The following is a 143,592-nucleotide window of genomic DNA, read 5'->3' as shown; positions in this document are numbered from 1 at the left end:
TTCAAAAAATATATTAGAGTTCAAGCGAAATGTCCCTGTCATTACTTACAAGGGCATTCGCCCTTATATCCAAAGAATTGTCAATGGCGAAGACTCCTCTCTCATTACTGGTCACCCTATAACAGAAATGCTATCCAGGTCTCTCTCTCTCTTTGATTCTATTTTCCTCTTCTTCTTTTTTTGTGGGTTATCTTCATATAGTAAATTTTTTTGTGAGGAAATTAATAATTGGTGTCATGGTACTTGCAGTTCAGGGACTTCAGCTGGAGAGCCAAAGTTGATGCCTTCCATTGCAGAAGATCTTGATAGGAGAACATTTTTATACAACCTCATCATGCCAATCATGAATCGGTTAGATAATTCTATCTTTATTCCAATTTACGTTATGACTTAGATTTATCATTTATCATTTAAAATCATGTATTCTCTAGCTGGTGCATAGTAACACGTTGCATATCATAAAACCTTAATCACAAAAGCTTGCATTGAATTTGATTGTATTTAAAGTTTTTTTTTAGTTATAACACAAACACAATTAATGTCTCTTTAGCTATACAAGAATATTTCTTGGTTCAAATTAATTAAGCATGTGTTATTGACATTCTAATTCCAGGTATGTACCTGGTCTTGACGAGGGCAAGGCCATGTACCTCTACTTTATCAAGGCAGAAATGTCCACTCCTTGTGGTTTACCAGCTAGACCTGTGCTCACCAGCTACTACAAGAGCAAGCACTTCAAGTGCAGAGCAAAAGACCCTTTCAATGACTACACAAGCCCAGACCAGGCCATTTTGTGCAAAGATAGTAGCCAAAGCATGTATTGTCAAATGCTAGCAGGTCTAATCCACCGCCACCAAGTCCTAAGGCTAGGAGCTGTGTTTGCCTCAGCTTTCCTCAGAGCCATCACATTCCTTGAACACAACTGGGTTCGTTTGTGCAATGATATCCGCACTGGCCAGCTAGACCCCTTGATCACAGACCTTGAATGCCTTTCATGTATGTCTACCTTGCTTTCATCACCAAACCCATGTCTTGCTAATGAGATTGAGGACATATGTAGCCGTGTACCATGGAAGGGAATTTTGTGCCAACTTTGGCCAAGGGCTAAGTACATTGAGGCTGTGGTCACTGGCTCTATGGCACAATATATACCTGCCTTAGAGTATTATAGTGATGGGAAATTGCCATTGGTGTCACCCATGTATGCCTCATCAGAATGTTTCTTTGGGGTCAACTTGAAACCCTTATGTGACCCTTCTGATGCAGCATTTACCCTCATGCCCAATATGGGTTATTTTGAATTTATTCCCTTGGGAGAGAATGGGACAATGTTGATGAACGTAGGTGAAGAAGATGAAGTACCCAATGATAAGCTTGTTGACCTGGTACAAGTTAGGCTTGGCTGTTATTATGAATTGGTGGTCACTACCTTTGCTGGTGAGTCTTTACTTACAAATGCATTTGATTTTTCAAATAAAAATTGTATATCTTATTCTATGTGTTGTTTTACTTACTTTCATTTTAAAGTTGAAAAATATTCTTTTGTTTGTTACCCTTGAAATGAAAGTCCTTCTCAATACAATAACAAAGAGAGAGAGAGAGAGAGAGAGAGAGAGAGAGAGAGAGAGAGAGAGAGAGAGAGAGAGAGAGAGAGAGAGACTTAACCAAAACTTTTTTCTCATACCAATAATGCTATTTATGCACTAATATATACATCAGTGGAGATCACTAGTGTCGTATTGTCATTAATGCTAAGCTTTTTGTACATGTCTTATTAGGACTCTATCGTTATCGTATTGGTGACGTGCTACAAGTGAGCGGCTTTCACAATCGAGCCCCACAATTTCGATTCATATGTAGGAGAAATGTCCTTCTCAGCATTGACAATGACAAAACCAACGAAGAGGATTTGCATAAGAGCATAACTGTGGCCAAGAAATTGCTAGAACCTTACAGTGCTCTACTCGTGGAGTACACTAGCTATGCGGATGCATCAACTATGCCTGGACATTATGTATTGTATTGGGAAATTCGATTTCATGGATCATCAAAGGCAGATCACTTGGCCAATATTGCACTCGATGACAAGGTGCTACAAGAATGTTGCATTGCTGTGGAAGAAGAGCTCGATTACATATACAGAAGATGTCGTACGTTTGATAAGTCTATAGGGCCCCTTGAGATTCGAGTGGTGGAGCTAGGTACGTTTGAGGAGTTGATGGACTTGTTCATCAATCAAGGGGCCTCGATCAACCAATATAAAACACCAAGGTGCATCAAGTCTATAGCGGCTCTTGAGTTGCTTAATTCTCATGTGAAAGCTTCTTTTTTTAGTCCTCGGGATCCAAAGTGGGAGAAATTATAGAGTCCTCTGGTAAACCACGTCACTTGTCCACCATTCCACTAAAAAACTTCTGCTTGTTTAAAATTGTTGAATCAGTAATTAATTTCTATTTAAAAAAAATTTCTAACTAACAATTTTAAATAAGCGGAAGTTTTTTAGTAGAATGGTAGACCACATCACTTATCCACCATATAGATCTTATAATTTCTTTCAAAGTTGGGGGTTTAATTAGAATGATTTGCCATAGAAGAATCATGACTTTGTTGGCTAATAATTTTCCCTTATTTCTTTGTAGTCCTCCTAATTGTATTTTGAAGTTTAAAGGGGGTGCATCATAAAATTGTTGGTGTCACTACCTTCGCATGTAGAACGATTTAACATGCGTTCTTTTTTAATGAATAATATGCGTTTTTGGAGAACTTGTATTAGTTCATCATTTCATATTAAAGAGGGGAAAAAAAAAAGAATGTTTGGATATTGGTGTTTTTTTGGAAAATAAAAAAATAATTAGAGAGGAACAACTAGTATGAGTTTCTTAGGCGTAATTATAGTAATTCTTAGTTTGCTTCTAAACTAAAATTTCACGCCACAATTGCTAATAAGGTAAATGAATAACTTGCAGTAGAGGAAAGAAAACCTTGAGATATTTGTGTCATTGCATAGAGTAGTAGATTTTTTTTTTTTTTTTTTTTTTTTTGAGGAATAAAATAAAATTAAATGCATAGAATAATAGATGAACATATTCACATGGACCGAAGGGGAAATGATAGAGTTTGGTGTGGATAAATGCCGCAGCTAAAAGCTGACTGATGCATGCATGTGTCGAGCAATGGAGTTGAAGTTGAAGTTGCCAGCTGTTACGCAACATGGGAAACAGGATAACCTGCTGTGTCATTACTCAACATGTCTCATAGTCTGACAAGACAAAGCAAAAGCACCCCCCAAAAATGGGTGCACATTTCCCTCGTTCTATTTTTCTCACCACATGGTTTTGGATCTAAATGGAGCCATTAATATGTATATATTCCTGAAAAACATTTACCTCCATGTAGGTTTGGAGTTATCATCCTATAACTCAATATGCCATAATTGAAGATATTATTTATGTGAAATTTTAATTACATGATAATTTTTTTTTATAAATTATGTGGCTTATTTAAATAATATAGGGAAATGTTAATGGACACTATAAAATGTCTGTTAAAGATGATTTATTGTGGGGTCTATTTAATAAAAAATTGATATAAATTGATGAAAGTTGGCTTTATTAACTTTACACCATATAAAATTGGTCAAAAATTTGACAAAAAGTTGACTTTATTGATATAAAAGTTGTTTTTTAACAGGCACTTTGCAGTGTCCATTAACACTACCCAATAATATACGTTGATAGTCTCATGTCTTAGTAAGTTAGAAGGGATAGTTCCAAATCAATTTAAAGCAAAACATTATCAGTCATCACCCTTTAATTTTTTTTAATGGAAAGAAATAATCCGTAATATTGAACTAAACATAATATTTTTGACTACTAGTTATGTTATTAGAAACAATGTAGTGTGAAATAGAAATTTGAAATCAGAATTAGGTGCACAATTTTGCATACCTCAATACGCACTAATTTAGAGAAAAATCCTTCAAACTCTTATATTTTTTTTTATTGAATGTGAATTTTGAAAATCTAACAATTAGATTATATGTTTTTTATGTTTTTAAAATGCATGTTAAACTTCGTTCAAATCGAATGTTATTTACTATTCAATCAACAAACTTATTTTTATGCATAATTTTAAAATACAAAAATTTGAAATTTAAACAATTGATTGATGACATAGGTATTGATATTTTTGAAATTTTACAAGCATAGAGGATATTAAAAAAAAAAAAAATCAATTCAATGGTTAAATTTTCAAAATTTACATATAATAAAAAGAAATAGATGAAGTTTGAAGAGTTCTATTCAAACTAATTTGGAGAGAAACTTTTTTCTCTCAGTACCATAAAAGCCATAACTTTTCAGCCCTTATAAATAAATAAATAAATAAAAGAAGAAAAAACTATGACTTTCAGGCCAAGAGACAAAAAAAATAAAAGGACATGCCTTCATCTCCCATCATAAGAGGCACCATATGACTTATAATTGTCACATTAGTAAAGGTAACATAGTGAGAAAGCATCTCATCACTAAAAATTACATCATGTCTTTTTTTTTGGCACAATAAGAGCATAGGCATGAGCTCAAAGTCTGCATAGGGTTGACAAACTCCTAATACTAACGAGATATTGGAAGATGATCACATTTGGGAAAAGGTGGATGGGAAAAATGGTTACCTTTCAATGTCCTGGAAATTATTTTTTCTATTTCAAATAGATGTATTTTAAATTCCCCTTTTTTTATTTTCCAATAATTGAATTATGCATATATTTATATTTTTTCTTTTTAAATTATGTTTTAAATTAAATATTATAATTTATCCTAGTGATTTTCAAGGCCTCATAAGATTCATAAGATCTTATGTTCCAAACTTTCAAGAAATTGATCCTTATAATTACTTGGTATGTGTGAGAGAAGGAAACTTCATACAACATGCAGGGAAACAAAAAAAATGATTATAATGTTCGAAAAACTTTGGAGTCTAGACACCCTTGTTAGCAAAAGTGGGAAAAAAAATTATACTTTCAAAATTATATATATAATAACACATCATTTAAAATTGAGAGGATCTTATTTCACATAGCATGAGTCTCTTTCCATAGCCATGAGTGAAAGCACTAACTTGAGTTGATGTCATTAGAAAGAAATGCAAAGGTAGAGTTAGATCGAATATGCCTCAAGTATATATATGAGTATGATTACCTTTACGAATATCGAATAATAACAGCACTTTACCGAAAGACTTTGGTTGCATCTTATCGCCTTAACCATTTCATAGAGACAGCGTTATTATAGTGTTGAATACTGCAAACACGTGAACATTGACTGCATAATTAGCTTGCATCATGACCAATATGGTTGGTACATAGTACATTCTGTAGCAATATTTTATGTACGTGCACCAGATTTTTCTACAGGATGTCAACTTCTTGATCTTGTATTTGATACAATATTATATGATATTTCTGAATTATATGCCACTTTCTTTGGGACAGTCCAATCAGCAATGGCCGCTGTGTAAACATATGTTTGAATTATTGTTAGTTTTCACAAGCTTTGAAATCTTGAAATATGCCCCACCACCTGTTTTGAAATTTGTGCAGTCATGCACCTAATCATAGAGTGTGGTTGTTATTGCCCCCGGCACCATGTTCAAGCGTGCCCCAGCATGCGCATGCAATTCCCTCCTTGTAAAAATGGCCGATATTTTGTGTGAGCTTGAAAAGACAGTTCCCTTGATGATGTAGAAACAATGTCATATTATAAAGGCTTTGTGTCGATGCTGGCTCTGTCCATTTACCCAGAATGAGGAAGAAGAACTTAAAAAATTAAGAGTTCTCAAAACTTCATATTTATAAGATAGTAATTAGTAACATTTTGGTTGAGCAAATAGTTAATTATTTGTCAAGAGTTTTATAGCTCAAGTAGTTGCCTCTTTGTGATGCTTTTAATAGAGACATTTAAAATTCAAATTCTCTAATTTTCAACTATCAAATTATTAGACAATCACTAATTTGAAATAGTCAAGAAATACATTTAGTTGATTTTAGATATAGGAAAAGACACGATAATGCATTTTAAAAGTTAAGGAAAATCCTATGAACTTACTAAAATATTGGTTTGTGGTAGTAAAGAATTGAATTTTGTTAGAATTTGGACAATTAGGTCATCCAATAGTGGACATCACCTTTGGCTAGCCACATTTAATGGGATTAACTCTCATGTAATATAAGTTACATACTTACATTTAAGTGAGTTACAAAGGGTGTAACCTCCTTCATTTGTGAAACTCATGAAAAATAGAATATCTTTTCCTCTCCAGTATTCTTTCTAGTTTTTGGGTTTTGTCCTATGGTTCTTAGACTATGGATATTTTGTGACTTGCTCTATAGTAGCAAGCACCACCATAAGCAACAACCGTTCAGGTTATGGCGGCATGACTTACAACGTGGAAAAACCAAGTATATGATTCTCTATTTTTTTACAAATCTCTAACCCAATGCATTCAAATTTATTAAAAGAATTGCATTTAGCGCACAAAATTTTTTCTTTTATGGAATTTGAGAAATGTGATTGATAGACAATCTTACCTTAGTGTTTGTTGTCGAAAAGATCGATTCCCAAATGTTTTCAAACTAATTATAATGACTAATTTCTTAAAGTTGCGATGAATTTGTATTTAAGTCCTGATTGACTATCTTTGATTGTATCTAGATGATTAGATCATTACTAACTTGAAATAGTCAAGGGATACATTTAGTTGATTTTAGGTATGGGGAAAGACACACTAATACATTTTAAAAATTAAGGAAAGTCCTATGAACTTACTAAAATATTGATTTTGTGGTAGTAAAGAATTGAATTTTGTTGGAATTTTGGACAATTAGGTCACCTATTAGTAGGCATGACCTTTGGCTGGTCAAATTTAATGGGGGGAGGGGGGGGGGGGTTAACTCCCCCATCTAATATAAGTTATATTTAAGTGGGTTACAAAAGGGTGTAACTTCCTTCATTAGTGAAACTCATGAAAAATAGAATATCTCTTCCCCTCCACCACTCTCTCTACTTTTTGGGTTTTGTTCTATGGTTCTTAGGCTGTTAATATTTTGTAACTTGCTCTAGTAGCAAGCACTACCATGAGCAATAACCATTCAAGTTATATGGCAGTTTGACTTGCAATGTGGAAAAACTGAATATATAATCCTCTATTTTCTTACAATTCTCTAGCCCAATGCTTTCAAATTTATTAAAAGAATTGTATCTAGTGTACACAATTTTTGCTTTTATGGAATTTGAGAAATATAATTGATAGACAGTCTTATCTCAATGTTTGTTGTTGAAAAGATCGGTTCCCGTATGCTTTCAAACTATTTATAATAATGACTAATTTCTCAAAGTTGCAATGAATATGTGTTTAAGTCCTGATTAATTGTCTTTGAATGTATCTAGATTGTGAGCAATATAGCATATCAAGTAGCATGCTTACAAAAATCAAATGTGGAGAAAGTAAAATCTGCAAAGACAGGCTGAATATCTTTCATTACTATAGCTCTATGAAGAGGATGGATTCGAATCTTGTTCTCTTCAGCTGTGTGGTCCGGGTCCCCCCTCTTTAAGCTCTCTCTTCCCCCACCACACAGATTGCAATGTACTTTAGTATCCACTTCTCAAATAGTTCAATGGGCCATAGAGAAGGCAAAAGGAGAAAGCAGAAAGCTATTAAATAACAGCTCAAATAGAAAATGCATGCTCTACATGATGGGTACATTATCACTAATAAATCATCAAATGGACCTTGATGTCATATCATTTTTTTACATATATATTTTGTTCTCTAAAGTTGAAATTTCATCATAAGTACCATAGCATTATAATAAAGGTGGATTCGTTGCAAAGAGAATTGCATAGTAGGTAATCTATCATTGTATTAGTCATCATTATATTAAAGCTAAACAAAATTAGATCAAATAAGAGAACACTCTAGTCCCATTCTCTGAATCTAGCTATGTTTGGTCACATAAAGGCATTGGAGAGCCAATTTCTCGATGAGAATTAAGAGCTTCAAAGTCTGTTGGCAAATGATGAAAGCCTAAGTTCATGGAGAAGACAGGAATGTGGAGGGCGAGAGGCATGTAAAGTAGTCCCATTATTTCATTAGGAAAAAAAAGCTAAAAAGTTTTGAGTGCTCTTTCTCTCAGTCACATACTTTGGAGCAAAGATTTTTTTTGGATAAGGTTGTTTATCTATTTTTTGGGCTAAGTATTTTGGATAAGGTTGCTGACCATGCCGTATCAGATTAACCAAGACGGCAACGCCTAAAATATTTACTGTAACTTGTCGAGAGCCTTTTGCAAAGTGTGGCAATACTCTTAGCAGCTGGGCTTTTGGCATCAAGCAAATGGGTTTTAGTTTTCTTTATTACCCATCAGAATAATATCAATTTTGGGCTTGGGTTGGTTTTGCACCTTTGGATATATTCAGATCCCAAAGATAGTTGAGCAGGGTCACTCGCCCAAGGTCAGTTAGCTAACATTATAATCTAGCATTATACTGTTAACATTAACAAGCAAACATTATACATTTTCTTCGGTTAATTATTATTAGCAAAAAAATAAAAATAAAAACATTATACTATGTTTTTTAATTTTTGCACCTCAAAATTTGGACCGAGTATCTATTTTGTTCTTGAATATTTGTTTTTAATAATTATAATCTTAATTTTAGAATTTGGTTCAATAAAAAGCTTCCACTAGCCTTTTTCTCAAATTTGGTTGAAATTGTGAACATGTTATTATTAGGCACATAAATTTTTTTTTTTTTTTTTTTGAGGAGATATTAGGCACATAACTTCTTTTTTTTTGAGGAAAAATTAGGCACATAACTTAATTGCGTTTTGAGAAGAAAAAGAACCTTTTGTTAGGATTTTTTTTTTTTTTGGGACCTTTTCTTATAGTTTTATATGGAAAAGTTACTTAACATTAAAATGAAAGCTTTAAGTGTAAAACTATTCTCTCTCTCTCCCTCTCTCTATAATTCCATGTGTAGCAATAATTATCCTAGTAAGAGCATCTCCAACAGATTAGGCATATTTTTGTACTGTTTGGAGAATGAACAGTGACTTTTACCTTTTAACTACCCACTTTTTTTAAATATACTTTCCAACAGATTCTTCATCCCAATCTCTATCTCATTTAAATATTATTTCTTCATTCATTATTATTTTTTTTTAACAATTACACATCTTCCAATATTTTTTTATTCAATATTTGATTATTATAATAGAAAAAAAAAAAAAAAAGAATGAACAGTAGCCCATCAAGTCTGATGGGCTACTGTTCATGAGCCAAAAAAAATTCCGAGTATAGAGAGTCCATTGAAAACCTATTTTATAGGTTTACTCTCTACAGTGGAAAATATTTTATGTTTAGCTCTTCTATTGGAGATGCGCTAATACATACAGGTTTTTAGGATCAAAAAGAGTAGGTAGATAACAAGCAATGAGGCAACTTCGACATGGCATATTGGCACAACTCTGACATGGCATATTGGCACATATTCCCATGTACGTGCATGTTTTGACGGATCATTTATAAGATTTTGACAGAAATTAAATAGTTAAAATTCAAACAAATGTACACCTACTTTTGACAATCTTTGAATTATTTTAAAAAACACAGTCATTAACCACTCCATAAATAGACGTAACAATTTAACAACCATGTTTGACTTCAATGCACCAAAATATAAATATTAATACAAATAAAAGTCTCTAAATAATCAAGCTTTCTTGAGAAAGCTCCTTGCAATGTTACCACCTCCACCATGAGGATAAAACCCACCTGGTACGTGTTCATTTCCAGTTCCATACACTATCCTTAAGATCTCAGGTGGTGTCCTAGCATATGAAACAGAATCTGTATTAGCTGAGAGTATGTTGCTGTCCGTAAGATTCTCTGCACCAAGGTATAGAGGTACTATAATGCCTTCATCTTTGATACCACACATGGCCAAATTGTTCCTAAGACGAGAGATATAGCCTGTGAACTGTGCCACAGTTATGTCATATGGCAACACCTTTTCTTCGGCTCTCTCATAGAGTAATGTTCGTATCACTGCATCTTGTCCAGCCTCCACGCCCAAAAGCGATGCAACCAACTAAAAATAATAATATAGAAGAAAATAAAATACATAATTAAAGAAAGAAAGTGTGGAATCAATAAACTAAAATTAATATGATTTAGTTTGACAACCTAGATCCATGATGGAAAATCCCAAATAGCTACATATTTATTGTTATGAATTGTGTATTATTTAAAATTCAATACATGCCCAAGTTTAGCACCACAATAATGAAAAATATAAAACTACAGTAGTTCATAGTATTCTACTTAGTGCCAGCTTCCGGCTACACCTAAGGCTCACTATACCTCAAAAAATTATAAAAGGTTCTGATGGTCTGATATTAGAAAAAGAAGGTTTCACAATTGTACAAAAAGTAAGTTGTAGGATGATAATTAATTTTTTTTTTTATTTATAAAAAAATGTGTGTCTTGAATTCTTTTTCTTACCTCTAAAAAGGCCCTCAAAATATTGGGCAAATAGAAATCCTACTCAACTGCAACTTCTAATTTGTTTCACCAAAAGAAAATTGATATGAGTGTAATGATGAAGTGAATTAACTATTATGAATTGTAAAAGGGATGCTAATAAAACTTGAATATAAAAACTTAATTAATAATTTTACATCTCAAAAAGTAAGAAGATTTAAAAGAAAAAATAAATTAAAACATAGAAAGTTAAATAAATATTATTAATTGATATTTAATTATTGAAAAAATTCAATTTAAAATTATCGCATTATGAATCAAATTGTATTAAGTCGACCTTGATTCTACTAAATCATGATCTACTTATTTATGAGAATATCCTAATAATGTAAATATTCTAACAATATTTAAACACCTATAGTTGATATATATATAAATATAAATATATATATATATATATATATTTTTTTTTTTATATATTTGAAGAAAATGGATCCATGGAGGGAGTGATGAGATTCTTACACTTAGAGAACTTTTTTTGGAAAGGTTTGGAATGGTGCCAACATAACCCACTAGTCCTACATAAGGGATAACATAGGTTGCTAAGAGATAGTTCAGTGTGTTCAAGTAAGGGTCAAATGGAGGGTTCAATTTGAAACCAGCTGCTTCATCAAATATTTTAGCAAAATTCTGAGGGCTGAGATCCAACAGCGGCCTGGGAATTCCACCTACTCTTGTAATAATAGCCCTGAAAAATCATTGTTAAAGACCATTTATTAAACATTAATAATCTTCCCTGCATATACACTCAACTAATAATAGTCACCAAATCAAATAACAACAAGAAGAATGACAATCATATTAGCGAACAAAAACACTCCATAATTACAGGTGGGGATACCCTTTTATTGTTGGAAAATTTTTATTTTTCAGAAAATTAAGTTGGACTAAAGCAATGAACTTAAAAAAATGCAATGCTTATACATAGCATAATATACACATACAAAACATAATAATTGTAAACTTGGAAGTATAAGTGTAATTGAATTATAATATTCCTTTTAGGACCTGAGATGACCAACTTCTTGATAAGCAAATTCCTCAAAGATCTGACGAACTAGAGGGTCAAGATTGGCCTTGGTAGCACCAATTGGAGGTGGACCGCCCTGAGCATAAGATGGCTCTATGCTGTCAAGTCCATGACCAAGTGCACCATTTAAGAAAAACTCCGCTTCAAGGAATTCAAGGTTAAGAGCAAACTGAATCTGATCAGTATCATCAGCTACAATTGGTCCACAATTAAGAGCACCATTGACAGGGCTGAGTTTCAATGTAATAAGAAAGACAAAGGCAATGAAAAAGAAAGCACTGGCCATTTTTACGTGATCTCTATACTTGCATGAGTGAAGCATTATAATACTACCAGCTGCTTATATAGACATATACTGGGTCATGTCTATCTGATGAGTTTATAATATTTCGCCAACGTCATTGCTAAATATGTAGAAGTTACTATACGTGTCTATGAAATGTACCTCACGATAAGGCTTAGCCTTCTCAATCAATACTAATTGGCTTGTTATACAAGTAATTCGATCAATTGAACAATTTTAACCCAACAAATGGAATCTTTGGAGCTTTAATTTGCTAAAATTATAAAATGTTTAAAATTGACAGCAATGAAGTTGTTAAAAGTAAAACTCAAGCAAATGGTCATATCTATCTTATAGTCGTAGATATTTGATGATAATGATATTCATAATTATGTTATGACTTTTAGGTGTGTAGGCATATTGTCATGATTAGATAAGTCAAACGTAGCGAAAAGTCTCCAAGTAAAAATATTATTTAGATGATACACTTTATAAATAATTGAAATATCAATACTAGAGGTTGACAACAATGCATTATTAGCATTAATTTTTTAATTATTTGTATTTTTTATTTTGAAAAAAAAAATCACAAATGACAATTTATAATCAAGAGTTTTGCAAATTGTGATTTACAACTATGTTTTTTGTTGGCTTTAATTCCGTGTCAAATTTGATTGTGATTATGTTCAATTATTTTCCTGTATTTTTGTGGAATTTAATATAAGGGTTGTGTGTGGGAGTTTGGTGAAGATTCTGTAAAAATGAGAATTTCACGACTAGCTCGCAAGTGCCAACTCACGAAACAAGTCATGCGAGAAATGTATGCTAGAATTTGAAGAGTCTTTAACAGGCTGGATTTCACGAGTCATTCGCGACTCAAGCCAAGTCACGAGTGAAATATTCAAACATTGTAGCATACCATTCATGAAAATCAAAATCACGTAGTTCAATATTCAAATATTGTACTTTCATGATCTTTATTAATGAAAATGATGGGGATGTTACTTTGATCAAGAAAGAAGAAAATAGAAATTAGAGGAAAGCTGATCAAGAAGTAAATAGTGAGCACAAAAAAGCAAGTCAAAGGAATTGTACCGTACTATGAGCAATAAGGCTTATAAGTCTTAACCCAACGTAGCAGTAAGTCAATAACAAAGAAAAAGTCTTTTGCTAGGAAACTTGGGGGGCTAGCTAGCCACAAAATATTTGGTCACAATTTGCTATTCACAATCAAATGACATGGAGTTATGACTAAGTGGGAGGCTCATGTGTGATAAAAGAACCATTTTTCTACCAAATATTAAAAGCAGTTTATTAGGAACGAAATCATGATTCAAACTTAAAAGGGTCGAAGTTCTTTGTTCAAAGATTTTTAAAAATTGAAATATCAATACTAGAGGTTGACAACAATACATTATTAGCATTAATTTTTTAATTATTTGTATTTTTTATTTTGAAAAAAAAAAATCACAAATGACAATTTATAATCAAGACTTTTGTAAGTCAATTGGTACGTCCTAATATTTTTAAGGTCTGACCAAGATTAGTCCGATTCTTTATTCTATCGACATTATAAATTAAAAAAAAAATTATGTACTCTTTTCACATAATTCTATAACTAATAGCTTCATAATGCTATATATATAGTTAAAAGATTCTTAAAAAAATACAAAAAAACTATAGTTAAAATTTCAAATCTATGTCAAGCATTATATTAATAAAACAGCTAAAATAATGGTTAATAATATCATGCATTAATATTCAGCGTAAAAAATGGTAAGACAATTATTGGTGTCTTGGTAAGGTTGAAAATTTTTGCTTTCAAAAATTGCAAGTTTGAAAAAATAGTAAAACAAAAAATTAAAAGAGATCTATTAAACAATCACATGATAATGGGTAACTTTGAGTCTTTAACTAAGTAAATAATAAAGCTTTTCCCGTCAATTCATTAATTTAGTTAAGTCACAAAATTTAATACCAATAGACTAATCTCACACATACTTTGGTGGCAGTTTATGTAAGGCACAAAACAATAAATTGTTGTTGTTTCACACATGTATTACCACTTATGCATGCATGCTAAGTGTGTCCCAAAGTTAATAAAACATTAAAAAAAAAAAAAATTCTACCATTCAAAAAATAGATAAATTTTTTCCACTGGTTGAGTTAAAGACACCAATTGATTCAAGTTGTTGGTGATTAACTGGTGTGTGGATGGAGCGATTAACAATATAAGAGTTGTCTCTGTGTCTATGAGGTAAAATCATTTGAGAGAGGCATAGAGCTCTCAAATGAGAGGGAGAAATTAGGTAAAAGTTATTGGGTTTTTGTCATTTGTTTTGTTAGGATTTGTAATTGATTTGTTGTTATTGTTTTTGCTTAGACCAGATTTATGATTTATCCAAAGATTTTTCTTATTATCCGAATATGTGTTTTAAAAAAAAAAGATTTTTCTTGTTATCTATTTTTGAGATTTATGGGTCATCTTGTCAATTTTTTGGGGGAGGGGAGCCAAGATTATAAATTTTAGACCTTAATGTAAATTTTTTGTGTAAATATATATACTATAAGAATTTTTTTCAAAGGCCGGGGGGCCATGGCCCCCCTCAGCCCTAAGGCAGTTCTATCCTGTATGAAAGGCAGGGACGGACCCACGTTGGGGTAGAGGGGGGCCATTCCCCCCCCCCCCCCCCCCCCGGCTCTTTTGAAAAAAATATAGCACTGTGTATTTAATTTAAAAAGTCATCCTTGACTCTTGAATTTGAAAAAAAAAGATGGTCAAATAAGGACAAATGAGATAAAAAATAAATATAAAAATAAAAAGAATAAAAAAAATAGAAAATGGCAATAAAAAAATAAAGCTTGTGGGACTAGGAACTATGAATCAAATGTGTGTAGTGATTAATAATAAATGTTATTAATTGATAATGCTTGTTTGTTGATTTATTTTATAAATTATTAACTATTTTTAGAAAATAATTTATTAACATTAATGTTGTTGTAGCGAGGTATGTTTGTTTGGTTTATTTTTTGGACTAAATTTTGAAACTATAGAGCTATATAATATGGAAATAATGAAACTTTTATTTGAATGGTTGATGATGGGAAAATTATCTATAATATTTGATTTTTTTAAAGAGAAAAAATTACAAATAATTTGAAGTTGATAATGTAGCATTGCCTCTAGTGTTGATGTCCCAATTCATGAAAATTTCAAACAAAATTCCAAAAAATTAACACCAATTAAATCAGTATCAATCCAAATGGTGAAAATATGAGATTATAATGTTAATAAATGGGATGGAATTCAACAAAGCTTGAGTAGATGTTAGTTTTGATTTTCATAAACTTTTTTGTGTTTATACTTTGCCCCCCAACTTCGAATCCTGGTTCCGTCCCTGATGAAAGGGAATTTATATTAGCTGAAAGAATGTTACTGTTTGTACGATTCTTTGCACCAAGGGGTAGAGGTACAATTATGCCTTCATCTTTGATACCACACATTGCTAATATTTTTAAGCTCAGCAGTACGGTTAGTGAACTCGGCCACAGTTATGTGATAGGGCATCACTTTTTCGTTGGCTCTCTCATAGAGTAATGCTCTTAGAACTGCATCTTGTCCAGCCTCCACTCCTAGAAGCCCAGCAAGCAACTACCAAAACAGATATGGGATACGATAATATTAATATATATTTAAAGTATATTTTATTTACTTGAAGAGGTATTTTATGTTCTATTTTAACTTTTCAAAATAAATAACGACTATCAAAATGGTTAAATATATATTTAAAATCAAAAGAAGTTTTGAAAAAAAAAAAATTATATCACATGCATGCAAGAGTGATCTCAATTCTCAAGATATCTAATCTAATACGGAGATTAAGAGATTTTAGAGTGTTCGTGCTTCTTAATTAGTACATATATACATTTATATGTAAAAGAGTAATTAGATTTGTGGGAAGAAATTGCGGGTTCTTACCCTTCGAAGATAACTGCTTTTAAGCTCTGGAATGGTGCCAACATAACCCTCAAGCCCTACGTAAGGGATGAAATTGCTTGCTAACAAGTAATTGATTGTGTTAAGATAAGGGTCAAATGGAGGGGTCAATTTGAAACCAAAAGCTTGGTTAAAAATGTTTGCGAAAGTCTGAAATCTGAGATCCAACTGAGGCCTAGGAATTCCACCTGTTGCGGTAATAATAGCCCTGAAAAGTTATGTTTAGAGAGCATCATTGTCAATGAGATTAGGCAATATATATGGAGTAAAAAAATGAAATGCTTAGACATAGCAAAACATACGTATATACAAAACATAATAATTGTAAACTTGGAAGTATAAGTGTAATTTAATCATAATATTACTTTTAAGACCTGAGATGACCAACTTCTTGATAACCAAATTCCTCAATGATCTGCCGAACTAGAGGGTCAAGATTGGCCTTCTTGGCACCAATTGGAGGTGGACCGCCCTGAGCATAAGATGGATCTATGCTGTCAAGTCCATGATCAAGTGCACTATTTAAGAAAAACTCTGCTTCAAGGAATTCAAGGTTAAGAGCAAATTGAATTCGATCAGTATCATTGGCTACAATTGGTCCACAGTTGGGAGAACCATTGACATGGTTGAGTTTCAATGTAATAAAAAAGATAAAGGCAATGAAAAAGAAAACACTGGATATTCTTACGTAATCCCTATACTTGCATGAGTGAATCATTAAATTTCAACCAGCTGCTTATATAGACACAGGTACTGGGTCATGTAAGAGATCTGATGAGTGTATAATAATTTTATTTCTAAATATGTAGAAGTTGCCTCACGTTAAGGCCCAGCTACCTTCTCAATCAATATTGGCTTCTTATACAAGTAATTCTATCGATTTAACCCAACAAACAGATTTGGAGCTTTGCTATAATTTATAAATGTTTGAAATGATAGCAATGAACTTGTTAAAAATAAAACTCAACGTTTACAAGCAATGGTCATATCGATCTCATAGTCGTAGATATTTGATGATAATGATATTCATAACTATGTTATGATTTTTTTTTTGGAGCAAAGACGATAGAATAACTATGTTATGATCTTTAGGTGTGTAGGCATATTGTAATGATTAGTTAAGTCAAACGTAGTGAAAAATGTCCAAGTAAAAATATTATTTGATACACTTCAGTATTATTTATTGAGAAATTACCTAACAACAACCTAGGTAATAATTTAGATCTCAAATTTTAAGTTAAGCTATCAATTAAATATAAGTAATTGACCAATTGAATATTGCATCGACACGAACATGGGTCGTGGTTTAGTAACCAGGCCTTAGGCCAACAAAACTTTGGTTTTGGGTTTGAGTTCCCCTAAATCCCACTCTAATGAGCGCATTGATGCTCATATCCTTCCTGGTGAATTGATTTTAGAAGCAATTGTCTTTTTAAAAGCATATAATGCATACAAGCAAAAGCAAATACAATGAATGATTGCAGCAGGAAAGAAAAATATTCATTGAATAAAATGCATTTCAAAACAGCACGCATCTTATTATAAAAGTGAATAAAGACACGGATTTAATGCTCAATTTGCACCATCCAAAATATTCCTCAGTAGCATATATAGCAACAGTCATTGAGCCCACACCACCCAGAACAGGAGCTATATATCCATCCAGCTACTTGGCTTATTATACCATTTGTGCCAACATCAATCATCAATAATTGCACCACTAGGTTTTGATAATTAGATCCAACTGCCTTTGACCTAAAAATTAGGTGAATAATTTTATAACTAAAATTAAAATATTTCTCGCAGCAGGGCCAACAAGCAAGCAGAATCTATAGAAGGAACTGTTACAAATCAAAAACTGTGTTTTATCCACAGGCAAATTGATTTGAGCCATTATGATAAATTTCTTGTCCACACACTTAGCCAAGGGTGTAATTCTGTCTTTAGTTCTTGACTTTAAGCTTTGGAGCTAGCCCCACCGAAGTTTGGGTTTGGTCTGCTTGGGTTGTGTGTCTGATTGGACATTTACCCCACAAAGGTCAATTTAGGTCCTATAAATTAAAATGAGCATGGCCACTATATGTAAGTTTTATGACAAATTAAGATAGTTTTCAATTCTGTTCTGCGAGGCTTTCATGTGAGTCATAACACATCCAATAGATTTATGCTGATGCAATAATTTGGTATTCAATGCATAATCCATTGCATAATGGGTGAATCGGATGCTATTTATTGCTTCTCACTCTTATAGCTGGCCGCCAAACTAATAGGTTCATGTATGAACCAAATTAAGTTATTCAAAGCTTCTCAGTTTTATAGCTGAGAGCTATCTAGCTAATTAAGCTTTGTTAAGACAGCACTTTGCAATATTTCCACCTCTACCTCTAGGGAAAAAGCCAGCAGGAATGTGCTGACTACCAGTCCCATAAAGCATCCTTAAAATCTCAGGTAGAGTCCAAGTATGGTTTACTGGTATGATGTTTGTATTTACTTGGTTGTACGCCCCAGGAGATATAGGTACAATTATGCCTTCATCTTTGGTACCACTCTTGGATAACATGTTCCTAAGCTTAGAGATATGGTCAGTGAACTCGGCCACTGTCATGTTATATGCAGGTAGCACCTTTTGATTGGCTTTCTCATAGTCATAGAGTAGTGTTCGTATAACTGCACACTCTCCGTGCGCCTCACTTATCATTGCATCAATTGCTCCTCCAATGACCTAGACCAACCAAAATAAATAAATTTATGGTTATATTTAGAATTATGTTAGAGATATTACAAATATTACTGTATAACCTTTCAAATTGTCAAAAACCTTGTAACTTAGTGACATTATTAAAGCTAATACAAATTTTATTACAAAATGACGTAAAATTTTATAGTATTTTTAGTATCATCCTAGTAAATAAAACATTTATTTATTATATGTTAAAATGACAACAATCGTGCATATATATTATCACGTTAATTTATAAATCTTTTTCTAAAATAAAATTTGTAGTGTGTGTTTGCGTAGTGGCATTTTTGTGTTTGTGTGCGTTTGTGCTTTTTGGCTAGTCTCATGGCACTGTTCATGGACCAGCCAAGTGATAAAAAACGCATGAACAATATTTTCAGTAATAAGTTTTTAGTTTTCAACAAAATAAACGGTATCCAAACAGATCCATAATTGATTTAATATTATATATATATATATATATATATATTTATATCAGTGGCAGATCTAGGATTTTGATCGAGGGGGCAAAATTAAAAGACATCATTTAAAGTGAAATTAATCTAAAAAATATTAATCAATAATAATAACAAAACAAAGAAACAATTATAAGAAAATAAATATATTTCATATCATTAAAATAAATAAACAAAAATAACCAATTCATAGTTACTACAAAATTTTATAACAAAAAGTTTACAAATTGATGTGGTAAAAATGTGATTAGTATTATATAAACAATATAATGATAGATGTTTGTAATTATTTTTTGTGATTGGTGACATGTCAATTTATAAGATATAAATAGTAAAATTTGTAATATTTTTAGCATCACTTAACAATAAAATACTACAAAAAGTACTATTAAAAGTGAAAATAATGATAGAAATTAAAAAAGAAAAAAAGTTGTGAAATAATTATCAAACGTGGGGCAAGACAAAAGCTTACAAGAGCAGTAAATTAGGTGAAAAGGATTTGACTTTGAGAAAGCTTTTTTTTTTTTTTACTTTCCTTTTCTTGTGTCAAACCACTTTCAAGTTACAACCAATTAGAATCACTTCTTTCTTTCTTTTTCTTTGTGTCAGAGTCCCTTACATATATACAAAGAAATTTTAGGTGGAGTACCTGCCCCCCCTGCCCCCTCTGGCTCCGCCACTTATATATATTCTTATATTTATTAGTATATATTCTTGTCATCTTCAGTTAAAATGGATGCATGAGAGGGAGTGAGCTAATAGAGGTTTTTACAGGTATATCAGCTGTAATTTCCGCATCAAGGAGTGACACGCCCACCTACACAAAAAGATATAAATAGGAAGACAGAGTAAGAGATCGAAAAGATATTTGTGAATAGTAAGCAATTATAGTGATTATTATCAACTTTTTGGAATGGATGATGCTGAGGTAATTCCTACACGCATAGAGCTTGTGACGTTCGAACTGTTTTCAACAAATTTCAATAGTCCTACATGAGGGATCAAATAAGAAGCTAGGAGATAGTTGATTGAGTTTAAGTACGGGTCAAACGGAGGATCAGTGGGAATCTAGCTGCTTTTTCGAAATTTTTTTGCAAAATTCTGTGAGCTGATATCCATTGGAGGCCTTTGGAAATCCACCTACTATTGCTTTGATGGCCCTGCAGGGAAAATTATGTAGTAAGAGAGAGCGCACAAATTATCATTAAGACTTCCAGGATATGATTTCAGTTGTTTTTAAGGGTGTAAAACTATTTAAAATAATTTGTGTATAATAAACACCAGTCTATCGTTAATGATTTAAACTTGTGAGTGCTATACAGTAGTGGCAGTCAACCATGCATATTACAAAAGAAGTACTATATGTATCATGTATAGTACAAAAATGATGAGCCACTCATGTGCCTTATATATGCTAAACTCCTCCATCTACTTACGAAAACAACAAGCACATGGGGCTAGCTATAAACAATCACTAAAATAATTTGCCCTTCTAAAAAGGGTTTTGATTGTTGCTTGTTCAATAATGTTCATACTATTTCACATCATGTTCACACTATTTTTTATCATGTGTAAAATGTGGATATCTGATATAAAATTACATCATGTTCACATTATTTTTTTATCATGCGTAAAATGTGGATATCTGATATAAAATTGTGACATTATATGAAATATTTCATATTTGAGAGTAAAACCATAGTTAACGATTATAAAATTCAATTATATAAAATCATAACTCTAGTATCCTTTTTAGGACCTGATATTATCGACTGCTTGGAAATTGAATTCCTTAATTATATGATCAACAACAGGGTCAAGATTGGCCTACTTAGTGCCAATGCGAGATGGACCACGTTGGGCTAAAGATGGATCAATGATGTTGAGCCCTTGACCAACTGCACCATTCAAGAAAAACTCAGCTTTCAGCAGTTCTAGGTTTAGTGCAAATTGAATCCGATCAGCCTCATTAGCTTGAATTGTATCACAGTCAGGCTCATCCATGAGTAGTCTGAGTTCAAAAGTAGGAAAAGGGAGAAAGACATAGAAGAAAGATGGATAAGTCATGTATTTGTACTTTAGCAAAATAGCTGATTTTGAGTACATGCATTGGCAATTGCCACCAGTTTTTATATATGCATAAAGTTGAGAGAGGAGAGAGAGAGAGAGAGAGAGCAAATTGTTAAGTTCACTTCATGGTCGATGGAAGTTCACATCAAGGTTGTTGGATATTAATAGAAGTTATAAATTTCTCAAACCCAAAAGACCAACTTAATGGGAAAAAAGTGTTTAGGAGTGATAGATTTGCAATTGTACGGCACCGAGGTCCCAAGACCCAGATGGGCCCTGGGCTCAGGCCCAATGGTACAGCCCCCATCACTTTAAATTTTGCTTGAAACTACCTTCACGAACTACGAGTTTTGAGCCTCGACCCCTAACCTATGCTCAGCATAAATTTCCCAAACAATCAATAAAAGCTTGTCTGGACGTACTATAGGATGCTCGGCAGTTCAGGAAACATCACTACCGAGCATATTAACCTGAGTTGGAACTAAGTTCGAAAGCCATAATCGCTACATTCTACTCTCACCTAAACATCCACTTACAACAGATAATATTGGACCTTCGATTGCACTAACAATGGCAGTAATCATGATCTCCCCACTAACTCAGAGCTATAAATAGGAGAAGCTGGGGAAGAAATAGGGGTTGAGAAAAAAGGGAGAAAAAACAGTCATTTAGGAAGGGAGAGGGGATATTACTCTGAGTCTCTGTGTCGAGAACGACCCAAAGTAGGAAATCCTAAAACCCACCTTATAAATAAGTTGTGAGCCCAAGTGAGGTTAAGCCCAACAGTCTCATTTCCGGTGCGCACAATTGGCGCCCACCGTGGGGCTCTCCTACGAAACTGTGGTTCGACTGAGACTCAAGTAAGGGAAATGTCCGAGGGGCGTTTGGGAGGGCGTGCCTAGAATAGTTCGGTAGGATCTTCTCGGGGATCCACATGGCGGGAAAGAAGACAGAAAGGGCATGAGGATAGGGAGCGTCTGCGAGGAGAAGAAGAATTTGGTATGGGAAAAGGATCGGACCAGACCCATCGAACGATGTCGGGTGCCTCGGGACACAGGCAGCGTGATGATAGGGACCGAGAGCTGGAGCGGTTGCGCAGATTGGTAATGGATCTAGAGCTGGAAGCAAGGGGTCGACGCCAGGAAAGGGACCGAAACCACCAACAAAGGAGAGATGATAGCACGGGAAATCGATGTGAAGAGGGCTCTAGCCAATCTGGTACCCAACGATTCCAAAACCGATCACCCTCTTAAGAATCACACCGGCGCAAGAATCACTTACACTCCCGAGAGACACGTCACCACCGGAACCGTTCATGTTCGTACGGATACGACGATCGAGGATCGGATTCACCAGAGGAACGACAACCCCACAATGCTGCCATGGACACCATGAGCCGAGCCTTATGAAGGGCTGCCCGGTCACCATTCTCTGATGAAATAGAACGGGCCCCTATGCCGAGTCGATTTACACGACCACCATTCAATTCCTACGATGGGAAGACGGATCCTGTGGAGCATGTCAGTCATTATATCCACATGATGTCCTTGCATGCACACAATGATGCACTGATGTGTAAGGTATTCCCCTCTAGTCTCGGCTCCACGGCCCTAAGATGGTTCAAGGGGTCGACGCCAGGAAAGGGACCGAAACCACCAGCAAAGGAGAGATGATAGCACGGGAAATCGATGTGAAGAGGGCTCTAGCCAATCTGGTACCCAACGATTCCAAAACCGATCACCCTCTCAAGAATCACGCCGGCGCAGGAATCACTCACACTCCCGAGAGACACGTCACCACCGGAACCGTTCATGTTCGTACGGATACGACGATCGAGGATCGGATTCACCAGAGGAACGACAACCCCACAATGCTGCCATGGACACCATGAGCTGAGCCTTATGAAGGGCTGCTCGGTCACCATTCTCCGATGAAATAGAACGGGCCCCTATGCCGAGTCGATTTACACGACCACCATTCAATTCCTACGATGGGAAGACGAATCCTGTGGAGCATGTCAGTCATTATATCCACATGATGTCCTTGCATGCACAAAATGATGCACTAATGTGTAAGGTATTCCCCTCTAGTCTTGGCTCCACGGCCCTAAGATGGTTCAATGGGTTACGAAAAGGTTCCATTCACAGCTTCGTTGAGCTGATCCAAGAGTATGGCAATATATTCGTGACATGTAGCCGAGTGCCACAGCCGGTGGATGCGCTACTTTCCATAAAGATGAGGGTCGGTGAAACCCTTCGGAGTTACGCCGGTCGGTACTGGGAACTATACAATGAGATCGGTGGAGGAAATGAGAAGATAGCGGCTAGCACCTTTAGGATGGGGCTCCCCGAGGATTTTGAACTACGGGAGTCACTGACGAAAAGACCTCCCGAGGATATGAGGCAACTTATGAGGTGCATTGAGGAGTATAAGCGCCTGGAAGATGATCGGCTGCAGAATAAGGGGAAAGCCCCGTTACTCGGCAGATCTCAGTAGGGCATTATTCTAGCAAGACCGAAAAAAGATTTCAGGATGTAGGAACCAAAAACGCAAATTGAAGGAGTTAATGTGGCGTTCAAAGAGCCTGTGCACAAAATTCTAGATCAGATTAAGAACGAGTTGTTCTTCAGGTGGCCGAACAAGATGGGGGGTGACCCATCTCGGAGGAATCAAAACTTGTACTGCACATACCACAGGGATAAAGGGCACACCACAGAGCAGTGTCGGGTACTAAAAGATCATATCGGGCAGCTAGTAAAAGTAAGGTATTTGAAAGAGTTCGTAGTGGACTCCGTAGACCGAGAGGCCGGCCAGAGTGTTCAGTAGAAAAGGAATCCCCTCCCACCCCCGCTGGGAGTGATCGAAGTCATCCACGTTGCCCCGAAAGATGCGGCAGCAGCTAAGGGAGTACTGACAGTGGCCTGCACGGAGGGAGAATCACGCGAGAAAAGGATGAAAGTTGGTTGGCTGACAATCTCTTTTGGCGAGGAAGACTTGGAGGGGACGATCCAACCTCATGATGATGCATTGGTAGTAACAGCTCGGATAAGCGGGTTCTTGGTGAAAAGAGTGATGATAGACCAGGAAAGCGGAGCTGATGTAATGTACCTGGATCTATTCGAAGGGCTCGGATTGAAGAGCCAGGACTTAGCGAAATATGATACGCCGTTGGTCTCGTTTGACGGAAGAGTTGTGATCCCTGAAGGTCAGATTTCTCTCTCGGTGGACATGGAAGGCAAGGAAGTAATGGTGACCTTCATAGTAGTCCGATCATTCTCACCGTACACTGCAATCCTGGGAAGGCCGTGGATTCACGTAATGAAAGCTGTTCTATCCACCCTGCACGTGAAAGTTAAATTTCCCACTGAGTATGGAGTCGCCGTGGTATGAGGGAACCAACGAGTGGCTAGGCAGTGTCTTGTCGCCGCAGTCAGATGGAAAGGCGAACAGATTGGACAAGCAGAGGCCATTGAAAAAGAAACTTTATAGCAATTACAGAAGCCCCGAGGGGAAACGGGGGCAGACGTTGCCGAGGAGGTTTTGAAGGTTAGAATCTTTCCAAACACTAACGGGTATTTCCAGATAGGCACGAGCATGAATGACCGAGAAAAGGTAGAGATGTTGTTATTCCTTTTGCAGAATGTGGATGTTTTTGCTTGGAATCTGTATGAAGTGTCCGGTGTAGATCCCAAGTTCATTGTCCACAAGCTTAATGTGGACCCATCATTCCCCTCGAAAAAGAAAAAATCGAGAAAAGTATCGAAGGAGCATGTTGACGCGGTAAACTTGGAAGTCCAGAGGCTGAAGGAGGCAGGAGTGATAAGAGAAATATTCTTCCTGAAATGGTTAGCAAATACGGTGGTAGTAAAGAAAAAAAAACGGTAAATGGAGAGTTTGTGTGGATTTCACAGACTTAAATCGGGCATGTCCTAAAGATCCGTTCCCAATGCCCAAGATTGATCAATTAGTAGACGCCACGTATGGGCACCCAAGGATGAGCTTCTTGGATGCTTTCCAAGGGTATCACCAGATTGCCTTGGTGCTTGAGGACAGAGAAAAGACAGCATTTATCTCCTCGAGTGCAAACTATCACTACGAAGTCTGCCATTTGGGTTGAAGAACGCTGGAGCCACGTACCAGCGGATGATGATGAGGATGTTCTGAGAGAAAATTGACGACATGGTGGTAAAGAGCAGAAAGGAGTTGCAACATACAGAAGACCTCCGGGGAGTATTTGAGATACTTTGGCAGCATAAGTTGCGCCTGAACGCCGAGAAGTGTACTTTCGGTGTGGGGGCTGGCATGTTCTTGGGTTATTTGATTTCTACTCGGGGGATAGAGGCCAACCCCGACCAGATAGAGGTCATGAATTGCCTCAGACCGCCGAGCAATCCCAAGGAAGTTCAAGTGCTAACCGGGATGTTAGCCACCCTAAACCGATTCATCTCCAAAGTTTCTGATTGCTGCAGACCGTTTTATCAACTTCTGAAGAAGTGGAAGGGGTTTCAATGGGACAAGGAATGTGACAAGGCTTTTCGAGATCTGAAGGAATACTTGGCAAAAACGCCCATGTTAACGGCCCCGGAGTCCGGAGAGGATTTGTTTATGTACCTCTCGGTGTCCGACCATGCCGTGAGTGCTGTGTTACTAAGAGACCAAAGAGTGCAGCAACCAGTGTATTACATAAGCAAAACCTTAGTAGATGTCGAGACGAGATACATGCCCCTAGAGAAGTTAGTGTTGGCACTGGTGCACGCCACGAGGAAGTTGCCACATTACTTTTAGACTCGTCTTTGTTCGTCCTCACCGAGTATCCCTTGCAGTCATTGTTAAAAAGATCAGACTTCACGGATCGAATAGCCAAGTGGGGAGCTCGGTTGGGTTCGTTCGACATAAGGTACCGGCCGCGAAGCTCAGTGAAGGGATAGGTTTTTGTTGATTTCATTGCAGAATTTACCCCTAAGAACGACGGGAAGATAATCTGTAATGTAGAAAGTCGTCCGTGGAAGGTGTTTGTAGACGGCGCTTCGAATGCTATGGGGGCCGGAGCTGGTATTGTCATAATCACCCCAGAGGGCATACGACTATAACACTCCTTCAGATTAGGATTCAAAACCTCAAACAACGAAGCTGAATATGAGGCCTTTCTAGCCGGATTGAGGGCCGTATTGCATCTGGGTGCGAAAGATGTGGAGATTTATTCGGACTCTTGGTTGGTCGTTTATCAAATCTTAGGAAGTTTTGAAGCTCGGGACTCTCGGATGAAAGCCTATCTGAGCACAACTAAGCAAATCATTAGCCAGTTCGGGATAGTGAAGGTGGCCCAGATAGGTCGGGCACAAAACAGACATGCCAACTCGTTGGCCACGTTGGCCTCGTCTACTACCGAGGATACTCCTCGGCTCGTCAAAATAGAACTTATAAGGAAGCCAAGTATTAATGTGAAAAATGATTATGACCCGGCTAGGGTTGAGGTGGCCATGGTGTCAGTGGCCAATCCGTGCTGGATGAACCCGATCATAGATTTATTAGCCAGGATAAAGTTCCAGATGATGAAAAGGAGGCTAAAAAGATTCGTCGAGTGGCTCCTCAATACTGGCTGTCGGCAGATCGCAAATTGTACCGGAGGTCTTTCAAGGCCCTTACCTTTTATGCCTACATTCCGAGAAAGTAAACAAACTTTTGACCGAGCTGCATGACGGACTGTGTGGTGGCCATGTTGGGGGGCAGTCTTTAGCACACAAGGCGATGACCCAGGGGTTTTGGTTTCCACAGATGCAGAAGGATGCCACGGAATATGTCCGGAGGTGTGAACAATGCCAAAAACACGCCCCTTTGATCCACCAGCTAGCAGGTCGTCTAAACTCCGTCAGCAGCCAATGGCCGTTTGCACAATGGGGGTTAGACATCCTCGGCCCTTTTCCCCAAGCAACAGGTAACCGCCGGTTTGTATTGGTGGCAGTTGATTATTTCACAAAGTGGGCAAAAGCCGAGGCTTTGGCCAATATCCGGGATATCGACGTGAAAAAGTTTGTATGGAAAAATATAGTCACAAGGTTTGGGGTGCCGGACTCACTGATATCAGACAATGGGCTACAGTTCGATAGCAAAGTTTTTCGGGCCTTCTGCAGCGATCTTAGCATTAAGAACAAGTATTCAACTCCGGCATACCCTCAAAGCAACGGCCAAGCTGAGGCAGTGAACAAGACGATTTTGAACGGGTTGAAGAGAAGGCTGGACGGGGCAAAGGGGAGGTGGGTTGAAGAGCTACCTAACGTTTTATGGGCTTACTGTACAACTCCCAGAAGATCCACAGGTGAGACCCCTTTCTCTTTGACATATGGGGCGGAGGCTATGATACTGACTGAAATGAGCTTATGCAGTGCACGGGTCATAGGATTTGACCCCGTCCAGAACGCCGATTTAATGATGGAGTGCTTGGACTGGTTAGAAGAATGCTGGGAGGCAGCAACCATACGGCTCGTGGAGTATCAGCAGAGACTTGCCCAAAGATACAACCAAGATATAAAGGGTAGGGAATTCAGCGCCGGGGAATTGGTGCTGAGGAAGGTCGTGGGAAACATGCGAGACGTAGTTGCAGGGAAGCTTGCTCAAACGTGGGAGGGAGGGACCGTACAGAGTTACTGCCATCGTTGACACAGGGGCTTACTACCTGGAAGACCTTGACGAGAGGCTACTCCCTTAGCCATGGAATGTCCACAACCTAAAGAAGTTTTATCCGTGACCATCCATACACTAAAATGTAAGTCGAAACCTTGTACTTTGCTAAAATCAAGTTAATGATGAAGTTACTTATCTACGCTGTTTTCGATTCCGTCATTGCACTTAAAAAAATTGCATGTTTTGTTAAAAAAAGAAAAAAAAAACTCTAAGGACAGAAGTCTCATCCTCGGTTCAATCAAAATCGCCGAGCAGGAGGAAACCTTATCGTTACAAAAAAAAAAAAAAAAAAAAAAAAAAAACTCTAAGCCTCATCCTCGGTTCGATCAAAATCGAGCAGAAACCTCATCCTAAGGACAGAAGTTCATCCTCGGTTCGATCAAAATCGCCGAGCAGGTGGAAACCTTATCGTTACAAAAAAAAAAAAAAAAAAAAAAAAACTCTAAGACAGAAGCCTCATCCTCAATTCGATCAAAATCGCCAAGCAGGTGGAAACCTTATCGTTACAAAAAAAAATTCTAAGGACAGAAGCCTCATCCTCGGTTCGATCAAAATCCCCGAGCAGGTGGAAACCTTATCGTTACAAAAAAAAAAAAAAAAAAAAAAAAAAAAAAAAAAAAAAAAAAACTAAGGACAGAAGCCTCATCCTCGGTTCGATCAAAATCACCGAGCAGGTGAAAACCTTATCGTTCCCAAAAAAAAAAAAACTCTAAGGACAGAAACCTCATCCTCGGTTCAATTAAAATCGTCGAGCAGGTGGAAACCTTATCGCTACCAAAAAAAAAAAAACTCTAAGGACAGAAGCCTCATCCTCGGTTCGATCCAAATCACCGAGCAGGCTGAAACTTTAACACCCTTACAAACACTAAGGATTGCAATTTCATTCTCAGATCATCCAAAATCGCCGAGCAAGGGAGAACTATGCACCAGGTTTTGAGGCATCATGGCATTTACAGTCAGGGAAACTAACACCTGTTGTATGAACGCGATATATTAGGGCATGATTTAACCCACCATGCAGGCAGCTCCCGGCCCAACTTGCTACAGAAGAAATAACCACAAAAATAGATAAAGAAAGGCAGCACAGAGGGTCAAAGTGAAGCGCTCGCAGACATAATCCAAGCAAACACACAACGAAGAGAACGTCATTCAAAAAGTTAAAAGCAGAATTGAAAGCAGAATTAATGTCTCATCGCCAAAACTTGGCAACCGTTTACGGGTCATCCCCGCGAAATAAGGAAATTGTTCAATCACCACAACCCGGTGACATAGGCAAATGTACCAATAATAAAATAAAAAAAAATGTTGTAAAAAGAAGTAAAAGCATGAAAAGAGTTGGACGGCAAGTAACTTAATCAGGTGGAGGGCCTAGTTGGATCTGTCGCCTTATGCTGCCGCTGGTCAGTCACGGGAAAATGTAAGTCCTCATCGAATAGGTCTTGTACAGTCGGGATGCTAGTGGCTTCCATCTCATCTGGCTTTACATGAGCATCAATCTGTTCCACCAGCTCCCTCATGCTTGCTGTTTCTTTCTCTTCAGCGGGCACTGTCAGCGCCTACACGGCAGTAATGGGGCTCGGAAAGGGAATCTGGCCAGGGTCTTTAAGGGGGGAATCCTCGGGAACGCTCAGAGCTTGCAAGGCGGTAAACCACCCAGCCTTCGAGCTTGGGCCACCACCGGTTCCGCAGATTTCTCGGCATCGGCAAACCCTTCGTTATACCATTTTTGCTCACAGGCCTCCAAAACTACCTTTAGGTTGGTGAGTTCCTCGGCTTGGGAGGTGTTTAGGCTAATCGCTTCAGCAAGCTTCACGTCTGTTTTGTCTTGCTTAGCCAAGAGCTCCGAGCACCTCTTCTTTGCCAACGTTCTATTCTTTTCTGTGGCAGCAGCCTTCTTTTCGACAGAATCAGTTGCCTTCAGTTTTTCTTTCGTCGTTTTGGCAGCTGACTCCCGCGCGCCCCTCTCACGATCGACCTCCTCGGCAAGATCCTTTGCACGGCCAGCCAGGATGTGAGCCAATTGAGCAGCTTGACAAACATAGAAATTAGTACGAAAATGAAAAAAAAAGGAATGGTAAGTAATAGACAAACAAAGAGTTATCGCAATAGTATGCCACTCTAACTGGCGCCCCACGGACTCCTCCGATCCGTCCTCAAAAGCATGCATGTCGTCGGGAAGAAGAAGACCCTAGGCCAGGGTCTGAGCAATGGGACCCCCCTCACCTTTCTCCCACATCCGCACACAGACGGTTGAAGGTAGAGGCTTGCTGTCCAGCAAAAACTGAGGCTTCCACGCTGGTGTGGCTTGGGAAGAGGACGCAATGCCCGGCCCGACCTGGGTTTGCGGCTCGTGAATAACGATACCTCCTGTTGGCCGGGGAGGAGTCTGGATGGCTACGTCTCCCGGACCCGTAGGTGGTTGATCAGCAACCTTCTGCTTTTTCCAGGCTCGTCTAGCTTGAGAAGAGGGTGGAGGGGGAGGCACCTGGCTTCAACCCTGAGAAGGTAGGGGTTGGGTGGGCTGCCGTGTGCCGGGCACAAAACGATCGATGGTCATGACCTTCCTAGTCACCATGTCTTCGCCGAGATGGGTATCGGTAACCGACAAGTTGGTTGCTTCAAGTGCAAGATGCTCGGCCTCCGCAACAGGGTTCTCGGGTTCAACGGGGTTCTCGGGCTAAGCGGGCTCTTGAACAAGGGCTTCTTCTTGAATAGCCTCGTGTGCTAACTCTCAAAGACGCTGAGACATGCGCTCCGCAGACTCGTCCAGCAAAGGCGCTAGCTCGTCCGAGCAGGTGTAGCACTTTCAGAACTCCCTCGCCTCTCCGGTCGTAAGCTTCGGCGGTAGAAAATTCGCGTACCGAACGTCGATGTACGACAAAAGTGGACTGTCAACTAATAGCGCCTGTTTAAAGGACTACCAAGTGGAATAAACGAGCTTTACTCCGAGGATCAGGTGCAAGGCTCGGAGTTGTCCGTCCCAATGCACGAATACCTCAGAACGGAGGATAAAGTTTAAGTTGACGTGGACTGTTTTAATGTCTGGAACGAACACTTTGCCGTCTGCAAAAGAACGAAATGCTATATCAACATCCAATAATGAAAATCTACTTCAGTAAAGAGGAAATAAAAGAAGGGGGGGGGGGTGAAATGGTTAAATCAAGAGATTGGTACGAACCCACTTCATGCTGTGAAAGAGGGCAGGGGACCTCCCCGGCAAACCAGTTGCCGCGCACCCAGACAAACTCCCCAGCCGAGTTCCTATTCGAATCAGGTAGGCATGATATCAGCCATACCCGATTATCTCTAGTTTTTAGGTAATAGTTGGAAGCTTTGTTCCCATAGAGACTATACTTGTGGTTAATATCATGGTAATCTAACTGTAAATCAAAGGTGTGGTTCAACCTACTAACGCAACTAACTACCCGGTAAAAGTTGGGGGAAAGCTGGTCGGGACACAGCCCATAGTACCTAAGTGTGTTAATCAAAAGAGGATCCACAGAAAACCTAACCCCATCCTTTAGAATTGCCATTAAAGGAAAAAAAAAAAGTACCACGCCATCGGTGGAGAGCGATTTCGCTTTCGTGGCAGTAAACCACTTCCACGTCATCGGGAACATTAAACTTTTGCCTAAAGGTGGCCAAAGCCGCCGGGGCCTCCAGGAGATAAGAGTAACCCATTTTTGAAACTTAATACTGTGAAAGGGAACTCGTAGAAAGAAGTTGAGGGAATAGAAAAGGGAAGTGAACTTACTTTGGGTTCTAAGGGAGAAAGGAACTCTGGGCTGGTGAGTAAGCGCACAAAGAAGTGATCGGCAGAAAGTATGCTCAAGAAATCAGAGGTGAAAAAAGCGAAAGAATGTTCTAAAGAGAGCTATTTATAGGAGCAAAAGAGGGCATAGGAACGTTTAATCAGCAATAAATGGACACGATTCACGAAAGACCCTGCGAATGCCAAAGATAACCGACATGTGCGCTGCTTCGGTTCACGAACTGTCAGGCAATAATGACAACTGAACCTGGCGCTCCGGAATAGTGCGTCTTTTGAGAAGAGCATTAATGAGAAGCCATAACCGCATGAGTCCCTAGCCGTAGGGCTTTCAAAACCAAAAGGCTTGGTCGGTTCCTTGATTCTTCCCGGCAGCCGGGTATGAATCAAGGGGGGGTTAATGTATGGCACCGAGGTCCCAAGACCCAGATGGGCCATGGGCTCAGGCCCAATGGCATGGCCCCATCACTTTAAATTCTGCTTGAAACTACCTTTATGAACTACGAGTTTTGAGCCTCGACCCCTAACCTATGCTCGGCATAAATTTCCCAAACAATCAATGAAACCTTGTCCGGACATACTATAGGATGCTCGGCAGTTCAGGAAACATCACTACCGAGCATATTAACCTAAGTTGGAACCAAGTTCCAAAACCATAATCACTACATTCCACTCTCACCTAAACATCCACTTACAACAGATAATATTGGACCTTCAATTGCACTAACAATGGCAGTAATCATGATCTCCCCACTATCTCAGAGCTATAAATAGGAGAAGCTGGAGAAGAAATAGGGGTTGAGAAAAAAAGGGAGAAAAAACAGTCATTTAGGAAGGGAGAGGGGATATTACTCTAAGTCTCTGTGTCGAGAACGACCCAAAGTAGGAAATTCTAAAACCCACCTTATAAATAAGTTGTGAGCCCAAGTGAGGTTAAGTCCAACAGTCTCATTTCCGGTGCGCACAGCAACATTTTTGTCAGGGAAAATTATTAGGTACTCTCGGAGTATAGTGACATGATGTTTCATTTTTTTTACATTTATGATGAACGCTATCATAAATTTAATTTGCAAAATTTATCATGAATGTGAAAGAATGGAGCATCATGTAACTATATTTTGGAAGTATCTAATAATTACTCATCCATCACTAATCAATATTAGACTCCATCAAACTTCAATATACATGCATCCTTGTATGCGATTCATGACGCGACACAAGTCATGATGTATTGATGTGAGTTGCCCACCAAGTAATAAGATAAAAAGAGCATTAACTGAGTGTAATTTTTTTCCCCACCCATGACCATAATAGAAAACAAATTACTATTCAGATTTAGATTGGCAAATTCTATATGTCAAAACTAGTGTTAATGAGGTTTGTTATCAATCTATTTAAGTTACGTAAAATTTTATGTAAAAAACTACTTATTGAAGTTTAACAAACGATGCTATGAGAGAACTCAATTCACCTAATCCTAGGTGTACAAAACACAGCCATCCTAAAGTCAATTTTCACACCCAATATGTTTACTTTATAACTTGGCTTTGGGGTCATGAAACCCTAAAAGATTAGACGGCTGATTGGGTCACGATTCTCAATCAATCGACTTAAGCAATATATGCGTTGAGATAATATATGTTGAGCTCTCAAATGATCGACTATGTGTTGAGAATCCCAGTCCAATTCTTCTTGAGTAGTTATGGGCACAAGTCTTGGACATCAACTAGACACCAAAACACTTACATGACACATGTTTTGTCCTAAGACTATGGACTAAACAAAAATTTAAACTAAGTTCCAATAAACCAATGGTAAAAATACATTTGCTTTGAAGATCAAATAAAACAAAATTAAAATAAATTTTTCTTCTTAGCCGTACTCATTGCTTCATTGGCACTTAAAAAACATTGTCATCTTATACAATTCATACAAGCAAAGAAGCAAAATTCGATGATGGATTGTGACATAAACATCTTAATATGAAAGTGAACAAAGACATGGATTTAATGCTCAATTACACGCTTAGCACCTTCCAAAGTATTCTTCAATAGCATTGCAACAGTCATTGGACCCACACCACCTGGAACAGGAGTTATCCATCCGGCTACCTTACATGCTTCCTGGAAATCAACATCTCCAACTAGCCTATAGCCTGACTTCTTACTTGGGTCATCGATTGCATTTGTGCCAACATCAATAACTGCAGCACCTGGTTTGATCCAACTGCCTTTGACCTGAAAATTAAGTAAATAAATTCATAAATAAATAAAATCAAAGAACATCTACCACCAGGTTTGATTAAACAATCAGTCAGAGTCTATACAAGGAACTGCTACAAATCAAAAACTGTGTTCCACAGGCAAATTGATTTAAGCCATTATGATGTATTCATATGGCATCTTTGTTAATTCTTTAAGATATAGATGAGACAAAGCCATAGTGTTACAACTAATGTACAAAGCAATGTCCCCACAAGAGGGTTGGGGGTCTTTTTTGGGGGGGGGGGGGGTGTTTGGAAAAATTGTATCTAGTGCATAAAGCTTCCACTTTTGCAGGGCTTGGGAGAGCAGAGAGGTGATTGGTAGTCTTAACTCCATTTTTTCTTGAAGAGGCTGATTCTACAAGAAGGATTTGTAATTTATAGTTTCATTTTTCTAAAAGCTGGTCCTGATTTATTCATTTTGACAATCTCTTATCCATACAACCTCCAGTTCAAATTCTCTTCATGTTTCTTTAAAATAGTAGGTTAAATGATGGTTAGAGTACATGAATAAGCTTAAATTTGGAAAATTGGATAGTCAATTTTATGATATTGATCTCATTTCAAAGGAAGCCAGAAAAGAGTCATATATGACGCAAGCAAATAAATGGGATGAATTTATTATATACCAAGAAAAACAGATCTATAAACTTTCTCTAGTTACCATCATTGCCTTCCCTGCTGCTGCAATAATGATGTCTGCTTCACGAATTATTCTTTCAGGATCTTGAGAATGTGAATGGACTATGGTAACTGTAGCATCTGCTTTCAGAAGCAGCAGTGAAACTGGCAGTCCAACAATGTTACTTCGACCCACCACGACTACCTTTTTCCCCTTTATAGTTATACCACTTCGTGACAGAAGTTCAAGACACCCCTGCATAAAAATTAAAGCCAATACTTACTACACTGAGGATTTTCTCAATTAATATTCATATGAATAATTCCTGAAAAACAATAGTTGCTTATTTCATGGAAGATAGTGAAAAAAGTTAAGTTTGAAATATACATATGTATTATTTTCAAGATTCAGTACATTGCCTTGGGGGTGCAAGGATGGAACAAGGGTTCTCTGCCTTTCATTCCAAGCTTGCCAATGTTTAGTGGATGAAAGCCATCTACATCCTTCTCAATGCTGATTTCAGTCAGAACTGTCTCTTCATTTATATGCTTCGGCAATGGAAGTTGAACCAATATGCCTGTCAATGTAACAACCCAGGGTTCTAGGATAAACATGCAGATTTAACAAATCAAGAGGCACACATACGTAATATTCAATCAGTAATTGGTTTTATAGTTGTTTGGTTGAAACACCTATTGCAGTCTTGGGTTGTAGGAAACTAAGAACTCACCAACTAATAACTTAAAACTCAATCATTTTTAGTATAATTCAATTCCTTATTGAACACATAGATAAATTTCATTTTTACAATATTTTTAGTTTCAAATACAGAAACTTATTTTTATGATTTACTGCAAATTTTTTTTTTTTTGGAAGCAATTAAAAAAAAAAAAAAAAAAACCTATGGCAGAGAAGATCACATGGGTTTTCTCTCCTTGGTTTGTGTGTTAGTATGTTATCATCACAAAAGGTGTCCAAATAAAAAATAAAAAAAATAAAAAAAAATTCAGCCAAATACAATAGACTCTAATTCAACGATTCATAATTTTAACTTGAACAAAACAAATCATAAATCAATGAAACTATTTCATAAAGCACAACATCAGCATACATCAAATCATGTATATATACATTAAAAAACTGACCAACCATGTACATCAGGATTTGCATTTAACTCATGAACCTTAGCGACCAAATCAGCTTCAGAAACTTGCTCTGGAAGGTCTATGTCAAATGACTTAATCCCCACTTCAGCACATGCCTTTCTCTTCATACTCACATAGCTTTGAGAATCCTTCCTGTTGCCCACGATCACTACAGCCAGCCCCGGGACCTAACCGGTTCAAGTAAGAAGGGCACAAAAATCCCAGTTTACAATTTCTCGTTAAACACTACACCACAATAACAGAACCTCATCCTAGTACAACATTAAGGAGTATCTAACAAACCATAGAACTGGGCCAACAATTAATAGGACAAAAGGTTTAATCTTTTTTTTTTTGGGTCAAATTTTGTAAAATAAAAAATATAACTCAGTTCTTAATTTGTCATCTTTGTTTCCAACTACACATATTTCCATAAGCAGATTAACATGCAAATTAAAGCTAGTTTAAGATAGGTTTAGAACCAGATTGAATTGGTTCCTCAAACACCCTCAACTCTCTCAATACATGATTTATAAAAGAAATGCCAATCTGGGTTTTGCAAATCAGAACCTTTAGGACCTGTTTGCTTGTCCCACGAATCCAACTAGCCCCCACTAGGAAATAAGGCATTTCACACATCCTAATTTGATAACAAAAATGAGAAATTTCATAGCCGAGTTGAACACATATATATGAACTGGAATATTGGATATGGGTTTGTACTTTGTATTCAAAATTAGATACATACCTTGCCGTGTTTGTTTGAGAGATAGTGGACTTCAGAGGCGATTTCATTGCGGACGGTTTGAGCGATGGCTTTGCCGTCGATAATATTGGCCTTGTGATCCGACATCTTTGTCCAACTGATTAGATAGCTTGGACTTTAAATTGGAGTTGGGAACTCAGCCACCAACTCAGCTTTCTTGTGCCAAATTTTCTCACGAACCAAACAGAGGCTTTAGTCAACAAATTCTGTTCACCATTAAAGAAAAGTACTTGCACTTAAAGCAAAACAGAGTGATAAGCTATCTTGCTTTTCAAACCCATAAATTAAAAAAAAAAAAAATAATAAAAAAGAGCTTTAAAAAAATTGTTGAAAATTAAATTTGAAGTCAGAGAGAGAGAGAGAGGCTCACGAAGACGCAGAAGCCGCGAAAGACTGAAGAGAAAAGAGAGGGGAGAAATATATATATATATATAATTGTTTAAAACATATTTAGTAAATTAATTGTAAGGACTCAATTCGTGACAGCCCAAAACAGTATTGGGTTTACGCGTTGAGGCAAACAATATAATTTGTAGAGTGTGGGTTTGAAAGGTTAGGCCTTGGTCACCAGACGGTGGTTAGTCGTGGTGTTCATACAGAATTAAACCATGTTCGCTCGAGAAGTCTTTCTTCTCGATACGGTCTGGGAGGCTCTGATTCTTCGCCTTTTTTCCCAGTCGTTTGTTTGGATTGCTTACTTTTCCTTTTATATTAGCCTGTATCCCTTATCCAAAGTTCACGTGTGGGTTCGACTTTCTAGGACTGATACTTGTCCCATCAACCCATACTCAGAGTGGTTGGGGGTGGTTGTAAAAGCTGAAGAGTATGGTCCTGCAAGATGAAGAGTACTTAATTGCAGTATTGACAGCCTTTTACTTAGGCCGCTTCTACACTGTGCTTGCCTTTTCTTTTAGGAGTGCTATGGGATGCCGAGGACAAAATCGTCCTCGGCTACATCCATAGGCCATTTGGACTTTCATTGTACGTCCTCGACAATGCCTCTCCTCGGCTCGGGTCTTGAGCCTTAATATAAAATGAGCCGGGGTCATAAATTCTCTGATCCCACAATAGTCTCTCAAAATCCTGTTGTCCGATCTCTTGGTCGGAAAGGAGGGTTTTGGTGATGCTAAGCCTTTATCACAGTTTGCTTAGTTTTGCCCTTCATTAATGTCAGTGTCTCTTCACCTGCCTAGGGAATGCGCCGGGTTACGAGACATTCTTTTAGATTTACTCACGATGCGCTCCTGCCGTTTCTGTGTACGAGGTGCATTTTTAATAATTTCCCTTTACGAGGCCAATCAAATCTGACGGTTATAGATGGCGTTGGGGAGTTGAATGGACACTATCTCGTTTGTAGCTCTTCTTGGGAATTTGAACGGATTAAATGCCACTAAACTTGCCTTCCATATAAGAAGTAAGGCAAGATGTTATTTCCTTTAAATAGAGACCCTTTAGTTTTTCTAAAGTCTTAAACCTCCAGCTGCGCTCAAAGTTTTCCTTATCAGCGCAATCAAACCCTAGAGTGTGATATGTCTGAGGCAAAAGCGGGGATGAAGGAACCAGACCCTCTCCAGAAGCACTTGTCCCTCTGAAGCTTAAGATGGCTTGGTTAGGACAGGGTTGGCAGAGACTCAAGAAATTTTTCATCTTCCTTCAGCTAAAATTCGAAGCAGGTCTTAATCGCATCAAATTTTTGGTGCAACTAAGCTAGGGTTGCTCATCATCAGTACCATCCGCTCTCTTTCGAGCATAGCTAATATGGTACTAGCGTGTCAGGAGTCAGGGTTGACACAGGGATTAAGTATCTCTGCTTCTTCCTCTCTTCCTTTACTGGTACCTCCTTTTACCTCCCCTTCTTCTTCTTTCCCATCACCGGATCCATCCTGGTGCTTTTACTTCTTCCTCTTCTTCTCCTCATCCATCAAAGGGGGTCACCCTCCCATACACGATCGCTACTAAAGCAGAGTTTAGAAAGACTTGTCGTTTTATTGTATCTGTTTTTTTTTTTACTTTTGTAATTAGCTTCCTGTATAGGCTTGTTTAAGCCCCTTATTGTACGCTGTACTACTTCTTTACATTAATAAAAGTTGACATTATTTTACTCTATGTATTCTTTCTTTTCTGCAATAGTCATGCTGTGAATGGATGTGCTATTATATGATTTTTTTTTTTATTACTCTGAACGATACTTAGGGCCGAAACCCCTGTCAAGAAAAAGATATCTTTATGAGCTTATTGAAACTATTCGGCACGATAATTCCGACCTGAAGAAACAATACTTAGGGCTGAGACCCTTGTTAAGAAAAAGATATCTTTATGAGCTTATTGAAACTATTCGGCACGATAATGCCGACCAGAAAAAGGTTATGTAAGGACTAATCAAGATGACAACTGAAAGCTCGGTACTGTGTATGAGGTAATCATCCGCGGAGGGGTAACCCAAAATGAGCTGCCCATACGGGTCGCCAAGTACTAGAATGCTTTGCCACCTTCTTAATATCCCTCATAGCCTTAACCATTTTTGGCATCTGGTCCGAGGATTGAAGTATGATTGTACTGAACTTAAACGTTTGTTTGCATCAATACCCTTAGAACTTGAGGATCTGAGGACAGGCCGGGATCTTCATTCCGTCTAGGACTCAATTCGACTTTTTGTATATAATCATTCCGTAGGTCTGAGCAATCTAGAATTTTCCTTAAATGGTTGGTTTCTCCATAGGTTTGAGTCCGAGGACCATGCAATGCCTTGGTTCTATCCAAAACTTAGATATTTTCATTAAGTAGTTGGTTTCCCCATAGGCTTGAGTCTGAGGACCATGCAAGGCCTTGGTTCTGTCCAAAACTTAGATATTTTCATTAAGTAGTTGGTTTCCCCATAGGCTTGAGTCCGAGGACCATGCAATGCCTTGATTCTGTCCAAAACTTAGATATTTTCATTAAGTAGTTGGTTTCCCCATAGGCTTGAGTCCGAGGACCATGCAATGCCTTGGTTCTGTCCAAAACTTAGATATTTTCATTAAGTAGTTGGTTTCTCCATAGGCTTGAGTCCGAGGACCATGCAATGCCTTGGTTCTGTCCAAAACTTAGATATTTTCCTTAAGTAGTTGGTTTCCCCATAGGCTTGAGTCCGAGGACCATGCAATGCCTTGATTCTGTCCAAAACTTAGATATTTTCATTAAGTAGTTGGTTTCCCCATAGGCTTGAATCCGAAGACCATGCAATGCCTTGGTTCTGTCCAAAACTTAGATATTTTCATTAAGTAGTTGGTTTCCCCATAGGCTTGAGTCCGAGGACCATGCAATGCCTTGATTCTGTCCAAAACTTAGATTTTAGGTGGGGGGGATTAGCCCCTCGGCCAAGCCCCTAGAACCATCCGCGCTACTGACGCTTCAGAGCGTAGCCCCTAATGGAACTTTGTGTTGAAGCACTACAACGAGTTACTGGAAGTGACGAGGGGACTTCCTTAACCTACCGCCTGTGCCAACACACAAGCCTTTCCCACAGACGGCGCCAATTGTAAAGACTCAATTCGTGACGGCCTCAAAACAGTATTGGGTTCACTCGTTGAGGCAAATAATATAATTTGTAGAGCGTGGGTTTGAAAAACTAGGTCTTGGTCACCAGACGGTGGTTAGTCGTAGTGTTCATACAGAATTAAACCATGTTCGCTCGAGGAATCTTTCTCCTCGATACGGTCTGGGAGGCTCTGGTTCTTCTCCTTTTTTCCCAGCCGTTTGTCTGGATTGCTTACTTTTCCTTTTATATTAGCCTATATCCCTTATCCAACGTCCACGTGTGGGTTCGACTTTCCAGGACTGATACTTGTCCCATCAGCCTATACCTAGAGTGATTGGGGGTGGTTGTAAAAGTTGAAGAGTATGGTCTTGCCAGATGTAATTGCAGTATTGGCAGCCTTTTACTTGGGCCGCTTCTGCACTGTGCTTGCCCTTTCTTTTAGGAGTGCTATGGGATGTCGATGACAAAATCGTCCTCGGCTACATCCATAGGCCATTTGGACTTTCATTGTACGTCCTCGGCAATGCCTCTCCTCGGTTCAGACCTTGGGCCTTAATGTAAAATGGGCCGGGGTCATAAATTCTCTGACCCCACATTAATAAATTTTATAATTAATTCAGACATAAAATTTTTCAATTTTTCTTATAATCAGAATTCACCATTCATCCTTGACACTTCAATTTTTGCAGTAGGGTAAGAGTTATGTACAATACTTAGGTGTTGTTCCTTAGGTTTACCTATTAAGATTCTGTTACATGGATTTTTTTCTCATTGAATGAAAGTTTAATTTTTAATTAATTAGTCATATGACTAAATTTTAAGAAGAAAACCTGATGAACAAGACTTAAAGTACTGTACCTAAATTTTATCATTTATGGTAAATCTCTTGTCAAGTAGTGACTTGGATTTGGTGGGGGTATTGCACTATGCAATTACCACAATGTGAGATGAAAACTTGATTGTATAAACATTTTTTATTATCTTTTTAACTTTTTTATCTCATCAATTATTATATCAAATCTCAAAATTTCTTACTAAGAGTTTTGTGATTCAAATGGTTGGTACCTTTAGATGTTTATAATGAAAACATGTTGGGTTTAAATCTCTCCGGCCTAACTAGGGTTGTCTAAAGACCTGCCCAACTGACCAAACTCAAGCCAACCCACAACTAATCCTATGCCTACAATGGTCGCCAATAGGTATTCCCTTCTAAAACCTAGCAACAACGGGTTGAGTGCTTAGTCTCCCCCTCCAAAATTCGATCCGACCTAAGATTGATTATGTTGCATGAAAGATTAAGTAATTATTCATATTCTCAATTGAAAATGAGATGCTAACAAAACTTGAATACAAAAATTTCATAATGAATTATACATCTCAAAAGTGAAGAAAAATCAAGAGCTTGGTTGATAAAATTTGCGAAATTCTGAGCACTGAGATCCAACTGAGGACTTGGAATTCCACCTGTTGCGCTAAAAATAGCCCAGAAAAGTTATGTTTAGAGAGCATCAATGAGATTAGGCAATATATGGAGCACTTTCTTTACTATTGAACAATTACAACAAGAGGGAGTGAAGAAATTCCAATTATAAACATGAGTGTATTATTATTTTGTTCTTGAATATTTTTTTTTAATAATTATAATCTTAATTTTAGAATTTGGTTCAATAAAAAGCTTCCACTAGCCTTTTTCTCAATTTTGGTTGAAATTGTGAACATGTTATTATTAGGCACATAAATTTTTTTTTTTTTTTTTTGGAGGAGATATTAGGCACATAACATTTTTTTTTTTTTTTTTTTTTTTTTGGAGGAGATATTAGGCACATAACATTTTTTTTTTTTTGAGAAAAAATTAGGCACATAACTTAATTGCATTTTGAGAAGAAAAAGAACCTTTTGTTAGAATTTTTTTTTGGGGACCTTTTCTTATAGGTTTATATGGAAAAGTTACTTAACATTAAAATGAACGCTTTAAGTGTAAAACTATTCTCTCTCTCTCTCTCTCTCTCTCTCTCTCTCTGCAGTAGTAATTATCCTAGTAAGAGCATCTCCAACAGATTAGGAAATTTTTTGTATTATTTGGAGAATGAACAGTGACTTTTACTTTTTAGCTACCCACTTTTTCAAATACACTTTCTAACAGATTCTCTATCCCAATCTCTATCCCATTTAAATATTATTTCTTCATGCATTATTTATTCTTTTTTTAACAACTACACATCTTCCAACATTTTTTTATTCAATACCTGATTATTATAATAGAAAAAAAAACATTTAAAAAATGAATAGTAGCCCATTAGACTTGATGAGTTACTATTCATGAGCCAAAAAAAATTCCGGATATAGAGAGCCCATTGAAAACCTATTTTATAGGTTTACTTTTTACAGTAGAAAGAATTTTGTGTTTAGCTCTTCTCTTTGAGATGCTCTAATATATACAGGTTTTTAGGATCAAAAGGAGCAGGTAGGTAACAAGCAATGAGGCAACTTCGACATGGCATATTGGCACATATTCCCATGTACGTACATGTTTTGACGGTTCATTTATAGGATTTTGACAGAAATTTAATACAGTTGAAATTCAAACACATGTACACCTAATTTTGACATTCATCTTTGAATTATTTTAAAAAACACAATCATTATCCACTCCATAAATAGACGTAATAATTTAACAACTATATTTGACTTCAATGCACCAAAATATAAATATTTCCATGTACGTACATGTTTTGACGGTTCATTTATAGGATTTTGACAGAAATTTAATACAGTTAAAATTCAAACACATGTACACCTAATTTTGACATTCATCTTTGAATTATTTTAAAAAACACAGTCATTATCCACTCCATAAATAGACGTAACAATTTAACAACCATGTTTGACTTTAATGCACCAAAATATAAATATTAGTAATACAAATAACAGTCTCCAAATAATCAAGCTTTCTTGAGAAAGCTCCTTGCAATGTTACCACCTCCACCATGAGGATAAAACCCACCTGGTACGTGTTCATTTCCAGTTCCATACACTATCCTTAAGATCTCAGGTGGTGTCCTAGCATATGAAACAGAATCTGTATTAGCTGAGAGTATGTTGCTGTCCATAAGATTCTCTGCACCAAGGTATAGAGGTACTATAATGCCTTCATCTTTGATACCACACATAGCCAAATTGTTCCTAAGACGAGAGATATAGCCTGTGAACTGTGCCACAGTTATGTCATATGGCAACACCTTTTCTTCGGCTCTCTCATAGAGTAATGTTCGTATCACTGCATCTTGTCCAGCTTCCACGCCCAAAAGCGATGCAACCAACTAAAAATAATAATATAGAAGAAAATAAAATACATAATTAAAGACAGAAAGTGTGGAATCAATAAATTAAACTAAAATTAATATGATTCAGTTTGACAACCTAGATCCATGATGGAAAATCCCAAATAGCTACATATTTATTGTTATGAATTGTGTATTATGAAAAATTCAATACATGCCCAAGTTTAGCACCACAATAATCCATGAAAAATATAAAACTACAGTAGTTCATAGTATTCTACTTAGTGCCAGTTTTAGGGCTACACCTAAGGCTCACTATACCTCAAAAAATTATAAAAGGTTCCGATGGTCTGATATTGGAAAAAGAAGGTTTCACAATTGTACAAAAAGTAAGTTGTAGGATGATAATTAAATTAAAAAAAAAATGTGGGTTTTGCATTCTTTTTCTTACCTCTAAAAAGGCCCTCAAAATATTGGGTAAATAGAAATCCTACTTAACTGTAACTTCTAATTTATTTCACCAAAAGAAAATTGATACGAGTGTATTGATTAAGTGAATTAACTATTATGAATTGTAAAAAGGATGCTAATAAAACTTGAATATAAAAACTTAATTAATAATTTTACATCTCAAAAAGTAAGAAGATTTAAAAGAAAAAATAAATTAAAACATAGAAAGTTAAATAAATATTATTAATTGATATTTAATTATTGAAAAAAAATTCAATTTAAAATTATCGCATTATGAATCAAATTGTATTAAGTCGACCTTGATTCTACTAATCATGATCTACTTATTTATGAGAATATCCTAATAATGTAAATATTCTAACAATATTTAAGTACCTACAGTATATATATATATATATATATTTTTTTTTTTTTGAAGAAAATGGATCCATGGAGGGAGTGATGAGATTCTTACACTTAGAGAACTTTTTTTGGAAAGGTTTGGAATGGTGCCAACATAACCCACTAGTCCTACATAAGGGATAACATAGGTTGCTAAGAGATAGTTCAGTGTGTTCAAGTAAGGGTCAAATGGAGGGCTCAATTTGAAACCAGCTGCTTCATCAAATATTTTAGCAAAATTCTGAGGGCTGAGATCCAACAGCGGCCTGGGAATTCCACCTACTCTTGTAATAATAGCCCTGAAAAATCATTGTTAAAGACTATTTATTAAACATTAATAATCTTCTGTGCATATACACTCTACTAATAATAGTCACCAAATCAAATAACAACAAGAATTAATGACAATCATATTAGTGAACAAAAATACTCCATAATTACAGGTGGGGATAGCCTTTTATTGTAGGAAAATTTTTGTTTTACAGAAAATTAAGTTGGACTAAAGCAATGAACTAAAAAAATGCAATGCTTATACATAGCATAATATACACATGCAAAACATAATAATTGAAAACTTGGAAGTATAAGTGTAATTGAATAATAATATTTCTTTTAGGACCTGAGATGACCAACTTCTTGATAACCAAATTCCTCAAAGATCTGACGAACTAGAGGGTCAAGATTGGCCTTGGTAGCACCAATTGGTGGTGGACCGCCCTGAGCATAAGATGGCTCTATGCTGTCAAGTCCATGACCAAGTGCACCATTTAAGAAAAACTCTGCTTCAAGGAATTCAAGGTTAAGAGCAAACTGAATCCGATCAGTATCATCGGCTACAATTGGTCCACAATTGGGAGCACCATTGACAGGGCTGAGTTTCAATGTAATAAGAAAGACAAAGGCAATGAAAAAGAAATAAATATTACGACCAGCTGCTTATATAGACAGATGCTGGGTCATGTAAAGAGATCTGATGAGTGTATAATATTTCGCCAACGTCATTGCTAAATATGTAGAAGTTACTATACGTGTCTATGAAATGTACTTCACGATAAGGCTCAGCCTTCTCAATCAATATTAATTGGCCCATATCCTTCCTGGTGATTTGATTTTAGAAGCAATTGTCTTTTTAAAAGCATATAATGCATACAAGCAAAAGCAAATACAATGAATGATTGTAGCAGGAACGAAAAATATTCATTGAATAAAATGCATTTCAAAACGGCACGCATCTTATTATACAAGTGAATAAAGACACGGATTTAATGCCCAATTTGCACCATCCAAAGTATTCCTTTCCTCAGTAGCATATATAGCAACAGTCATTGAGTCCACACCACCCACAACAGGAGCTATATATCCATCCAGCTACTTGGCTCATTGATACCATTTGTGCCAACATCAATCATCAATAATTGCACCACTAGGTTTTGATAATTTGATCCAACTGCCTTTGACCTAAAAATTAGTTGAATAATTTTATAACTAAAATTAAAACATTTCTCGCAGGAGGGCCAACAAGCAAGCAGAATCTATACAAGGAACTGTTACAAATCAAAAACTTTGTTTTATCCACAGGCAAATGATTTGAGCCATTATGATGAATTTTTTGTCTACATACTTAGCCAATGATGTAATTCTATCTTTAGTTCTTGACTTTAAGCTTTGGAGCCAGCCCCGCAGAAGTTTTGGTTTGGGCTACTTGGTGTATTTAAAATTCTAATTTTTTTAGTTAATTCTGGGACTATCTCTTTCTATCTCTTTTGTATCTAACTTCCTACGTATTATTTCATTATTTTGTCTTTCTTTTGAGCTATCATCATTATTTCTAAGACTATTATTTGTCTTTTCTAGTCTATCATTTTTTTTCTCTTTCTTTGTCATGTTTCTTTGTTTTACTATGTCATTTCCTATATCTAATCATTTACGTAGAGTTCCATCTTTTGAATTGGTTTGTTGATTTTCTATTCTTTCTAACATATATTTAACTCTAGCTTTCCTTATTATTTCTTTTTCTTTATCTTTATAAGTTATAGTTATGGCTCTGTTAGTTACTTTTGAACTTGTTAAACTATTATTATCTATTAACTTCCCATGTAGAGATTCTTTCTTACTTGTCTCTATTAGGCTCTTTTGTTTTTCTGTGTCTAGCTTTTTACATATAATTTGTACTGAACTAGAAACTTCTTTATTATTTTGCTTTTCCACCATTTCTTTTAGTCTGTCATTTTCTATAGTACTTCTTTCTTTTATGAGATCTTTTATTTTATCTTTTATACGTGTTACTCTTTCTTTAATTGGGTCAGTTTTTTCGTCAACTCTTTTGTCAGTTGCTTTTAACTTCTGTAAATTCTTATCTACAACGTCTTTTGAATTATTATTTATATACCAATTATCTGTCATAGTTTTTGTAAAAGACGATTTAAGATGGGGTTCAAATTCTATTTCTTTTTTCAACTCTAGTATCTTTTTTAGGACCTGATATTATCGACTACTTGGAAATTGAATTCCTTAATTATATGATCAACAACAGGGTCAAGATTGGCCTTCTTAGTGCCAATGCGAGGTGGACCACGTTGGGCTAAAGATGGATCAATGGTGTTGAGCCCTTGACCAACTGCACCATTCAAGAAAAACTCAGCTTTCAACAGTTCTAGGTTTAGTGAAAATTGAATCCGATCAGCCTCATTAGCTTGAATTGATTCACAGTCAGGCTCACCCATGAGTAGTCTGAGTTCAAAACTAAGAAAAAGGAGAAAGACATAGAAGAAAGATGGATAAGTCATGCATTTGCACTTTAGCAAAATAACTGATTTTGAGTACATGCATTAGCAATTGCCACCAGCTTTTATATATGCATAAAGTTGGGAGAGAGAGAGAGCCTACATAGGTGTAGCATGAAATTAATAGAACAAATTGTTAAGTTCACTTCATGGTCGATGGAAGTTCACATCAAGGTTGTTGGATATTAATAGAAGTTATAAATTTCTCAAACCCAAAAGACCAACTTAATGGGAAAAATGTGTTTAGGAGTGATAGATTTGCAACATTTTTGTCAAGGAAAATTATTAGGTACTCTCGGAGTATAGTGACATGGTGTTTCATTTTTTTACATTTATGGTGAACGCTACCATAAATTTAATTAGCAGAATTTATCATGAATGTGAGAGAATGGAGCATCATGTAACTATATTTCGGAAGTATCTAATAATTACTCATTCATCACTAATCAATATTAGACTCCATCAAACTTCCATGCATATACTTGCATCCTTGTATGCGATTCATGATGTGACACAAGTCATGATGTATTGATGTGAATTGCCCACCAATAAGTAATAAGATAAAAAGAGCATTAACTGAGTGTAATTTTTCCCCCTCCCATGAGCATAATAGAAAACAAATTACTATTCAGATGTAGATTGGCAAATTCTATGTCAAAAGTAGTGTTAATGATGGTTGTTATCAATCTATTTAAGTTACGTAAAATTTTATGTAAAAAACTACTTATTGAAGTTTAAATAATGATGCTATGAAAGAACTCAATTATCCTAATCCTAGGTGTACAAAACACAGCCATCCTAAAGTCAATTTTCACACCCAAAATGTTTACTTTATACCTTGGCTTTGGGGTCATGAAACCCTAGAATTGGGTCACGATAATCAATCGACTTAAGCAATATATGTGTTGAGATAATATGTGTTGAGCTCTCGAATGATCGACTATGTGTTGAGAATCCCAGTCCAATTCTTCTTGAGTAGTTATGGGCACAAGTCTTGGACATCAACTAGACACCAAAACATTTACATGACACATGTTTTGTCCTAAAGACTATGGACTCAACAAAAAATTAAACTAAATTCCAATAAACCAATAGTAAAAATACATTTGCTTTGAAGATCAAATAAAACAAAATTAAAATAAATTTGTCTTCTTAGCCGTACTCATTGCTTCATTGGCACTTACAAAACATTGTCATCATATACAATTCATACAAGCAAAGAAGCAACATTCGATGATGGATTGTGACATAAACATCTTATTACGAAAGTGAACAAAGACATGAATTTAATGCTCAATTACACGCTTAGCACCTTCCAAAGTATTCTTCAATAGCATTGCAACAGTCATTGGACCCACACCACCTGGAACAGGAGTTATCCATTCGGCTACCTTACATGCTTCCTGGAAATCAACATCTCCAACTAGCCTATAGCCTGACTTCTTACTTGGGTCATCGATTGCATTTGTGCCAACATCAATAACTGCAGCACCTGGTTTGATCCAACTGCCTTTGACCTGAAAATTAAGTAAATAAATAAAATAAAAGAACATCTCCCACCAGGTTTGATTAAACAATCAGTCAGAGTCTATACAAGGAACTGCTACAAATCAAAAACTGTGTTCCACAGGCAAATTGATTTAAGCCATTATGATGTACTCATATGGCATCTTTGTTAATTCTTTAAGATATAGATGAGACAAAGCCATAGTGTTACAACTAATGTACAAAGCAATGTCCCCACAAGAGGGTTGGGGGTCTTTTTTTGGGGGGGGGGGGGGTGTTTGGAAAAATTGTATCTAGTGCATAAAGCTTCCACTTTTGCAGGGCTTGGGAGAGCAAAGAGGTGATTGGTAGAGTCTTAACTCCATTTTTCTCGAAGAGGCTGATTCTACAAAAAGGATTTGTAATTTATATTTTCATTTTTCTAAAAGCTGATCCTGATTTATTCATTTTGACAATCTCTTATCCATAGAACCTCCAGTTCAAATTCTCTTGATGTTTCTATAAAATAGTAGACTAAATGATGGTTAGAGTAGATGAACAAGCTTAAATTTGGAAAATTGGATATTCAATTTTATGATATTGATCTCATTTCAAAGGAAGCCAGAAAAGAGTCATATATGATGCAAGCACATAAATGGGATGAATTTATTATATATCAAGAAAAACAGATCTATAAACTTTCTCTAGTTACCATCATTGCCTGCCCTGCCGCTGCAATAATGATGTCTGCATCATGAATTATTCTTTTGGGATCTTGAGAATGTGAATGGACTATGGTAACTGTAGCATCTGCTTTCAGAAGCAGTAGTGAAACTGGCAATCCAACAATGTTACTTCAACCCACCACGACTACCTTTTTCCCCTTTATAGTTATACCACTTCGTGACAGAAGTTCAAGACACCCCTGCATAAAAATTAAAGCCAAACTTACTACATTGAGGATTTTCCCAGTTAATATTCATATGAATAATTCCTGAAAAACAAGAGTTGCTTATTTCATCGAAGATAGTGAAAAAAGTTAAGTTTGAAATATACATATGTATTATTTTCAAGATTCAGTACATTGCCTTGGGGGTGCAAGGATGGAACAAGGGTTCTCTGCCTTTCATTGCAAGCTTGCCAATGTTTAGTGGATGAAAGCCATCCACATCCTTCTCAATGCTGATTTCAGTCAGAACTGTCTCTTCATTTATATGCTTCGGCAATGGAAGTTGAACCAATATGCCTGTCAATGTAACAAACCAGGGTTCTAGGATAAACATGCAGATTTAACAAATCAAGAGGCACACATACATAATATTCAATCCATAATTGGTTTTATAGTTGTTTGGTTGAAACACCTATTGCAGTCTTGGGTTGTAGGAAACTAAGAACTAACCAACTAATAACTTAAAACTCAATCATTTTTAGTATACTTCAATACCATATTGAAACACACAGATAAATTTCATTTTTACAATATTTTTAGTTTCAAATACAGAAACTTATTTTTATGATTTACTGCAATTTTTTTTTGGAAGCAATTTTAAAAAAAAAAAAAAAAAAAATCTATGGCAGAGAAGATCACATGGGTTTTCTCTGCTTGGTTTGTGTATTAATATGTTATCATCACAAAGGGTGTCCAAGTAAATAAAAATTCAGTCAAATACAATAGACTCTAATTCAATGATTCATAATTTTAACTTGAACAAAACAAATCATAAATCAATGAAACTATTTCATAAAGCACAACATCAGCATACATCAAATCATGTATATATACATTAAAAAACTGACCAACCATGTACATCAGGATTTGCATTTAACTCATGAACCTTAGCGACCAAATCAGCTTCAGAAACTTGCTCTGGAAGGTCTATGTCAAATGACTTAATCCCCACTTCGGCACATGCCTTTCTCTTCATACTCACATAGCTTTGAGAATCCTTCCTGTTGCCCACGATCACTACAGCCAGCCCCGGGACCTAACCGGTTCAAGTAAGAAGGGCACAAAAATCCCAGTTTACAATTTCTCGTTAAACACTACACCACAACAACAGAACCTCATCCTAGTACAACATTAAGGAGTATCTAACAAACCATAGAACTGGGGCAACAATTAATAGTACAAAAGGTTTAATCTCTTTTTTTGGGTCAAATTTTGTAAAATAAAAAATATAACTCAGTTCTTAATTTGTCATCTTTGTTTCCAACTACACATATTTCCATAAGCAGATTAACATGCAAATTAAAGCTAGTTTAAGATAGGTTTAGAACCAGATTGAACTGGTTCCTCAATCACCCTCAACTCTCTCAATACATGATTTATAAAAGAAATGCCAATCTGGGTTTTGCAAATCAGAACCTTTAGGACCTGCTTGCTTGTCCCACGAATCCAACTAGCCCCCACTACGAAATAAGGCATTTCACACATCCTAATTTGATAACAAAAATGAGAAATTTCATAGCCGAGTTGAACACATATATATGAATTGGAATATTGGATATGGGTTTGTATTCAAAATTAGATACATACCTTACCGTGTTTGTTTGAGAGATAGTGGACTTCAGAGGCGATTTCATTGCGGATGGTTTGAGCGATGGCTTTGCCGTCTATAATATTGGCCTTGTGATCCGACATCTTTGTCCAACTGATTAGATAGCTTGGACTTTAAATTGGAGTTGGGAACTCAGCCACCAACTCAGCTTTCTTGTGCTAAATTTTCTCACGAACCAAACAGAGGCTTTAGTCAACAAATTCTGTTCACCATTAAGGAAAACAACTTGCACTTAAAGCCAAACAGAGTGATGAGCTATCTTGCTTTTCAAACCCATAAAAAAAAATTGTTGAAAAATAAATTTAAGTCAGAGAGAGAGAGAGAGCTCACGAAGACGCAGAAGCCGCGAAAGACTGAAGAGAAAAGAAAGAGGAGAAAGTGAAGAGAAAGGGCAACAGGGACAATATTTTGTGCCTCTAATTTCTTATTTATGGGGGACTTTTGAGTTTTAATAAATAATATAATTGTTTGGTTATCAAAAAAAAAAAAAAATTGTTAAAAAAATATTTAGTAAATTAATAAATTTTATAATTGATTTATAAAATAAAATATTCAATTTTTCATATAATTGGAGTTCACCATTCATCCTTGACACTTCAATTTTTGCAGAAAGTTTCTTGCCAAGTGACTTGGATTTGGTGGGGGTATTACACTATGCAATTACCACCATGTGAGATGAAAACTTGACTGTATAAATATTTTTTTATTATCTTTTTAACTTTTTTATCTCATCAATTATCATACCAAATCCCAAAAACTCTTATTAAAAGTTTTGCAGTTCAAATGGTTGAAACTTCTAAATATTTCTAAAGAAAACATGTTGGGTTTAAATCTTTTAAGGATAGGTTCCTCTCCCGTTTGTTATTCTCCAGTTCTCTCCCATTTGTTATTCTCCAATTCTCTCCCGTTTTAATATAGATGAATGCCACATGGAAACAAAACAATCCAAAGGCCAAAAACCAAGCTAGTATAAAATTCTATCTTCTTTCTCCACTCTTTTAATATAGATGAATGCCACATGGAAACAAAACAATCCAAAGGCCAAAAACCAAGCTAGTATAAAATTCTCTCTCTCTCTCTCTCTCTCTCTCTCTCTCTCTCTCTCTCTCTCTCTTCTCTCTCTCTCTCTCTCTCTCTCTCTCTCTCTCTCTCTCTCTCTCTCTCTCTCTCTGTGAACAGACCAAACTTGAGCATCATAAGCATCAAAATAAAAGGGACAAAGGATGTGAGTTTTGTGCAACCCAAAGGGGGAAAAAAAAAAAAAAGCCATGAAACAAATCCAATTTTTTATTTGATAAATTTTCATATAGAGCTAAGTCGGCACCAAAATCAAAGGTTGTTGGCTGGAGAAAATCGGTGCTTGAGGATACCAAAAAGGAGTTAAAGATCTCTATTCTCTCAAGGGAAGCCAAGAAAATACAATTGTGTAAGGTCGGTGTGAGATTACCATCCTTACCCTTATACCCAACCTTCTATTGGGAGGAACCAAATTTGACCACTCTTGCCAAGAATGATAAAATCCCAAGCACAACACTCACATCATTTGTTCTTTTTGTTTTGATGTCTCTGATAGTCTGATGCTCAAGTTTGGTCCGTTTGAAAAGAGAGATTAAGAGAGAAAAGATGTGAAGTGATGGAGAGAGAGACGAAACAAGAGAGAGAATTCTGTGGCTTATTTTTTGGCCTTTGGATTGTTTTGTTTTCACGTGGCATTCATCCATATTAAAACAGGAGACAACTGGAGAATAACAAACGGGAGAGGACCCCTCCCAATCTCTCCAACCCAACTAGGGTTGTCTAAAGACCCACCCAACTGACCGAACCAATCCGACCCACAACTGATCCTATGCCTGCAGTGGTTGCCAACGGCCAATGGATGTCCCCTTTTAAAACCTAGCAACAACAAGTTAAGTGTCGAGTCTTTCCCTCCAAAATTCAATCCGACCTAAGATTGACTATGTTGCTTGAAAGATTAAGTAATTATTCATATTATCAATTGAAAATGAGATGCTAACAAAACTTGAATACAAAAATTTCATAATGAATTATACTTCTCAAAAATGAAGAAAAATAGGTTCTAGATTAAAAAATATATATCATAAGAAGTTAAATATATATTTTTTAATTGATATTCATATAAAAGGAAAATAACTTACTAACCATTTTCGTCTTTGACCTCAAATTGTATCAAGTCAATTGCCCTATCAAAACGTTCCCACGTGTTGACGTTCTTAACACAAAAATTATAAGAAGTAAAGATAAAGGCACAGTTATTGTTATGGGAAAAATGGTTTTACAAATAAAAGATTAGCAAAATTGACGACCTAATGTTTAAGATATGTAAACCTAAATCGTTTCGAACTTTTGATCAATAATTGTCTTTCTCATGGTATTCATTTGTAATAAATAGATTAGCTAGGTACAATTTGATGTGTGAAGAGGCCCCATTATCCGTGTACCATGTTTCATCACTGAAAAATTCTCCAGATGTTGTAACTAAACTGAGAGGTTGCAAGTGTCTTTTTTGGTACCCTCCCTTCATGTGCATGGTCCATTTGATGGTAAGATTTGATGGTAGAGTGACCAAATCTATGAAAACTTATCCTCTTGTTAAGTTGCAGACGTGGAGTCTCGTTTAGGACTTCAATCTGGACATGCTTTGAATAGTTGAGAGCCAGCACAATCATTATAGATTTATGAGAGCAATATTCATAGTTGCTACTAGTTTCAATTAAAAAAAAATAACTGATTAGTTTTTGGCTTCAAGAGAAAACAAGAAAATGGAGATTCCAACTAGTGCCTTCCACTGCATGAGTTTTAATTTACAATCTATAAATCATCATAAATCTAATTAATATTAGTCAAACCTTAAGCCTCCTCCTTTACAAGAGAAGTATCATTAGTCTACTACCTAAGTATTTGTTTTACATTTATCTTATCATTTGTTTGGATTTATCTCCATTGATTTATTGGGTTAAAAAATAAAGATGAATAAAAGTCTATGCATAAAAGAATTAAAGTGAGACTTTAGAAAGTTATATTTAAAAAAAATAAGATGAATAAGTTGGAAACAAAACTCTAACAAACGAATGAACAAACCAAATTCAAAATAGTCTAAGCTTCTCATTTCTATTTGATATATAATAATTTGATTCATCATTTATTGCTTTTGTTTTTCTTACAACACATGGTAACTAGAGGGGATTCAAATTCAGGTTTTTCAGGCTGGTCAACATTCTGCTACATATGTTGTTTAGCATATTTGAAATTTATTCCAAAAGCTTCATTCATTGGAAGCTTCTTAGTCTCATTCTTATTGTTATTATATAGCTAATTAATGCATGGAATTGCTTATGCTGGGCTAAGATATCGCCTTGCAATGTTCCCACCTGCACCATTAGGATAAAACCCACCAGGCTTGTTCTCACTACCAGTTCCATACACTATCCTTAAGATCTCAGGTGGTGTCCGAGCATACGAAAGGGAATCTGTATTAGCTGAAAGGATGTTACTGTTTGTACGATTCTCTGCACCAAGGGATTGAGGTACTATTATGCCTTCATCTTTGATACCACAATTGGCTAGTCTATTTTTAAGCTCAGCAGTACGGTTAACGAACTCGGCCACGGTTTTTCCATATGGCAGCACTATTTCGTTGGCTCTCTCATAAAGTAATGTTCGTATAACTGCATCTTGTCCAGCCTCCACTCCTAGAAGCCCAGCAACCAACTACCAAAACAGATAAAAGGGATACGACAATTGATTAATTAATTGATACTTTATATTTTTAATCATATTTTATTTACTTGTAGCTGTATTTTATGTTTATTTTAAGTTTTCAAAATAAATAACTACTATCAAAATACATGTTAAAGGATTTTTTTCAAGGAAAAATTATATGCCGTGTAAACATGTATGCAAAGTATTTCCAGGATGTTTGTCACGAACATTTTAAAGGATTTTGGAGTGTTTTGTGCTTTTACAGTTCTACCATAATATAAGTATATATGAAGGAGTAATTAGATTTTGTGGGGGGAAGATGTGAGTTCTTACACTTCGTAAATTAATGTTTGAAAGAGCTGGAAGGGTGCCAACATAACCCGTAAGTCCTACTTAAGGGATCATATTGCTCGCTATCAAGAAATTGATTGTGTTAAGATAAGGGTCAAATGTCACAAATGGAGTGATCAAATTGAAACCAAGAGCTTGGTTGATAAAATTTGCGAAATTCTGAGCGCTGAGATCCAACTGAGGCCTTGGAATTCCACCTGTTGCGCTAATAATAGCCCTGAAAAGTTATGTTTAGAGAGCATCAATGAGATTAGGCAATATATATATGGAGCAATTTCTTTACTATGGAACAATTACAACAAGAGGGAGTGATGAAATTCCAATTATAAACATGACTGTATTATTATTTTTTAGTACCTAAGATGGCCAATTTCTTGATAACCAAATTCCTCGATGATCTGAGCAGCAAGAGGGTTAAGAATGGCCCTCCTGGCACCAATGGGAGGCGGACCACCCTTAGCAAAAGATGGAGCGAAACTGTCAAGTCCTCGACCAAGTGCACCATTCAAGAAAAATTCAGCTTCTAGGAATTCAAGGTTAAGAGAAAATTCAATCCGATCAATATCAGTGGCTTGAATTGGTCCGCAGTTGGTGGGAGCACCCATGACCAGGCTAACTTCTAGTGTAAGAATAAAGAGAAAGGCGCAGAAGAGAGATGGTCTAGCCATTGTGAGATCAGTGTGTGTATCTAATTAGCAAAATATATAGCTCAAGTGATTTATGATACGTGCATGTGCATGAGGCAGCGATTACTACCTTTTATAGAGAGGGAGAGAGGGCATGTTAATTGATCACACAGTTAAGGTTCCGGCGTCACTTGAACACAAAAGTCAGTCTCAAATTACCTTATTGTAAGGGAAAATTATTCTATTATCTCAAGCTAGAGTATGGGAATAACGTGAGTCCACATCTCCACCCTAAGAGCACTAGCATTAGGGGTGTAAAAACTCCCTAGTTGCTATTTTACAATCTAGATCTTTAAAAACATGCTACATCTAGGGTAGGGGTGGCAAAATAAACCCAAACCCATTTGCCCACCCAAACCCACCCATTCTACTTAAGCCCAAACCCACCCAATTATTAATCGGGTTAAATGGACATCAACCTAATTAGACCCCATAATAATTGGGTTTTAACTTAAAACCCACTCAACCCCATTAAACCCAATATCAATTAACCCAAACTCAACCGGTCAACCCAGCCCTTCCCACCCCCAAAAAAAAAAAAAAAAAACCCAGCACTCACCTCAGACGTTTCAGGTTAGGTTTTCATTTTCCCCTTCATTTTCTTGGCCTCCAATCACGTTTCAGGGTTAGGTTTTCATTTTCCCCCTCACTTTCTCGGCCTCCAATCACTCATCGGTAAGCTTCGAATCTCAGATTTGGACCTTCTAGTTCGACAACCAGTCCAAACCCAAACAAGGTGCGGCGTTGACATCAATTGACAGCATTTTTCTCTCCACAAGGTCTACACCTTCGACACCGTCGAAGATTTCTGGTGGTACCTTTCTAACCTTCCTCAATTCCCTGATTTATTCATGTTTTTGTGTCTATTACTATGATTCTTGATCTGGGTTCCTCTTCATCTTTGCCCTCTTTCGTTTTTGTATGTGTTAAGGATAGAAATATAGCTTGCTTTTCGAGGCTTTTCATTTTTTTTTTTTAAGATCTAGAGCAATAGTGGGTTTTGTATTAATTTCGATTGCTTGAACCTTTTTTTTGGTAATTTAAATCTGTGAAAGTAGTTAGTAGATGTCAAATTTCTTTCACATTTCCAAATTTTATAGATATGTAAATGCATTACAAGGTATGAGTTTGCTTGCTAACAGGGTTTAAAATTACAGCGTGTATATACTTAAAAATGAATTAGAAACTTGACTTGCAATGCCAATGTGGGCACCAACCCCATGATATAATAATTAAATTGAAGTTTTCTAACTTGTTTGAAGAGATTTTAACTCATTAGGGTAGTAATGCTACACAGCATTAAGGATATATTTACACTACTATTTGAGTATGGAAATCCCGCTCTTACGCTACCATAGTGTATCATTAGATCAAATTTCAAACACTAGGGGAAAAAGCCTTTAACATTTCAAGCAGCACAAGTCTTTGTTGTTTTCTGGGTATTGTTTTCATTCAGTAAGAGAAAATGGAGAAACCCTTTTGATAGAATTAGGTGTTGTTCACTGGAACAAGGGTTGCAGCCGCCATGGGGGCTGAAGCCGAAGCCGAAACCGTCCAAAATGGAGGTTGTGGAGAGGAAAGGGGCGGTTTTGGAAGAACCCCAGATGAGAAAACAGCCCAGTTCTAGGATTTGTAGTCAGATAGAGAAGTTGGTTTTCAATAAGAGGTACAGAGAAGCACTTGAATTGTTTGAGATTTTGGAGTTTGAGGGTGGTTTTGAATTGGAATCTAGCACCTATGATGCGTTGATTAGCGCTTGCATAGGTTTGAATTCGATTAGAGGGGTGAAAAGGGTGTCTAGTTTTATGAGTAGTAATGGGTTTGAGTTGGATTTGTATATGAGGAACAGGGTGCTGCTTATGCATGTCAAAAGTTAAGGCGTACTAGGTACTCGGTGAAGTAAGACTCGATCCTTTCCTTGTTGTTGTTGTTAATGTTAATGTTGCTGCTGTTGTAGCTTCTTGTTGTTGTTGTTGTGCTTTATTATGCTATGTAAAAGTATATTATGTAGATGTTCTCTGCATTTTGTTCAATGCTTCTCGCTTAAGTTAGTATTTTATATAATCTGCACCAATTTGCTGGTAGTTTAGTCTTTTAACTAATGAAAAGAGGATTGATTTCTCCTATGGAAGACTAAATGATTTAGTTTTTAGTTTAAATTTGGCTGCATGCTTAATCATATAAGGATCTGGTTTCAATTGCTTTCTCCAAAAGTTATACATGCTCCCAAAGTTTAACTGACATGTTGTTTGGCATTTTCTGTTTTAACCTATAATTATTTATTTGTAGATTAAGAACTTGTAAGTTGTAACACAGCACAAGCAACATTGTTTAATCTATAATTCTTTATGCCACATTATTTGAGTGGTCAGGTTTTAGAATGGTTCAAAATGCTGAATTTTTTTTTTTGGTTGGTTTTGTTTTCCTTTACATTTTAGATATGGATTCAATGAATGAAGAAAATGATGAGTATGGTGATACTGTTTCAAGTGCTTCAAAAAGAATGAGATGTAAGACTTCTTCTGTATGGTCGGATTTTGAAATATTACCTAAAGGTTCTAATGGGAAAGAGAGGGCAAGGTGTAAAAAATGTCAAAATTCTTTTGTTGCCTGTTCTAATGGCACTACTTCTTTGTTGCATCATAGAGCAAAATGCCATGAGGTTGACAATGAAATTGTGTCTCGTCAGCCTTTAGATCAAGCTACGTATAGGGAAATGGTTGCATTGGCAATTATTAGGCACAACTATCCATTCTCATTTGTAGAACATGAGAACAATATGTTGCTTCATTGTTATTTGAATCCTGATGTTAAGACTATATGTAGGAACACTGCAAAATCGGATGTGATAAAAATATACAGGAGAGAAAAGGAAAATTTGAAACATGATTTAAAGTCAATTACTGGGAGGTTTTGCTTAACATCAGATTTATGGTCTTCACCTAACACTTATGAGTACATGGTTCTTACAACACATTATGTTGATGAACACTGGGTGTTGCAGAAGAAAGTTTTGAGTTTTTGTCATGTGCTACCTCCACGTGGTGGTGTTATATTGGCAGAGAGGTTGTTAGGTTTACTGAAAGAGTGGGACATTGAGAAGAGGGTATTCACCATTACTTTAGATAATGTTTCATATAATGATACTTTGGTGAGTCATTTAAAGAGACACCCTTCTTTTAGACCTTATTTACCTTATGGTGGTGAGTTCTTTCACGTGCATTGTGGTGCACACATATTAAACCTTATCGTACAAGATGGATTAAAAGTCATAAATGAGGTTGTGTATAATTTACGTGAAAGTGTTAAATATGTGAGAGGTTTGGATCATAGGAAGTTAAGGTTTGCTCAATGTCTTTCAAAGCTTCCTTTTTTGACAAGTAAGAAAGTACGCCAAGATGTCCCAACAAGATGGAACTCAACATACTTGATGATTGAGACTTGTCTTAAGTATCGAGATGCATTTTCTCACTTGAGTAGGATTGATAAACACTTTCTCAATTGCCCTTCAGAGGAGGAATGGGATAGGGAGGAGAAGATAGCAAGGGTTTTGGAACCATTTTATGATATCACTAAGCTTTTCTTTGGGACAAACTACCCCACAGCCAACTTGTATTTCCATTGTTTTTGGAAGATTCAGTTGCGTATTATGGAACAGTTGGAAGATGATGATACGATAATTAGAGCAATGGCAAAAGAAATGAAAGAAAAGTTTGATAAATACTGGGAGTATTACAGTCCTGTGCTATCATTTGCTGTCATTTTGGATCCTAGATACAAGTTGCAATGTGTAGAATTTTGTTATAGCAAGTTGTATAAGCAGGAAGTAATATCTATGGTAGTGAATCTTCGTGATACATTGTATGGCATCTTTGAGGAATATAAGAATTCTACTAGTGATATCTGCAATATGGATGAAGTAGCATCCAGTAGTGGTGGAGTGCAAGGTCGTTATGTTAGGCATGATGATTTATCTGGTTTTGAGACATATAAGAGTCAACTTATTGACTCAGATTCAAGCAAGTCACAATTGGATTTATACTTGGAAGAGGCTCGATTTGACTATAAGTTGCATGAGGATTTGAATGTTATGGGGTATTGGAAGTCTCACAGTAATCGTTTCCCAGAACTTTCCATGATGGCACATGATATTTTGAGCATTCCCATTACTACTGTTGCCTCGGAGTCTGCATTCAGCATTGGTGGCCGCATTCTTGATAAGTTTCGCAGTTCTCTTTTGCTACAAACTGCAAAAGCTTTGTTATGTGCTCGTGATTGGCTATATGGAGTACCAGGTATATCATATTTTTTATCACTTATGCGCTTGCAATATTCATTAATCTGTATTTGATGTACTAATAAATGCTTTGCTTTCCTTTTTCAGTTGTGCATGATTTTGAGGGAGAAAGCCTTGTGGAGGATTTTGGCAACTTGTGCGTATCTCAATCTAGTTCATATGTTGATGAGGATTAGGTGAAAGGACGCTATTTTAAGGTAAATTTTTCTGTTGTTTGTATAATTTTTCTATAGGTTTTGGTAGTGGGAGCTAATTGTTCTTGTTTTAATTATTATGCCTTCTGAGATTTCTTAAATATAGGTCCATTATGTGTGATTTTGTGAATTTTGAATGCAGATGGCCATTGCTTCCATTGTTCACCTCTATGTATTTCCGGCAAAACCTTATGAGCTAATGGGGACTGCTTCACTGAAAATATTTCAGTTCTTGGAGACTATTTTGCTGACTGTCCTTTTGAGTTTGATGTGATGTTTAAGTTATTTATTTTTCATAAAGTCAGTGTTAATTAATATCTCTAGTCATATTTGATTTATTCATAGACATTTTTTCTTGTACATTTTCCAGAAATTGGACAGAGAAATTGCTCAGTTTGTTGGCTTATAGTTTGGTCATTTCTGAGTGTTTGTTTCCAACATTATCTAGAACATGTAAGAATTATGGCAGGACATCTTTTGCTTCATGTTTTGACTTCCGTCATCTAATGAAAATTTTCCTTGGTTTGGTAACTTTGGTTTATTTTTGGGCAGAAAATTTATTTATTTATTTATGGTAATTATGCAGAACATTGATCTACTCTCTTACCTTTCCTTGTAAAACAGGATCTATAAAATCTTCCTAGTTTGGTCTTATAATTGCTTTTTTTTTTTTCTCGTTAAATTTATTGTATGATTGCAAACCATACATGGTGAGTAATTGAAATTGAGGAATAAAGATTGACAAGCATTATCCAGTGGAATGAATTGATTGCTTGAAAAAGTGATATTTTTTTTTGATAGTAGTAGATGTTTCTCAAAACATTTATCTTCATCCCATTTTCCATAAAGCCGAAAGGCCTTTGTAATAGAAAATTATTAGTGACATGCATTACTAGGAAACTTTCTTCTCTCGCTCAAGGCCTTTCTCACTTGAATCTTTTTGTAGAAAGAATCATTTGAGTGGGATCACTTTTATTCAAGTCTCAAACCTCACAGTTTTGTATACCTTTGGATTGAAATAACAAAGTTGTGGGAGTTGGGTCCTGAATATAGTAATGATACACCATCTAAGATAGAATCATAATACAATGTATAGTAATGATACACCATCTAAGATAGAATTTGCTTTTCGTAAAAAGGACCAGAATTAAATTAATGAGAATGACACAATGTGATAGTTTAGTGGAACATTGTCGCCTAATTTTTTTGATCTTGTATATTTTATTTTAAATTTTAGATCTATCAATTTTTTAAAGAACCTTTAAAATGAATAAAATGATAGAATTACAAATTTTTTTTACAAGTTGTATTTTGGTCATTTTTTGGGTTTCAGGGGTATTTTGGTCATTTTCTGGGTTTCAGGGGTATTTTGGTAACTTTTGGGTTTTGGGGGTATTTTGGTCATTTTTGGGTTTCGGGGGTATTTTGGTAATTTTTGGGCTTCGGGAGTGTTTTGGTTATTTTTTGGGTTTTGAGGGTATTTTGGTCATTTTTGTGTTTCGGGGGTATTTTTGTCATTTTATGGGTTTTAGGGGTATTTTGGTAATTTTTGGGTTTCGGGGGTATTTTGGTCATTTTCTGGGTTTCGGGGGGTATTTTGGTCATTTTTGGGTTTTGGGGGTATTTTGGTCATTTTAAATGGGTAAATGGGTTTTACATGCCCAACCCAATTATGCCCACCCCAAACCCACCCATTTGCCACCCCTAATCCAGGGGTAGTATCTAAAAATTTAGGGAAAAATGCTCATACACCCCCTAAACTTTCAACCACTGGCCAAAAGACCCCCTCAACTTTTATAATGGCCAATTTACTCCTTAAACTATTCACACTTGTCAAATTAATACATCTGTTAGTTTGGTGTTAGAAAACTAACGTTTAAATCACGTGAGAAGCACACAAAAATTACAAAGGTGAATCAGCTTAGTTGGGAGGGAAATAATTATAAAAAGCCAGTTTAGAGAGAGGAAGTCGATAGACTGTGGAACCAAAATCTTGAACTGCCATGATAGCCTTCTCTCCAATGTCGGAGTTTTTGTCCTGCAATCGCCTTGCTACTGGTATGCTTTTTTTTTTCTTTTTTTTTTTCCTACTCTCTGCTTTTCTAATCTCAATCTCCATGTGCGAATTTTTCCAATTTTTTTTGTTTGGTTTAATATTCGGGCTTACCCTTTGCAGTTTACACAAATCCCATCAAGAAGCAATAACCAATAGGTCCGATAGATAAATATGATTTTTTTCGAAGGACATGACTTCAAGCTATTCATGTTCATTTACCTTCCGAAACTTAAAATTATTAAAGTTTTATCTGCATATGTATATATTTTCTGGAAGGATGAAAATGAAATATGGATGTGTGGCCTAGCCACGGGTACTGCCAAACTTCTTGTTTTCATCCCAGCATTTGGGGTGACCGTTTCCACACATATGCTTCTGAGTTCATTAAGTTGTCCCTTTGAATGTGTGCATGATATTTATGTAAAAAAAAAAATAAAAAAAATGAAGAAGAAGAAGACTGCATGTACACAGCCTGAATGTTTAATTTTATGCCTACGCAAATGTAAAGTAACGCATATTTTTGTTGTTTCAAATACGTAACCTCACAATCAACTGAATTAAGCCGTAACATCACTTAAAATTGGGTGTAAAAGATCCATTCATTACAAAAGGTCTAGATTTTTATTTGAGCATATCATCTTCAACTGATGATACAAACGAAGATGCTATTCATTGATTTAATTGTTTTTGTAGGAAATTGAGGACATTTTAAAGCTACAAGTTCAGGAAATAAAGGAAGAGGTGAGGAGAATGCTAATATCAACAGTTGAGAAGCCCTCACAAAAACTAAACTTGATTGATAGACTCCAGCACTTGGGTGTCTTACCTCTATGAAAATGAGATTGAAGAAACTTTGCAACAATTGCCTAGGACGCTATATGATCGTGATGAGCAAGAAAATGCAGATCTTGAAACACTTGGATAAGTGTAAACTGCAAAGGGTAAGCCCGAATATTAAACCAAACAAAAAAAATTGGAAAAATTCGCACATGGAGATTGAGATTAGAAAAGCAGAGAGTAGGAAAAAAAAAAAAAAAAGCATACCAGTGGCAAGGCGATTGCAGGACAAAAACTCCGACACTAAAGAAAAGGCTATCATGGCAGTTCAAGATTTTGGTTCCACAGTCTATCGTCTTCCTCTCTCTAAACTGGCTTTTTATTTCCCTCCCAACTAAGCTAATTCACCTTTGTAATTTTTGTGTGCTTCTCACGTGATTTAAACGTTAGTTTTCTAACACCAAACTAACAGATGTATTAATTTGGCAATTGTGAATAGTTTAAGGAGTAAATTGGCCATTATAAAAGTTGAGGGGGTCTTTTGGCCAGTGGTTGAAAGTTTAGGGGGTGTATGAGCATTTTTCCCAAAAATTTATACCATCTGTGAATAGTAAGGTTGTATGTATACAACCCTACTATTCATGGGTTGTAAAAATAAAAATTAATATTTTAATGGAGAGAGAGGAAAAGTGGGGAGAAAGAGATGGGAGAGGAGAGAGAATTGATTTATTTATATTATTTGTTGGTATAATTTATATTATTTTAATGAGTCGAATGTAAAAATAGAAACTGAGATGTTGGATGAGTTGTAAAATGGGATGGTAAAATAAATAAAGTAGACTTTGAGGATGTATAATAGACACTTTTTTGCATCCCTGGATGCTAATGCTCTTAGACATGTGGAAAAACAGTCCCAATATTAATCATCACCACTGACTTTAACTTAAAGTTCTCATAATTCTCTGGTTTTTCTTGCCCAGTTTTGTACATATAAGTGCTGTACGTGTATTTCTACTTGAATGAGTCTATATATTAAGTGAAATTCCATTGTCAAAGTTTTAAGAAATTTAAAATTATTATTCTAATTAAATTTTATTATAAAATGTTCAAAAACTTATAAAATAATTTAATATTTACTTTAAATCTCACACACATACACATACATTTCGTTTCTAAATATTATGGTTGCACTATTTGAAGGTTCTCTCCTATTTTCTTTAGGGTAAATTGAAAATTACACCCTTAAAATTTGTTGGTATTTAGATTTTACACCATAAAATTCAAGAATTTGGATTTTACCCGCTAAAATTTGAGGGTGTTTGGATTTGACACCCTGACATTTCAGAATATGGATTTTAGGGAGTAAAATCCAAACATTCTAAAACTTCAAGGGGTAAAATCCAAATTCTGAAATTTCAGAGTGTAAAATTTAACACCCCCAAACTTTGGAGTGTAATTTTTTATTTACCATTTTCTTTATATATATATATATATATATATATATATATATTCCTAGTTTTACTCCTTATGTCATGTGGCGGTATGAGTATATTAAAATCATTATCATATTTCATTTTAAATGAAATTTTATTTCCCAATTCCTTAGAAATTTAATAATATTACTTCACATTTTCAAAAAGAAAAAAATTAAAAGAGTTTTCTTATTTATTATAATTATTTTATTAAACTATTATATTTTTTGATATTTGGATATTTCATTTATTATAATAATTGGTTTTGATAAAATACTGTTAACTTTGAATAATAAAATAAAATAAAAATATTAGAGTAATACTGTTAGCTTCCCAAGAAAATTAAAAATATTATTCCAATTATAATTTTTCTATAGCTCGTGGCCACCTTTGCTCTACCCCTGGTGTATAGTATATAATAAAAAACAATTAAGAGATTTTTTTTATCCCCTTGATTACAAAAAGTAGTGGAGAATTGTGTGAATTTGAATCCAAGTTCTCCCCATAAGGATAATAAAATTATACTAAGGGTCTGTTTGAGATTCGCTTATTTTGTTGAAACTGAAATTTTTTTGCTGAAACTACTGTAGATAAAGGTAAAAGTTAGCTAAAATAGTACAGTGAGACCCATGAATAGTATCAAAAAGTGTAGTGGGATAATGTATAGTAGAAAAAATAAGCTGAATAGTAAAATAAGCTGGTAAAAAATAAGCTATCCAAACGGACATTAAGTCATAAAATTTCACTACTAAGTCATAAAGCTCTTGACATTTTTTAAAAGAAAAAACAATAATGAAAGACTTTTGTTTCGACTTTTGAGAACAACGTCCTTTATATATGAGTGATTCTTGGTACCCTCAGAGCACAAAGAACATTACTTTTTCATTTCACATTCATGGTAGAGTCTACTCATTAAATTCATGGTAGAATCTATTATAAATGTAAGAGAATAAAACACTATTTCATTGTACTCTAAAAGTAACTAAAAAAATTTTCCCTTCATATATAGAGTCTAGCTCAAAGTGGCCATCACTTTAACATATAAAAAGTAATGTCAAGTATTGTGTTGATCCGGTTAAAATAATAGCTAGAGTTTCTCTAGCAGAATGGCATGATAAAGGTGTTGAAAATTGGAAAGGTTTGATCCAAGCTATGTAATTTAAAAATGGAAAAGTGATACTACGTATATAATATTTTCACAATATTTTAATAATATATTCTAGATGATAAGTTGTTACTAATTCTAATTTAAATTTACTATTAAAATTACTTTTTTCCACACTTGTAATAGTCAATAATAACTTGTCATTTAAAGTGTGTTATGAAAATATTGTAAAAATGTTATAGACATAATATTTCTCTTAAAAATTTGAAATAAAAATGATGGCAGCGGTTATTGTTGGCCATCATTACACAATAAATAACCCATGCATTTTTGCATGCTAGAGTAACTCTAGCTATGCTTTAATTGGATAACCCCAAAATTAGGAAAACTTTATTAATTGGATAACCCCAAAATTAGGAAAAGAGGCGATTCCTGATTTATCCTCCTATTAAAGTCCCGATTTATCCTCCTATTAAAGTCCGACCGATGACATAAAATATAATAGGATTTCATTAACAAATTTTTTTAAAGAGATTTGTGGGGCCAGAGAATTTGTGACCCTGGCCCACTTTACATTAGGGCCCAAGGCCCGAACCGAGGAGGGATATAGCCGAGGACATACAATGAAAGTCCAAATAGTCTTGAGACATAGCCGAGGATGATTCTGTCCTCGGCATCCCCAAGGCACTCCTAAAAGAAAGGGCAAGAACAGTATAGGAACAGTTTTGGGAAAAACCGGACACATCCACGTTGATGGAGAAAGGACCCCTAGACAATATGGCGACAAAGGACAAAGGAAAGGCTGCCATTACTGCAATTAAATACTCTGCGCCAGACAGAGCAAAACTTTTCAGTTTTTACAACCACCTCCAATCACTTTGGGTATGGGCTGATGGGACAAGTATTAGCCTGGAAAGCTGAACCTACACGTGGACGTTGGAGGAAGAGTAAAGGCTAATATAATAAGCAATCAAAAAAGAGGACTGGGAAAAAAGGCTAAGAACCAGAGCCTCCCAGGCCATGCCGAGGAGAAAGGCTTCTTGAGTAAACATGGTTCACCTCTGTATGAGTACCATGACTAACCACCGTCTGGTAACTAAGACCTAGCCTTTCAAGCCCACGCTCTACAAATTTTATTGTTTGGACCTTTAACGTGCTAACCCAACATCATTTTGGGGTCGTTACAAATTGAGTCCTTACAAGATTGATTTAGAAAATATATTTAGAAATTTTTTATAGAAAAAAATTGATTTTATTAATGATTTTTCAAAACGCAGTGGTTAAAATATATTTAATACTTTATTAAATAAGTTTTTTTATACCCTTTTCAAAAAGTAAAGTCAAATATGGTAAAAAAAAGGTCAAATTAATAACTATATACATATATCCAAAAAAGCACATATAATCACAATGAATTTGTGTGTATAAGCCAATGAATCATTAACATGTGTATTTTATTTTAGAAAAAAAGTTAGTGGATGCCTTAAGAGTAGGGATGGCAATGGGGCGGGGCAGGACGGAGCCGAAGGATGGAGTCTTTGTCCCTGCCCCACATGTTTTTGTTTTACCCCATCCCTGCCCTGCGCTTGCATGACGGAAAAACTTTCTCACCCCATCCCCACCCCTTGGGGCTCGGCGAAGCCCTGCCCCAACCCGTAAAACTCTACTTTTTGTTAATTTTCCCTACAACTAGTACAATTTTTTTAATGAAACCTATTTCATTAATAAAAATATACTTGAAATTACAACTAAATTTATTCCATCAAATCAAATCAATTTTTAGAAAAAATTGAATAATATATCCAAGTGTTTAACAAGACAATCACACAAAAAAAAAAAAAAAACTTATAGTATATCACATAACAAAATAAAGGAAGAGAACAACATTGGGTAGAATAAAATAAACTAGTATTGATATGTTTATTTAAATAGTAGGGTTTTAGGGTATGAAAAATTTACAATTATAACCCTTATCAATGCGGGGCGAGGTGGAGATAGGGAGGGGCGGGGCGGGTTGGGTCTAAAAAGTCTAATCTCATCCCCGCCCCATGGTGCGGGGTTAAAATTTTGCCCCATTCCCGCCTCACCACTTTTGCAGGGTGGGGAAAACCCGCGTGGGGCGAAGTGAGGAGGGACGGGCAAAATTGCCATCCCTACTTAAGAGTATTGATTTTTTAATAGTTTTTTTTTTAATTTTTTTTTTATTTTCCATAAAAATTGTATCAAAACTTTTTTTAAAATGTTTATTAGCAAATATTTTATGAGTGCTAATCAACCGGATCATTTTGTGAAAGTGTTCATTATAGATCATAATTGAACATTAATTTTTAACCTATACCCTTGGGGAACTTGTTAATAACACCCTAATATAATATAGTTAAGAATTAGTTTTTGATAATTAAACTAATTATAGCTGTAAGGACGCGATTCGTGGCGGACCGTAACAGTGTCGGGTTCGCACGTGAAAAGGCCCCTAACAACATCATTTGTAGAGCGTGGGTTTGGAAGGCTAGGCCTTGATCGATAGGCGGTGGGTTTTTCGCGGTGTTCGTACTAGTTTAAGTTTTCCTACACCCCTAGAGTCTTTCTCCTGGAGGTGGGCTGAGAGGCTCTGGTTTTTGGCCATTTTTCCCAACCTCTCCATTGGTACACCTTCCTTTTTATTATATAGTCCGTCTTGGTTGATCCTGACCCTCCACTTGTAGGTCAGGCAGGAGTTTATTTCTGTATCCATCCCATCAACCGTCCCGTCTAACTTTCTATTAGTTGCATGGATCGACGTTTGCACCGCCCAAACGTCTTTTCTCATTAACCAGCTCTGGGTATTGGCAGGTGCATTTACTAAAGGGGGTGGGACGCACTTTCCTTGGTCCGAGTTCACACCCTGCTTCCCTTTGGGCCCCATTCCGTTCACATCCCCTTGAGGGGGCTGTTCGGGGATTGCCTACACCAGGGTGTTGGTCTTCCTGTTGAAGCTAGGGAATGCCGAGGACAGGGTAAGTTCTCAGCCGTTCCCCTTGCTACCTCGGCCACTGATCATTCGTCCTCGGCAAGGTACCTCCTCGGCACGGGCCCTGGGCCCAGATAGAGTTTGGGCCGGATTGCAGAACTCTCGGACCCACAATAGCCCCTCAAAATCCTGCTATCCGTCCTTTCGGACGGATAGGAGGGTTTTGATGACATCATGGATCTGCCAATGCCTATCAATCCTTGTCATCTAGCGATTCCTGAGGTTTTTCACCTACCCAAGGCACGTTCCTAGAGCCATTGGAAGGCAAAACGTGGCCTCATTAAATACGGGCGGCTTGGTGCTTCCCACATTCAACGGTGTGATGGAAATCGAACGGTGGTGATCTCCTGGCCTCTTTGGGCGGGAAAAAGGGCGTGCAGTTTATCCTAGAAAGTATAAAAGATTTTTTGGAGATGGATCTGTCTCTCCAGTTCCATACTTAAGAGTTTTAGTGCGTGTATCCAGGGTTCATCCGAACTTCCGCCCAAATTCAAGTCTATCTCAAGCACATATAGCCCATCCAAAGCGTAATTCTCTTTTTATGTAAGTTCCCTACCTCTATTAACTCACGTTTTTTCTTTTCTGGATTTATTTCTCTTTGGCTCCCTTTCTTTTCCGTCGCGGGTTAGGTTTGTTTTAATAAATGGCGAAGGCGGCTAAATTGAGATTGAGGAAGTTGGTCGATTCTGAAGAGGCGATGAATAAGTTCATCGTTGATTATAGGATTCCCCCCAACGTAAGGCTGGAACACTGTAAGATGGGGGAATGGCACATTAAGAGGGGGACGGGCGCGGTTGTAATTCTCGTCCTCGCCTTTGTAGAGGGAGGTATGAGAATCCCTATGGGACCAGTGACAAGGGGTTACCTCAGGCATTTCCGTTTAGCCCCTACCCAGTGCGCCGGCAACGTTCTTAGGATTTTGGGTTGTGTGGACTCTTTAAACGAGAAGATGGGTTTAAGACTGACCCACCATGATGTAAACTGGTGCTATAACCTCCAAAAATTGAAAGGAAAGACTTACTACATGAGGTCGAGGGATGATAGGATTCGGTTGATCCAGTGCCTCCCTGATTCCAACAAGGGACTGAACAAGGATTTTCTTATCGTCTCTGGAGAGTGGCATGATGGCGATCCATGCCCCGTAGTAGAAGGAGAACCAGGTGGGGTATTAGGAATGGAAGAGGGATAACCCTTTAAACCACTCTAACCTAACTTCCTTCGATAACTAATTACGCATATATGTTTGTTGCTTTTGTAGATGAACGCGCCTATAAACGGCATTTTCATTTAGTCAATCGGGCAGACTTGGAAACCGTTTTACAAGCGGCAGTTTTTGTGAATGACAGTGATGGCCAAGTCCGTGCAGCTCACAAAATACTAGGGTACCCTCCGTTTCAGAAGTCGTTCGGGGACGCGAAGCACGTGATCAGTGCCCGCCGTCCTTGGCTTCCAAAAATTACCGTGGTAGAGAAGGGGTTTTTGATCTCGCAGGAGCCAGCTGTCCCCAAGAACATTCCCCTGGCGGGCCCCTCTTCGTCTCATCAAGCAGCAGAGGACGAAGGTGAGCCAGATCAGCCGGAGGAAGGGTTCGAGGTATTTGACTTAGTCTACCAATCCGAGGACCCTCCTGGTGACCTAGGTGACCCAACCTTGTCCGAGACGGAATTATCATTAATAGGCACCTTTTCTCAAGCCGAGATGGGAGTCAAAAGAATACCTTTAACCCCCCTTCTCCAACTCCTCGAGGACCAACCAGGGAAGGATACCCAGGAGGCACCACAACCCAATGCTCCTCCTCCACCAGCTCGGCCCCTTACAATCCAAACCAGGTCATCCTCCACCAAGTCCCAACCACAATCCACCAGCTACGAACCTCCCACCTCCTCCCAACCAGCTCGGTCTCCTCGACCCGAAGGTGCTGATTCCAAGAGAAAGAGGAGCCCCAAGGGCAAGGACATTGTGGACGAGGGAAAATCCCAACCTCCTAAGGAGAAGGATGAGACTCCGCCCACAAAACAACCGAAGACCGGACCCCAAGGCAGAGGCAAAGGGCCCGCAGTTCAAACCTCTCAAGGCAAAGGAAAAGGAATTGATTCCCAATCCCTTCCGAGCGCCTGGCTTCCTGCCCCAATGCTTCACGGGGGTCCATTACTAGAAACTGCCTTTCTGAGGGACCTTGGAGACGGCGAGGGTGGATACGTGGCAGATGCATTAGGGAGAACCATGCTACTCCCTAATGACATGGAAGAGCTGAAGAGAATGAGGATGCAGGAGGTTTTTCTCAGTACTAAGAGATACTTGGGCATGGTAAGATTTCTTGAAACCTAACACTTTACTAATTCTCGTCACCAGTTTGTCACTCACTACACGTTCATGTTTCTTGACAGGCTCTCCAGGCAACCTATAGGATGGAGGAAGAAGTGCATGACAGGAGTAAGGTGGCCGAGAACGAACGCAAGAGGCACATAACGGCCTCAAAGACTCTCGAAGCTTCTGAAAAGGAACTTGCCAAAGTCAAGGATGACTTAACAATGACCATTCGCGAGAGGGATAACGTCTCGGCGGGCCTTGCCAGTGCCCAAAAACAGGCTAAGGACCAAACCAAGCGCGCAATTGAAGCCGAGGATCAGCTGCAAATAGCCAGAACTCTGATCGAGGATTTAAATAAGCGGCTGACCACGGCTCTGCATGAGAAAGGAGTGGCAGAATATGCCCGTGATGAAGCCGTAAGGGCAAAGCAGGAGGCCGAGTTTGCCAGGAATGAGGCAGAAGCTGCCAAGAATACGGCCGAGGACGATGGTTACAACATGGGAGTAGCCGAGACCCAGGCCACCCTTAAGGCGCAGATCCCTGGTGTGTGTAGGTTTTATTGCTCCCAGGTTTGAGAGGAAGCATTGAAGCGAGGTGGGGTGGATGCCTCATCTGGTTTGTGGAAGGCGGAGAGCATATTCTACCCGGCAGCCATCCGCGAGGCCACTTCGACCAGCCCCGCGGCTACTCGTGATCAACCCGAGGAAGAGATCACCCCGTTGGAAGACTTGCAGGCCAGCGGTTCTTCTAGCAAGGCGCCCAAAGAAGGAGAACTTCAGGATGTGACAGTATATCCCAGCACACGAATTCTGAGGCACCTAAAGAGGTTGCCGAGCCCGTGGTTGGCATTCAGGTGCCTAATACAGAGGAACCCACCATACTTGCAGAGCCGCCACAGGCCACTTCCCTTGCTGTGGTTCCTCAGAGTACCAGTGCTGGTCCTGTTCAGCCTTCCCCAGAAGGGACCATCCTTCCAGGCACCGAAGCTGAATCTGCTCCCATCTCCCAAAATGTCACCGACAAAGAAGCAGAAAAGTAGAAGCCTTCGTTGGGCTTTTTGTATTCGTTTCTATTTGAACGATTAACTTGTTTCTTTTCCTTTCACAAACTTCCTAATTTATTGATGGTTTACAAGCACTTGAACATGTATATATGAAATCTTGTTTTTCCTTTTTCCTTCTGATTGCATCGTTAACCGCCCTCGTTGATGCGCACTATTTGCTTATGAACTCTGCGCTGATTTATTTTAACATGTACAAATAGCTATGCATGTAATACATTCATCATCATGTTCCCCGAACCCTAATTTACTTGCGCCCACAAAGGCCTTAGATTTATTCCTAACCTTCGTCTTACGAAGATATAAGCACCATTTTTAACGTCACGCATAATAGCTAAAACTCGCTTAGTGCCTGGTTTTCCTCATCCAAGTAGTTGGTTTCCCTATAGTTTGAGTCCGAGGACCATGCAATGCCTTGGTTCCCATAGGCTTTGGTTTCCCCGTAGTCCGAGGACCGTGCAATGCCTTGGTTCTATCCAAAACCTAGTTTTCCACATCCAGGTAGTTGGTTTCCCCAGAGGCTTGAGTCCGATGGACCATGCAATGCCTTGGTTCTGTCCAAAACCTAGTTTTCCACATCCGGGTAGTTGGTTTCCCCAGAGGCTTGAGTCCGGTGGACCATGCAATGCCTTGGTTCTGTCCAAAACCTAGTTTTCCACATCCAGGTAGTTGATTTCCCCAGAGGCTTGAGTCCGGTGGACCATGCAATGCCTTGGTTCTGTCCAAAACCTAGTTTTCCACATCCAAGTAGTTGGTTTCCCCAGAGGCTTGAGTCCGGTGGACCATGCAATGCCTTGATTCTGTCCAAAACCTAGTTTTCCACATCCAGGTAGTTGATTTCCCCAGAGGCTTGAGTCCGGTGGACCATGCAATGCCTTGGTTCTGTCCAAAACCTAGTTTTCTCTTTGTGTGGGATCTTGGCTTTAGGGGAGTTAGCTCCTCAGCCAAGCCCCTAGAGTTTATCCATACGGTTAACGTTACCCAGTGCCTAGTTTGCTCTTTACGGGGGACCTTGGCTTTAAGGGAGTTAGCTCCTCAACCAAGCCCCTAATCAAGAAACGTAGTCCGTAACAGAACTTTGTACTAGAACTCTATGACCAACGGTTAGATATAACGAAGAAACTCTATCGACCCACTTCCTATACCAACACACAAGCCTTTCCTACAGACGGCGCCAATTGTAAGGACGCGATTCGTGGCGGACAGTAACAGTGTCGGGTTCGCACGTGAAAAGGCCCCTAACAACATCATTTGTAGAGCGTGGGTTTGGAAGGCTAGGCCTTGATCGATAGGCGGTGGGTTTTTCGCGGTGTTCGTACCAGTTTAAGTTTTTCTACACCCCTGGAGTCTTTCTCCTGGAGGTGGGCTGGGAGGCTCTGGTTTTTGGCCATTTTTCCTAACCCCCCCATTGGTACACCTTCCTTTTTATTATATAGTCCGTCTTAGTTGATCCTGACCCTCCACTTGTAGGTCAGGCAGGAGCTTATTTCTGTATCCATCCCATCAACCGTCCCGTCTAACTTTCTATTAGTTGCATGGATCGACGTTTGCACCGCCCAAACGTCTTTTCTCATTAACCAGCTCTGGGTATTGGCAGGTGCATTTACTGAAGGGGGTGGGACGCACTTTCCTTGGTCCGAGTTCACACCCTGCTTCCCTTTGGGCCCCATTCCGTTCACATCCCCTTGAGGGGGTTGTTCGGGGATTGCCTACACCAGGGTGTTGGTCTTCCTGTTGAAGCTAGGGAATGCCGAGGACAGGGTAAGTTCTCAGCCGTTCCCCTTGCTACCTCGGCCACTGATCATTCGTCTTCGACAAGGTACCTCCTCGGCACGGGCCCTGGGCCCAGATAGAGTTTGGGCCGGATTGCAGAACTCTCGGACCCACAATAACTATATATAAAAACTAATAATATTTACTAGAAATGTAAACCACCATATAAAAAAAATTGAGTTTTCACATCTTATATTAGGGAAGTATAAATTATATAAATATATATATATATATATATTTATGTTTATGTGCATAAACAATTTTCCATTAAAAAAAAAGAACTATTTAAAATCTTATTGTAAACAAAATAAATTTTCAAAGCATATAGAAAATAATAATATTGAATACAAAACTGTCTAAAATAATAATTTTCATTTTATTTTAAAACATTTGGGCCTTTTTTTGTTTATAACTTTATATGATCCGGCCTTTTCATTTTATCTTTTTAAACATGGCTATTTAAAACCCATTAGATTAACTAACTAAAATTAAACTTAGTAAATATCTAATTAAACTATAAAAACAAAAGTTAGAAAACCCTACCCTACATACCCTACACTTTTCACTCTCACACTTTTCACTCTCACATTCAGACAACCTCCACTTCACAGTCCCTCTCACATTCTCATGAGTCACGCCGAATTTGCCTTTGCCGCCTCCTCCACATGCCAGCCTCCCCATGCCAGCTTAATCATCGACTTCTCAGTTCTAACGGTGACTATTTATCTTTTGAAAATCTTGATAACCCTCTCTTTGTTTTGTATTTTGGGTTTTGTTTAATATTGAATCAATGCTATTTTTATAAGATTAAAGCTAATAGCCTAATAGTAACAACATAAGATGTTTATTTTTTCAAGTTTTATATGTAAATAAAGTTAGGGTTTTGAAAAAATCGATAACTCATGTGTTTGGCTGCTTGTGTTGGTTGGTTTCTTTATTAAAATTAGCTGCTTGCCTTTGTCTCATGTGCTTGTTGACTTCTGATATATGAAGTTAGCTGCTTTTTTATTTATCTATTGTTGGTATATTTGTTTATTGTTGTTGACATGCTGTGAATTTGTGACTGTGATGTTGAGTTGTTATTTTCTTATTGATGTTAGAGTTTTGAAAAAATCAATAACCCCATGTGGTTAACTGTGATGTTGGGGTATTTGTTTATTATTGTTTTGATGTTGATGTGTTTATTATTATCTTATTGACATGTTTATTGTTGCTTATACCAGAGTCCTTCTCATTCTTCTTCTTCTTCTTCTTTTTGGGGGGGTTTCTTTCTTGTTGACTTGTTGTGTTATTGTATACTAGAGTGAAGAGTCCTTTTCATTCTTTTTTTTTTCTTTGTTGTTGATTTATTGTGTTATTGTTACTGCATTTATTTATTGTAGACTAGACTCATTTTGGTGTTAATTTTAATTTTAATTTTTTATAGTTTCTGTCTTATTGTGTTTATTGTTGTTTTATTTTATATTTTAGATGAATGACAAAAGAGAAATCCCAGAGGGTCAAGACAATGAAGTGGGTCAAGGGGCAACCAATGTGCAAGAAGACAAAGGCAAACCCCCACTCCCACCAAAAGCAAGTAATGCTGCTAAAAAAATATCTTTTGTTTGGGGTCATTTTACTACTATTGAAGGGGGGGGGGGGTGGAACCTAGGGCAGCTTGTAACTACTGTGGCACAACTTATGCTTGTGATAGTAAGTTGAATGACACTACATCCATGAAAACTCACATACAATCACAATGTCTGAAATATCCTTATAGGAAAGAGGAAAAAAACCAATCAACCCTAGCATTCAAACCTAATGAAGAAGGAGAAAGTGGTGGGAGACTTGTACCTTATGTGTTTAATTTTGAGGCATGTAAAAAAGCATTGGCAGAGATGATTATTCTAGATGAACTGTCTTTTAGGTTTGTGGAGGGTCTTGGTTTTAGAAGGTTTATGTTTGTTGTCCAACCTAGGTTCCGTCCAATCCCTTGCCGCACAACAATGGCCAAAGCTTGCTTTAGGGTGTTTTTGGATGAGAAACAAAAGTTGAAAGAAGCCCTAATAGAGTAGCGGGTTTGCCTTACCACAAATACATGGGCATCCATTCAAAATTTGAACTACATGTGTCTCACTGTCCATTTTATAGGTAGTGATTGGAAAATACACAAGAGGATTCTTAGTTTTCATTTAGTGGAAAATCAGAAGGGTGAAACACTTGGGAAGGCGGTTGAGATGCGTTTGCTTGATTGGGTGATAGACAAGATTCTAACAATTACAGTTATTAATGCTACTTCTAATAGTGGGCTCATTTCTTTTATTCAAAAAAAGACTAAGTATAGGAAGGCAACAATTTTAGGACATAAATACTTGCATTTGAGGTGCAGTGCTCATATCTTGTTCTTAATTGTTCGTGAAGGGTTAACTGAAATGGAAGAGACAACAGTGAAGGTGAGGAAATCCGTGCGATATGTGTGAGATCATCTCCACAAAGACAAAGCACATTTAAGTTATGTGCGGAGAAGGAGAAAGTTGGCTTTAAAAGTCAACTGTGCTTAGATGTGCCCACTAGGTGGAACTACACCTATTTGATGTTGGAGAAGGTTGAGAAGTATCAAAAGGTTTTCGAGAGATTGGAGGAAGAAGATCCAAATTATCTTAGGACAATTAGAGAGGAGGCAGAGAAAGAATGAAATGATAGACATGAGGCTGCTTGGGGAATGGATGATGTGGATTGGGAAAAGATTAGGATCTTTTCAAAATTTCTTAAAATTTTCTATGATGCAACCTTGCAGTTTTCAGGTGCTAATTATGTCACTAGCAATCCTTTTTTCTTTTAAGCTCATGTCAATTCATGACACAATTGACTTGGAGTATGAAAAAGATGGTTATTTGTTGAGAAAAATGGCTAATTACATGAAGAACAAATTTGAAAAGTATTGGGGGAATTTTGATAATATGAATCACTTGTTGTATGTAGGGTTAGTTCTTGATCCTCGATACAAGTTACGGTTTCTTGAGTATTGTTTTGGTACTTTGTATGAGAACCAAAAGGCTACTAATATGGTAGAAAGAGTAAAGGCTGTTTTGGTGAGTTTGTATGATGCTTATACTTAAAATCAAGTGAGAAGTAACAGTGCTAGTGCTAGTGCTGCTGCACAAGCCCAAGGCCAAAAACCAACTGGGTCAATGGAGAGAGATGATTCTAATGTGGTTGTCGATGTGAAGGCAATGAGGATAATGGGATTTAAGAAGCACTTGAAGGATATTGATTCTTCAAATACCAAATCAAAGGTTGATAAATACTAGGCAGAGAGTTGTGAAGATGTCTTGGATGAGAAGTTTGATATTTTGGCTTGGTGGAAGGTTAATTCTCCACGGTAGATTGTGCTTTCAAGAATTTCACGACATGTTCTTGCAATTCTGGTATCCACTATGGCCTTAGAATCTGCATTTAGTACAGCTGGTCGTATTCTTGATCCCTTCCGTAGTTCATTGTCTCTACTTATGGTGGAAGCCCTCATTTGTGGTCAAAACTGGCTTCATTCTTCATTGGCTTTGATTAGCCTTCGAGATGTTATGGATGATGTTGAAAAGTTTGAAAAGCTTGATGGGAGTATGATTATTATTTTTTATATTAAAAAAAATATGAATGTCTATTTCTTTCTTTATTTAAAAATATATATATATATATATATATGAATGTCTTGGATTCTTTGCATATTTATTGTTTTATTGTATATTCTGCATGTCTATTTCTTTCTTTATTAAAAAAAAAAAACTGAATGTCTTGGATTCTTGGCATATTTATTATTTTATTGTACAAGTGACTTTTATGGTTTTTTCATTTTTTTGTTTGTAGAACTTATGAGTGATGCTGTATTAACGTTGGAACTAGACATGTCCACACCAACACCTATTGAAGTTGATGATTGAAGATTGCTCTTTGCTCTTTGGACGGGTGGTATTGATGATGACATATTGGGTTTTGTTAGTTTTTATTTTGACAACATATTGATGTGTGAACTTGACATATTGATATGTGGACTTTTTTAGGACATATGTGATTCAATGATAGGAACATATATCACTATTTTATGTAATTGGCTAATCCTTTGAAAAAATGCACTTTACTTGTAATTGGATAGATCTAGGATGTGTTTAATGTTTCAAGAAATAAGGTTTCAAGTTTAAGTGTTAAAGCTATGCAAGTTTTTCCAAGAATTAAGTTAGAAAGTGCAGGATTTTAAAACTCGACAGCTAGCATCTATCGAGGTTTAAAGAGAGTTATTTCAGCCCGAGGCTCAACAACTGCTCGACAGATAGGGTATCTGTTGAGATTTATGAAGTTTAGATTTTCAGTTCTGATTTTCATCCAATCCGTGAATGTATGTTTGAGATTTCTTTTCTCACAACCCTAAACATATATAAGGATTATTTTAAGGCTCGTAAAAGGTGACACAAGTTGCACAAGAGCGAATTTCACAAGTGTGAAGAAGAGTGTGATCGGAAACCTAGTTTGCCCTAGTTCTTGAAGAAGCTGCTGTGTTTGTACACCATAGGGTTTTGTGACCAAGCAAATTCATGATCTTCATCGTGTGACGAACTAAAGAACTTTGTAGCCAACATCCTTCTCAAGTTGGTGATTAAGTCGCGTACTGGGATCCACGCAATTAGTTAGTCACGTACTGGGAGTCATGCATTGAAAGGAGAGAATGTCACTACAGAACAAGTCCAATTGGGTATTGGGGTAAGGGTTCATCTGTAGGTTGGTAGAAGGTATTGGGATTCTTCTACTTGTAACCACTTGTTTTGATAATAGTGAATTCTCGGGAGTGGTGACCTTAAAATCACCCGGTGGGGTTTTTGCCGTGTAGGTTTTCCCTATTCATAAACAAATCATCGTGTCAATTTATTTTCCGCTACATACTTTAGTTAATTGGTGATTTTTTTGTGCTACCACGCGCTTTGGATGTTAATTTGATTAATTAATAGACTTGACTAATTAATCAATTAATTTATCACAAGGGGTCAATACGTTTTTGGCCTATCAAACTTTTTGCTATTAGACACTAATAGACAGTGGCCTACATATAGATATGGGCTTTTATTTCTTTATTTATTTATTTGGTGAAAGATATGGGTTTTTATTTTGAGCTTTGACAGTGGCCTATACATAAACAATATATGATATTAGGCAATAGGCAATGACATGTGGCCAATTTATTTTGAGTCTTTGGCTATAATGCTGTTATGTAGGTATTGACATATGGACAATATGTGGACATTGACATATTACTAATGAAGTAATGAAATTTGCACTAGTTATTTTATTTTGACTTGTACAAGTTATTCTTTAATCTTGTTTGTATTTGATGGGTACCTGTAACAAGTTACAGATTAGTTTGAGCACTTGAGCAATTTTTTGCTCTAGATTATTTTTGGATTTATGAATTTGTGTTGACAAGTTGTGCAAATGTATTGTTGACAAATTATATCGTTATTTTTGGATTTATGAATCTGTGTTGACAGGTTGTGCAGATGTATTGACAGGATATATATTGTTGACAGGTTATTTTTGGATTTATGAATATGTGATATGTGTACTTTAATGAGAATAATAGAAGCTCTAAAGCAAGTTATGAATCTATGACAGGTTGTAATTTATGAATCTACTATAATGTGTATTTTTGGATTTTTGTTGTTGAGCAAAAGCAAGTTATGTAAAATGTAAAATGCAAAAGCAAGTTGTGATTTTTTCTTGTTTGTAAAATGCTTTATAGATGTGTAAAAAGGCCTAAAACAGATTCCTAAAATTTTTTGGGCCAAAACAGATTCCTAAAAATGGCCCAAAAAGGGCCAAAATAGAAAAGGCCTGAATCTGGGCCAAAAATGGTACCTAAAAAAGGCCTAAATCAGGTTTCTAAAAAAAGGCTTAATAACAAAGAGCATAAAAGGCCCAAAAAGGGCCAAAAAACAACTAGCTTGAATACTGCATTTTTTTTTTAAAAGCCCAAAAAAAAAATTTTAGGGAAAAAAAACCAAAGGCCCAACTAGCCCAAACTCAAGGCACAAAAAACCAACAACTGACCAAAACTAAAACAAAACCGAAAAAGATTGAGTTCCAACCATTTCAGTCGATTTCAGTTGAGAACTTCAGAAACCAAAAATTTCGGTTTCAGTTGGCCAGCCCTAAGAAAACCAAAAAAACTGAACCGATTACAGCCCTACAAGACCATATGGACCAAATAGGACCAAAGTATTCATAATGGACTGAATAAAATCGAAGTGGACTAAATAGGACCAAATTAGGCCAAATAAGACTAATGTGAACCGAATAGGACCAAAGGGGACCGAATAGAACATAATGTACAAAATAGGCCCAATGTGGACCGAATAAGACTAAAGTGGACAGAATGGATCGTAGAAGACCGAAGTGGACTGCACAAGACCGAATAGGATCAGAGTGTATATAATGGACTGAATAGGACCGAAGTGGACAAAATATGACCAAATTGGACTGAATAAGACTAACATTGACCAAATAAGACCAAGTTAGACCGAATAGAACCAAAATTGGACCAAAGTAGACCAAATAGGACCAATGTTGACCAAATAGGACCAAAGTGGACATAATAAACTGAATATGACTGAAGTGGACATAAATGGACATAGGACCAAAGTGGACTGAATAGGACCGTAGTGGACAAAATAAGACCAAAGTGGACTAAATAATATCGAATAGAACCAAATTGGACTGAATGGAACGAATAATACTGAGACCGAATAAGACGAATGTAGACCAAATAGGACCGAAGTGGAACCAATAGAACTAAAGTGGACAGAATGGTCCAAATAGGACCAAATGGACAGAATATGACCAAAGTGGACCGAATAGGACCGAAGTGGACTGAGAGGACCGAATGGACTAAAATGTTAGGCTAATATGGCTCAATAGGATCTTAGCAATAATAAGCAAGTCTACCAATAGTTAGAGAAATACATGGTGCAATCAAACAAATGGTGGATTATTTAATTTGCATTTTTTACAATTTATAATCACATATAAAACGTGAAAACAAACAGTAAAAAGAATCAAAACGATTTCTAATGATGAAAAATATAGGAACCAATGATTGTTTAATACTCCCTCTATCCCAGTTTGTTTGTTCTCTATTTCATTTTTGGATGTTCCAAAATATTGTCTTGTTTCTAAAAATCAAAGTTATTAATTTACTAATGTTTCTATTATATCTCTACTTTACTTTCAAAACTTTTTGAAAATAAAACTAACAAATATTTAAAAAATCAATTTAATTGGGATACCTTTTTAGTTGCCTCATTAAGAATAATTCTTTAAAAAAAAAAAACTGATAAATTTATTTAAGAGTGGTTTTGTAAACTTATACATTTTTATAAAGTAGACAAGATAATAAATAATGTTCCCTTAAAAAATTTGACTTTTCAAATAGGACAAACAAATTGAGATGAAGGGAGTATAAAATTGTATATGTATTTTTTTAATTTATTAATATGTATCAATTTTGGACTTAAAATTTAACTTGAAAATGTATAGCAATATTGTGAGGTCAAAGCCATCATTAGCCCTCCATCAATTCATAACATAACCTACAAGAAAAAATTTATTTTATTTTGCATAATATCTAAAATTGAGCATTGGAAAATTGCATATTAATTCAATATCTTAATCTATCAAAAGCCACAACATAAAATATTTAATTAGACTATCTTGCTTTTAAAGGTTCACATTTTTTGGTAATTCTATTGCTAAATGAAATTGTAATTGAAACCTTGATAAATTCGGGACATATCGAAGGGTAGGATTTTGGAAAAGTGATGGGATTAACATATTGAAGTGTTGATGCCATTCAAGGAATTGAAGTGTAGGATTTTGCCTAGCTTGGTCAATCAATTTGCCCATTAATGGGACGCATGACCCAATTCCAGCCAATATGTCTCTATTTAATAGGATTAACTCAGTTGTTGGTTTCCCATCAGAATTAAGAAGAAAGTGAGACGGACATAATTAGTTTGATAAAAAAAACCAATAAAATTATGAATTTTCAAAATAGGGAGGAGTTGGGCAATCCACAAATCATAGCTTGCTTGATCAACACAATGTGAGAGACGTTAAGAAATAAGGAACATGCCATAGTCGCAAGATTTAGGGAATTTGATACCATGAAAGCAAAACATAAAGGTTGTGACTTATGAGGTGGGTTTTCCAAACTTGCCGTATACATATTTAATTATATACAAGGTATGTACATCGCTTTAGCTTAAGTGGTTAATTACAACATATATTCAAATTTAAATTATACAATTAAGTTCTCAATTAATTTCTTCTAAAAAAAAATTCTAGAATTAAGCAAAGCTAGCTAGCTATGCATGACAGTGGACAAGGATTTGCATGATTCTTTTTCATGTTTTAAGGTTTCATGATCGATGGCTCATGGCGTCCAATATGTTACAATTTTTTTTTTAATTAATTGATAAATTTTTGGCTTCATGGGAAGAGAAGAAAATGGAGATTCCAATTAGTGCCTTCCATTGCATGAGTTTTTACAATCTATAAATCATCATAAATATAAAATTAGTCAAACCTTAAGCCTCCTCCTTTACAAGAGAAGTATCATTAGTCTACTGCCTAACTATTAGGTATTACATTTATCTTAGTATTTGTTTCGATTTGAAAATAAAGATGGATAAGAGTCTATACATAAAAGAATTAATTAAATTGAGACTTTAAAATTTTAAATATAAACAAAATAAGATGAATAAGTTGGAAACAAAACTCTAACAAACGAATGAACAAACCAAATTCAAAACAGTCTAAGCTCCTCATTCTTATTCGATATAATAATTTGTTTTTCTTACAACACATGGTAGAGGGGATTCAAATTCAGGTTTTTCAGGTTATTTCAACATTCTGCTAAATATGTTGTTTAGCATATATTTGAATGTTATTCCAAAAGCTTCATTCATTGGAAGCTTCTTAGTGTTATTCTTATTGTTAATAGATCTAATTAATGGAATCTCTTATGCTGGGCTAAGATATCGCCTTGCAATGTTCCCACCTGCACCATTAGGATAAAACCCACCAGGCTTGTTCTCACTACCAGTTCCATACACTATCCTTAAGATCTCAGGTGGTGTCCGAGCATACGAAAGGGAATCTGTATTAGCTGAAAGGATGTTACTGTTTGTACGATTCTCTGCACCAAGGGATTGAGGTACTATTATGCCTTCATCTTTGATACCACAATTGGCTAGTCTATTTTTAAGCTCAGCAGTACGGTTAACGAACTCGGCCACGGTTTTTCCATATGGCAGCACTATTTCGTTGGCTCTCTCATAAAGTAATGCTCGTATAACTGCATCTTGTCCAGCCTCCACTCCTAGAAGCCCAGCAACCAACTACCAAAACAGATAAAAGGGATACGACAATTGATTAATATATATATATATATATATATATATAAAGTATATTTTATTTACTTGAAGGCGTATTTTATGTTTATTTTAAGTTTTTAAAATAAATAACCACTATCAAAATGGTTAAATATATATTTAAAATCAAAGGAATTTTAAAATAAAAAGAATTATATCATAGGACGTGCATGTAAGAGTATTCTGTCTAACACAAAGATTAAGGGATTTTAAAGTGTCTGTACTTCTTAATACGTATATGTATATGTATATATATGTTCATAAAAGGAGTAATTTGACTTGTGGGAGGAAGTTGCGGGTTCTTACCCTTCGAAAATCACTGCTTGTAAGGTCTGGAAGGGTGCCAACATAACCCACAAGCCCTACGTAAGGGATCAAATTGCTTGCTAACAAGTAATTGATTGTGTTAAGATAAGGGTCAAATGGAGGGGTCAATTTGAAACCAAAAGCTTGGTTAAAAATGTTTGCGAAAGTCTGAGTGCTGAGATCCAACCGAGGCCTTGGAATTCCACGTGTTGCGTTAATAATAGCCCTGAAAAGTTATGTTAAGAGAGCATCAATGAGAGTAGGCTATATATGGAGTAATTTCTTTACTATGGAACAATTACAACAAGACGGAAAGGAGAAATTCCAATTATATATAAACATGATTGTATTATTTGTTTTAGTACCTAAGATGGCCAATTTCCTGATAACCAAATTCCTCGATGATCTTAGCAACAAGAGGGTCAAGATTGGCCTTCTTGGCACCAATGGGAGGCGGACCTCCCTTAGCAAAAGATGGAGCGAAACTGTCAAGTCCACGACCAAGTGCACCATTCAAGAAAAACTCAGCTTCTAGGAATTCAAGGTTCAGAGCAAATTCAATCCGATCAACATCAGTGGCTTGAATTGGTCCACAGTCGGGAGCAGCCATGACCTGGCTGGCATCTAGTTCTAGTGTAAGAATAAAGAGAAAGGTAGAGAAGAGAATTGGACTAGCCATTGTGTAAGTGTAGCTAATTAGCAAAATAACGAAGTGATTTGTGGTACATACATGTGCATGAGGTTACGATTAATTACTACGTACCTGAGAGAGAGAGAGAGAGAGAGAGCACGTAAATAGATCACACATTGAAGGTTCGGGCGTCACATGCACACAAAAAGTCAATCTCAAATTACCTTCTCCTAAGGCTAAATACAGTAATCATCGCTGTCAACTTAAAGAACTCTTAATAAGAAGTAAATGTAGGAACATTTAATTCTCTGGGCTTTCTTGATCAGGTTTTATCTACAAGAGTACGGAATATTTCTCTTTTAAATTTTCAATATAATCTTTAAAAAAAAAAAAAATAATATTAATAACAAAATCTATTGTACTGTTGGTGTTACACACAAAAATAAGAATTCTCTACTTTTTCCTTTCTAATGTTGCAACTTCCTTGTTTTCCTTTGTAGTTTGGAGGAAACTTTATTCTTAGTTTTTAATTAGACAAGGAATCCCTATCGTTACTCAAAAAAAAAAAAAAAAAAAAAAAAAAAAAAAAAAAAAAAGAAGAGACAAGGAATCCCTATCCTCCATAAGGGGTGATGAGATCATGAAGGCAAACAAAGCTAAGGTGACCAACTAAATTATTCATGAAGCCTGGGAATTAATTACTTATCCGTATCCTTATCCATGAGGTAATATCTAGTGAAACCTTCCACTCATAGTACATGAGATTCAATTAGAATCACTTCTTTCTCAAAAAAAAAATAAAAAAAATAAAATAGAATCACTTGCAGTAAGAGGGAGGTCTCATGAGATCATCTTATTAGATAATTTTCCTTCTCCTCTTTTGCCTTCTACCATATAACAGCAAAACATTCAAATAGTTTAGATGCACAAGATTTGTGTGTAATTTACCAATTAGGAAAACAGTTCCTACGCACAGAATATATGTTAGAAAATTTTGATTAATGTGGAGATTAATACAAGATTTATTTATTAATTGGACCTCCAAAGAAAAAAAAATTAATGAATGTCAAAGCTTAAGGCTGAGTTTCTATCAAAGTTCGAAAAATCACCAAAAAATTCTAATTGGGCTTTTCAATAGTTGAGATGGTTATGCCTAAGTATAATCTCGGTAGGCATTTTGATAATTGTTACTCAAGTTTGCAGAGACGTATCTACAACCATGGCCCCCATCCGGCTATCCCCCCTATTTTTAGTACTTATTACTAATACCAAAAATTATAAGTATTTTGGTACCCTTAAAAAATATGAGTGGGCCTACCAAAAAAATAGACTAGTAACAATTTTATATATATATATATATATATATATGTAAGGACGCGATTCGTGGCGGACCGTAACAGTGTCGGGTTCGCACGTGAAAAGGCCCCTAACAACATCATTTGTAGAGCGTGGGTTTGGAAGGCTAGGCCTTGATCGATAGGCGGTGGGTTTTTCGCGGTGTTTGTACCAGTTTAAGTTTTCCTACACCCCTGGAGTCTTTCTCCTGGAGGTGGGCTGGGAGGCTCTGGTTTTTGGTCATTTTTCCCAACCTCCCCATTGGTACACCTTCCTTTTTATTATATAATCCGTCTTGGTTGATCCTGACCCTCCACTTGTAGGTCAGGCAGGAGTTTATTTCTGTATCCATCCCATCAACCGTCCCGTCTAACTTTCTATTAGTTGCATGGATCGACGTTTGCACCGCCCAAACGTCTTTTCTCATTAACCAGCTCTGGGTATTGGCAGGTGCATTTACTGAAGGGGGTGGGACGCACTTTCCTTGGTCCGAGTTCACACCCTGCTTCCCTTTGGGTCCCATTCCGTTCACATCCCCTTGAGGGGGCTGTTCGGGGATTGCCTACACCAGGGTGTTGGTTTTCCTGTTGAAGCTAGGGAATGCCGAGGACAGGGTAAGTTCTCAGCCGTTCCCCTTGCTACCTCGGCCACTGATCATTCATCTTCGGCAAGGTACCTTCTCGGCACGGGCCCTGAGCCCAGATAGAGTTTGGGCCGGATTGCAGAACTCTCGGACCCACAATAGCCCCTCAAAATCCTGCTATCCGTCCCCTCGGACGGATAGGAGGGTTTTGATGACATTATGGATCTGCCAATGCCTATCAATCCTTGTCATCTAGCGATTCTCGAGATTTTTCACCTGCCCAAGGCACGTTCCTAGAGCCGTTGGAAGGAAAAACGTGGCCTCATTAAATACGGGCGGCTTGGTGCTTCCCACGTTCAACGGTGTGATGGAAATCGAACGGTGGTGATCTCCTGGCCTCTTTGGGCGGGAAAAAGGGCGTGCACTTTACCCTAGAAAGTATAAAAGATTTTTTGGAGATGGATCCGTCTCTCCAGTTCCATACTTAAGAGTTTTAGTGCGTGTATCCAAGGTTCATCCGAACTTCCGCCCAAATTCAAGTCTATCTCAAGCACATATAGCCCATCCGAAGCGTAATTCTCTTTTTATGTAAGTTCCCTACCTTTATTAACTCACGTTTTTTCTTTTCTAGATTTATTTCTCTTTGGCTCCCTTTCTTTTCCGTCGCGGGTTAGGTTTGTTTTAATAAATGGCGAAGGCGGCTAAATTGAGATTGAGGAAGTTAGTCGATTCTGAAGAGGCGATGAATAAGTTCATCGTTGATTATAGGATTCCCCCTAACGTAAGGCTGGAACACTGTAAGATGGGGGAATGGCACATTAAGAGGGGGACGGGCACGGTTGTAATTCCCGTCCTCGCCTTTGTAGAGGGAGGTATGAGAATCCCTATGGGACCAGTGACAAGGGGTTACCTCAGGCATTTCCGTTTAGCCCCTACCCAGTGCGCCGGCAACGTTCTTAGGATTTTGGGTTGTGTGGACGCTTTAAACGAGAAGATGGGTTTAAGACTGACCCACCATGATGTAAACTGGTGTTATAACCTCCAAAAATTGAAAGGAAAAACCTACTACATGAGGTCGAGGGATGATAGGATTCGGTTGATCCAGTGCCTCCCTGATTCCAACAAGGGACTGAACAAGGATTTTCTTATCGTCTCTGGGGAGTGGCATGATGGCGATCCATGCCCCGTAGTAGAAGGAGAACCAGGTGGGGTATTAGGAATGGAAGAGGGATAACCCTTTAAACCACTCTAACCTAACTTCCTTCGATAACTAATTACGCATATATGTTTGTTGCTTTTGTAGATGAACGTGCCTATAAACGGCATTTTTATTTAGTCAATCGGGCAGACTTGGAAACCGTTTTACAAGCGGCAGTTTTTGTGAATGACAGTGATGGCCAAGTCCGTGCAGCTCACAAAATACTAGGGTACCCTCCGGTTCAGAAGTCGTTCGGGGACGCGAAGCACGTGATCAGTGTCCGCCGTCCTTGGCTTCCAAAAATTACCGTGGTAGAGAAGGGATTTTTGATCTCGCAGGAGCCAGCTGTCCCCAAGAACATTCCCCTGGCGGGCCCCTCTTCGTCTCATTAAGCAGCAGAGGACGAAGGTGAGCCAGATCAGCCGGAGGAAGGGTTCGAGGTATTTGACTTAGTCTACCAATCCGAGGACCCTCCTGGTGACCTAGGTGACCCAGCCTTATCCGAGACGGAATTATCATTAATAGGCACCTTTTCTCAAGCCGAGATGGGAGTCAAAAGAATACCTTTAACCCCCCTTCTCCAACTCCTCGAGGACTAACCAGGGAAGGATACCCAGGAGGCACCACAACCCAATGCTCCTCCTCCACCAGCTCGGCCCCTTACAATCCAAACCAGGTCATCCTCCACCAAGTCCCAACCACAATCCACCCGCTACGAACCTCCCACCTCCTCCCAACCAGCTCGGTCTCCTCGACCCGAAGGTGCTGATTCCAAGAGAAAGAGGAGCCCCAAGGGCAAGGACATCGTGGACGAGGGAAAATCCCAACCTCCTAAGGAGAAGGATGAGACTCCGCCCACAAAACAACCGAAGACCGGACCCCAAGGCAGAGGCAAAGGGCCCGCAGTTCAAACCTCTCAAGGCAAAGGAAAAGGAATTGATTCCCAATCCCTTCCGAGCGCCTGGCTTCCTGCCCCAATGCTTCACGGGGGTCCATTACTAGAAACTGCCTTTCTGAGGGACCTTGGAGACGGCGAGGGTGGATACGTGGCAGATGCATTAGGGAGAACCATGCTACTCCCTAATGACATGGAAGAGCTGAAGAGAATGAGGATGCAGGAGGTTTTTCTCAGTACTAAGAGATACTTGGGCATGGTAAGATTTCTTGAAACCTAACACTTTACTAATTCTCGTCACCAGTTTGTCACTCACTACACGTTCATGTTTCTTGACAGGCTCTCCAGGCAACCTATAGGATGGAGGAAGAAGTGCATGACAGGAGTAAGGTGGCCGAGAACGAACGCAAGAGGCACATAACGGCCTCAAAGACTCTCGAAGCTTCTGAAAAGGAACTTGCCAAAGTCAAGGATGACTTAACAATGACCATTCGCGAGAGGGATAACGTCTCGGCGGGCCTTGCCAGTGCCCAAAAACAGGCTAAGGACCAAACCAAGCGCGCAATTGAAGCCGAGGATCAGCTGCAAATAGCCAGAACTCTGATCGAGGATTTAAATAAGCGGCTGACCACGGCTCTGCATGAGAAAGGAGTGGCAGAATATGCCCGTGATGAAGCCGTAAGGGCAAAGCAGGAGGCCGAGTTTGCCAGGAATGAGGCAGAAGCTGCCAAGAATACGGCCGAGGACGATGGTTACAACATGGGAGTAGCCGAGACCCAGGCCACCCTTAAGGCGCAGATCCCTGGTGTGTGTAGGTTTTATTGCTCCCAGGTTTGAGAGGAAGCATTGAAGCGAGGTGGGGTGGATGCCTCATCTGGTTTGTGGAAGGCGGAGAGCATATTCTACCCGGCAGCCATCCGCGAGGCCACTTCGACCAGCCCCGCGGCTACTCGTGATCAACCCGAGGAAGAGATCACCCCGTTGGAAGACTTGCAGGCCAGCGGTTCTTCTAGCAAGGCGCCCAAAGAAGGAGAACTTCAGGATGTGACAGTATATCCCAGCACACGAATTCTGAGGCACCTAAAGAGGTTGCCGAGCCCGTGGTTGGCATTCAGGTGCCTAATACAGAGGAACCCACCATACTTGCAGAGCCGCCACAGGCCACTTCCCTTGCTGTGGTTCCTCAGAGTACCAGTGCTGGTCCTGTTCAGCCTTCCCCAGAAGGGACCATCCTTCCAGGCACCGAAGCTGAATCTGCTCCCATCTCCCAAAATGTCACCGACAAAGAAGCAGAAAAGTAGAAGCCTTCGTTGGGCTTTTTGTATTCGTTTCTATTTGAACGATTAACTTGTTTCTTTTCCTTTCACAAACTTCCTAATTTATTGATGGTTTACAAGCACTTGAACATGTATATATGAAATCTTGTTTTTCCTTTTTCCTTCTGATTGCATCGTTAACCGCCCTCGTTGATGCGCACTATTTGCTTATGAACTCTGCGCTGATTTATTTTAACATGTACAAATAGCTATGCATGTAATACATTCATCATCATGTTCCCCGAACCCTAATTTACTTGCGCCCACAAAGGCCTTAGATTTATTCCTAACCTTCGTCTTACGAAGATATAAGCACCATTTTTAACGTCACGCATAATAGCTAAAACTCGCTTAGTGCCTGGTTTTCCTCATCCAAGTAGTTGGTTTCCCTATAGGTTTGAGTCCGAGGACCATGCAATGCCTTGGTTCTGTCCAAAAACCTAGTTTTCCTCGTCCAAGTAGTTGGTTTCCCCGTAGGCTTGAGTCCGAGGACCGTGCAATGCCTTGGTTCTATCCAAAACCTAGTTTTCCACATCCAGGTAGTTGGTTTCCCCAGAGGCTTGAGTCCGATGGACCATGCAATGCCTTGGTTCTGTCCAAAACCTAGTTTTCCACATCCGGGTAGTTGGTTTCCCCAGAGGCTTGAGTCCGGTGGACCATGCAATGCCTTGGTTCTGTCCAAAACCTAGTTTTCCACATCCAGGTAGTTGATTTCCCCAGAGGCTTGAGTCCGGTGGACCATGCAATGCCTTGGTTCTGTCCAAAACCTAGTTTTCCACATCCAAGTAGTTGGTTTCCCCAGAGGCTTGAGTCCGGTGGACCATGCAATGCCTTGATTCTGTCCAAAACCTAGTTTTCCACATCCAGGTAGTTGATTTCCCCAGAGGCTTGAGTCCGGTGGACCATGCAATGCCTTGGTTCTGTCCAAAACCTAGTTTTCTCTTTGTGTGGGATCTTGGCTTTAGGGGAGTTAGCTCCTCAGCCAAGCCCCTAGAGTTTATCCATACGGTTAACGTTACCCAGTGCCTAGTTTGCTCTTTACGGGGGACCTTGGCTTTAAGGGAGTTAGCTCCTCAACCAAGCCCCTAATCAAGAAACGTAGTCCGTAACAGAACTTTGTACTAGAACTCTATAACCAACGGTTAGATATAACGAAGAAACTCTATCGACCCACTTCCTATACCAACACACAAGCCTTCCCCACAGACGGCGCCAATTGTAAGGACGCGATTCGTGGCGGACCGTAACAGTGTCGGGTTCGCACGTGAAAAGGCCCCTAACAACATCATTTGTAGAGCGTGGGTTTGGAAGGCTAGGCCTTGATCGATAGGCGGTGGGTTTTTCGCGGTGTTCGTACCAGTTTAAGTTTTCCTACACCCCTGGAGTCTTTCTCCTGGAGGTGGGCTGGGATGCTCTGGTTTTTGGCCATTTTTCCCAACCTCCCCATTGGTACACCTTCCTTTTTATTATATAGTCCGTCTTGGTTGATCTTGACCCTCCACTTGTAGGTCAGGCAGGAGTTTATTTCTGTATCCATCCCATCAACCGTCCCGTCTAACTTTCTATTAGTTGCATGGATCGACGTTTGCACCGCCCAAACGTCTTTTCTCATTAACCAGCTCTGGGTATTGGCAGGTGCATTTACTGAAGGGGGTGGGACGCACTTTCCTTGGTCCGATTTCACACCCTGCTTCCCTTTGGGCCCCATTCCGTTCACATCCCCTTGAGGGGGCTGTTCGGGGATTGCCTACACCAGGGTGTTGGTCTTCCTGTTGAAGCTAGGAAATGCCGAGGACAGGGTAAGTTCTCAGCCGTTCCCCTTGCTACCTCGGCCACTGATCATTCGTCTTCGGCAAGGTACCTTCTCGGCACGGGCCCTGGACCCAGATAGAGTTTGGGCCGGATTGCAGAACTCTCGGACCCATAATATATATATATATATATATATATATATATATATAATACATAATTTTCAACACCACTCACATTCATTATCTTTTTGAAACTTAATAATTCGTGACAGTTTTTTAGTCACTCTTATACAATTATATTTAAGTCACGTGGTTAAAGTAAATTCATTGTCAAAATTAGGGCTATAAACAAGATGAACTGAGTCGAGTATTAAAAGTTCAAATTGGTTCATTTAGTTTTGTTTTGAACTTGAGCCAAGCTTGAGTTTGTTACCAAATAAAATTACATATTCAAACTTGGTTCTTTTTCTTGTCAAACAAACTCGTGCTTATTTATAAGTTACTTGATTAACTTATTATTTTCCATTATGTAGTAAAACCATAACAAAAAGTTTTTACCCCTTCACAAATTTATGAATTTTTATTACAAATGGATTGTTTATATTATCAATAAGATACAAATAATATCCAAAATTGTTTATATTATCTTATGCACCTATTTATAAAATTGTACAATCCAATTTAAAGTCTATATAAGTATATTTTAAGACAAATATACATATAAAAATGTAATATTATATATAGTTAAATCGATCCTTATGTTTAGGAACACATTATTATATTTGAACTTAGCTTATTTAATAGTTGAGCATTTACTTAAACTTAAGCTTGACTTATTTACTAAACACTTAAACATAACAAGACTTTTTTTTTTCAAATTGAGCCCGAGTTGTAATAATCAATTTGATTCATTAATAACCCTAGTTAAAACCAAAATAAAATTCTTTTTTGATAAGAGTGATAAAAGTTGTCTAAAATGTTTTATATTTTTTTTATGTGCTGGATATGCTTAATTTTTGTAATTCTCTTGATTACTCTAAATATCCCCCCCCCCCCCCCCCCCCCTTATTTTATAGTGTTTGCTGATCTTTGGGATAAGAAAGAGTTAAAGGTCCTACGAGATAAAAGATTTTTTTTTTTTTTTTTTAGAGAATGATTGGAATAATAGTTTCCTAAAAGGATTTTTATTTTATTGTTGTGTTACTTTGTTATTTGTGGGACAAATAATTGATATATATATATATATATATATGTACGTATGTATGTATATATATATATGCTAACTAGGCGCGGAAGTATTTTATAAGTTTGTACTGTGAGTGGTAACTAATTCCATTTTCTAAGAATGATAATATCTAATCAAATTGATAATGCTAAAAGTTTAAAAAATAAATTGTCTAAAAAGTTTTTTTTTTTTTAGAATCAAGGGATTGAAAAGTTCCTTTGTGACCTTAGTTTAATCATTTCTCACAAAGTACGAGAGTTTGGTCCCAAAAATAAAAATATCTGGTCTAGTGGCTATAGTTTTTTTTTTTTTTTTTTTTGTTGAAACTGTCTAGTGACTCTAGTTATAATGAAAAAGATGCGTGATTCAATAAACTTTGAAGAGACGCTGGCTATCATAATTTCTCTATTAAATAGTTATCAGGTCTAGTGACTAACACTTTCTTTATCACCAAATAAGTGAGTTGGTTTCTCCAAAAAAAAGAAAAAAAGTGAGGAGGGGTACATGGTTCTAGGAGCGCCCGACCTATGGGCTATGGATAAATCGTATTGTACAAAAAATAAAGAATTAATTTTATAAATGCTTGCCTTTAATATTGCCTAAAAAAAGTAGTGTTTTTTACTATTTAGTTTATTCTTATCCCAATTTAGCTCATTTTTTGTTATTATTTATAGGTTCTATTGCACTTTTTGGTACTATTCATAAGTTTCACTGTACTGTTTTAGCTAACTTTTAACTTTATTTACAATATTTTAAGTAAAAAGTTTTCAGTTTTAACTAAATAAGCTGTTTTCAAATAGATACATAGTTGTTTGATCTTTTGGGGAAAAAAATTGTATGTAGTCTGCTCCATATAGCACCAATTTCCTTAATATTTTGGGAAAAATGCACTTTACTAGTTTAAATTATCCCAAATTACACTTTGTGTCATAAATTTTCAAAATATACGATTTGCACTATAAATTACAACTTATGTTACACTTTATACTTTGTTGTTTGTCATTATCTTAAATGGTATCATGTGAAAAAATCCAATATATTGTCAATCTTTTTAATCTCTTAAAAATAAAAGATAAATTACACTTTATTACTTTAAACTATATTTCCAATTACAATTTGTATCATAAACTTTAGTTTTTCATTCAAAATAACAGTAATGTGCAAAGTGTACATAATACATGTTATGGTTTAAGATGCTAACTGTATGTTCTAAAAATTTAAGGTGCAAGGTATAATTTAAGATATAATTTAAGATAGTAAAATATAATTACACCTAATATTTTAGGACCAAAATATGATAATACACATTTCTGGTTTGATAGCAGACAGGGAAGGTCCATTATTTTAGACATTATCAACGTCTTTACTAGATTGTCTTTGCTTTCATAGATTAATACTGCTAGTACTTTCGCCGTCCTAAAATGTGGGTCTCAATTCTCAAGTACATTAGACTTACGCACATTAAATTTTGAACAACCCCAACAATAATTACACAAAAAAAAAAAAAAAAAAAAAAAACCCTACAATAATTAATGAAACTATTGCACGAATTACAAGATGAACTAATATCAAATTCAAGTACAGAATCCAGATACAATATTATTTATTAACTGAATAAACGTATACATTAGGGTTACCATTTAACTTTATGAACATTGCTGACCGTCTCTCATAACATAAAAATTCTTTATTTTCTTGTATCCTATAAGTGAAATCCCAGCCAACACACACACACACACACACACACACACCCCCAAGCTTTCTTTTTAATTTAATAAAGACAACATTTTTAATAGGTAGTTCCTGATTCTTGATTGATACAACCATGTTGAATTTTCATTTATACATGAATTTTCTTCTTTTAACATAAATCAGCAGCCAATATAATACATATTGTAGACATATTTTTCTCATGAATGTTTCAATCATCTTCCAAGCCAATATTACCCGAATTATTACATAGTAATAGATCAAAGCTTAAGTGTGACTCCAAGAACCCAAGAACATCAGAGTTTTAATTGGGTCTTCTGCATGGTAGTTCCACTTTCGTCTCTCAATTTCTTTGGAAATTGGAAGACTAGTACAACCACCATATTCCCAAGCTCCATTCTTGGCCATGGCTATTATAGCCACCTCATAAACCTGCCTGAACTTTTCTCCGACTGTTCTCTTCGATTCTTGAGCAAGAGAACCATCCTCAGAGAGGTGTTCAGGTTTCATCCTTATCCTTAATAATTGATGCTTCTTTTTTTGACCTCAAAAAGAAGCAAAAATATGGTGTTTGCTGCTTCTTAGGTTACACTAACATATTAGAATTTGAGAGAAGAGCTAGCAAGGGTACATATATAGAAATAGAACAGGCAAAAAAGTCATGAGTATAGGGCCCAAGTGTCCTGTAGAGATTGGTTTGATTCCTCATCTTTGTGGATGACAGTTCAGCTAGCCAAACAGTTGATGCGATGACCCAACTAGTGTAAAATATTCGCCACCTTGTCTGTTTATTTTATCCTCAGATTCGATTCGTCTTCTTCCTTCTTATTAATTTGTTTTCGAAATATTAAAAAAAAAAAGTTTTTCTTTTGCCTTTTCCATTCATAATGATAATTTTTTTATATGTAAACTTAGCAAAATTGAAATCCTACTCGTTAGTTCGGGGGAAAAAAAACATTGATAATTGGAATATAAAAATATATTCTTGTCCTACTCATACTTGATTTTGACCCAAAACAATTGGATTTAGATCCAAACTCGGTCCATTTACACATTCTCTTATTTAATTTTTAATTGAGGTATTTCAATTTATGTTTGTTTGTTAATTAAATGAAAAAAAAAATTATGATATTACTCTTCAATTTTACATGCAATTATCAAATATAAACATTTCTAGTAATAGATTTACAAATAATATTGTCTAATACATTTGTAAATTATAATATTGTCTTTCAAATTATTATTATTATTATTATTATTATTATTATTTTGTATCTAACATGTTATATTAGCTTTAGATTTATTCATTCTCAAAAAAAAAAAAAAAAAAAACCTTTAGATTTATTGAGTTATTATTGGACAACAAACCATAAAAAAAGATTTCGCTTGTGTACTTGGGTGAGTTAATTTTCATTTATTTATTTTTCTTTGACATGCAAATAAACCTGATAAAAGTACGTATGATCACACTTAAAAAGTGAGACTTTAAAAATTTTCATATAAGCCAGTGGTGAATAGTAAACTCGTTCACGAAAGGGTTTAAATGATGTTTTGAGAACAACAAGAGCTTGGTTTGGTTTGGAATATAGAATATTTCCTCTTCATTCTGATGAAATAAAATTTATACCCTACAAACAAAAAAAGGAAAAAAAAAATTGATAGCCGAAATTTTCACAATGATCACATGTTTTGCATGCCTAGAACTTGATGCAATTTGTATAGCATAATTCTGATTTTTGTGCATGCAGTAGGTTAAAATCTTTTCATGTGCCTGGAATTTTCTAGGATCGATGCCCACTTTCATTAACGAATTTACTTTTAGGAGATCAGATTCTAATTGAAGCACAATGAGGAATATGTCGATGGCATACACAAAGAGGGAACATTACCTTTTCTCATCCTTACAAACTAAGAATTAAGATGCTTCCACTCAACGATAATAATACTGGTCGAATGAATCACAAAAAGAAAAAAAATGGATTCGATTAATAATGAGTATTCTATGTGTGTATATGTATATAAAATTAAAAAAATAAATATAAAAACAAGCATGAGTTTCGTTATGTTACTATCTTGGGAGTTGCCATTTATTCATATATTTTTATACTTCGGAAGGGATGTTGCCATTAATGGTTGAGTAGTGTTATTTTCACAACCATTAATATAGGTCCATTATAATTGGAGAGAAATCACTCTCACCTAAGTTTTTAGTTGACACAATTTTTATTATGCACCAATTAAAATTAATCATGTTATTTAACAATTATAAAATATAATATTGTTTTAGTTTTAACATCAATACTTAGGGTTAGAGAGATTTGAACTTTGGATTTTTCCATTGGAAACACCAAAAGGTGTCGATTAACCTATGAGACTCTTGGTCCCTAAATTTATTATTATCATTGTTGTTGTTGTTGTAAGGCTACAATTTGGTTCCTAAACCCAAAAGGTAATAGGATCTAGGCCCGAACTGCCCAATACAATGAATTTGTAGAGAGTGGATTAGAAAACTAGGTTCTAATGAGTTGGATAACAATTATAGTGGATCCAGATGACGAGAAAGCAAAGAAAAACTAGTTTTACCCAAAAAAAAAATCGTCATCGGCACAATCCAAGAAGGTTAGTTCTTGTATATTTTTCTTTTGGATTTGATTACAAGTCTAGTTCCTGTTGTTATAGTGTTTTTCCCTCAATTCTCCAATCCCCTTCACCGTAGGGCTTCTCTCTCTATTATATACCCCTTTCCTCTTCATCTCCACCGTCCACGTGTAGGTCAAGTTATTGGCTTTGGTTCTTGTCCCATCAGCACCTTCCTAAAGTCTTTGGGAGTAGCTGTAAGGCTGTTTGCCATTGTTCAGGCATCACCTCCACATTAATGCAGCCAGAGGATTAGCTGCAGAGCATTCAATGTGGTGGTAGCAGCTCTCCTTTAGATATTTCTTAGCTTCCCTTTGTCCTATGTTTCCCTGATGTTTATTCTTATCAGCAGAACCTTTCGAAGTGTCGCCCTTCAGGGCGGATCAATCCTTCTGACCTCTGCTTTGCTTAGTCGAGGAGGAGGCATTCCTCCTCAGACTACCTTCCCAAACCTTCGCAGTCATAGTTTGTTCATGGCGCTCTAATTCTTACGTCTTCCCTATCATTTAGCTGTCCTTGGACCACTAATCGTCCTCAGACAAAGGCCCGCAGCCCAATACATAATCTTGGCCCTTTTATCCTTAAGATAGCCCCTCAAAATTTCCTTCTTTTGCTCCTCGGAAAAGAAAGAGATTTTGACACCATAATCCCAATTCTGATTTTCCCTCATATCATTTATGTTTGCGTAGGTGTCTTCTCAACTGCCTAGAAGCATGCTCCTGACGCTTCGGCATCTAGGGCATGCCTGCAATTAATTCTTGCGGCTCTATATTCCCCATGTTCTATGGTACGATGGGATCCAAAGGGTAGGGATTTTTACAGGAATTCGAGCAGGAATTTTCCCGCTTGCTTTTATCTCTTATATATATACTGTTTAGAAGCTTCATCTACTTCACTTTTTGCACTCTCAAAGTTCAAGAGCTAGTCCGAGGAGCCTTTCTTCCTTCCCGTAAGTTATTCTTAGAAATCTTTTATTTCTTTTCTCTTTTCGGTCCTTACCTTTTTTCCGATTTATTTATATCTCTCTTTTCCTCGGCCTATCCACTTTCACCTTGTCTCTTAATTTTCTTTAATTTTCTTTGCATATGAGGAGATTCGCTTACTTAGTAGATGCCCCAAAGGGTCTAGAGAGTTTCAAGACTCTATATCGAATCCCACCAAGGGCTGCTATTAGGTACTGCAAACAGGGAGAGTGGCACACCATGAGGTAGGAGGGAGAAGTCGTAATTCCTATGATTGTCTTTATAGAAGGAGGGATAAGAATCCCCATGGATAGAGTCATGAGGGATTACCTAATAGCTCATAGGCTTTCTCCCACCCAATGTGCCCCTAATATGTTTAGGATTTTAGGTAGTGTAGACGCCCTTAATGAGAGAATGCGCTTAAACCTCACCCATCACGATGTCAATTGGATTTACAACCTTCACCATTTAAAAGGGTAGGGATATTACCTAAAAACTAGGGTTCTTAAGGTTAGGCTCATCTCATGCCTCCCTGAATCCAACAAAGGCATGAACAAAAACTTTCTAATCATCTCAAGGGAATGGCACAATGGCCTCCACTGCCCGACGAGAGATGGGGTACCAGGTGGGGTTTTTAGGTCTAGGTTTATTACTTTAAAGTCACCCCTTTTTCTCTTTGACATCTTTTGTACCCATTTATTTCTCTTTTTGTTTGTGTTTGTAATTGAATTTTTCTTTGATTTATGCTATTTTTCTGACAATGTTCTTTTTTTGTTTGTTTTCCTAATTGTTTTGCAGATAAGCACACTGCCATTCCGAACCTAAAACCTATCAACCAGCCAGACCTAAAAAAAATACTTAAAGCTGAGGTCTTCGTTCACAATGACGGCTAGTTAAGAACGGCCTACCTTATCCTCGGCTCCAACCCCCTTTCATCTAGTTTCTAGGCACTGAAGTGTGTGATCAAGGCGAAGGACCCGCACATGCAACAAATAAAAGTTCCCGCCCCAGGTTTCCTCAATCCAGGTTTTGTTTTAGAAGGGGTACTAGAAGTAAGCCTGCCGCTTCAATATACAGCCGATGAGGCCACCCTTTTCCAGCCTGCAATCAAAGAAGAGGAAGAGGAAGAGATAGTTGAAGTCTCGGATTCTGAAGACTACTTCGAAGTTTTCAACTAACCTCCATCTCCAGAAATCCCAGCTAGTGACCTCAGCCACCTTCCCCCAACCTAAGTAAGTCACAGCCAGGAAGACCCTACCATCTTGGATGCCATGGTGCTGTAGTGCAAAACCCGATCAAGCCTTTGGGACTCAAGTAGGAAGCAATGTGGCAAAAAAGGTTGCCCAGAACAAACCTCTAACCCCTCCATCCACCCAAGCTCACCGACTTGGCCCTGCTGACCTTAAGAGGAAAAGGGATCAGAGAGGTAAAGAAGTGGTGGAGGGGGGAAAAAGCCACTCCTCTAAGAAGACCGAGCCCTAAAAGGGGGCCAAACAAGCTAGAGTAACACAGACGGATGTGGATAAGAGAAGCGGTTTCCAAGTCATGGTTCCAGCCTGGACCCCTACCATAGTGCTGGACGGAGCTCCCTTGCCCGCTGACGCCTCTATTAGGGAGTTTTAGGAAGGAAAGGCTGGCTATGTGGCCAATGCCGTGGAACAGGCTTTGCTGCTACTTGGGGACGTGGGGACATGGCCGATCTGAGGTCAATGAGAAAGCATGAGATATTCCTCAGCTTGAAGAGAGATCTCGCCCTGGTAAGTCCACTAACTAGCTTGTTTCCTTTTTTTTTTTGTTTTTTTGTTTTTTTTTAGAACTATACTTGTTCTCTCTAACATTTGCACTTTTTCTTCCTTGAAAGAATGTCCAAGCTGCGCACAGGGTCGAGGAAATAGTAAACAATACCCACCAACAGATGAAAGATGAGAAGGCCAGGCGTATAGCTGCTGTGGACACCTTCAAGGTGGCAGAGAAAAGGATCCAAGATCTAAATACCCAACTCATTGAGGCTAATAGAGCTAGGAAGAGTGCTGAAGCTGTTTTGCAAAGGGCAGAGAACCAAGCAGAGACTCAACGCAAACAACTCCGTCAGGCCGAGGTTGCCTCTAAGGAAAATATAAAGGCCCTAAAAAAGAAGTTGGAGGAGGCTGAGAAGGTCAAGGACCAAGCTGAGCAGGACGGGTATGATGTGGGAGTGGCAAAGACTGAGAAGGCCCTCAGTGTTGAAGTCTCGGAGGTGTGTAGGAGCCACTGCCTCCAGGTGTGGAATGAGGCCCTTAAACAAGCTGGGGTTGAGGCCTCCTCTGCCTTTAGGAGAGCAGAGAGTGTATATTATCCTCCTGTCATCTGAGCATCAAGCTCTTCCGGTTCCAAGGCTGGAACTGCCTCTGAAGAGGTAGATACCGATAAGGATAGCTCGACCAAGGCCCTTCTCTCTCCTGACAGTCCTTCGAAAGAGGCTGAGCAGCCTGGAGTTGCTGAAAAGGAAACAAACACAACCAAGGGAGTGGCCCCTGATGCTACCAAGCCTCCAACTGCCCCCAAGGACTTCCTCAAAGAGAAAGAGGCCTCCCACAAGATGGAGATTGTCTTGGAAACTCTTCCTGTGCCTACCAAAGAGAACCTCAAAGGTAAAGGCCCAGAATCCTCAGCAATAGAACCTGACCAAACCACCAAGGCCCCAGCAAAAGACAAGCTTGTAATCGAAATGAAGTAGTTTTTAGAGCAGGTTTTTTTTTTTATTTTTTTTTTTATTTTTTATATATATAATTTTTTTACTATTGTCTCTATCTCCCAAATTTGTAATTAATTCGTCCTTTTGTAATCAATTTGCCTTTTTCTAAGGCTTAGCTTAATGATAATTATGAGCTTTTCCTTTACTCTTGTGATATTCATACAAATCCTAACATAGTTTCTATCGCATTTAACACTTAACCAATATGAAAATGAGACATGACTTCATTTAGTTATCTGCATGAATGATAATATGTTTACTACACCCACACAATCAGCAACAAGAGAGGCTAAACCTTCCAAGTTTACAATCTCAACAAAGTATACCCTTCACCTCAAAGACATGCCTTAAGCAGAATTAGCTCATGAATTGATCATGAATATACTTGCAAAGGCTTTATCTGATGCTCAAGAGTGTCCTTTTGACTAAGTCCCTACAATGAGAGTCTTTGCTACTCAGCATGGCAGGGCTGAGCACTAGTTTTCCTAAGGCATGTGATTCAAGGAACCTAGCATGGCCGAGGTACTGTTTAGTGTTCTCATAGTCAAAGAAATGTTGGCTTACCCTAGGTAGGTGGTCTGAGAAATCGGACAAAGCCATGGTTCTACTTTACACTTAGTTAAATAATAGGAAAGATCAATTTACCTAATGTATGTGGTCTGGGAAGCCAGACATGCCCAAGGATCTATTTGATACTTAAGAAAGTAATAAGAAGTATTAATTTACCCAAAGTATGTGGTCCAAGGAACTAGACATAACTAAAATTCTGTTTAATACTTAAACAAATAGTAAGACATATTAATTTACCCAAGGTATGTGGTCCGAGGAGCCAGGTATGACCAATGTTCTGTTTGATACTTAAATAAATAAGAAGAAGTATCAATTTACCCAAAGTATGTGGTCTGAGAAACTAGACATAACCAAAGTTCTGTTCAATACTTAAACAAATAATAAGACATATCAATTTACTCAAGGTATGTGGTCCAAGGAGCTAGGCATGACCAAGGTTTTGTTTGACACTTAAATAAATAATAAGAGGTATTAATTTACCCAAAGTATATGGTCCGAGGAACCAGGCATAACCAAGATTTAGTTTAATATTTAAACAAATAATACATGTAACGCATAATGTGTCATAAACAAAAATATGGTAGAAATGACTTTCATTAATAATAATATATTTGCAGGTTATTTACATTCTTGGGGCGTGGTACAACATTTTCATCTAGATCTTCCAGGTAATATACACCTATTTCAGCCACTGAGGTGATATGATATGATCCTTCCCAGTTGGGCCCTAACTTTTCCCATGCTGGGTTCTTTGCAGTACCCAAAACCTTTCTTAATACCAAGTCTCTAGGTGCTAATGGCTTTAACCTCACATTTGAGTCATACCCCTGCTTGAGCTTGTGTTGATAATACGTCAATTGAACCATGGCATTTTTTCTTCACTTTTCAATTAAATCTAAACTTTTCTCTAACAGCCCATCATTGTTGCTCGGAGTGAAAGATTTCGTCCTCAGTGTTTGGAATTTGCTCTCCAGAGGAATTACAGTCTTGGCCCCATAAGTCATTGAAAATGGTGTTTCTCCTGTTGACCTACGAGGTGTAATTCGATATGTCCAAATGACGTGTAGCAGCTCTTCCACCCATTTTCTCTTTGCATCATTCAACCTCTTCTTAAGTCCATTCACTGTGACCTTATTGACAGCCTCAGCCTGTCCATTCCCCTATGGATAAGTCGGGGTGGAATACCTATTCTTAATGCCTAGGTCACAACAGTACTTCTTAAAATTTTTGTTATCAAACTGAAGACCATTGTTTGAGATGAGGGTATAACGGATCCCAAACCGAGTGACAATATTTTTCCAAACAAATCTCTTGGCATCCACGTCCCTAATATTTGCTAGTGGTTCAACTTCAACCCACTTGGTGAAGTAATCTGTGCTGACCAGCAGCCATTTCTTATTCCCTGCTACCTTAGGGAAAGGCCCTACAATATCCAAGCTCCATTGAGCAAAACACCAAGGGATAGACAAAGGATTGAGGACACCCCCTGATTGATGAATATTCAGAGTAAATCTTTGATATTAGTCACACTTCTTCGTGTACTCTTGCACTTCCTTCTGCAAATTCTACCATCAATATCCCTGAGTAAGGGCTCTGTGAGATAAGGATCTGCCTCCTGTGTGGCTTCCACAAATCCCTTCATGTAACTCTTCTAGGAGTAGCTTTACTGTCTCGGAGTGTATGCATAACAAATGTAGCCCAGAAAAAGAAAAAGAGCATTTGTACAACTTTTGGTCCTCGGACAGCCATAATCGAGGAGCCTTTCTCTACATTTTATCAGACTCAGCCTTCCCCTTGGGCAAGATATCCTCCTTAAGGAATAGTACAATAGAGTCTATCCAGCTAGGTCCTACCCTAATTTGATGAATTTGGACCATCTTTCTCTTCATCTCAGTAGGTTTGCACAAGTCTTTAACAAGGATAACCCGTGGTAATCTCTGCGCCAAGGAGGTTGTGAGAGTGGCAAGAGAATCAGCATTTGTATTCCTACTTCTAGGGATTTGCAATAAGGTGAAAGACTTTAACCTTGATTGCAAGTGCCTAACTTGATTCAAATACTCTTGCATTCTCACATCCCTGGCCTCCAACTCTCCCTCTACCTGGCCTACAACCAACCTTGAATCTAAAAATATCTCCATTGTTTTTCCTCCCATTTTCTAGACCATAGTCATTCCTACCAATAGAGCCTCATACTCAGACTCATTATTTGTGGCCAAGAAACCCAATCTTAAGGATTTTTCAATAATGATCTTCTCAGGAGAAATTACAATTAACCACATTCTAGATTCTCTTTGATTTGCTGCACCATCAACATAACCCTCTAGGATAAAGGCTCTTGCAAAGAGACCAAGCCAACTGATTTTCCATCCATGTTCTGCTTCTCTACTTTTTCTTCCAATAGGGATTCAACAAACTCGGCCACCAAATCTATAAGGATTTGGCCCTTGATAGAGGTGCGAGGCATATACTTGATATCAAAAGCCCTAAGATTGTACCCCAATTGGCAATCCTTCCTGTGTAATCAGCACTCCGAAGTAGTGATTGAAGCAGAAGTTGGGTTAAAACAACAACTATGTGGGATTGGAAGTAATGGGGGAATTTACGCGTAGCATGCACTACTGCCAAAATGGCCTTCTCCAGTAGTAGGTAAGAACCTCGGTCTTATGCAGTGACTTGCTCACATAATAAACTGGCCTTTGTACTCCATTATCAACTCGTATTAGTACTAAGCTTACTACCGCATGGGAGGCTACAACAACATAAGCAAACAAGACTTCCTCTTTCTCGGGTTAGGACATAATAGGTGGCCGAAAAAGGTATTCCTTCAGTTGCTAGAAGGCTAGGACACACTCCTCAGTCCACTCAAACCCCTTCCACTTATGCAACAACCAAAAGAAAGGCCTACACCTGTTTGCTGACCGAGAAACGAATCGGTTTAGAGTAGCAGTCATCCTTGTCAACTTTTGAACCTCTTTGGGATTCTGAGGAAGTTGCAAATTGTAAATTGCCTTAATCTGATTAGGGTTGACTTCAATTCCATGGTGAGTGACCATGTAGCCCAAAAATTTACCTAAGCCAACGCCTAAAGAACATTTGGAAGCATTAAGGTGTAATTTGTGCCTCCTCAGTATTTCAAAAATATTCCTAAGGTCTCCCACATGCTTGGACGCCACCTTATTTTTCACCACCATATCATCTATATAAACCTCAATATGTTTGCCTAGTTATGGCTCGAACATCCTGGTCATCATCCTCTGACAAGTAGACCCTGTATTCTTCAATCCAAAGAACATCACCTTGTAATGGTAATTTCCAATAGAAGTAACAAAATTTGTTTTCTTTTGATCACCCAAAGCTAATGGTATTTGATGGTACCCTTGAAAGGCATCCAAGAAGCTCATTCGAGGATGACTTACAATTGTGATCTATCTGAGGCATAGGGAATGGGTATTTTAGGTAGGCCCTTTAAATCTGTGAAGTCCACACATACTCACCACTTTCCATTCTTTTTTTTCACCATCACAGTATTGGCCATCCACTCAGGGTAAAACACCTCCTTAATAGCCCCAGCCCGCTTAAGCCTGACCACCTCTTCCTTGATAGCATCAAAATGGTCCTTAGATGAATGTCGAGGTAGTTGCTTTTTGGGGGATGATGGACGGATTGACATTCAAATGATGGCAGATGAAGTTTGGATCCAACCTCGAATTTTCGTAGGCGCTCCACGGAAACACATCAACATTCCTCATGAGAAACTCTATTAGCACTTCCTTCTTTTGGGGAGGTAATTGATCTCCGACCTGGAAAAACTTCTCCTCCACTACCAATGATGACTTTTCTTAATTCCTTACATTTGGCCCCTTCCATCACCAAATCTGCAGACGACACTGCGATCCTTGATTGCTATAGACCTTGCTCACTATAGAGCTCAACTGAGGTCGAAAACTCAACTTCACCCTGATGTCTGATCGCAGCTACCAATCATTGTCTAGCCATAGACTGGCTCCCAACCAGCTCCTTGACTTGGTCCCTGGATGGATACTTCACCTTCAAGTGTAGGGTGGAGGAAACGACCCCCAAGGCATGAAGCTAAGGTCTTACCACATTGGCCGTGTAGAGAGAATAAACATTCATCACAATGAAGTTCACCTCCACCATTTCTGAACTTACTTGCACGGGTAGTCTAATCTGGTCCTTTGGAATAACAAATTTCCCATCAAAGCCCACTAAGGGTGAATCATAACTTGCCAAATCTTCAAGTTTCAATCTTAGCCCTTTATACAAATTAGGGTACATAATCTCTACACTACTGCCTTGATCTACCAACACCCTCTTCATATCATACCCTCATATCCTAAGGGTGACCACTAGGGCATCATCATGTGGCTGCACGGTTCCAACTTTGTCTTTATCAGAAAAACTCAATGCTGGTCGGACCTTCATCTTACCCCTCTTTGGCTTAGGGTTGGAGTCCTCGGCAGGTGGCCAAGCTACAGACATCACCCTAAAGGGATGAGAACTGGTCCTTCTTGAAGCAGCGAGGATAACATTAATTGTGCCTAAAGGTGTTCTTAAAGAAGTATCTTTTTGAGATCCCGATCCTACCTGGGCCCCTTACCCGTTAAGCTAATATAGAAATTGTTTCAACTTTCCACTCCTGACTAGCTTCTCCAAATGACTTCATAAAGTTTTGCAATCCTCTGTGGTGTGTCCTCGCTCTTGGTAATATTGGCAATGAAGGCTTTGGTTGCGTTTTGCGGGGTCTCCTCTCATCTTATTTGGCTATTTAAAGTATGGCTCATTCTTGATTTTTTCTAAGACTTGATGTACTGTCTCTCGGAACATCGTGTTAACCACTTAAATAGTAGTAGATCCAGATTGTCCAGTAAAGTCTCTCCAAGGCTAGTTACTATTATATCTATCCGACCTAAAATCCCTTCTATCTTGAGGGACCACCTTAGCCTTCCCCTTCCCTTACTGTTGGTCTTCTTCGACCCGCTTATACTCGTCAGTATGGTTCATGAGCTAATGTACACTCCTAGCCGGCTTTAATGAGTTGGATAACAATTATAGTGGATCCAAATGACGAGAAAGAAAAGAAAAACTAGTTTACCCAAAGAAAATCGTCCTCAGCACAATCTGAGGAGGTTAGTTCTTGTATATATTTCTTTTGGATTTGATTACAAGTCTAGTTCCTATTGTTACAGTGTTTTTCCCTCAATTCTCTGATCCCTTTCACCATAGAGCTTCTCTCTCTATTAAGTACCCCTTTCTTCTTCATCTCCACCGTCCATGTGTAGGTCAAGTTGTTGGTTTTGGTTCTTGTCCCATCAACACCTTCTTGAAGTCTTTAAGAGTAGCTGTAACGCTATTTGCCATTGTTTAGGCATCACCTCCACATTAATGCGGCCAGAGGATTAGCTGCAAAGCATTCGATGCAATGGTAGCAGCTTTCCCTTAGATATCTCTTAGCTTCCCTTTGTCCTATGTTTCCTTAATGTTTATCCTTATCAGTAGAACCTTTCGAAGTGTCACCCTTAAGGGCGGACCAATCCTTTTGACCTCTGCTTTGCTTAGTCGAGGAGGCATTCCTCCTCAGACTACCTTCCCAAACCTTTGCAATCATAGTTTGTTCATGGCACTATGATTCTTACGTCTTCCCTATCATCTAGCTGTCCTCGGACCACTAATCGTCCTTGAACAAGGCCCACAACCCAATACATACTCTTGAGCCTTTTATCCCTACAATTATTATTATTATTATTATTTGGAGATAATGAAAGCTAACTTGGAATGTTCATATTTCATACTTCATACTTTATACTTCATGTAAAACTTTTTAGATATAGGCATATATGATATATCTATATTTTTAATTTTTTTATATTGGTTTTTTAAATACAAAATAAAATAAGTTCATTAAAATTGGTTCCTCCAAAAACAGTCTAAATTGATTTATAAATTAAGGGTCATGCTAACGAGTGTCCTTAGGACATTAGTTAACCATCAATTTTAAGAAAGTTTTGACACAACTTTTATGGAAAATGAAAAATGCTGTCAAAATATTAATTTTTTTTTTTCTGTAAAAATTTTCTTAGAATGGATTATTAACCAATACCCTAATAATATTTGTTAGTATTTCCCCCATAAATTAATAAGGGCAATCCAAAGTTCCTAATAACCATGGTTGTCAAAATCGCGATCCGGATCGTAAAATCGCACGATTTTACGATCCCATCTCACCAAAAAGTTTAAAATCGTAGCAAGATTGCAAAAATGGTAGGATCGTGTAGGATCGTATAGGATCGTAGGATCGTATGGGATCCTACCGATCTTACCGATCCTACCATTTGGCCTAATTTTTTATTTATTTATTATTATTTTTTTTTAAGTTGGATTCATTTGGATAAGATAATCCACCTAAACTCACAAGTCCAACGGGTTATCAAAAGCCCAATAATGAATTGAAGTCCCATATTTACCCCTACGTCAACATAAAATCTAAAAAAAACTTATAGTACTTAAGTTTAACATTTTCAAAAACAAAACCTAAAATATTTAGATGATGAAATGGGATATGACAATGACAGTGATTAGATTAGAAGAACCTTAGAATGTGAATTCTTTTTTTTAATGGATGGATTCATATTTTAAGTGATTATATAACATACAAAATCACTGTCAATAGGTTTTTTGGTTAAAATCTGAAAATAAGTAGGATCTTACGATCCACGATCCGATCCTACGATCTACAATCCGATCCTACCTCCCACGATCCTACGTAGGATCCCGATTTTGACAACCTTACTAACAACTGTTAAGGGTTATGAACTAAAAACCAGAGCCAATTGGGCTAGAATTTTAACCACTTGGCCTAGAGGCCCTAGACCTGCACCATTCTTTAAAGTAATTTTTCTTTTTTGACGTAATTCTTTACAGTATTAATATTGTGTTTAATGGTGATAAAAAGAAAAGAGAACAAATAATAGAAATGAAGAGTAGAAACAGATAAGAGAAATCATAGGAGGGGGAAATCCATATTAACTTTATAAGCATAGCTAGTTCTCAAAAAAAAAAAAAAAAAAAAAAAATCTGCTTTTTAGAACACCTCAAACATCACTGTTAATGTTCTAAAAGCAGATTTTTTTTTTTTTTTTTTTTTTTTAACTTGATACTTTTTTAAGATTATATTATGATGACAATTTTAACTTGTTAAGAAATTGTAACAGACAGATCCTTAATTCAACTTTTTTTTTGGTTAAGAACAGCGTAGTTGTTTCACAAGGGAGGAGTAAAAAAAAAAAAAAAAAAAAAAAAAAAACGATGTAGGTGATTCTATGCGGGCCTCGTAGTGTCAAAACATATGGGCCAGGCCTAGTATATAGTTCAGACATCTTCTTGTGGTCTAAATCCCAGCTAAATTATCAGGCTCTGTATTCTGAAATGGATTTACAGGCCTTTGCAATTTGCTCAATACCCCAATGGGTGAAGAAAGTGTTCTTGGGCTGAGAGGGCCCAGAACTAGCAAAAAGTAGAAACGACATGAGCAGAAAAAAGGGTAGAGAAAACTTCTAGGCCTGTCCATGTTGTTTACCATTTTTCTTTTATAGGTAGACAATGAAAGAGGAGAGGTAGGGTTTGAGCTAGACGTGGCAAAACGGACGGGTTGGGTCTGATCAATCGGGTTTGCAGGTCACGGGTTAAAATGGGTCATTTTTAAATGGATCAATTGGGTTTCAGATTTCCCTGTATTTTTCAAACAATTTTTTTTTCAATTACAAAAATAAATCAATGACAACTTGTTTAGAGAGAACGAATAAAATCAATTAAGCAAATGAATTGCACTTAATGCTACTTGTTAATATTCTTCAAATTCTGATAGTTTTGAGCATGACAAAAATTATTTATAGTCATAAATTCATGATGAAAAAAGTCTACAATGTTAATAGTTCACTGTCAAAATGCATATAATTACAAGTTTACATCTTCAAAAAGATATGGATCTTAAAACAAACAAAATAAGTAAGCCAACAAAGTAGCAAGTTATCGGTCTTCAATAGTGCATATGTTCCTGTTGCATTCAAAATAATAGTAAAGTTAAATTACTTAGAAAGATAAACTAAACAAAAATAAATAAATAAACATAACATATAAATTATTAAATAAAGAAGAATAGGTAAAAATTTTATAAGAATTACACCTCAATCTTAATCTACTCAACGTTGGTAGCAGATTCAGCACTGCAAATATTCATACTTGCAAATTGTAACTCAAGTTGGCCAATTTCGTCAGCATCTTCATCTACAATACAATATTTTAATATAACTTAATGTACCATGAAAGCAAATCAATAAAGAATTAAAATTGTATAATTATGACTATAAAAAAAAAAAATTAAATTACCTTCAAATCCATATAGCCAACTTTTAGTATAAAACGTAGCTTCTACATTCTCAGGCAAAAGACGTGATTGATACGAAGTAAGAATTTTTTTCCCAGTGTTAAAACTTGATTTAGAAGTAACAGTGGTTATCGAAATGCTCATGAGATCCCGTGTGCAAGAGAAAGACTGAAAGAGTAGAGAAACTGGGAAAGGAAGCTTTGTGGGTTTCACTGGTTTGGTTTCACTCAACTTTCAGCTTTGTCGTTTGTGGTTTTGTGGCTTTCGTCCTTTGGAGTTTGGACAATGCACTATAACTCAGCTAAATCTTGAATGAGATATATATATATATATATATATATATATATTTATATATATATATATATATATTTATATATATATATTTTTTTTAATGGTTGTCTTGACTAATAAGTGATGACTCTTGACAGCCTTGGCCCTTGTGTAACACATTGTAGGCAATTGGCATTGGCAATCACAGAAGCTAGGCTAGCTAGCTCTTATTGGTACTTTTGATGATTTTTTTTTTTTTTTTTTTTTGCTTGGTGGTACTTTTGATTAATTAAATAGTCATTCTCTATAATATATTAATTATTAGTTTTGATACTTTATGCTTTATGCACCTAGTATCAGAACGTAATTAAAATATCTTTTTAGTGAATTTTTTAAATGGGTCGAGTTACGAGTTATCCAGGTCAGGTCGAGTTGACCTGCAAAAAATCGAGTTAGGTCACGGGTCAACCTGTTTTAGCTTTAGGTCAAAAAAATTAGGTTCGGGTTAGGTATTTTTTGGGTCAGGTTGAGTCGGGTCAGAATTTTCTGACCCGTATTGCCATATCTAGTTTGAACTACAAACATAGGACATTGCGCAAAGGATGTCATTGCTGCTGGACAATCACACGAAACCCCATTCACCATTTTTCACAGTCATTTGTTGCCACTTTTTAAAATGTTAGGCTCTAGTGAAGGGTATAGAAAAGTGCTCCATAGAATTTTGGTGTACGACTTCAATGGTTGATTTGGATAAAAGGATCTAAAAAGAAGTAATAGGCCAATAATGTATTGACCCCTTATGATAAATTAACCAATTAATTAGCAAAGTGAATTAATTAAGTTAATTAACATGCAATACACATGGTAGTACAAAGAAATCATCAACTAAGTTAATATGCAGCGAAAAATAAAGTTGACACGGTGATTTGTTTAAGAATGGGAAAAACATCCAAGGCAAAAACTGGGTGATTTTAAGGTCACAACTCCCGAGAATTTACTATTATCACAACAAGCGGTTACAAATAAATAAATTCCAGTACCTTATACCAACCTACAGTTGAACCTTTACTTTAATACCTAATTGGACTTGTTCTGTAGTGACAATCTGTCCTTTTAATACACGGCTCCTAGTACGTAACTAACCAATCGATGCATGAATCCCAATACGCGGCTTACACAACAACTTGAGAAAGATGTTAACTACAAAGTTCCTCAATTCATCCACACAATGAAGATCACGAAACTCCTTGGTTACAAAACCCTACAACGTACAGACGCAACAACTTTTTGAAGATAAAGTTGTAGTCACAATAAGCTTGTGTAAAACCTTTGCATCAAGTTGTAATCACTTACATCAGCTATGATGGCCCTTAAAATAATTCTTATATATGTTTAGGGCTGTGAGAAAAGAAAGCCCAAACATGTATACACAGATTGAATGAAAATCAAAACTGAAAATCTGATTTTTATAAATCTCAATAAATAGGGTATTTATCGAACAACTGTAAAGTATTGGGCTAAACTACCTTTTAAACCTCGATAGATGCTATCTATCGAGCTAGCTGTTGAGATTTAAAATCTAGCACTTCTTCACTTGTTTCTTAGACAAACTTGTATGGTTTTAACACTTGGACTTGAAACCTTGTACCTTGAAGTATTAAACACATCCTAGATCTACCCAATTACAAGTAAAGTGCATTTTGTCAAAGGATTAGCCAATTCTATATTGACATATGTTCCTAACATGATTTACATATGTCCTAACAATCTCCCCCTTTGGCAATCCGTGACAAAACCACAACAAACAAATGAATATATGAGAGAAGTCATAAATCACTCAACTCATATTCACTTGTTGAATATAATAAAATCTATTCTAATACAAACTCTTGAAAAATTTTGCAAGAAGGGAGTTCATGGCAAGAAAGACTTTGACAACCTGTATTTTTGAAACACTTTAAACAAAACTCATCACGGCATCTTAGTATGAAACATAAATAAAAGATTGCATACAAATTATAAGAAGCATGTGCATAAAGAGAGAAAAGAAATAACAAATGAAAAGATAGGTGAATAACATACAACAACATATATATATATATATATATATATATAGCAAAAGATAAGTACAATGTATGACAAATGGTCATAAGATTGGTGTACATGAGGTAAAAGTAAAAGAAAGAAAAGAAAATACAAAATAACCTCACTACATCCCTCAAAATATAAACACTCCCCCTATCACAAAAATGTCATATGCTAACTCTCTCCTTAATTACAAGACTACTCTCATCCTAAAACTACTTCCCCTTTTTGTCACCAATGACAAAGGGTAAATAACTCAAGCAGTCATCATGTCATCACCGGAAGAGCTAGCATCCTCATCCTCATCATCGTCATTAGAGTCACCATTATTGTCTTCGTCCTCAAATGCCTCTGGAGAAGGAGAGGGAGACTCTACAAAGCCACCGAGGTGAGCCTGCCATCGAGGAATATGGCCGACACGGGTGTTCACTTGACACAAATCATCACTAAGTGTGTCAAGGCGAGCATTCATGCGCTGAAACTACGCCATGACTGCCTCGAAGGTCACACCACCCGTCGATGAAGAAGGAGCAGATAAAGAGGGAATGGAGGAAGCCAGAGGAGTCGTTGTCTCTGTCCATGGCTGCTTCAGTCGAAGCTAGGCCTCGCTTCGTTTAACGGTAGTAGCGTCTATGACACACATGACCGAAAAATGAGGAGACTTGGGATAGGAGACAAAAAAATGGCGAAGAAGTCTTATGATAGCCGAAGGAAAAATGAGTTTATCACAAGTCGTCGTATCCCTATAGACATCAATGAGGGATATAATGAAGTGAGAGCGAAAGTCAATAGTGAGTCCCTCAAAAAGGGATAACAAAAATCGGGCATGAGGCTCTATGATAGAGTTATAATGAGACAATGCATGGAGAAAAAATGTCATCATCATGTTAAGGAACCTCGGATCTTTTCAAACCTCGAGCAAGGGGTGTTTTGACGATCACCCCAAGAAGAAGGTGTCTCACGGAAGTAAGACAAGAGATCATCTTTGGACATAGTCCTAAGATGCTCACAATTGGGGTAGTCAGCAAACTCTACCCTTGGTACGTGTAGCACCTTAGATATAAGATTCGGAGTGACTACTATGCGCGTACCTCAAATGCAAGTGACAAAATGAGGTACAGAATAGTCAAATTTGTGCATATTGGAGTAAAAATTCTGTATGATCATGGAGAGACAAGTGACCAGAATGCCACACAATGATAGTGGGAAGGTTAGTATTGGAAAAATCCGAAAGGATGACTTGGCGTTCAGAATGAATGCCACGTCGAGAAAATTTCTCCGAAAAGTCCTTATGGGCTTTATCATCACGGAACCGGACGTGAGAAGGAGTAGAATCAGCGGGGGAAGTGGAAGAAGATGCCCCGGAATGAAGAGGGTTCTGGGACGGAGTGGATTTTTGCTTAGGTGTCATAGAGCAACTAATAAAAGAAAGAGAGAGAGAAAGAAACACGTAGAAAAGCACCAACAGGATCAATATCAAGAAACGTGTAGAAAAGCACCAACAGGATCAATATCATGATATAGAGAATTGAAGGTATGTATGCATGAAAAAATGCATGAACATGTGACATGCAAAAGTAAAAACATCATGGGCTCAGCCCAACCCAAACCTACCAGCACATATCATTTCAACATATTAAGTACACATCTAAATGCATGAATTCATTGTTAAAATGCAAATGTGATGCAATGTATGATGATTTAAAATCATTTAAACAAAAACCAACCCAAAAATTTGTGAAAAATTCATCAATTTTGAAAAACCCCAAAATTTAAAAAAAAAATCCCAAAAGTTAGGTAAAAAAATCATGAAATGCATGATAAGAATAGAGAAAATAAGATCATAGCAGATGAAGAAATGATCTTGAGGCCGAAAAACTTCTGGGTTTGAGGTTTAGAGAGAGAGAGAGAGAGAGAGAGAGAGAGAGAGAGAGAGAGATGAGTTTGGGGAGGTAAAGAGATAAAAACTGTCAAGAGAAATCAGGGAGAAATGAAGAAAAATTGCGTTGATACTATATATAGAAACATATGCAGCTTGATGGATCAGTAGGTGTCAAAAGGTGTCGAGAATTAAAAAGTGATAGACAGAGTTATCGAAGAGCTATTGAGAATCTATTGAGCATACAGAAACTTCCTCGATGGATCGAGAACTTGTTGAGTAGCTATCGAGCCTGATTCTTGAAAACCTCGATGGATTGAAATTGCAATAATAGCTATCGAGAAAAGAAGCTCAAGAGGCTTGATAGATAGCCTAGCTGTCGAGAGGTATCGAGAAGTTGTCGAGATTGCTTAAAAACAGTGTTTTAAAGAAGAGAAAAAAACAGACACGAATGCAATCAAACATGCTGCTCAACCAAAGATCCAAACAACATTTTAAACTCTCAAAAACATCTCTCAACAAAAAAATGTCAAGTATTTAGATCAAAACACACACACACAACAAATCTAACAAATTTTATATTTCAAAAACAAGTCAAGACAGTTTAGTGAGCATACATTAAGACATGTATTCTTTGTGATGGTCAAATCACATTGTACTCGCACATGTATCAAGAGTAGCAAAGAATATTGCATGTTGTGTATGAAAAACATCGCAAGATTGCACAAGTGTCTACATGTTATGACAATTTGAGATATGAGAAAATCACTTTAACTCACACATAATCATAACTGCTTGATGAAGACTATCACTTTCGAGGTACATCCTATAACTCCCACATCCCCTAAAAGACATGTTTACAATCATACATAAAGTATTTTGATTCTTTTTGCTCTTATTTTTCTTTGCATATTTTCTTATAAGCGAATCATGCATTGGCATATAAGAGAAAAAAAAGAAATACCCAATTATGTTAAGCTTTTGACACTGCACTTTTACTATGTCGAATCATACAGATCTCATTTTATGATTGACGGGCAATAGTGGTGAGATGATTATTTATACATTTCTCTTAGAATTTTCTAGTCCTTCCCATCAAGAAGAGCGATATGAGTGTTAAGTACAAGAGATTACTTAATCTTACTCATCACAAACCCGAGCCACAAAGCTCACTTGTTTAGTTGTGTATAGAGATGCTCATCTAAGTTACAAAAAATACGAAGTTTAGAAAATTTTGTTTCAATGGCCATTCAAGGTACACAAGTACCAATGTACACAAAACACACTGTTTTTGTATTTTTCTGATTTTTTCATTTTTTATATTTTATTTTTATGAAACGCAAAATAAGCCAAAACTGAAAATAAATAAACAAAAACAGGATAAACAAATCAATGCATAAAACAAGACTGACTCAAAAACAAGAAAGCAAAACACACAAGTAATGCATACTTAAAAACAAGAAAGGGGAGAGAGAGAAAAAGTGACTAAATCACTTGGACCCTTTTTCCTTCCATACCTTGGAAGAACCTTTCCGTTTAGCAAATCCTTGATTCGGCAGTGAGAGGGAAGAATTGAAACTGTTCAAGTTCGAAAGAAACATGAGGGCTTTGAGTAAATCTCCAATAGGAGGAAAGGAGGATGGAAACTAATTTTGGTTTCCTGATGAGATCATATTGTTGCTCTGTTGAGTGGTTAACCACTTATAGCAATTAGGTCGAGTATGTCCAGTTGCTCCACAGTAATGACAGAGATGCTGCTACTTCTTCTGTTTAGGCTTTTGAGTGTTTCCCTTTTTAACCCTAGGTTTCTTAGTCTCTTTCTTATCCAGCTTAGAGGGTGCTCCTAAGATAGATTTTCTTTTGTCTATGTTCTCACTAGCTAAAACAGTTTTGATATCATTGTTCTCAGATTCAACATTATTAGTAGGAGAAACAAACACAGTAGTACTAGTAGAAGCAATACTAGAAGAAGAGAAATCATACCCTAAATCAGTTCGATCGGAAGCAGATTCCTGAAGGCTGAGCATCTCGTCAAGCTTTGCACTTGAAGCCCTCTCCAATTGAGATTTGACTTGAAACAGCTCTGCTACAAACTTCTTGGTCTTCTCAGCCAAGAAATTATTCTCAAATTTTCGTGCTCCAATGGTCTGATTGGCTTCATCAAATTTCATGGAGATTTCTTCTCGTTAAAGCTCCACATCACTGAGCTTCTTGGTGTCCAACCTATACAACTTCTCGTGCTTTTCTGAGACCTTATATAATTTTGCATAGGTTGTGTGGATGCCATCTTGTTCATCCATCTTCTAAAATTTAGAATCCACCAAGTCCTCTTTTTCATCCACATCTTCAACAATCCCCTCAATACGATTTACAGTGGCAGTGAAAGCATTTGAGATTCCATCATCCTCATTATTAGAATCATCCTTAGGCTCGGTATTGCTTAAAGTAGCAGCAAATGCCTTGCTTTTCCTAATGGTCTTGAGATATGTAAGGCACTCTTGTTTCATGTGACCGAAACCTTAACACCCAAAGCACTTTGATCCTGAGGGAACAGTGTACTGACCTCCATCCCTAACATCCTTCTTTCCTTTGTCTTGGTTCTTGAACTGAGATGAATTGGACTGCTTGCGGTCTTTGTCAAATCCTCTGGCATTGGCATTCTTCACAAAATTTTTGAATTGCCTAGTGATATAGGATTTCATATTAGAATCTTCATCGTCTAAAGACTCATTAGTGTCACTGCTCTTAGCCTTCAATGTCATGCTCTTGCCCTTACTAGATTTCCCAATCCTTGTCAAACCCAACTCATAGGTCTGCAGATTACCAACCAGCTCTGTTATATCATTTGATTCCTCAATTACAGTGATCTTGGCATGGAATCCCTCAGGTAGAGATCTGAGCACCTTTCTAAAAATCTTGGATTCGGGAATGGTTTCCTCAAGATTAAAGATTGAGTTCACTATGTCGTTGAGTTTGACATAGAACTCATCGAATGACTCATCCTCCTCTATCTTGATCTCTTCAAAGCTTGTGGTAAGCCTTTGAAACTTTGAATCCTTGACAGCCTTGGTTCCTTCATAGGTTGTTTGGAGGATGGTCCATGCTTCCTTTACAATTTCGGTGGAGGATATCTTCTTGAACTTCTCATTTGTGACTGCACTGAATAAGACATTCAATGCTCTGCTGTTGAAGTTAGCCGCTTTGATCTTTGCATCATCCCAATCAGTCGATGCTTTCATAGGCTTGGTCTAGCCTATCTCCACAGCTTGCCACACTTTTTCATCTAATGACTGCAAGAAAACTCTCATGCGTACTTTCTAGTATGCATAGTTAGTACCATCAAATAAAGGAGGTATAATTAAGGATGATCCTCTATCCATGATAGCAGGGGTTGATGGATCACACAGCAAATATTAACCCTAATCAGAGTGTGCCTACTCTGATACCACTTGATAGGCCAATAATGTATTGACCCTTTGTGATAAATTAACTAATTAATTAGCAAAGTAAATTAATTAAGTTAATTAACATGCAATACGCATGGTAGTACAAACAAATCACCAACTAAGTTAATATATATGTAATGGAAAATAAAATTGACACAGTAATTTGTTTACGAATGGGGAAAATCTCTAAGGCAAAAACCTCACCGGGTGATTTTAAAGTCACCATTCCCGAGAATTCACTATTATCACAACAAGCGGTTACAAGTAAAGGAATCCCAGTACCTTATACCAACCTAAAGTTGAATCCTTATCCCAATACCCAATTGAACTTATTCTGTAGTGACAATCTCTCCTTTTAATGTACAGCTCCCAGTACGTGACTAACCAATCAATGAGCGGATCATAGTTTGTGGCTTACACACCAACTTGAGAAAGATGTTGGCTGTAAAGTTCTTCAGTTCATCCGCACGATGAAAATCACAAAACTCCTTGGTTACAAAACCTTACGGCGTACAAACGCAACAGCTTCTTGAAGATAAAGATGAATTAGGGCAAATTGTCTCCGGTCATAATATGCTTGTGCAATACTTTTGCATCAAGTTGTAATCACTTGCATCAGCTGTGACAACCCTTAAAATAATCCTTATATATGTTTAGGGTTGTGAGAAAAGAGAGCCCAAACATGTATATACGGATTGGATGAAAATTATAACTGAAAATCTGATTTCATAAATCTCGATAAATAAGGTATCTATTGTGTTGCTGTCGAGTATCGGGCTAAACTACCTTTTAAACCTTGATAGATGCTATTTGTCGAGTTAGCTGTCGAGATTTAAAATCTAGCACTTTTTTACTTGTTTGTTGGATAGACTTGCATGACTTTAACACTTGGACTTGAAACTTTATTCCTTGAAGTATTAAACACATCCTAAATCTACCCAATTACAAGTAAAGTGTGTTTTATCAAAAGATTAGCCAATTCTATATTGACATATGTTCCTAATATGATTCACATATGTCCTTATAAAAAGGATTTTGATTTCAATATTTCATTTAAATGACTTGAATAGGGTATGAAATAATAACTCTTGTTTATTGATAAAATTTATGGAGAAATTTGAGATTTATTAATATATGAATTTTAAATAATTAGGAATAAGATGTGATTTCAAATCCATTAAATCACAAATAATTTTGTTCGAGTAAAATCTTTTAAGCCAATATCATTATGTGTTGTTAAATTTATATCAAACAATATATTCTAGTAATTATTTTATAAATCTCGGGATTTGAAATCCTCAAATCTAAAGGTAGAGCTTGAGCTATTTCATATTCATTTGACCCTTTTAGTACAAATCACGAAAGACATTTCATTTATAAATTTCCTTCTAGAGTGTTTAACGAATATCTTCTTATTGTCCTATTAAACACACAAAACAAAAGGGGAACAAATATTTATGCGGTTGTATCTATTCAGGTACTTGGTGCATTCTTTCTGATTTTGGGGAAAAAAAAAGAAAAGAGGGACTCAAAAGATACCTACTTTGGAAATCTAAAAAAGGAGTGGCATGGTATAAGGTAAAAATATTTCACTATTCTTTTTCTTTCTTTGTCTTTTCCCAAGATTTTGATAAACAAACAACTTTCAGCAGCAGTTTGGCTGCATTTGATTGGTAACTCTAAAAGATTTTCCAGGAAAAATTCAGTGGTAGAACAAAGTTTTTATTGATTTAGACACATGTGGATAGAGTCCTAGAAAAGACAAAGGGTGTGGATCATTTGGTTTCCACTTTCCCTCTTCTTCCAAAACAAATCACTTGGGGTGTGGATCATATGAACCCCAACTTGGCTTAAAATTGAGTTAGGTACATACTGCTTGTAACAAGGGGCTCAGTCAATTGGTGCACTTTATGGCCGGTGTGGTTCATTCAAGATCCACCACTCAAGTGGGCTAGTGGTGCAAAAGTACTTGCTTGTGACCATCTATGATAAGGCCTAGCCTAGGGTCCCCCCACTTACTGACATTTAACATGATCATAACCTACCAACACACAGTAATTGTTAGGTAAGTGATTAAGTGCCAATGACAAGATTTATCCACCAAGTGCGCCACCATTTCTTACGAAATTAATGTTGTACTATCGTTATCTACGCCAATGAATCTTGTTAATAGGTGCCTCAAAGAAATTGTTAATAAATAATTTGTTTATGAAAATTTTAACAATACTTTCATAAAGAATATATAAAGCAATTAAAAATTAACTGTTTTTTTTTTCTCATAAATAATTTTTCAAAAAAGAAAATGCTAACGAGTGTCCTAAGGACACTGGATAAGAATTAAATTAAAGAAAAATTTTATGGGAAAAGAAAAAAAAAACAATTAATATTTTAACAATTTTTTTATTTCCCATAAAAGTGATGTCAAAACTTTTCTAAAGTAGATTCTTAACCAGTGCCATTAGGGCACTTGTTAGCATGACCTTTTAAAAAATAATCCATAAACTAATATACTTAGAGTATTCATTAACTTTTCCTGTCTTTGATCTTCATCAATAACAACAATCATTATTACATTTAAGACAATTATTATTTTTTAATAAATGAGAGATTTTATTTGCAAACAAGAATTATAATTTTAGACACCATAAACTATAGTAGATATCCATGTATCTTTCTTAAATGAGAGATGCTACGTCTATAATATTTTTACAATAAATCACAGGTGGTTAATTGTTATTAATTCAAATTTGAACTTAACACTAAGATTACCTTTTTGCCCTAACAATAACTAAGGTTCTTGTTAACGGGTGCCTTGAAGGCATTTGTTAATAGAATTTAAAAAAAAAATTTAATACTACTTTCATAAGAAATATAAAAGATTATAAAAAAAAATTAATTTTTTTTCTTTTCTCATAAAAATTTCTAAAAATATTTACTAAATCAATGCCCTTAGGCATCTGTTAATTTTTCTCAATAGCTAATGCCTTTATTTTAGATTGAGTTCTATTGATTTTGCCAAAAGAATCTAAATCATCTTTTGTCAACCGGATAATATCTCGTTAAGACATTGTTTTTATTTAAATTTGGAATGTCTCTAATGTGTATTATCTTGTAGTTAGCATATAAAGAGTAGGAAAATATTAACGGTCCTAAGGGCATCATTATTGAACTATTTTAGGAAATTTTTTATGAGAAAATAACAAAAACAATAATATTTTGACAATTTTTTTATATTTTTCGTAATATCAAAACTTTCTTAAAATAGTTTATTATTAACAATTGTCTTAAAAACACTATTTAACAGTGAGAAATGCTAATGAATGTCCTTAGGACGATAGTTAATAATCTATTTTAAAAAAAATTATGGGAAAAAAAAAACAATTAATGTTTTGACAATTTTTTCTATTTCCCATAAAAGTAGTATTAAAACTTTCCTAAAATATATTATTAATCATTACTCTAAGAGCACCCATCAGTATGACCCAGCAACAGAAACCAATCCAAAAAGTATATTGGATTAATTAAGGCACTCTTTCTATCCAGGCATCGCTATTGTTTTCCCAGTGTGGCAATTATAAACAAAGTATTTAAGGATCGAGGCAGGCTAGAGGTAGGAACCACTAGGATACCATTTTTCTAGTCTAGACTCTAGAAGTCATTACGAATCATGTACCTTAAGATCTTATTTCAATTATTTTATAGGTCACAGACTGAACATATTAGAAGTTGCATTCTACTTTTGGAATAAGATTCTCTCTTCAATCTTTTCATTATAATGAATAGTGCAACATAAGTCGTCCCAATTCATTTCACCTGAACACCAACAATCCCAAATTAAAATATCTGCATTTTGTCCCAAAGTTTTGCGACCCACCATTTTTTTCTTCATCTTCTATATATCATCAAATTATGAGAATAACACAAGAACTAATACTAGAACTTATGGTCCTAGGCTCATTTCAGAATTACATTGGAACCATTATCGTGTTTAATTTTGTCCCTATCATTTAATAACTGAAACTAGTAAAAGTAAACCCGAACTCGTCAATGTCCAAATCCAAAGGGTAAAGAAGTTGGTTTTTAGCTAAGAGAATGTTTGACATGTGAAAAGCAGTCAACTCGAAAACGATGCATAAAAACGGGTTGGGTATGGGTTTGGCTAGGGTCGGAAGTAAATTGTGATGTCTCAATTTGATTGATTATGTGATGTGTGTGTGGGTGTGTGATGAGTTTCACATCGGGTATTTACTGGGTTGAGCTAGACTTTATTAACAACTATAAGGAGTCTCAATTGTGACTAGTTCTTTTGAGGTATAGTGCAGATGTGGCTAGCGCTTTTCCTTGGGTCGTTACATATGGTATCATAGCCGGCCCGATAATCTCGGGTGGGTTCAGAGACACTATCCCACATAGTGGGCTCTAACGAGGATGTTAGGGATTTAAGTGGAGGAGATTGTGATGTCTCAATTTGATTGATTGTGTGATGTGTGTGGGTGTGTGATGAGTCTCACATTGGGTATTTACTGGGTTGAGTTGGACTATATTAACAACTACAAGGAGTCTCAATTGTGACTAGTCCTTTTGAGGTATAGCGCAGATGTGGCTAGCGCTTTTCTTTGAGTCGTTACATAGATATTTTTGCTTGAGGGCAACTCCTATTTTTATAGGTTATATTTAATAGATATTTTTACTTGAGGGACAACTGCTATTTTTATAGGTTATATTTAATAATAATAAAAATGTTTAATAGTTATAAGTATTATAAAAAATTTTAAAAATTTGGAGGGTCATGGCCCCATACCCTTGGCTGCAGTTTCGCCCATGGATGTGACCCATTAATCCGACGAGTTAAAATATAATTCCACCATAAATCTATTAAAAAGTAAGTTAGCAAAAACTCCCTCATTTTTTTTGAGAATGTTTAGTCCTATCTTCTTATTTTTATTGTAATTGTTAAAGTTATGTGATATATGAATGGTAGTATATTGTATTAATCTTGTGATAGGTGACCTATTAATAGGAATTTTTATTTGTGTTTGCATGGTGAGCATCTTACAATTTGTACAAAAACTGTTCAACCGAAACACAATTCAGTGTCACAAATTTGATTTTATATATCATAAATATATTTTCTAAATTACTTACATAATTTGTTAGATTTGTTAAATTTTATATACATAATTGTGTAATTGAGTATATCCTAAGTATGTAATATATATACCTTATAGGTATTTATGCTTTTTTAAAGTCTTCATTTATCATATAATTCAAAACAATATACGACATATCAAAAAAATTAAAAAAAATCATTTCACGATATGATTCACCTTTTAGGATTATGTTTTAATAAATATGAAACATATTATTCTCATTTTGATTATAATTTGTTGAGGTGATTAAACTTTAATGATCATGAATTAACTAGAGACTTCAGCACTTTTAGTACAAATTAAAAAAGTTGGTGCTTACTAGATTCTATAAATCCAAATGCCATCAGGGACCCAAGAAATCATATCATTTCAACTTTGCATCTAAAGGGTACGTGCATGAGAATATCTTTTAATCATTATGTTTCAGGCTTTCAGCATTATGATCAATTGAAAAGAGTTTATTCAGTTTATGCTAATCTTATATATACCTCCTTAAATGATTATAGCAACCATGTTGTATTGGAATCAAATCTTTGACCCGTCCTTGAATCAAAATCGATAGATCTTTCTCGAATTCAAAAAAGATGATCTCTTGGTGAGCTAGAAAGTTGGTAAGTTTCAGGGCATAAGATTTATATTTTTGATGAAGAATATGTGAGGGTATAAAGCATGCAAATACTCATTCATTGTTGAGAAAGTGGTATAATCCATTGTGAATATTCTAGTCTGGATAAAAGGTAAGGTTAATGGTCGAAAGTCCATTTGATTCTATAAAGATGATTGAGATTGAAGGGTTCTACTTTTTCTATTTGAAGCAAAACGGAAGCAGGCTCATTTTCTAGTAGTTAATGAAAGCTGCTTTTCAGCTTGGTTCATATTCCTTAAATAAGTTTAATTAGGTGTATACTTAATTTGTGTAACCAAAATGATACTTTCTCATTACTCAACAACAGCAACAACAATCAAGACTTAATGTCAGAATTTTGAAATAGGCTATCAATCATATACCGATTAATTAGGGTTGGCAACATCAAATGATTACTCATATATCTCTTAAAACAGAAGTGCATAGAAGACAAAATCGAGGAAATTTTGTAACATGACATGATCAATGTGGGCATAGGACTAATTAAGCAAAAACTCTATCAATTCACAACTTCACACCCAAGTCCTGAAGTATCACAATCGACATATTGAATATGACTTCTTTCTCATCCTCACCAGATTTAATTTTCAACTGAAAAATCTGACCTAATAGAAAATGAAAGAATGAAATTAAAAGTGAGCAACTGAGAAAAGCACTTCTTATGTACGTACGTATAGGTTGGTCCCCATTATAGAGATTAGCTAAAAGTGAAAAAGGGGGGGAGGGGGGGCAAAAAACAACCACAGACTAGTCTTCAGGGCAGAGTGGGATACTACTATTACTCACATTGAAAGCAAAAGACATCCACAAAGATGTTTTAGTTTTCTTTCTTAAAGATGCCTTTAAGCATTTCCCAAAGGAAAATACCAATTTTCATGAAATTCTCAACCATAATCATGCATGATATATGTATAATTTGCACATTTAATAATGAGAGATGTAATAGCATTTATATTTTAAAGCATTAAAAGAGAGGCTTAACTTAGGAACTTGAAGCTAGTCCGACTAGTTGTATGGCATTGAACTCTTTATTAATTATCATTTCCTTAAAGCCATTTTGTCATTACATTGAAAGAAAAAGAGATAGATTGCCATCAACAAAATTCTACTTTACACATAAGGTTGAGAGGGAAAGGAAGATTTTTTAAATGTCCAACAAACAACCAAATATTACAAACTATTAGCTTAATTACTTAAGCAATAACACAAAGAAGTTAATAAAGCTAGATAAGGACAAACCACTAAAAACCTTCCAAACCTTTAACCATTTCCCATCTTATTGCTCACTACTTTTACACTAAGCTCTCGTACCTTAGTCCATTTTTACAAAATTTAGTTGCTTCCTCATATACTCTTAAATTCTTAGGAACAACCCTAATTACCAACAACTCCTCACAATTTTGTCACATGATTGAGCAAGCACTCTCATCATCATCATCACTATGTGTATAAATTGGATTAGATGGTAGTGGTGGCGGTGGCGGTGGCCCATAGATACCATGGTGAGAGTATCTATTATCATGCATGGGAGGTACATAATATGAAGCGTTACTAGCACTAGGGTATGCCATGTTGTAACTCATACTATATGGTACTTGCGGTGGATAATTCATTGGTGGATATGGGTACATATGTTGATGTGGAGGGCTAAGATTCATCGCGGCCATAGGAGGGGCCATGTCATGAGGTGACATAGGAGAACCACCGCCTGGTAGTACATCGTCGAAATTCTCACCGCTGTCACCGTTGCCGCCCCCGCCACCATCACCATTAAGAGAATTACCATTTTGCCCTTTCTTCTTCTTCTTCTTTTTCTTCTTTTTCCCTCCATCACCACCACCACCATTATTTCCTCCAACATTTTCTCCACCAACCTCCTCACTTTCTTCATCTTCTTTATCTGTGTCACCGCCATCAGTATCTTTACCAATACCACCATTGCCACCGTCTGTATTTTTTTGCTCACCATCACCATCTTCTTCAATATTTTTCTGGTCCTTGTTATTCTTTGATTTTCCAGACTTCTTTTCCTTTTTCTGAGGCCAAAGCACAGCATGTTTGCCTGATCTCAAAAGCTTCTTGATAAGGGTATCTGCCTCCACGTTGCCAGTCACTGTAACCTTGTGCTGCTGTGAATCCACAGTGGTCTCATAAACACCTATTCAAACATTGAAGAATATACAAAATTGATGAGAATCACACGCAAAATATACGAAACTTATCTTGTACGTGTTAGAATATTGACTAAGCCAGCTATTAAATTCACAATTTGCTATCAGTTTAAACAAGTAACACATGTACGTACTATTATTATTAGAATTAATTAGGCCAATATCCATACCTTCTATGCTTTGAAGAACTTTCTTGACTTTCTTCTTGCAGCCTTCACAGTGGATTGAAACTCTCAAAACCCATGTCTGCAATATTTGGAGGAGTTAATTAAGAAACTCAATATATGAGAGAGAGAAAGAAAGAGAAGAAAAGAATTATGTACTTGGACATAGAAATAGTATTTCTTTGTTTACCTGGTATTTCAGGGTGTCTGCGCCTTGATCTTCAGGTGGTTTGTTTGCCATCTGAGAGAGAGAGAGAGAGAGAGAGAGAGAGAGCCTTGAGTTTGTGTGAGTGTGAGTGTGAGCGTGAGCAATGTGATTCGAGAGGGAAGGAAATGGAGTAATATAGACTTTTAAAGGCAGAGGTAAAGCAAGATTGTGGATGCCACGTCACCTCCACATCCCAAGTAACCACTGACCATTGTCACTAGGACACGTCATCAAAGTCACGTGACTAAGCCGTGACCACCATCTGACTAATTTTTTTTTTTTTACCAACGTAGATAGAATAGAACAATAGAACATGTTCCTAAATTTTAAGGAAATTCATATTAAATACTTTTGTTACAAAACCGAACTTACAAAATTCTTATACCCAAAAAAAAAAACAAAAAAAAAACACAAGCTTTCTTATCAAAATTAATATCGTACGTAAGGTCATGCATTTGATGTGTGGTACATATTCATTTTCCTTTTCATATAGTTCATATGAACTAGCTAGTTATATATCTTGGTGGGTGTCTGATTTATTGGTTTAAAATCTTATTTTTTAAATTACAATTTTCTTAAACCCTACCTCTCTTTTAAGGTATACTATTAACTTTTTCGAACAGTTCCTTTTCCAGAAAGCTATTATAAAATAAAAATATGTAAATTTGTACAGGCACTTTAGTGTGAAAGGAAGGGAATTATTGGGTGTTTTTTTGGTGCAGTTATTTTAGGTACGTCTTTGTAGCCTAAGATATATTATTTAGAATTTGTTTGGATATCGTTTATTTTGTAAAAATTTAAAAATTTATTATTAAAAATACTGTAATAAAATAATTTTTAAAATATAAAATACTGTAGCAGTGAGTGATTGTTACGTTTTTTATGGGTTTAGTGGTTCATAAACAGTATTGTGAGACCATAAAAAACGGAAAAGGCGACTTAATTGCTGGGCAAACGCTTAAGGTCTCTGTCTGAGTTTCATTATTATTATTTTTTTAATTAAGTATTGGGGGCCACAAGCATTTTCTCTGGTCTGTTGATATATACTCCTTTAATTTTTATTTTGACAGAGAAAGGTAATTCTATTGATATATTCTTGAAAGGACTAGAACATTCTAACTAGTAAACCTAATCCAGTTTATCTATCCGATTCCGAGGTTAATTCAGATGGTTTTAAAAGCAAAAGCAGTCATAATCCATCCTTGCTTTGTTTATATATGGTACGAGTACAAGCCAATATTATTTGTGCTACAAATAATATATAAAATACAAAAACTATACGGAGGCCTTAAAATCCATATTTTTCTCATGCTTTCCTTGAAAAATAAACGATGAAAAAGATGACATTGTGATCAACATGTTTGATTTCGAGTGTTCTTATTATGAGTAATAAATACATCCATTATTATTTATTGATTATGTTCATTATCAGGATGATGTGAACAGTGTACTAATGCTTGTTGTCTCGCATATATGACTAGTACTAGAGCTGGCAATTTATAGTTGAGCTTGAGTTAGTGAACTGTTGGGGTTTGTGAGTACAACTACTGAGTATTAATAGAGACAATTAAATGCCCAAATTGAATAGGATTGAAGAAGCAACCTAATCCGATACCTATTATGTTGGTGCTTTTATTCTCTCTATACCAGCCATCACAATCAAAAATTTAATTTATACCATCCCAATATTTTTATTTCTAATAAATGCATGTTTCAAAAGATCAAGTCATTAATCAAACTAGTAGTCCTATCAAAAAAAAAAGAATCAAACTAGCTAGTTAAGTTACCCACCCGATATTTTAAAATTGCCCACTTCACCAATTAAAACACTTGCAAATATATAACTTTATATGCTTTTTGGAATGATACTTTATATAACTTTATATACCCCTTTTTTTTTAGCATCAGTCAATGACATTAGACCAAAATATTAATTAATTAGTTTTTGATGTATGCGATGATTGAATTTCAGATATCTTATTTGTCTAAAAAAAACTTTATTAGTTCAACTAACTGGAACTTATTATTACTATTTTCACTTTTATACTATTAAGGTGTGGATTTAAAGTTTAAACTAAACTACTCTAATAAAGGTTGCCTGCTCTCTAGCAAAGCTTCTCTCTGAGAGCTCTGCTGTAGTGTGGCATTGTCGTCCTTTCCTTGGAAGGAGGTTTGTCCCTTGAGTTAACAGTGTTCTCTCAAGGCTAGTGGTTCTCTACTTTCAAGGGGTCGGGGAAACACTTTCTAATTTTAAAAATTTGTATTCTCCTCTGTGAAATGGATGACCTTACAAAGCACTGGAGCTCTCTATCCCTGTTAGAAAGAGAGGGTGCAGGTCTCAAGTTAAAGAAAGAACAAGCGACTGACGTTTTCACCATTGCTGCTAAATTCTTTACTAAGCGTGCTCTGAATATTGATGCCATAGCAAGAACCTTCTCGCCCTTATGGAGATCAAAAAACAGCTTTAGCATCAAGAATAATGGAGATCATATTATCCTGTTTTCTTTTGATAATGAAGCGGATGTAGATAGAATCCTCTCGTTGGAACCGTGGTGTTTTGACAAATATCTAATGGCTTTCTCAAGAATCAATAAGGAAACGACGCTAGAGGTATGTAACTTCAATCAAGTTTCCTTCTGGGTTCAAGTCTACAATATACCATTATGTTACAGGAACAAAGAAGTTGCAGAACAAATATGTGAAGCAATTGGGATCATACAACACCCAAAGGACCCCCCGGATTGTGACGGCGGCAGCTTCATTAGAGTCAGAGTGGCTATCAACATTTCTCTACCTCTTTGCCGCGGCAGACTCATCACACTGGATGACGACAGAGTACATTGGGTTTCATTTAAATACGAGAGACTCCCTAATCTCTGCTACTGGTGTGGCCGGCTCACTCACTCCGATAAAGACTGCGAGAAATGGTTCGACATCGAGGGTTCTTTGCAACAGGAAGATCAGCAGTTTGGGGCATGGATCAGAGCTCCGCCATTTGTAGCAGCCCGGAAGAGTGTTGTGGAAGTCCCTGGTTTTTTTGCCAAAAAGAAAAAAGAAATTAAAGCCCAAAAAGCTCCTGGATCGACACCCTTGCCTCTAGGAAAGAGCCACACGGTGGAGGCGGAACCTGCAGACAACAGCCCGACGACAGTTAATAACTCCAGTGTGAACCTGGGTTCTTCCGCTTTTCAAGGGGGAACAAACGGTGCCTTGGACAGTTCGGATTGGACAGAACATGACGTTTCTAGGAAACCCACAATGCAAGCGGATTTCGAGCACCTAATCCGAGAGATTGACAAAGATATCAATCTTTTTGAGTGTGGGAACGGGAAAGTGGGGCGTTCAAACGATAAGGGGCGGGAACTTTCACCTAATGAGGGCTTTAGGTCCTTTGCCCACATAGGCCCAAACACAAGCGAGGAGCAAGTCCAATCCACCCAGCCCACTCCGTTAAGAGATATTACCAATTTAGATTCTCACATGCATAACCAGGCCCAAGCTGGTAAGAAATGGACCCGGATCCAAAGGCCCATTATCTATTCTGAACAGCAAGAGTCTAATCTTATTATTGGCAAAAGGAACTCCCCTCCTTTCCCAGATTACTCCTCATCCCCAAAACCCAGAGCAGTAGATACCCCTCCTCACAATGAAAATCCTTGTCCATCGGCGGCGGCTGACTCCCAGCCCCGCCAGCAGCCATGAGTTGGCTATGCTGGAACGTGCACGGGCTTGGGAACCGGCGCACCGTTTGTGAACTCGAAGCGTTAGTCCGAGCACAAGATCCCGTTGCTCTGTTTTTGTCGGAGACGTGGGCAGATGAAGATAAACTCCACTTTTTGTGTAATAAGTTGAACTTCGATCAAGCTTGGATCGTTCCTCGGATCAACAGTATGGGTTGTCTCTGTCTATTTTGGAAGAAGTCAGTCCACATCGAAGTGATTTCCTCTTCGCCGAACCATGTTGATGCAATCGTTGGGAAACCCGGCGAGGATCGATGGCGCTTTACTGGTATTTACGGTTTTGCGGATTATAGAAGGAAACATGAAACTTGGGTGTTGTTGCGCCAGCTACATCGGCGAACCTCCCTCCCTTGGCTCTGTGCGGGAGATTTCAACGAGATTATGTGGGCTCATGAAAAATTAGGCAGGGGTCCGAGTCAAGAGCGCATGATGGCGGAGTTCAGGGAAGTCTTGGATGAATGCGGCCTTATGGATTTGGGCTTTAGAGGCAAGAAATTCACATGGAAAGGAAAGCGCTCAGGGGGATTAGTCTTGGAGCGGCTTGATCAGGCAGTAGCGAATAATTCATGGTTTGCTTCCAATCTGGGTACGCAGGTTCAACACCTTCAAACGCATGCGTCGGATCATAGACCTATCTTAGTGTTGCCGGAAGGAATCTTCCCCAAGCCTTGCAGACCTTTCAAGTTTGAAAAGATGTGGTTGAGCGACAGGGGATGCTCCGACACAGTCACCTCGGCTTGGGGCACTTCTTCTTCGGCCTCTACCATGATCCAGGTTGCAGGTAAAATAAAACATTGTGGGGACAGACTGTCCATTTGGAGCAAGCAATCTTTTGGTAGTATAAAGAAATTGATTGAGTCAAAAAGTAAATTACTTGCTAAAGCTGAAATTGTTGCTGCTAGAGAGGGAGGTAACCATGATGCGGTTAAGGCTTTGCAAATGGAAGTGAATGCTCTGCTGGACAAAGAGAGTCAAATGTGGGAGCAACGTGCCAGAGCCTTATTTCTGAAGTGCAATGATAGAAATACCAACTACTTCCACAGCAAAGCTTCCCACAGGTATCGGAGAAATCGGATTTCCGGTCTGAAGAATAATGACAACGTGTGGTGCTCGGAGATGAACCAGATCAAAGAGATAGCAGTTGAATATTACAACTCCCTATTCACCTCTTCCAACCCAACGGATATGAACGAAATTTTGGATACAGTTCGGCCCTCGGTCTCTACAGACATGAATCATCAATTATCCAAACCTTTTACAAGAGAAGAAGTGGATACAGCAATCAAGGAGATGGACCCCATTAAGGCTCCTGGTCCCGACGGTATGCCTCCGATTTTCTATCACTCTTTCTGGTCTTTACTTGGTGATGATGTCTATAATGCTGTTTTGGATTGTCTAAATAATTGTAAGATTCCTAAGGAAATAAACCACACTAACATTACCCTGATCCCAAAAGTCAAATCTCCAGAAAGCATTACTGAGTTCAGGCCGATAAGCCTGTGCAATGTGATTTATAAGTTAGTTACAAAAGTCCTAGCTAATAGGCTCAAATCTGTCCTCCCTAGTATCATCTCTGAAAATCAAAGTGCCTTCCAGGCAGGGAGAGTCATTACTGATAATGTCCTCATGGCTTTTGAGACCTTGCACTATATGAAACATCACCAAACCGGAAAATCTGGGTTCATGGCGCTCAAATTGGATATGAGCAAAGCCTACGACCGGGTTGAATGGTCTTTCTTAGAAGCTCTGATGAAAAGGATGGGTTTTTGTGATTCCTGGGTGGCGTTAATTATGGAATGTATATCGACAGTTAGCTATTCCATTCTGATTAATGGTGAACCCACGAATACTATCAAACCATCAAGGGGAATTAGACAGGGCGACCCGTTGTCGCCATATTTATTTATTTTGTGTACAGAAGGCTTGCATGGCCTTCTAGCCAATGCTGCTGTTGCTGGCCTTATCAGGGGTGTGTCTATTTGTAAAAAAGGTCCTAGATTGACGCATCTTTTCTTTGCAGACGATAGCGTTGTCTTCTGCAAGGCTTCCTTAGCCGAATGTCATGCGTTACAAAGTTTGCTATCCTGTTATGAAAGAGCCTCAGGGCAGATGCTTAATAGGTGCAAAACCGGATTGTTCTTCAGTAAGTCCACGCCAAAAGAGATCCAAATTCAAATAAAAGACTCCCTGGGGGTTCAAGACATCAAGTTATGCGAAAAGTATCTCGGGCTCCCTGCTTTAGTTGGCAAGTCTAAGAAAGCCAGCTTGAATTTTATTAAGGAGCGGGTCTGGGCAAAGCTCCAAGGATGGAAAGAGCAGCTCCTCTCTCAAGCGGGACAGGAAATCCTTCTAAAAGCCATTGTCCAAGCCATTCCGGCTTATGCCATGAGCTGCTTCAAGCTCCCCATTTCGTTATGCAACGACATTGAATCGCTGATTAGGAAGTTCTGGTGGGGGCAGCGTGGTAATCAACGGAAAATCCACTGGACAAGTTGGCATTCCCTATGTAAGCCCAAATGTATGGGTGGGTTGGGCTTCAAGGACCTCCAAATATTTAATGACTCTATGTTGGCAAAGCAAGTATGGCGTCTCATGGGCAGCGAAGATACTCTTTTCCATAGATTCTTCAAAGCAAAATTCTTTCTGAATGGGAGCATACTCGATGCAAAGGCTGGGAATGGCTCTTTTGCTTGGAGAAGTATTCTAAAACGGCGTGAAGTTATCAGCAAAGGGATGCGCTGGAGGGTGGGCAGTGGCTCGGAGATCAGAATCTTCCAGGACAATTGGCTCCCGGATCCTTACCTTAGTAGAGTTTTATCTCCCCCTGTTTTTCTTAGCATTGATGCTAGAGTGTCTGTCTTGTTGGATGATGTTAGCAGGAGTTGGTTACAGGGGACAATTGATAATCTCTTCTTACCTCACGAAGCAAAACTGATCAAGGCTATACCTATCAGCTTGGTTGGATGCAATGATAAAATTTTCTGGCCTTTGTCTACTGATGGTGAGTACTCGGTGAAGTCTGGTTATAGACTTCTATCAAGTTTGAGTGACAGCGAAACCCCTAGCTCTTCGGATAATTCCCAATCCAAGAAAATATGGAAAGCAATCTGGAGTTTAAAAGTGCCAAACAGAGTTAAAATCCTTCTGTGGAGGGCGGGGCTGGATGCTTTGCCTTCTCGGACAAATTTAGTTAAAAGAATGGTGAGCTGTGATCCGATCTGTCCAAGTTGTGGTCAAGAGGAAGAATCAACCTTTCATGCCCTTTGGTCCTGTCCGGCCTTAGTGGAGGTTTGGTCTCTTCACTTTGCTTGGCTAATCAGGCAAACAAGGAGATGTTCAAGCTTTCTGGATATTGTTCAAGTATGCTGCTCAAGAGGTGAGTCCTTTGATACGTTTGCAATCATAACCTCTCTTATTTGGACTCGTCGGAACAGATTAAGAGTGGGTGAAACTCCCCTACCGCTGCAGAAGATCAATTCCGTGGCTTTTGATTCTCTCCAAGAATTCCAGGAGGCATCTCTGTCTCGGTGTGGCCCTTCTCTTCCCCCCTGTTCAGTCAATTGGTCTCCGCCTCCTGTAAGTTGGGTGAAGGTCAACTTTGATGGGGCGTTATTCAAGGAGTCCGACTCTGCTAGGTTGGGGGTGATTATAAGAAACGACCTTGGTCAAGTTATGGCTGCCTCGGCACAAACCATTCCGCTGCCTACTTCGGTAGAGACGGTGGAAGTGCTGGCAGCCCGCAATGCCATATGTCTTGCTAGGGAGCTTCAGTTCAACAAGATAATTATCGAAGGTGATTCGGAAGTGGTGATTAAAACTCTTAACAGGTCTTGCGCCTCTTCCACCAGCTTTGGGCATATAATCCATGACATCAAGTGTGCTGCTGCTGCTTTCAGTGAGATCAATTTCTACCACACTTGCAGACAAGGCAACAAAGTAGCTCACGCGATAGCTAGAAGTGCATGTAATTTTCCTCCTTTTATTGTCTGGATGGAGGATGTTCCTCCAGACATCCTCTCTGTGTACACTTCTGAATTAGTGCAATGAAATCTCCTCCCCCCATCTTTTGGGGCGGATTCTCAAAAAAAAAAAAAAAAAAAACTGGAACTTACTATTTTATATGCTTTTTCTTTATACTTTCAAAATGTAATTTGGGTGCAAAATTGACATTAACAAGTAATGTCCCGTTAAATCCCAAAGGTAGTGCAACATACTCTATCCACTAGTGATCATGTTCAATCCCAAACACCACCTCACTCAAAAATGAAAGGAGCAAAATGAATGCAATAGAGAATGGCCTGGTGGTTGCCTTGCCTGAAGCTCTATCCATGTCCCTATTAACAGACACGTACATTGTTTGATGAGCAATTAAGTACATATATATGACAACATATTTTCCATTGTAGTACATTTTCATTAAAGCGTTACAGAAACTGAAGAAAGTGAAATCAGAATTTACTAGAACGTACGAATAATGTTCTCCCTCGTAATATTAATATACCACCTACTGCCGCGTTAAAATCATGTGTGATGGTACATAATATAATTTCTAGTTGACACATATCTTTGTTTTGTTTTGTTTTTGTTTTTGTTTTATTGACAAACAAGAGTATCCAGTACTTAATATGCATTTATCACTTTGATACAACCAACTTCCATTAACTAAAAAATTTATGAGTTATTTCTTGGCCATAGCAAAATCTCACAACGTTTGTATTACAAGCTGAAGTTATATCAGAAATTCAAGATCTACTCAAATACTTTTAGATATTGTAAAAATTTTGTAAGATTTTGTTGTGCAAATAAGCTTTCCCCAAATTCTTTTTGCTATTTGAATATAGGTATCCTCAATGGGTTGACTTAGTGGTTCATAAGATTTTATGATATTCATGAGATCTTGGGTTCGAAATCTTTTACTAGCATATTGTGGCCACTCTTATGGAATTCCTCCCTAACTAGTGTGTGTAGAACAAGAGAATTACATACACTCAAGAAAATAGTCAGATACTCAAAAAGGTCGGAACGCCATTATTTATTAAAAAAATAAAAAAATAAATAGAGATGAATATAGGTTACTACCTATCTTCTCGAATACGTATATATAGATTTCAAAATAATAATTAGCACAATTTCAGCAATATATTGATTTAAAGTTTAAAGTTTAAACATCACAATCCAAATTCAATATGACATAAAAGAGTTACGATATTGAGATTGACTGAATTCTGTACGTGGACGCCCAATATTCCCAAAGAACAAAATGTTTAACGTGGAACGCTGCAAAAGATTTTCTATAATTTTCTTTGGTTTTAGATCAACGTAAAATGTCGCCATGAGCAATTTACGCAGCAATGTATCTTTGGTGCCGGTTCAGGCCATTTGTGTAAATTCAAATACAAAGTCATTAGCATTTTAAAAGATGGTCATTGAGTGAATCTATGGATCTAAACTCTTTTTTAATAAGTGGGCTCAACGAAGTGAGGTCTAACACAATATTTTAAATGGAAAGTGGAGAAGAGACAATGATAGAATTTAGGGCCTCTTGTTTTGATACTATAATAAATTACCGATTCTTTTATAAGTTTAATCTATTATAAAATAATGAATTTAATTATTTAACTATCATTCTAACGTTGAGTTTAATCTTCCACTCAATTAATTTCACAAAATAAACTTAGAAAGCAAATTTATATATCTTATTGGAGACCTTTTTTTCTCTTACACCAGTCAATATAAGTAAACAATACTATGGGGAGCTAGGCCCAGGTGGCCATGTTAGCCCACTTGAATAAAGCCCAGTGTGAAGCCCAAGGCCCATCAAGCGATTTAAGCTTGATACGCACAGGGGGAGTTAGCCTAGGGCCTTATCACAGTGGGCCTAACCCCAAAATAGGGATCATGGTTTAGGGGACGGCACTTGAGAGGTTCCTAAGGGGTCGACTAGACGTTGACTGATGACAAAGGTGGTCGGGGTGAGATGCAACCTTAGTGAGATCGGTAGCTGAGGATTAATAGTTCTAGTAGGGATCCACTTCCAAACACCATTCGGCGTCTAGAACAAGTTCCAAGAAAATCCTCTAAATTCATGAGAATCCCTTGGGGTTTTGATGAACATAGGAATATGTGTATAAGTTGGGAGATAATGATGACAACTCCACTAAGAAGAGACTATAAGAAGTAGAAGAGGGGAAAGGAATAGGGGTTGGAAAAATCTGGGGGGTAAGAGTGTTAGAGAGAGAGAGAGAGGGAAAACACTGAGAAACACCGGGGGAAAACACAGAGAAATCAAGGCATGTTTTGGGCCTAAGTCATAGGATTGAGAGTGATCCCACTTATAAATAAATTGTGACCCCATTACTTAGGTGGAGACCGTTCTGGGTGTACACAAATACTATTTGGGAATTACTAACTTATACAAACTCAAAATAACTTCATCTAACTTAACATTATTCTAAGAATAGATTTATATAATTTTAATTCAAAAGAAATTATTCTTCCATGTTTAAGAAAAAAAGTGATTTTTTATTTTTTATAATTGATATTAGCCAAATTAAGCCAAAACAATTGGTATAAACTAAAAAATCAGTGTTAGGTTTTAGTTTTAGGTTGGGAAACCATGAACAAAAATGTCTTCTTTCTTTCTTCTTTTTTTTTTTTTTGAGAATCATGAACAAAAATGTCTTGTATAGAGTTTTAGAAGTATGTATTCATAGACAAGACTAATGTCTAGATTCTGAAATTTATTGTGCAAATATCAGGTTTAGTTTTGAGCTTTTTGATTGATCAAAAAAGATCAGTTTTCGATAGATCAAGCTTCAATTCAATTGATTGAAGTGCGGGATTTTAGAAATGTAAATTCAACCCATCCAACCCATCAAGTGTGTATACAAGCCAAAGGTATATAAGAAAACCTAATACAAGTGAAAAAGACTTTGAAGTTCTACTAAGTGTAAATCTGACGGCATTGTGCCTTTGGCTCTCAAAAGCCTCTAAACAGTTGTTAAAGTGAAGCATATTTAGTACTAGTAGTGTTAAAGTTGTTGCAGTTCTAGTTTGCTCAAGTGTTGGACCAAAATCTTCAATTGGATACTAGAGTCGTTGATGGGAGGTTCATGTTCAATATTTCCATAATTGAAGAAATCCGTAGATTTGGTGTTGTGTTAGATAACGTTAGTAAGTTCTAATTGGAACAGGGGTACTTGGTATTGTAAAATTTTTATTCAATTAGTGGATTTGTTTTTGTCTTGCGGTTACTAGATTAACCCCCCCAAACAATTGGTTTTGGGTCACCATATTATTGTACTCTGTATTTTCTGTTGTTTTTACTCTTGCTCAATATTGGAGATTATTTTGCATGACCAAGGACCATCCATAACAGTAACAACTTGGTTAACAGGGATCTAAAAACCAACTATCAGTACCAAAGAATTTAAACCGACAGGGAATAGCTTAGCAAAAAACAAATATTAAAAAAAAAAAAAAAAAAAAAACCTGATGTTGCAAACAAACTAATAAAGTATACTGACTTATTGTCCGGTATGACTATCCAGCCAGAGTGAGATAGTATTTGTATAACTTTTCCATAAAGGCAACCGCAAACAATATAAAACCATTTCTATAAGATATATTAATTAAAGCTAGTGCCGGTATTACTCGACTCCCCAACAGTAGTCTAACATTTCAATGAAACAGCAATTTGTTAAGTGGTTCTGCATGCTAGATCATGAAAACAATGGACAAAAACAGCATGCTAGATCATGAAAACAATAGACAAAAACATGACAAGCGTCAGAAGACAGACCAATTTCAAGCCAAGAAGAAGAGAACAAGAGGATTTGGAAATAAACAATGTTAGAACTTTTAGTGGAATGATTTAATTATATTGTAGATATCCATTTACAGCTTTGTTTATGCCTTGGATGAGATCAAGAGTAGAGATGGCATTTTTGTTTTGATATGAGTATAAAAACAATGTAGCCAATCAAACTTATCTCCCACTTTGTGTCAGCCTATATTGTCTAGCTCGTCAGGCCTTAAGAGTGACCTGTAAGAGCACTAGGCACTAATAATAATTCTTGCTTTACATTGTTCCACAAAAATGATATAGATTATTAAATATATATATCTGTAAAAGAAGTCAATAGAATTTGATGGCTAGAATGATATTATTGCGGTACACAACCTCCATGAAATGGACCTGGCTGGCTTATCCAGAACTTGACCACCCCTGAGAGTTTTAAATGGTCAAGAATAAGGTACAATTATGGTTAAATGTAATTTTCATATTGAGTTTGGCCAATTGAAGATAAGAGTAAAATTCATATGAAGATTTCAAAGTTCCCATATTCATGGATTAATGATTGCAGACTCGAAGTGGAATATCGTCTCAGATTATGCCCAATGAAGGCACTTCTCACTGGTCAGTGATAAGGCAATGGACATTACAGCACAAAATAAACTGAGATGATACCTTGACTACCCAGTGAATCAAAAAGACTAATAATAAAAAATTGTGGGAACAGATTAGTGCTCACAACTTTAAAAAGTATGAATAGTTCTAGAGGTGTATTATAATTAGAGTAGATGCTATATTTTTCTATAACTACTACATGTAAATTTGCCTCGTGATCAGTTGTAGCCATTAGGGGCATCAGTTGTTTTCGTAAACTTTATGGGATGAACAAAGCATTGTAATAAAATTATGTAAGTACGATGTATCTTGGGTAGCCTTCCTTTTGAGCTTTTAGCTTCCTCAGCAATCTCTTCCATCATGAGAATTTAGATTTCTTTAGCTCCATTGAACATATTTCAGTTAAAGATGCAATAATACTAATCGTTTAGGATTTGGAATTTCAAATTAAACACTATCAACAGAGCACTACTGTGCCCACCTCCAAAGTGGCTCTTGCTAACATCACAAAAAAGTATGTCCTGCTTTTTAAAGATCACTTTGATTGGAAGAACTAAGAAATTATAAAATGAGAAATGATCAAAAATATTTGGAAGATCTAGTAGAAAATATATCAATATGAAGATTCAAAAATAAGTCGAGTCTTCATTACATTCAATGTTAGACCCAACTGATGAGTACTTGAGAGGAAAGCAAAAATGCTTTTCTTTTATCTCAAGGCTGCGGCCTGTATAATTGCAGGGTTGCTTGAAAACACAAAACAAACATTTTCCTTTCCAAGAACAGATGAACATGACTGTAAAGCACAGATACACTGGTGAATCTCAAGTGCAAGAGGTTTTGATAATTATGATGGTTCCAAACCATAACCACTAGAGATTTTTCGGCATATAAGAACACCTACAATAACAGAAACAAAGACTGACAATGCTCCCTGTCTAGAAAGCCCAAATTCGGTCCACGTCAAGGGCTTTTTGACCTCAAATAATACCTTCTTAAACTGTTCATTCAAGTCTTCTAGTGATCCTGTGTTATCGATCACTATGTCTGCCTTAGTCCTTTTCAAATCCAGAGACATCTGAGCACTTATCCTGTTTCGAGCATCTTCCTCACTTGCTCTGTCTCTTGCCATGAGCCGTCTAAGTTGTGTTTCGGGATCAACCCATACAACTATAATGGGTTTCGTCCACTTGTCCATCTTGGCTTCAAACAACAAGGGGATATCAAGAACGATTACCTTAAACCCTCTCATCCATAGCTTTGCAATTTCCCAAAAGATACCAGAGGATATATAAGGAGCCAATAGCCTACAAGAAGATCACTGCCCAAAACTCAGAACAGATTGATATGCAATTTCTTCGACAACATAGTTCAACACAAATCTCTAATAATACATGACCAAGAATATTGTAGCAAAGGAAATGTTGATAATTGTAATAGGCATAATTTATCCAGATATATAAAAGATTATATTTCTGAAACTTGAACATTGCAAATGAGAAGTCATACCAGGTACAACTTCAAGGATACCATTACATGATTGAAAGTTGCTAATGACCACTAAAAATTAAAATGTGACCAGCTCGGCAATCACGAAATTACAGGTTATTTTCAAATCAAGTTAGATAACCAAAGTTTGAAAGATAACAATTTTTTATAATCTACATTTTGAGAACCAAATTTCATCCATCAGAAATTTAATCAAGTGGTGTGGCTCAACTTGGAACAAAAGTTGATCTACTAGATATCAAGGAGGGAACTAACGTAAAATAAGAAGCCTACAAGGTAACAAAATCTCCTTGATGTAGTAGGTGATGATTTAGACCACCATAATGAGGAATAAGAGCTTTTTCTAATTTTGGCTTGGAAAATCTGGACTCATCAGAATGATGTACAAAACGGGGAAACAATGGAGGAGGCTCAGTTATTGGCAAGACTAGCAGTAGAGTTTAAGAAACAAATTGAGCTGAGCCAGGACACGACAGAGGTTCTGACAGGGGAGAGAATTCACAAAGGGCAACGATCACCAGATGGCAGGTATGAAATTAACTTTGATGAGGTTTTAGGTCAGGACACAAGTTGACTGTTATTGGATTAGTCATTCAAGACAATCAGGGGAATGTAACTGCAGCTGCTAGCAAAAGAAGTAACATTGTGCATGAGCTGGGCGACGCAAAAACAATATCTGCAAGACTGCAATGAGAGCTCAGTTTTGTAGAGAGCAGATAGAATAGGATTGCAGGAAGTTGTCATTGAGGGAGATTCCACTAGCATGATGGCGGCAATGAAAGCGATTAGACAACAATGATCCATTATGTGCCATCTCATAAAAGATGCTGATGGATATGCCAATTTAACAATAAGAATGATTGCATTAATTTAAAGAATTTAACAAGAACCAATTTCCTATGGAAGTTCAGTTTGTCAATCATGTCTTTGTTATCATTTGATATGACAAATCCATACTATATCACAAAGCCGCAAAAGAAAGAAAGAACTACGACCATATATGATTTGAACGAATTGAAACAACACAATTGCATAAATGATAAATTCAATTCAAAATTCCATATTTAGGAGAAAGACGAATAAAAATAAAGAAAGAAAGATGTGGTGAAAAACTGAAAAGGAAGTTAGCACATGCCATAACCCAAAAGCATTGGAGTTTTTTATTATTATTTTTTTATTTAATTTAATTGTTCAAACAAGTACGGGAGGATGAAACATAGAATACTTAAGCTCTAAAATTTATATATTAAAAATACGCATGTCGGATGAATAAAAAATTGTGGGTTCTTCAAGGAAAATACATCAAAAAGGGATAGGAACTATTCTGATTTCATTGATATTATTGGTGCCTAAAGTTAGCCAATGAGCAATTTTAGTCCCTAAAGTTTAAAGCAATTACTTTTAGTCCCTTAAAGATCATGGCCAAACAAAAAGACTAACACATTATGACTCCATTAGAAACATTAGGGACTAAAAAGGCTAAAAGCTATACCACCAAAAGAGGTGGCCTAGCGGTCTTGGTGTGAACGTAGGAGCACCAGATCCCATGTTTGATTCCCAACAGATGAACTGTGGGATTTCTGCCTGCAACTAGCCCAGGCTTCTAGCTCTCTTGTGGTGTTAGGGTGAGGTCTGTAGTCATAGTAGTTATGGCTCAATCTAACATTTTCTAGCGGGGGGGCCCCCTATGGTCACACCTAAGGGGGTGAGTCACAATGGTCGCTCCCACCCCCCTTTTGTTCATAAAAAAATAAAAATAAAAAGGCTAAAAGCTATCACTTTTAAGTTTTTTTAGGACTAAAAGCAACCCCTTTTAAGTTTGTTAGGAATAAAAGCGATTACAGTAAACTTTTGGAACCAAAAAAAAAAAAAAAAAAAAAACACTCACGGACTAAAGTTTAAGGACAAACAATGTATGTTGGCCAATTTAAAAAATCAAACTTTTTCATAGTATAGTGCTAAAAAATGAGTACTGATTAGTGTATTTGTTGTGAAAAAGTTCTCAGTGGGTTAAAGTTGGTCCCTCCAACTCTTGCCTAACTAAGTAGTTGGTTCCCTTTCTCCTTTGAGAAAGACAATCAGTTTTTTGAGTACGTTTTTTTGGTTCCCTTTCTCCTCTGAGAAAGACGAGTGGTTTTCTTTGTTGGTTACGATTCTTTTAGTGTTGGTGTATTGCAAGTCTTGCTCTTAGGATGGATGATCTTACAAACCGTTGGACTAAATTATCCCTTTCTAATAAGGAAGGTAAGAGAGTCATTCTGTCAAAGGGTAAGCAGTCTCAAGAATTTGGGTTGGCAGCGAGGGTGGTGAATATTGATGCAGTAGCAAAGACTTTCAGGCCTTTATGGAGAACAAGACAGAGTTTTAATATCAGGGATGCTGGAAACAACTATCTAGTGTTTGCTTTTGAAATTGAGGCAGACATGGAAAAGGTTCTATTGGGTGAGCCTTGGTCTTTCGATAGACACCTTGTTGTCTTTCAAAGGTATGATGGAAAAGTGCCAATGAAAGAAGTGGATTTTGGCTTCTCGAAATTCTGGGTCCAATTACACCACCTTCCTTTTAATCTCTTGACACCTAAGGTAGATATGGATATTTGCACAAACTTTAGGCACCGTGGTATTATCTGAGGATACCTTTGAGATGATGGGAGGAAATTTTATGCGAGTGAGGGTGCTTATTGACATCTCTCAACCTCTTTGCCAAGGCAGACAAGTTACTTTTGAAGATGGTTCAGATGGTTGGATTGCTTTTAAATATGAGCGCCTGCCAAAAGTTTGTTATTAGTGTGGACGACTTTCCCATGATGATAAAGACTGTATTTTGTGGTTACAAAGCAAGGGATCTCTGAAGACTGAGAATCAACAATTTGGGCAATGGCTTCATGCATCTCAGTTCAATCCTTCAAATAAGATGGTGATTGATGTTAAGGGATATGGTGAGGATTGGAGAGTGAGGCCTGAACCTGTACAGTTTGAGGAACAAAGAGCTCCTGCTCTGCCTAGCAATCTAATGATTCTTCAAGATGATTCTATTGGAAGCACTCAGGTGATTCTTCATGATGATGATGCTGGTAGTCGGAGGAAAGGTGAGCAATTGCGGGTTGTGGAGCCAACAGTGGATGCACTCAATGGTGGCTGCCAAGGTATGGTTATTCCTGATACTTGTCGGCTTTCAAATTTTGAAAAATCAGTTCCAAATTTTGAGGAGACACTTCAGCAGTTAGATAAGTATATTTCCGAGGATTATGTGCCTCCAAACAAGGATCTGAGATATTTGGTTTCTGAGGATGTTTTGTTGGGTAGCTCAAGTGCAGATAAAACTAAAGATGATTTGGTTACTAATGCTGAGTTGGATAAGTCCAAGGTGGATAAGTTTCCTCAGAATGTGGGAACTATGAGTAGCGATATACTGCATAAATATAATGTGGGCTTATCTGGGGTGAAGCCTAGACTTCGTACTTGGGTTAGAAAGTGTGGGAGGTCAATGAAGTCTAACTTGGGGAAATCTGAGTCTGAAACAGGTTTTAAGAGAAAGTCTCCAAGGAAAACTCCTGTTCTAAGTGTGAAAAAAAGAAAAGAAAAAAAGCAAAGCTTGAGGAGGACACAAAGAAGTTTGGTGTGCTCTTGGCTACACATCTAGGATCGGCGGAGGTTGCTAGACAACCCCGCCGGGAACAATGAATCTTTTGAGTTGGAACTGTCGAGGGCTTGGAAACCCTCAATCAGTTAATGCCTTAAAAGAGGTTATTAGGATAGAGAAGCCCAAAATAGTCTTTCTTATGGAAACTAAATTGGATAGAGACTGAATGGAAAAAGTTCGTGATTAGTGTGGTTTTAAGCAAAGTTTAATTGTTCCTAGTAGAAATAGTAGTGGTGGTTTGGCTTTGTTGTGGAAAGATGATGTTAAAGTTAATCTGTTAAAGTATTCTTTATCTAATATTGATGTTTAAGTGTTTTGTGGTGAGGATGTTGGTTGGTGGCATTTAACTGGTTTTTATGGGAATCCAGTGACTGCAAAACGAGTTGAATTCATGGTGCCTTCTTAAACTTTTAAGTGGTCTTTCTCAGTTACCCTGGTTAGTGATAGGGTATTTTAATGAAATAAAATGACAGTTTGAGAAGGAGGGTGGGGCAGTACTCTCTGCCCAGCAGATGCAGAAGTTTGTGGATACAATTAATTGGTGTGGTCTAAGGGATTTGGGCTTTGTTGGTCCTAAATTTACTTGGCTATATCAGCAGAGAGATGGGGTTCAAATCCGAGAGAGGCTTGACAAAGGGTTTGCTACAGTGGATTGGTTAGACAAATTTCCTATGGCGAGACTTTATCATTGCACATCTTCTGTTTCAGATCATTGCCCTCTTTATTTACATCTCGAAGAGAGGAAAAAGACTCAGCATTTTGGCAAAAGCTTTCGTTTTGAAGCGATGTGGCTGAAAGAAGCTAGCTGTGAAGAAGTGGTTACATTGGCTTGGGAGGAAGCAACAATCAATGGTC

General features: G+C 37.1%; 11 protein-coding genes and 3 pseudogenes across 13 annotated transcripts in view; 5 read left to right on the top strand and 9 right to left on the bottom strand.

Moving 5' to 3' along the window:
* LOC115972219 (putative indole-3-acetic acid-amido synthetase GH3.9) overlaps positions 1 to 2,428 on the top strand; it is a 2,604-nt gene extending 176 nt beyond the window's left edge. The window contains exons 1-4 of the mRNA XM_031092430.1: positions 1 to 138; positions 250 to 351; positions 614 to 1,437; positions 1,779 to 2,428. The exon at positions 1 to 138 is cut by the window's left edge and continues 176 nt beyond it. Coding sequence (XP_030948290.1) covers positions 1 to 138; positions 250 to 351; positions 614 to 1,437; positions 1,779 to 2,365 — 1,651 coding nt within the window. The 3' untranslated portion in view covers positions 2,366 to 2,428. The remainder of the gene's footprint in view (positions 139 to 249; positions 352 to 613; positions 1,438 to 1,778) is intronic.
* Positions 2,429 to 9,655: 7,227 nt separating this feature from the next.
* LOC115971996 (desiccation-related protein PCC13-62-like) lies at positions 9,656 to 12,111 on the bottom strand. Its single transcript, XM_031092127.1, has 3 exons — positions 11,612 to 12,111; positions 11,066 to 11,291; positions 9,656 to 10,151 (listed from the first exon to the last, which is right to left on the bottom strand). Exons 1-3 carry the CDS (start codon positions 11,953 to 11,955, stop codon positions 9,774 to 9,776), a joined length of 948 nt encoding a protein of 315 aa, XP_030947987.1. The 5' UTR covers positions 11,956 to 12,111; the 3' UTR covers positions 9,656 to 9,773.
* A 3,093-nt stretch (positions 12,112 to 15,204) lies between these two features.
* Positions 15,205 to 16,631, bottom strand: LOC115970466 (annotated as a pseudogene).
* A 6,497-nt stretch (positions 16,632 to 23,128) lies between these two features.
* LOC115970465 lies at positions 23,129 to 23,674 on the top strand. The gene has a single exon (XM_031090097.1). The coding sequence runs from the start codon at positions 23,129 to 23,131 to the stop codon at positions 23,672 to 23,674; it is 546 nt and encodes a 181-aa protein (XP_030945957.1).
* A 9,807-nt stretch (positions 23,675 to 33,481) lies between these two features.
* Positions 33,482 to 36,842, bottom strand: LOC115969936 (bifunctional protein FolD 2-like). Of its 2 annotated transcripts, XM_031089577.1 has the most exons (6): positions 36,795 to 36,842; positions 36,407 to 36,630; positions 35,663 to 35,846; positions 34,933 to 35,090; positions 34,556 to 34,768; positions 33,482 to 33,865 (listed from the first exon to the last, which is right to left on the bottom strand). In XM_031089577.1, exons 2-6 carry the CDS (start codon positions 36,509 to 36,511, stop codon positions 33,635 to 33,637), a joined length of 891 nt encoding a protein of 296 aa, XP_030945437.1. In that variant the 5' UTR covers positions 36,512 to 36,630; positions 36,795 to 36,842; the 3' UTR covers positions 33,482 to 33,634. The 2 variants fall into 2 exon arrangements, with proteins under 2 accessions (XP_030945437.1, XP_030945438.1); XM_031089578.1 differs by lacking the exon at positions 36,795 to 36,842 and having other exon boundaries at positions 36,407 to 36,694.
* A 5,757-nt stretch (positions 36,843 to 42,599) lies between these two features.
* On the bottom strand, positions 42,600 to 46,797 carry LOC115970464 (desiccation-related protein PCC13-62-like). The gene is made up of 5 exons (XM_031090096.1): positions 46,553 to 46,797; positions 45,447 to 45,532; positions 44,694 to 45,006; positions 44,148 to 44,373; positions 42,600 to 43,261 (listed from the first exon to the last, which is right to left on the bottom strand). The coding sequence occupies exons 1-5, from the start codon at positions 46,795 to 46,797 to the stop codon at positions 42,884 to 42,886; spliced, it is 1,248 nt and encodes a 415-aa protein (XP_030945956.1). The 3' UTR covers positions 42,600 to 42,883.
* A 1,193-nt stretch (positions 46,798 to 47,990) lies between these two features.
* LOC115972577 lies at positions 47,991 to 51,311 on the bottom strand (annotated as a pseudogene). Its single transcript, XR_004087497.1, has 6 exons — positions 51,231 to 51,311; positions 50,879 to 51,102; positions 50,144 to 50,327; positions 49,431 to 49,588; positions 49,055 to 49,267; positions 47,991 to 48,374 (listed from the first exon to the last, which is right to left on the bottom strand). The product of XR_004087497.1 is annotated as a bifunctional protein FolD 2-like (transcript).
* A 2,940-nt stretch (positions 51,312 to 54,251) lies between these two features.
* Positions 54,252 to 55,639, bottom strand: LOC115969785 (annotated as a pseudogene).
* A 573-nt stretch (positions 55,640 to 56,212) lies between these two features.
* LOC115970960 (zinc finger BED domain-containing protein RICESLEEPER 2-like) lies at positions 56,213 to 60,689 on the top strand. Its single transcript, XM_031090605.1, has 4 exons — positions 56,213 to 56,471; positions 58,096 to 59,952; positions 60,042 to 60,151; positions 60,291 to 60,689. The coding sequence occupies exons 2-3, from the start codon at positions 58,098 to 58,100 to the stop codon at positions 60,128 to 60,130; spliced, it is 1,944 nt and encodes a 647-aa protein (XP_030946465.1). The 5' UTR covers positions 56,213 to 56,471; positions 58,096 to 58,097; the 3' UTR covers positions 60,131 to 60,151; positions 60,291 to 60,689.
* A 21,845-nt stretch (positions 60,690 to 82,534) lies between these two features.
* On the bottom strand, positions 82,535 to 84,202 carry LOC115972206 (desiccation-related protein PCC13-62-like). The gene is made up of 3 exons (XM_031092409.1): positions 83,835 to 84,202; positions 83,470 to 83,695; positions 82,535 to 83,130 (listed from the first exon to the last, which is right to left on the bottom strand). Exons 1-3 carry the CDS (start codon positions 84,146 to 84,148, stop codon positions 82,753 to 82,755), a joined length of 918 nt encoding a protein of 305 aa, XP_030948269.1. The 5' UTR covers positions 84,149 to 84,202; the 3' UTR covers positions 82,535 to 82,752.
* Positions 84,203 to 99,387: 15,185 nt separating this feature from the next.
* On the top strand, positions 99,388 to 100,428 carry LOC115970463 (myosin-11-like). Its single transcript, XM_031090095.1, has 3 exons — positions 99,388 to 99,469; positions 99,574 to 100,038; positions 100,087 to 100,428. The coding sequence occupies exons 1-3, from the start codon at positions 99,404 to 99,406 to the stop codon at positions 100,426 to 100,428; spliced, it is 873 nt and encodes a 290-aa protein (XP_030945955.1). The 5' UTR covers positions 99,388 to 99,403.
* Positions 100,429 to 124,015: 23,587 nt separating this feature from the next.
* LOC115971869 (heavy metal-associated isoprenylated plant protein 36-like) lies at positions 124,016 to 135,430 on the bottom strand. Its single transcript, XM_031091954.1, has 4 exons — positions 135,407 to 135,430; positions 125,419 to 125,502; positions 125,235 to 125,310; positions 124,016 to 125,051 (listed from the first exon to the last, which is right to left on the bottom strand). Exons 2-4 carry the CDS (start codon positions 125,467 to 125,469, stop codon positions 124,297 to 124,299), a joined length of 882 nt encoding a protein of 293 aa, XP_030947814.1. The 5' UTR covers positions 125,470 to 125,502; positions 135,407 to 135,430; the 3' UTR covers positions 124,016 to 124,296.
* Positions 135,431 to 138,172: 2,742 nt separating this feature from the next.
* LOC115971785 (dephospho-CoA kinase) overlaps positions 138,173 to 143,592 on the bottom strand; it is a 10,199-nt gene continuing 4,779 nt past the window's right edge. The window contains exon 3 of the mRNA XM_031091819.1: positions 138,173 to 138,893. Coding sequence (XP_030947679.1) covers positions 138,434 to 138,893 — 460 coding nt within the window. The 3' untranslated portion in view covers positions 138,173 to 138,433. The remainder of the gene's footprint in view (positions 138,894 to 143,592) is intronic.
* The window catches only part of LOC115971784, a 4,873-nt gene continuing 1,430 nt past the window's right edge, over positions 140,150 to 143,592 (top strand). The window contains exon 1 of the mRNA XM_031091818.1: positions 140,150 to 143,592. This exon is cut by the window's right edge and continues 1,430 nt beyond it. Coding sequence (XP_030947678.1) covers positions 142,009 to 142,737 — 729 coding nt within the window. The 5' untranslated portion in view covers positions 140,150 to 142,008 and the 3' untranslated portion in view covers positions 142,738 to 143,592.

This window comes from Quercus lobata, chromosome 12 (assembly GCF_001633185.2).
Source record: "Quercus lobata isolate SW786 chromosome 12, ValleyOak3.0 Primary Assembly, whole genome shotgun sequence".
Taxonomy (NCBI): Eukaryota; Viridiplantae; Streptophyta; class Magnoliopsida; order Fagales; family Fagaceae; genus Quercus; species Quercus lobata.
The sequence above is the reverse complement of the archived record's forward strand: the minus strand, read 5'-3'. Positions and strand labels throughout refer to the sequence as shown.

Excerpts from the sequence above, each read along its gene's own strand:
- LOC115971996 (XM_031092127.1), bottom strand. The coding sequence starts at position 11,955 with ATGCTTCACTCATGCAAGTATAGAGATCACGTAAAAATGGCCAGTGCT. Across the intron at positions 11,292-11,611 it reads CAAGAAGTTGGTCATCTCAG|GGCTATTATTACAAGAGTAG; the intron begins GTCCTAAAAGGA and ends ATGATTTTTCAG. Across the intron at positions 10,152-11,065 it reads CCAAAAAAAGTTCTCTAAGT|TTGGTTGCATCGCTTTTGGG; the intron begins GTAAGAATCTCA and ends TATTATTTTTAG.
- LOC115970465 (XM_031090097.1), top strand. The coding sequence starts at position 23,129 with ATGCCGAGTCGATTTACACGACCACCATTCAATTCCTACGATGGGAAG.
- LOC115969936 (XM_031089577.1), bottom strand. The coding sequence starts at position 36,511 with ATGTCGGATCACAAGGCCAATATTATCGACGGCAAAGCCATCGCTCAA. Across the intron at positions 35,091-35,662 it reads TGCAAATCCTGATGTACATG|GCATATTGGTTCAACTTCCA; the intron begins GTTGGTCAGTTT and ends TTACATTGACAG. Across the intron at positions 33,866-34,555 it reads CAGCAGGGAAGGCAATGATG|GTCAAAGGCAGTTGGATCAA; the intron begins GTAACTAGAGAA and ends CTTAATTTTCAG.
- LOC115970464 (XM_031090096.1), bottom strand. The coding sequence starts at position 46,797 with ATGGGTGAGCCTGACTGTGAATCAATTCAAGCTAATGAGGCTGATCGG. Across the intron at positions 44,374-44,693 it reads CAAGAAGTTGGTCATCTCAG|GGCTATTATTACAAGAGTAG; the intron begins GTCCTAAAAGAA and ends ATGATTTTTCAG. Across the intron at positions 43,262-44,147 it reads CCAAAAAAAGTTCTCTAAGT|TTGGTTGCATCGCTTTTGGG; the intron begins GTAAGAATCTCA and ends TATTATTTTTAG.
- LOC115970960 (XM_031090605.1), top strand. The coding sequence starts at position 58,098 with ATGGATTCAATGAATGAAGAAAATGATGAGTATGGTGATACTGTTTCA. Across the intron at positions 59,953-60,041 it reads TTGGCTATATGGAGTACCAG|TTGTGCATGATTTTGAGGGA; the intron begins GTATATCATATT and ends TTCCTTTTTCAG.
- LOC115972206 (XM_031092409.1), bottom strand. The coding sequence starts at position 84,148 with ATGGCTAGTCCAATTCTCTTCTCTACCTTTCTCTTTATTCTTACACTA. Across the intron at positions 83,696-83,834 it reads CAGGAAATTGGCCATCTTAG|GGCTATTATTAACGCAACAC; the intron begins GTACTAAAACAA and ends ATAACTTTTCAG. Across the intron at positions 83,131-83,469 it reads CAAGCAGTGATTTTCGAAGG|TTGGTTGCTGGGCTTCTAGG; the intron begins GTAAGAACCCGC and ends CTGTTTTGGTAG.
- LOC115970463 (XM_031090095.1), top strand. The coding sequence starts at position 99,404 with ATGGCCGATCTGAGGTCAATGAGAAAGCATGAGATATTCCTCAGCTTG. Across the intron at positions 99,470-99,573 it reads TGAAGAGAGATCTCGCCCTG|AATGTCCAAGCTGCGCACAG; the intron begins GTAAGTCCACTA and ends CTTCCTTGAAAG. Across the intron at positions 100,039-100,086 it reads CCTTTAGGAGAGCAGAGAGT|GCTGGAACTGCCTCTGAAGA; the intron begins GTATATTATCCT and ends TCCGGTTCCAAG.
- LOC115971869 (XM_031091954.1), bottom strand. The coding sequence starts at position 125,469 with ATGGCAAACAAACCACCTGAAGATCAAGGCGCAGACACCCTGAAATAC. Across the intron at positions 125,311-125,418 it reads CAGACACCCTGAAATACCAG|ACATGGGTTTTGAGAGTTTC; the intron begins GTAAACAAAGAA and ends CAAATATTGCAG. Across the intron at positions 125,052-125,234 it reads AGTTCTTCAAAGCATAGAAG|GTGTTTATGAGACCACTGTG; the intron begins GTATGGATATTG and ends ATGTTTGAATAG.